We start from the raw sequence: 144,179 nt of genomic DNA on the forward strand, positions 1-144,179 counted from the left end.
TCAAGTCGGTGATGCCATCCAGCCATCTCATTCTCTGTCGTCCCTTTCTCCTCCTGCCCCCAATCCCTTCCAGACTCTTTTCCAGTGAGTCAACTCTTCACATGAGGTGGCGAAAGTACTGGAGCTTCAGCTTTAGCATCAGTCCTTCCAATGAACACACAGGATTGATCTCCTTCAGAATGGACTGGTTGGATCTCCTTGCAGTCCAAGGGACTCTTAAGAGTCTTCTCCAACACCACAGTTGAAAAGCATCAATTCTTCGGTGATCAGCTTTCTTCACAGTTCAACTCTCACATCCATACATGACCACGGGAAAATCCATAGCCTTGACTAGACGGACCTTGGTTGGCAAAGTAATGTCTCTGCTTTTTAAAATGCTATCTAGGTTGGTCATAACTTTCCTTCCAAGGAGTAAGTGTCTTTTAATTTCATGGCTGCAATCAGCATCTGCAGTGATTTTAGAACCCCAAAAAATAAAGTCTGACACTGTTTCCACTGTTTCCCCATCTATTTCCCATGAAGTGATGGGACCAGATGCCATGATCTTCGTTTTCTGAATCTTGAGCTTCAAGCCAACTTTTTCACTCTCCTCTTTCACTTTCATCAAGAGGCTTTTTAGTTCTTCTTCACTTTCTGTCATAAGGGTGGTGTTATCTGCATATCTGAGGTTATTGATATTTCTCCCAGCAATCTTGATTCCAGCTTGTGCTTCTTCCAGCCCAGCATTCCTCATGATGTACTCTGCATATAAGTTAAATAAGCAGGGTGACAATATACAACCTTGACGTACTCCTTTTCCTATCTGGAACCAGTCTGTTGTTCCATGTCCAGTTCTAACTGTTGCTTCCTGATCTGCATACAGGTTTCTCAAGAGGCAGGTCAGGTGGTCTGGGATTCCCATCTCTTTCAGAATTTTCCACGGTTTATTGTGATCCACACAGTCAAAGGCTTTGGCATAGTCAATGAAGCAGAAATAGATGTTTTTCTGGAACTCTCTTGCTTTCTCCATGATCCAGTGGATGTTGGCAATTTGATCTCTGGTTCCTCTGCCTTTTCTAAAACCTGCTTGAACATCTGGAATTTCACAGTTCATGTATTGCTGAAGCCTGGCTTGGAGAATTTTGAGCATGACTTTACTAGCGTGTGAGATGAGTGCAATTGTGTGGCAGTTTGAGCATTCTTTGGCATTGCCTTTCTTTGGGATTGGAATGAAGACTGACCTTTTCCAGTCCTGTGGCCACTGCTGAGTTTTCCAAATTTGCTGGCATATTGAGTGCAGCACTTTCACAGCATCATCTTTCAGGATTTGAAATAGCTCAACTGGAATTCCATCACCTCCACTAGCTTTGTTCATAGTGATGCTCTCTAAGACCCACTTGACTTCACATTTCAGGATGTCTGGCTCTAGGTGAGTGATCACACCATCGTGATTATCTTGGTTGTGAAGATCTTTTTGTACAGTTCTTCTGTGTATTCTTGCCACCTCTTCTTAATATCTTCTGCTTCTGTTAGGTCCATACCATTTCTGTCCTTTATCGAGCCCATCTTTGCATGAAATGTTCCCTTGGTATCTCTATTTTTCTTGAAGAGATCTCTAGTCTTTCCTATTCTTTTGTTTTCCTCTATTTCTTTGCATTGATTGCTGAGGAAGGCATTCTTATCTCTCCTTGCTATTCTTTGGAACTCTGCATTCAGATGCTCATATCTTTCCTTTTCTCATTTGCTTTTCGCTTCTCTTCTTTTCACAGCTATTTGTAAGGCCTCCTCAGACAGCCATTTTGCTTTTTTGCATTTATTTTCCATGAGGATGGTCTTGATCCCTGTCTCCTGTACAATGTCACGAACCTCCATCCATAGTTCATCAGGCACTCTTATCTATTAGATCTAGTCCCTTAAATCTATTTCTCACTTCCACTGTATAATCATAAGGGATTTGATTTAGATCATATCTGAATGGTCTAGTGGTTTTCCCTACTTTCTTCAATTTAAGTCTGAATTTGGCACAAAGGAGTTCATGATCTGAGCCACAGTCGGCTCCTGGTCTTGTTTTTGCTGATTGTATAGAGCTTCTCCATCTTTGGCTGCAAAGAATATAATCAATCTGATTTCAGTGTTGACCATCTGGTGATGTCCATGTGTAGAGTCTTAGAATAAAACAAATCTTACAACCTGAATATTCAAATATTTCCACTACAAAAGTCACAACCAGACTTCCCTGGTGGTCCAGTGGTTAAAAATCTGACTGCCATTGCAAGAAACATGGGTTTGATCCCTGGTCCAGGAAGATCCCAGATGTCACAGGGCAACTAAGCCTGTGTACCACAACTCCTGAAGCCCGAGCCCTCTAGAGCCCTCAGGCCACAATGGGAGAAGCCACCACAATGAGAAGCCTGTGCGCTGCAACTAGAGTCGCCCTGCTCGCTACGACTAGAGAAAGCCCACACTCAGCAATGAAGACCCATCACAGCCCAAACAAAAAGCAATCTGTGCTGCAGTCCACCCGGAATCCAAAAGGAGAAAGAACACTTCACATCTGAGGAGTTTTCTGTGTCTCTACTTCTCCCCACCCTCCAGCACATGTATCCATTTCCCTTGAAAGAGTCATTCAAAGTTCGGGGGTGGGAAGGAGAATGTTCAAACCCTCAAGTGCCAGTCTGCACCCACTCCACCCCCCAACCCTACCCCACCCTGGTCCGTGGGAGTGAGATGTGAGACAGGCAACGCTTACTGTGGCTGACAGGGCCAGTCATACACGGCCTGGCCTTGGAAGGGAGTTATATCCTCAGAGCAGGGACAGAATTACTGGTTCCCGACCCCTCCACTGACTCAAGGGTCATCCAAAGAACTGAATTCCTGGGACGTCCTTCCATACCCTGGGACCTGAATCCAGATCCTGGGACAGGGACCCAGGGGGAGGTTGAGGTCTTGTGAAGACCCTGGGGTGTGGGCAGGACACTGCCCGGGGTGGAAGAGCCCTGAGAGCAACAAAAAGGAGGAAGAGAAGTTTTCCAGAAAATTTGTCCTGATTGGTTCCCACACAGCTGCTCTGTTCTCAAGATCTCATCCTCTGACACACATCTGACACACACACACACACACACACACACACACACACAGAGCAAGAATCTGGGCTATGGTCTCTTCCAGAGAAGCCACTTGCCTGAACTGGAGAAGCGAGCTGGTGTGAGGAGACCCCTTCGCCCACCGTCTGCTTCCTGAGGGGGAGAGGCTCTGGCCCAGGCCCCTAAAAAGCCAATGTGGGGTGCGGTGTGGGGCCAGCCCCCAGGGCACAGGCCTGGAGGGTCCCTCCAGCCTCTTACGGGGGGCCGGGCCTCTGGAGCAGAGCTGGTGTCTCGTGGCTGAGCAGGGTGGCCTCGGTGCCTCAGCGGTTGCAGAGAGAGGGCGAGGCATCATTCTCCGGGTGTGGTCCTGCTCTGTGCCTGCTGTCCCTGTGGGCTGCCAGAGAGGGTCCTGGATTGGGACCCCCACAGGAGCAGCTAAGACTCCGGAAACCCCCTCCCCTTGGTCACTCTCCACTTCTCTCCCAGGGCACTTCTCACCTCTTCTGCTGCGTCAGCTGCTGTATTTGGATGATTCTCACCCAGAAACTGAGTGATGTCTGTGCCTTGTGCCAAAGTCAGAGAAGCACTGCCCTGCAATTCAGAAACAGCCTTTCCAACACGCAACTTTTACAGGGGAAAGTACTAACTTTTATCTTCTTGCTGTGCTTCTCTAACCAGTACATTTCAGACCCGTTACCCTGGACTCTTCTTTCAGAGTATAATGCTATTTAAAGACAAGGGCTGGTGTGGTTACTTCTGTATTAAAATAGGCACACAGACATACAACGTGGATTAAGCTTGAGAATATGATGCAAAGTGCAATAAACCAGAAACAGAAAGATAAACATCGTGTGATTCCACTTTTATGAGTTACCTAGAGAAGGCAACTTCCCAGGTGGCGCTAGTGGTAAAGAAGCAGCCTGCCAACGCAGGAGACTTAAGAGACCCGGGTTCCATCCCTGGGTTGGGAAGATTTCCCTGGAGGAGGGCATGATGACCCACTCCAGTATTCTTGCCTGGAGAATCCAATGGACAGAGGAGCTTGGCGGGCTACAGTCCATGGGGGTTGCAGAGAGTCAGACACAACTGAGCACGCACACAGAGAAGGCGACTCATGGAGACAGGAAGTGGAACCGTGGTCCAGAGGCTGGGGGCAGGAGACGGGCAGGAATGGGCAGTTAGTGTTCAACGGATACAGTTCCAGTTTAGCAAGATGAAGAGTCCTGGAGATGGAGGGCGGTGACGGTTGCACAACATTTTGAATATAAATACCACTGAACTATACATTAATAAATGACGAAGGGACTTGCAGGGGGCTTGGGTTCAACTCCTGGGCAGAGAACTAGATCCCACATACTGCAACGGAGAGTTTGACTGCTGCAACTAACACCCAGCACAGCCAGCCCAACAAATATTTTTTTTAAGAAAAGATGAAAGGAGTTCCCTGGTGGCCTAGTGGTTAGAATCTGGGCTTTCATTGCTGTGGGCCAGATTCAATCTCTGGTTAGGGAACTGAGACCCTATAAGCCGTGCAGCTCAGCCTCCCCACCAGAAAAAATTAAGATGGTAAATTTTATGTCACGGGTGTTTTACCAGAGTATAACAACAACAAAATGCGCTGTGAAATAAAACTAAAACTTTGATTTTCTTAAAACTCTGGAGACATTGCTGCCTGCGGCTGCCACTCTGGACTGTGCCCTCGACCTGCAGGGCCTCTCACGATCCTCTGTTGCTTGAGCAACTTTAACTAGAAAATTTGAGAAAACTTGCCTGCATGTTACAGGAGAGAAACCAGAGGCGCAGAGCGGTGCTCCAATTCACAGTGCCCTTGTCCTGGAGGTAAGAGCACAGGCCTTGGCGCCAGACCTGCCAGGGCGGGGGCAGCCTTTCCCACTTTCTGGCCGTGTGTGTCTGTGACCGTTCCATTCTCTCCCCTGTGAAATGAGGATAACCCTACTCACCAGTGAGAGGAGGAGGCCCGAGACGATGCTTGTGATGGGCCCTGCGGAGGGTCTGGGCATGTCAATAGTAAATGCTCCATGGACATTGGTTTTATGGGGCAAGTACGTTTCTCTGGGGCTTTTTTTGTGTGTTAAATGAGGGGTAAGAAGTATCAAGAACCATGCTGTCCTTTATTCCTCCTGCATTCAATGTGGTGACACTGACCGAGGACAAACCCATACGTTTCTCAAGATGTCACAAATGTGCCCTGGGGGAGGAATCCCGTTTGGATTCAACCCCGACCACCTATTTATAAATACTGGGTCTTTTAAGCGGATAAGGCCAGCTGACCTCAGGCTTCAGAATCTCCAGCACAGCCTTATAAACAAGGGCAAAAGTGGTTCATGTTTGTTCTTACTTAAAACACATTCCCACACATGCGCCTTGTTTATGTATCATCCTGCATGGAAATCCCCTCCTGTGGACCCCTAATCCACCCATTACTTCACTTATTCAGCAAACATTTATTGAGTCATTTCTAGGAGCCCCAGATGGGTGGGTGAATGCACGCACTCAGCTCCCTCTTACCAAGTCAGCCAGCTCATCCCCTTACCTGGGGAGTGGGAGGGTTTGAGCAGCTGGAAGGCACACCTCTGTGATCCAAGTGAAGGTGCCCACATTGGTTTGCTCAGAGGCATCAGGGTGCATGAGACAGTTTCCTCTGCTGGCTTCCCTGTCCAGAGAGCCAGTCTGCAGACAAAGGCTGCCTGCTCTGAGAATAACAAAGGAGGGTGTTGGGGAGACTGGGGCGGGCCACAGGAACGTCAGCCCTCAGGGAGATGGAAGGAAGAAGCAGGTCCTGGCCCCCCACCAGCCAGAGACAGAATCCTGGAGCAACACAGTCTGGGAGCAAGGGGCTTGTCTTGTGAGAAACTGGCTGGGCAGAGGCGCAGGGAGGGGCTGCGGGAAACAGCTGGGTTGGCTGAGCTCCCAGTGGGGAGACGAGGCCAGACTTGTCTCCAGTCCCGGGGGGCAGGGGCTGGGGCCCTCTGAGGGGGCGGCCAGGCCTCTCCTGCCAGAAGGCTGGAGAGCAGCCAGGAAGATAGGCATTGCCTTCCAAGTACCCAGGGGCTGATGCGGAGGGGGTCCAGATGGCCGCTGGCCACTCCACTCGGCCGCCAGCTTGGCAGAGCCAGCTCCTATGCCTGGTCCCTGGTAAGCTCCAACTGCAACAGGGCCACTCTGGGCCAGATCACCTGCCTTCCTTCACGTAAACGTTCGCCAGTGCATTTGACTTGAAAACAAAAATCCATTTATGCAGCAATTAACAAATGCTTGGTTTGCTTTGGTGAATCATTTCTTTTAAAGACAAAAGTTGCATAATCACTTGTAACAAGTCTATGACTTTATTATTTACTGGTTTAAGTCATTTCTCTATTGCGCAAGCAAGGAAAGGGAGAATTCTCATCCTTGTTGGTTAGAAAGAATTCTCCAAACAACGACGGGACAGTGAGAGGAACCGGGTCCCTGTCGCTCCTGAGGATGGGCCACTCTGGGCTCACTGCCATGTATCCATCAGACACCAACGGGTGTTCTGGCTTAGAGGGCAGGATCCTACATCACCAGAGTCAAAGGGGTGAGGTCACTGATAGCACATTAACCCCCAGGACAGCTGGCTGCACCGTGAAAATGAAAAGTGAAAATGTTAGTCACTCAGTCGTGTCCAACTCTTTGTGATCGCATGGACTGTAGCCCCTCAGGCTCTTCTGTCCATGGAATTTTCCAAGGCAAGAATACTAGAGTGGGTAGCCAGTCCCTTCTCCAAGGGGATCTTCCCAATCCAGGGATCGAACCCGGGTCTCTTGCATTGTGGGCAGATTCTTTACTTTCTGAGCCACCAGAGGTTCCCACCAAGGCTGAAGGCCCTAATAAAAAGCCATGGAACCCAGCTCCAAACGCCAGGAAAGTAACCCAAGAAGGCAGAGTAGCCACATTAACAAAAGTGAAGCCTAGCCCAGCTCTCCCAGTCTTGCCTTAGAGAGAGCATAGACATGGAGGAAATCAGTGTGAAAGCAGACACCCTCCTGGAGTCTTCAGACCTTGCCCTCAGACCCTGTGCAGGTTACCCAGGATAAAAATGCCCTTTCTCTCCCTCTGGAATGTTACTCAAGCCTGATGACCTTTTCAAACTGGATGACCTTCTTGCTGGACTATTCCAGAGAGGACCCCTGAACTGGGAGGGAAAGGGGCAGGGAGGCTGGGTTAGGGGGTCTCAGAAACAAGACTTTCCAAGGATATATCACGATGACAGAAGGTGGCATGGAGGTCATTTTCAACATCTCAGAAAATCTGAAGGAATCACACATTCACATCTATCTGTTTCAAGCAAGTTAAAACTCGATCATCTCATTAAATATTTATGGTATCTTATGGAAGAAGAACTAAAAAGCCTCTTGATGAAAGTGAAAGAGGAGAGTGAAAAAGTTGGCTTAAAGCTCAACATTCAGAAAACTAAGATCATGGCATCTGGTCCCATCACTTCATGGGAAATAGATGGGGAAACAGTGGAAACAGTGTCAGACTTTATTTTTGGGGGCTCCAAAATCACTGCAGATGGTGATTGCAGCCATGAAATTAAAATTACTCCTTGGAAGGAAAGCTATGACCAACCTAGATAGCATTTTAAAAAGCAGAGACATTACTTTGCCAACCAAGGTCGGTCTAGTCAAGGCTATGGTTTTTCCAGTGGTCGTGTATGGATGTGAGAGTTGGACTGTGAAGAAAGCTGATCACCGAAGAATTAATGCTTTTGAACTGTGGTGTTGAAGATTCTTGAGAGTCCCTTGGACTGCAAGGAGATCCAACCAGTCCATTCTAAAGGAGATCAGTCCTGGGTGTTTATTGGAAGGACTGATGCTAAAGCTGAAGCTCCAATACTTTGGCCACCTCATGCGAAGAGTTGACTCACTGGAAAAGACTCTGATGCTGGGAGGGATTGGGGGCAGGAAAAGAAGTGGACGACCGAGAATGAGATGGCTGGATGGCATCACCGACTCGATGGAGGTTGAGTTTGAGTGAACTCCGGGAGTTGGTGATGGACAGTGAGGCCTGGCGTGCTGTGATTCATGGGGTCGCAAAGAGTCAGACACGACTGAGCGACTGAACTGATGGCAGATCTACGTAGATTCAGTGAGTAGACAGAAAAACAAATTATTTCCTAATGAGTTATTCAGTTCTTGGTGGACAAAATGTGTGAAAATCTAAGCAAAAGACAAAAGTTCAAAAAAAAAATCTCTCTTCAGTTTCCTTGACAGACATGTGATAACCACATTGGGAGAGGATGTACCAACCCTTAAAACACTCACTTAAATTCATGTATTTAGGTATAGTATAAATACATTTATCTAGCTGCTAATGTTGTTTCCACTTTTAAATCATCCCTGTATGTATATCTTGGAATTTAGTGGTTCTTGACTAGCTCTGCTACACAAGAAAACAAATGTAATCAGAATTTTACCCTCAGTTCACCTTGTGGTGTTCTATGGTAAAAGGGTAACAAAATCCTTTCCTTTTGCAAAACGAATTGACCTTGGGTTACTACAGAATGAAAACAGTTTTAGAAGGAAATTAAAAAAAAAAAGACAAACTGAGGCAGCAAGAGTGCTTCACCTTCTCGCCTCAGAATTGAAGCCTCCGACAAAGTACTGGAGTTTCAGCTTTAGCATCAGTCCTTCCAGAGAACACACAGGACTGGTTTCGGAAGCTCTTCTGTCTCCCGCCTTTAGAGGGCGTAGCATAGCAAGCAAGGAAGGGCCTGCCCACGTAAGAGAATCAACTTCTGTCAAGAACAAAGAACAAGAGGCTCTGTTGTTGAAAGGTCCCTGTGGTAGGTCAGTCATCCTCCTCCACAGTTTCTACAAGTCATTTAATGAAGGAGGTATAGTTTAAGTAAATACGGAAACAGATTTAGTTAGCAAATTAGGTTTCCCTCTGGGAAACCAACACCTGAATTCAAAATCCAATTATCCTCAGGTATCTCCCATGTTCTTCCTGATTTTGTTTTTCGTGTATGCTCTTTGTCTTCTTGCCAGTTCAGTTTCTTCCCAAACTCGGTTCAAATGTTATGTTGCTAGAGAAAACTCTGCCCTTAACCCCTGTCTTTCGTGGATCCTTCCTTGACCGTGCATTCCCATTCGGACCACGTAGTAAATATTGTGCTTGCTTGTACTCAAGCATGCTACCATTTCACTTTTAACCAGATCCTAAGTACTTGTGGGCAGGGTCTCCCCCGACTTTGGCACACAGAATTCCCAGGGAGAGGGGTTAGGCCACAAAAAGCTGTGGTACTTACCTAGTGATGCAGGAAATCCAGCCTCATTACTCCTGCTTCTTAATCTGCTGGGGTCATTCTTCCTTTTCAGCAAGAGCACCATTGTCAGGGGCCCTAAGAATCAGATACCTCTCAGCTGATGAGGACAAATCATGATGCTTCTCTGGCAGGCTCTAGTTTCTCTAGTTTCTAGAGAAACCCAAATAAGACGGTAGGTATTGGGAGGGGGCATTAGAGGGCAGACACACTGAAATCATAATCACAGAAAACTAGTTGATCTGATCACATGGACCACAGCCCTGTCTAACTCAATGAAACTAAGCCATGCTGGGTGGGGCCACCCAAGATGGACGGGTCATGGTGGAGAGGTCTGACAGAATGTGGTCCACTGGAGAAGGGAATGGCAGACCACTTCAGTATACTTGCCTTGAGAACCCCATGAACAGGATCAAAAGGCAAAATGATAGGATACTGAATGAGGAATTCCCCAGGTCGGTAGGTGCCCAGTATGCTACTGGAGATCAGTGGAGAAATAACTCCAGAAAGAATGAAGGGATGGAGCCAAAGCAAAACCAATACCCAGCTGTGGATGTGACCAGTGATAGAAGCAAGGTCCGATGCTGTAAAGAGCAATATTGCATAGGAACCTGGAATGTTAGGTCCATGAATCAAGGCAAATTGGAAGTGGTCAAACAGGAGATGGCAAGAGTGAACATCGACATTCTAGGAATCAGTGAACTACAATGGACTGGAATGGGTGAATTTAACTCAGATGACCATTATATCTACTACTGTGGGCAGGAATCCCTTAGAAGAAATGGAGTAGCCATCATGGTCAACAAAAGAGTCCGAAATGCAGTACTTGGATGCAGTCTTAAAAACGACAGAATGATTTCTGTTCATTTCCAAGGCAAACCATTCAATATTACAGTAATCCAAGTCTATGCCCAACAAGTAATGCTGAAGAAGCCGAAGTTGAACAGTTCTATGAAGACCTACAAGACCTTTTAGAACTAACACCCAAAAAAGATGTCCTTTTCATTATAGGGGACTGGAATGCAAAAGTAGGAAGTCAAGAAACACCTGGATTAACAGGCAAATTTGGCCTTGGAGCATGAAATGAAGCAGGGCAAAGGCTAATAGAGTTTTGTCAAGAGAACGCACTGGTCATGGCAAACACCCTCTTCCAACAACACAAGAGAAGACTCTACACATGGACATCACCAGATGGTCAACACCGAAATCAGATTGATTATATTCTTTGCAGCCAAAGATGGAGAAGCTGTATACAGTTAGCAAAAACAAGACCAGGAGCTGACTGTGGCTCAGATCATGAACTCCTTTGTGCCAAACTCAGACTTAAATTGAAGAAAGTAGGGAAAACCACTAGACCATTCAGATATGACCTAAATCAAATCCCTTGTGATTATACAGTGGAAGTAAGAAATAGATTTAAGGGACTAGATCTGATAGATAAGAGTGCCTAATGAACTCTGGATGGAGGTTCGTGACACTGTATAGGAGACAGGGACCAAGACCATCCCCATGGAAAAGAAATGCAAAAAAGCAAAATGGCTGTCTGGGGAGGCCTTACAAATAGCTGTGAAAAGAAGAGAAGCGAAAAGCAAAGGAGAAAAGGAAAGATATAAGCATCTGAATGCAGAGTTCCAAAGAATAGCAAGGAGAGATAAGAAAGCCTTCCTCAGTGATCAATGCAAAGAAATAGAGGAAAACAACAGAATAGGAAAAACAAGAGACCTCTTCAAGAAAATTAGAGATATCAAGGGAACATTTCATGCAAAGATGGGCTCGATAAAAGACAGAAATGTATGGACCTAACAGAAGCAGAAGATATTAAGAAGAGGTGGCAAGAATACACAGAAGAACTGTACAAAAAAGATCTCCACGATGAAGATAATCACGATGGTGTGATCACTCACCTGGAACCAGACATCTTGGATGTGAAGTCAAGTGGGCCTTAGAGAGCATCACTACGAACAAAGCTAGTGGAGGTGATGGAATTCCAATTGAGCTGTTTCAAATCCTGAAAGATGATGCTGTGAAAGTGCTGCACTCAATATGCCAGCAAATTTGGAAAACTCAGCAGTGGCCACAGGACTGGAAAAGGTCAGTCTTCGTTCCAACCCCAAAGAAAGGGAATGCCAAAGAATGCTCAAACTACCACACAATTGCACTCATCTCACACGCTAGTAAAGTCATGCTCAAAATTCTCCAAGTCAGGCTTCAGCAATATGTGAACTGTGAACTCCCTGATGTTCAAGCTGGTTTTAGAAAAGCCAGAGGAACCAGAGAGCAAATTGCCAACATCCGCTGGATCATGGAGAAAGCAAGAGAGTTCCAGAAAAACATCTATTTCTGCTTCATTGACTATGCCAAAGCCTTTGACTGTGTGGATCACAATAAACTGGAACATTCTGAAAGAGATGGGAATACCAGACCACCTGACCTGCCTCTTGAGAAACCTGTATGCAGGTCAGGAAGCAACAGTTAGAACTGGACATGGAACAACAGACTGGTTCCAAATAGGAAAAGGAGTACGTCAAGGTTGTATATTGTCACCTTGCTTATTTAACTTATATGCAGAGTACATCATGAGGAACGCTGGGCTGGAAGAAGCACAAGCTGGAATCAAGATCGCTGGGAGAAATATCAATAACCTCAGATATGCAGATGACACCACCCTTATGGCAGAAAGTGAAGAGGAACTCAAAGGACTCTTGATGAAGGTGAAAGAGGAGAGTGAAAAATTTGACTTGAAGCTCAAGATTCAGAAAACGAAGATCATGGCATCTGGTCCCATCACTTCATGGGAAATAGATGGGGAAACAGTGGAAACAGTGTCAGACTTTATTTTTTTCGGCTCCAAAATCACCGCGGATGCTGATTGCAGCCAGGAAATTAAAAGACGCTTACTCCTTGGAAGGAAAGTTATGACCAACCTAGATAGCATATTAAAAAGCAGAGACATTTCTTTGCCAACCAAGGTCCATCTAGTCAAGGGTATGGTTTTACCAGTGGTCATGTATGGATGTGAGAGTTGGACTGTGAAGAAAGCTGATCACCGAAGAATTGATGCTTTTGAACTGTGGTGCTGGAGAAGACTCTTGAGAGTTCCTTGGACTGCAAGGAGATCCAACCAGTCCATTCTAAAGGAGATCAACCCTGGGTGTTCATTGGAAGGACTGATGCTAAAGCTGAAACTCCAATACTTTGGCCACCTCATGCAATGAGTTGACTCAGTGGAAAAGTCTGATGCTGGGAGGGATTGGGGGTGGGAGGAGACGGGGATGACAGAGAATGAGATGGCTGGATGGCATCACCGACTCGATGGACATGAGTTTGAGTGAACTCCGGGAGTTGGTGATGGACAGGGAGGCCTGGCGTGCTGTGATTCATGACATCGCAGAGTCGGCTACGACTGAGCGACTGAACTGAACTGAAGTGACACTGCCTGCAAGATTCAGAAAACCAAGTGATGCTTGATTCCCATAGGAGGGTAAGAACACCTTCTTTGCTCTTTGTTGCCCTTGGCCAGTGTACCCAGGAACTCATCCACCCGTTCTCTGCCTCTTCTGAAGACAATAGGCTCTTTTTTTTTCTGCCACAGACTTATTTTTGACCAGTAATTCCCAACATTCTGTAAGGAATTCTCTGTGTAGAAACAAAAGGCTTTGTAGAGTGATTGAACAACATATGCTATACCAGGTCAATAAAAGTAATGTTGCTTTTTTCCATCATGTGACCTAGGTAATAATTTTAAAAAGATAATCCTCTGGCTTATAAAATCTCTGCACTGTACAACATACATTCTATAAGTTATCTTGACAGTCTTTACATTGAGTTAGATGTTTTCTAGAAAAAATATTTTTCAGAAACATATTAAAATAATTAAGACATCTCATTAATAGATTTAATATAGTACCCTTCCGAGGTGTGACCTGCTATAGTCTGTATGACTTAATTTATGAGTGAAGGATGGAAACAATGCATGTGAGCTTGTTTCCTGATAATGGCTGAAAAGTTCTCAGAGTTACACGTGATAATACTTTCGTGTAAGGAGACGAGCACACCTGGAGTCATGCAGTCTTTATTAATTTGATAAATAACAGGAAAATCTGCAATCATCTATCAAAGTTATATCTTACCAAGAATTTGAAAGGTATTTTAAAAAGATGTATTCGCAGTCCGTCTGAATTGTGTACAAAGCAGTGTCTGGAGAAGCAGAAGCCAGGCAATGAACACGTGAGGGTCAGTGATCCCACAGAAACTCACATCCGGCACCTCAACTGCATGAACACGACAGTCCTGTTCGCACTGCTCTACACAGTTGACTAGGAAGCTGTCTTGTTGCAATGCTTACTGGTTTTTAAAGGAAAACTGCCTCCTGTGAAGTCTTTCCTGCTACACAGGCCAGGCTGAAGTGCTAACACCAGATTCCAGGGTCCATGGTGGACCCAACTACTTCCCCGGGGAGATGCTGAAGCTGTCAGAGGTCCCAGGAAACGGCTTTGACATTCAAGAGGGGAGTTCACTTCCACACCAGGCTGATGACCTTCAATGCACAGATCTGACATGTTCTGTGCAGAGAGGGTGGTTCTGACAATGCCATCCACACGATCTGGAATGTGAGTGCTACAGTGGTCTTGTTGGGACACCTTGCTCTGCAACTTCAACGAGGGTTGTGAAGAGCTGAAACCACTGTTTTTAAGTCTCCTGTGATTGGGGACTTTTAAAATCAAGTCTCTTCCCAAACTCCTACATTCAGGACACCCTTGGTGTTGAAAATGACAGATCAGATGGTTTTTTGTACTATCCAAAAGCAAATTTAGAGAAAAAGGAATACTTTAAAGGACTGGTTTCTGGAAGAATCAGGTCATCTCTGTAACATACATTTTTAAGCCCTCAATAACATGAAAAAGGGTTTTGACAAGTAGACAGTGTTTTAGAGAAGCTAAAATGGTGTTCACCAGAAAACAAGAGACTGCAGCTACCCTGAGGATACATTTGAGTCATTTTTGCTTCCTTAGACTCCAGTGCCAACAGCGCCACGCCAGGAACAGGGAAGACACTGAACAAAACCCTTCTGAGTGGTTTCTGAGCTCATTTTCTTTAGGGCTAGATCATAAACAGGCAAATACGAAAGGTCAGGCCCTGGGGGTCAGGGTCAGAGGCTTCCTTGAGATGTCTGACCCTGTGAGATCTTACATGGTGGTTTAATTCTATCTTACCTTCTACAAATTATGATTAAAACTAATATATAAAGTCTGCTGAGGCCAAGTAAAAGCCAAGGACTAAACACGTTATCTGTTTGTAACATAAGGAAGGCTTTTAAAACCAAGGAACACTTGAAAAAATGGAGATTCGGGAATTTAAAAGTAAAAACACTACGTCAGTTGTTGCTTCTGTAGTGCAATCAATAAATTGTTCACTTGTGATTTTCTTCCACATTGCTTGGAAAGATTCTTTTTCTGATCAAAGTTTAGTCATTTATAATGAGTGTTGTGATCCACGACTGCACGCTCACCTGGTGAGAATCAGAAACAGAGAAGCGAGCACTTCGTCTTTGAAAAAAAGCTCTACAAATCCTCCAAATATGGTTGGAATTTCCACAGGCTGGCTTATGGCAACATTCTGTACGTAAACAATCTGTGTAGGCCAGTCAGACGCAGACATCAGTGGACGCCATTCTTCCTACTCCCCTCCCCCTCTCATAAAGCAGGTCAGCTGGGCTGGTCATGCTTTGTCAATGGTTCTGGCTCCATAGCCACCCCTCGCCCCTGTATGAGGGCACATCCTCAGTGAATTCCTGTTTTCTCTGGTGACAATCTATTTTTCATGGTGGAAGACTAGCATTTTGATATTGCAGAAACAACTGACTTGAAGAAGAAGGTTCAAAGGAAAAGTTCCGCATCTAAGACTGGCAATTACAAGAAATAAGATGGTCTCTCTATGCTGAGATGTGGCTCGGTCTTGCAGAAAGTGACAGGTCCACTGCAATCTTTCTACACAGGCCAGTAACACACAGGACAGATCTGAACACAATCACACACACCACATATCCTCTTCAAAGGTAAACCCTTCATGAAAAGCACAGCACATTTGGGAGCCTCACACAAATAAACTACTCAGGGCTCCCTTTCAGTATGTGACTGCTTCAAGTCACATACTGGAGTTCAGGTGGCTTTGCTGTAGCTTGTTGAATCGTGTCTTCCTAGAAGAGAATATCCATGTTGCCACATATCTGAGGAGAAAAATGGCATCGGGGGAAAGGAAGCTAAAGGAAAAAAAGAGATGACAAAACCCACTCTCAAGCACCAACTTTCTTGGCAGAACTGTAATTTTCCCTGCAGTTCTCTCAACCCAGGAGCCAGTTTTTACACACAGGGTAGTACTGGCACATTATTCCTAATTTCTTAGAAGAAATCTTCCATGCTAGAAAACAAGTCCTCTAAACTCCAGAGAACCCAAACATCAAATGAGATCTGGAGAGAAAGCAGCAGGAAGCTGAGGGAGAGTTGGCCTCTCTTCAGCCTCAGGGGGAAACCACATTTCACACAAATGCTGTGTGGCCACCATGGTTGAGGGCTGGCTGTGGTAAGAGGAGGGGTGTGGTCACCGCGGCTGAGGGCTGGCTGTGGTAAGAGAAGGGGTGTGCCTGGCAAAGCTCCATCCAGAGGTGCCATGTGCCCACAGCCAGTGACTCTATTACTGCTCAGGGGCTGAACTCGGCAGCCCAGCTCTCACAGAGGTACACTGAGACGAAAGGTAAGGCAGAAGGTGAAATACAGAACACCCGTTGTGAGTTTGCTGAGGAACTGCTCGGATCGTCTCCTTCACAGGGCGTGGCCCCATCTTGCCCCACCGGCTGCCGGGGCCTCTCCTCTCTTCTCTTGGCAGCTGGCTTTCCTCCAGACTCTCTGGTCTCCCTCAGCTCACCAAGTGAAATAACGGTGTTCGCCAAGCTTCCTACAGATACAACCGAGTCGTAAACTTTATAAACCACTGGCTTTTGGCTACTGGCTCAAACTCCGACCTACTACTGTCAAGAGACAATGGGTTGTAGTTTTTAAAAAAATGAAAGGAAGGAAAAATCAGGACAGAAAAGTGCTTCACGAGCAATTTTACTCTTCTTTAATTCTACTGTCTTTGGGCACACACTGTATTTTGCTATTGAAATTATGACAGCACGGCTGAGAGCACTGATTCATGACACATTCTTTGCACCACACAAAGAGCAAAATCCTATAACTGGACCGTCTGCTACCACAACAGGGCTGTCTTATTCGCCGTACAGGAGAAGTGCTTGTGAGGGGAGTAAAGGGAGGGAGGGAAGGAGGGAGGCACCTGGGGGCAAGTGAACCTCCCAATATGCCTACAAATGAGGAATCTGGTGGAGAATCCAGAATTTACCTAAGGGGGATAGGGAATCGTTGAGTTATAGTCCCATTATTTCCAGAAATTACTGAATTTGAATCTGAGGTTAAGACTTTTAAGATAAAGCAACCTCAAATAAGTTCAGACTGGCCTTGGGAAGAAATGGCAGCCACAGATAGTAATGAGCTTCAGTGCTTGAGAAGAAGTGTCAAAATCAACCTATACCTCTTGACTCAGGTAAAAAAAAAAGTCTTATTTAAAAATGGTAAGTCTGCAGCAAAAAGTCTGAAAGTTTGAGTCCCTTCCCATCTTTCCATTTTGCTGCTGGTGCCTGCTCTCCTTATGGTATCTCCCAAAAAGGTTCAGAATTCAATACAAATGTATTAGGTTGATTTTCAATATGTAGCTTAAGATGGAGTCCTGTTTGGTTTAAACCATTTCATTTAACCTCCTGGTAATGGTAGTCCTGAGAGTCTGCAGCGTTGGTAAAGTCCACCTGTGACCACAGGTCAACCTGCTGGTGGGAGCACAGCAACTTTTTGGCCCATGGCTTTGCCTTGTCCTTGTCCCTCAAATCTGGTAGTTTCTGCATTGAGGGACTTAGTTCAGCACAATGACGTGTTCAAAACCGTTTTCTGTAGAAACCTCCTTCCAACGCCCAATAGTGCAGGTGGTCAGGAAGACTTCGAAGGAAGCTGCAAAAAGTCCAGCTGGGAATCTTGACTTTGTTAGATGTGGACACCAGAAAATCACCTTTGTCCTCCCCAGATTTTATTATAGTCAAAGGAGAAAAATCCATGAGATTCTAACTGTAAATATGCTAGATATAAAACTGATGGAATGCTAACTGGTCCATAAAGGGCTGAACAAGATAATCTGTGGCAAAGTAGAAAATAAGCCCAAAGGTGATAGAGACTGGAAGAGCTGGTAATGCTTTCTTGAAAATGGCGAGGAGCAATAACGTAAGGCACAAACCCTGTGGAGAAGGGGGTAAAAAACACAAATGCAGACATAATTATGCAAGTATTCCGTGCAAATCAACTCAATCACAAATCTTGGTCTTAATTAACTGAATATACAATCCTTTGAGGTTAAATTTTAGAACAAAAGTTTTTTCACTGAATCTGGAAACATTTATTTTTCTTCACAATAGAGATTATTATCCATATATTACTGATATTTCATCCCCTAATTCTAGATAGGGAATAGAATCTGAAAATAAGCAAAATGATTTTTTAAACAAATTAACAATACTGAAATTTCTATATAAAATATTGACTTGGCTACTGTAGGTTTAGTTTGGCTAGCTAAAAACCCCAGAGGTGAAGAACATTCTTTATGCTGTCTGGGGGCAAAGAGGTGCTCATGGAATAAACCAACAAACGTTTGTTTATAAAGTGTATAATGTTTTCCTGTAAACACAGAACAGCTATATAATACAGCCCATTTTTTACCCTAGTTAACTGAGACACTAAAACACATCCAGGAAACTAATTTCAAAAGAGAAATAAATGAAAATTCTAACCGGTCATATGACCGAGATAAATCACAAATATAATCACAAAATAAATACATAAGTAAAGGCTCTCATTTACCCTCCCATCCAACTTCACTCATATATATATATATATATATACATACACACATGAGACATCACACCTCCAGCAAAAACAACAGTAAAAAATATCTTATGAGTTACTTAAAATCACAGTTCTGAAAACTTCAGGCTCACACTGTGACTCTATGAGCAAAATCTATGTGTGATCAGGCACTATGTTAGCTTTTCTTGCCTTATACTGCCTGCCCAAAGGACACTGTATGCTGCAGGTTGTGGTGTTAAATGCAAAACTGCCACATTAAGTGAAGAACTGCTCACCCCTTTAAGACTGATCTAATTCTCTACGTAATTATTTATGCTGCCAGGCTTGAAGCAGTGGTTCCTAGTCAGAGGTGCTTACTAGAATTAACTGGGGGAACTTAAAAAAAATACACAATTAAAACAAGTTAAATAATATCTAAGGGTAGAGAAGCACTGTTTTAAAAGCTCCCAGGTGATTTCAATGTGTGGCCACGTGGAGAAACTATTCAGGTGAGGTCCAATGTTTTTTATTTATCTATTTTGGGATAAACAGTCTTTGTTTCACCAGCAAATAAATTCAGGTCATCTTAGGTTTGGTAACCAATGGATCACAAGAAAACATGTTTGCCCTCAGATTTAAATTGTAAAATTAAAAAAAAAAAGGATTGTGGATATATATATATATATATACACACATAGGCCTAAAAATTTATATAAGTATAAATGTATAAATAGATATCTTTGTTGTTGTTTAGTCACTAAGTTGTGTCTAACTGTTTGCGACCCCATGGACTATAGCCTGCTAGACTCCTCTGTCCATGGGATTTCCCAGGCAAGAATACTGGAGTGGGTTGCCATTTCCTTCTCCATATTTGTGTTTTTTAAAAGCTCCCCAGGTGACTGGAACACTCAGCCAAGTTGGGGTTAAAAGAACTGCCTTTTAATCAGAGTTTTGAGATAAGGAGTTCTAACAGGTTTTAATCAATGTATACTTACAATTAATATGGCTACAAAACAGGCTATGGTTGTGTTCCAGTCTCCACTGGCTGTTGCAGAAGCTTTACCAACCAGAACACTGTAGAAAATGAAATCTCCTAATCCAAGTTTTACTCCCCCTAAAATGGAAAGATGATGAATATAAAAGTTTGTCACTCTGCTATGACTTCACAATTTAAAAATGTGCCCCCTCCCCATCCCACACCGAATGAGAAGTCAGTAAATGATATTATACAAAGGTAGGCTTTAATTAGGTTTTCCCTTTTTTTTTTTTGGTTTTCTGTAACAGGAGGTGCAGATGCTATAGGGCTGACTCTGGGGTCTTAACAGTAGATGCTGTTGTTATATATAAAAAATGATGACAGTAAATAATAATTGTTATCTATTATTGCCTAGTTTGTACCTGGCACTCGGTCTAATAAATCCTCACAAGAAGCCCTATGAGACAGGTATAATCTCCTTTTATTTGAAAAAGTTTCACTGAGGTATAATTTATTTCATAAAATGCACCAATTCAGTGACTGTAAAAAACTTGGGAGTTGTGCAACCATCACCATAATCTACCACATTTCCATCACCCCACTTAGATATTTGTGTTTCAAGACTTAAGCAACTGATCTGCTTTCTAACTCTATAAATCTGACTTTTCTAGACACACAGAAATGGACTCATAATATGAAGTTTTTTTTGTGACTGGCTTCTTTCATTTAATATAATTAAAAAAATTAAAGTATAGTGACATTCAAAAAACCAAGATCATGGCATCCAGTACTACCACTTCATAGCAAATAGATGGGGAAACAATGGAAACAGTGACAGACTTTATTCTCTTGGGCTTCAAAATCACTACAGATGGTGAATGTAGCTGTGAAATTTAAAAATGCCTGCTCCTTGGAAGAAAAGCTATGACCAACCTAGACAGCATATTAAAAAGCAGAGACATTACTTTGCTGACAAAGGTCTGTCTAGTCAAACTATGGTTTTTCCAGTAGTTATGTATGGAAATGGATGTGAGAGTTGACCATAAAGAAAGCTGAGCACTGAAGAACTGATGCTTTTAAACTGTGGTGTTAGAGAAGACTCTTGAGAGTTCCTTGGAATGCAAGGCGATCCAACCAATCAATCCTAAGGAAATCAACCCTGAATATTCATTGGAAGGACTGATGCTGAAAATGAAGCTCCAATATTTTGGCTACCTAATGCGAAGAACTGACTCACTGGAAAAGACCCTGATGCTGGGAAAGACTGAAGGCAGGAGGAGAAGGGGGTGACAGAGGGTGAGACGGTTGGATGGCATCACCAACTCAATGGACACAAGTTTGAGCAATCTCCGGGAGTTGGTGAAGGACAGAGAAGCCTGGCATGCTGCAGTCCATGGGGTCACAAAGAGTCGGATACGACTGAGCAACTGGACTGAACTGATGTACAATGTTGTGTTAGTTTCAGGTGTGGAAGGTGGTGCTGTCTTTTTGATTAAAGCCATTCTGAATCATGATGTTGAGTATCTTTTCATGTGTTTCAGTTCAGTTCAGTTGCTCAGTCGTGTCCGACTCTCCGCGACCCCATGAATCACAGTACGCCAGGCCTCCCTGTCCATCACCAACTCCCGGAGTTCACTCAAACTCATGTCCACAGAGTCGGTGATGCCATCCAGCCATCTCATTCTCGGTCGTCCCCTTCTCCTCCCGCCCCCAACCTTTCCCAGCATCAGAGTCTTTTCCAGTGAGTCAACTCGTCGCATGAGGTGGCCAAAGTATTGCAGTTTCAGCTTTAGCATCAGTCCTTCCAATGAACACCCAGGATCGATCTCCCTTAGAATGGACTGGTTGGATCTCCTTGCGGTACAAGGGACTCTCAAGAGTCTTCTCCAACACCACAGTTCAAAAGCATCAATTCTTCGGCGATCAGCTTTCTTCACAGTCCAACTCTCACATCCACACATGACCACGGGAAAAACCATAGCCTTGACTAGACGGACCTTTGTTGGCAAAGTAATGTCTCTGCTTTTTAATATATTATCAAGGTTGGTCATAACTTTCCTTCCAAGGAGTAAGCGTCTTTTAATTTCATGGCTGCAATCAGCATCTGCAGTGATTTTGGAGCCCAAAAAAATAAAATCTGACACTGTTTCCACTGTTTTTCCATCTATTTCCCATGAAGTGATGGGACCAGATGCCATGATCTTTGTTTTCTGAATGTTGAGCTTCAAGCCAACCTTTTCACTCTCCTCTTTCACTTTCATCAAGAGGCTTTTGAGCTCCTCTTCACTTTCTGCCATAAGGGTAGTGTCATCTGCATATCTGAGGTTATTGATATTTCTCCCAGCAATCTTGATTCCAGCTTGTGCTTCTTCCAGCCCAGCGTTCCTCATGATGTACTCTGCATATAAGTTAAATAAGCAAGGTGACAATATACAGCCTTGATGCACTCCTTTTCCTATTTGGAACCAGTCTGTTGTTCCATGTACAGTTCTGACTGTTGCTTCCTGACCTGCATACAGGTTTCTCAAGAGGCAGGTCAGGTGGTCTGAGATTCCCATCTCTTTCAGAATTTTCCACAGTTTATTGTGATCCACACAGTTCATGTGTTTATTAGCCATTATATTTCTCCTTTGAGGAAATGTTTATTAAAAGTATTACCCTATTTTTAAAATATCTTCCTCTTATTGAGTTGTAAGAATTCTCTTTATATCCTAACTACAAATTCTTTAACAGGATTTGCAAATATTTTCTCTCAGTTTATGGCTCTTTTTCCTTTTTGAAAAAATTTTAATTAAAAAAAAAAAACAACTTACTTATTTTTATTTGGCTTTGCTGGGTCTTAGTTGGAGCACGTGGGATCTAGTTCCCCGGCCAGGGATCAAACCCATCTCCCCTGCACTGGGAGCATGGGGTCTTGGCCACTGGACCACCAGGGAAGTCCCCCAAATTTTTAATTTTTAAAAAATTTATTTTTGGCTGTGCTGGGTTTTCGCTGCTGCACACAGGCTTTCTCTAGTGCGGAAAGGCAGGGCTACTCTTCGCTGTGGTGCTTGGGCTTCTCATTGTGGTGGCTTCTCTTGTTGCAGAGCACAGGTTCTAGGAGTGAAGGCTTCAGTAGCTGCAGCATTCAGCACGTGGGATCTTTCTGGACCAGGGATCGAACCTGTGTCCTAGGATGCTTAACCACTAGGGAAGTCCCCCTTTGCTTTTGTTAACACTATCTTTTTTTTTTTAATGTTGTTAAATACACAGCTCAGTGGCATTAAGTACGTTCACACTGTTGTGCTACCATCACCACCATCCACCCAGAGAACTCTTCATTTTGCAGAAGTGAAACTCCATACCCATTAAGTAACTCCTCCTTCCTCTCTCCTTCCAGACCCTGGAAACCACCATTCCACTCTCCATCTCTGAGTCTGACTACTAGAGATACTTCATTTAAGTGGAATCATACAGTATTCATCTTACTGTGACTGGTTTATTTCACTGAGCATAATGCCTTGGATCATCCACACTGCAGAATATGTTAGATTTTCCTTTCTTTTTGAAGTTGAATAACAACTCATTGTATGTACAGACCACATTTTGCTTGCCCATCCATCTGTCAGTGGACACTTAGGTTGCTTCCATCTCACGGTCACTGTGAACAGTGCTATGAACATGAGGATATAGATACCTCTTCTCTCTCTCCTTTTCAGCTGTGCCATGTGGTTTGTGGGATTGCAGTTCCCCAACCAGGTATTGAACCCTCATCCTCAGCAGTGAAAGCACAGAGCTCTAACCACTGCCAGGGAATTCCCTAAACATCTCTTCTCTAAATGGTATCGTTTGAAGTTTTAAACTTTGACAAGGTTCAACCTATCAATTTTTTTTCTTCTACGTATCAGTTCAGTTCAGTATAGTTCAGTTACTCAGTCATGTCCGACTCTTTGCGACCCCATGAACCGCAGCACGCCAGGCCTCCCTGTCCGTCACCAACTCCCGGAGTTCACTCAAACTCACCTCCATCAAGTCGGTGATGCCATCCAGCCATCTCATCCTCTGTCATCCTTCTCCTCCTGCCCCTAATCCCTCCCAGCATCAGAGTCTTTTCCAATGAGTCAACTCGTCGCATGAGGTGGCCAAAGTATTGGAGTTGCAGCTTCAGCATCACTCCTTCCAATGAACACCCAGGACTGATCTCCTTTAGCATGGACTGGTTGGATCTCCTTGCAGTCCAAGGGACTCTCAAGAGTCTTCTCCAACTCCACAGTTCAAAAGCATCAATTCTTCGGCGCTCAGCTTTCTTCACAGTCCAACTCTCACATCCATACATGACCATGGGAAAAACCATAGCCTTGACTAGACGGACCTTGGTTGGCAAAGTAATATCTCTGCTTTTTAATATGCTATCTAGGTTGGTCATAACTTTCCTTCCAAGGAGTAAGCCTCTTTTAATTTCATGGCTGCAATCAGCATCCGCAGTGATTTTGGAGCCCATAAAAATAAAGTCTGACTGTTTCCACTGTTTCCCCATCTATTTCCCATGAAGTGATGGGACCAGATGCCATGATCTTAGTTTTCTGAATGTTGAGCTTTAAGCTAACTTTTTCACTCTCCTTTCACTGTCATCAAGAGGCTCTTTAGTTCCTCTTCACTTTCTGCCATGAGGGTGGTGTCATCTGCATATCTGAGGTTATTGAGATTTCTATGTATCACTGTTGTATTAATGAACTCTTTGCCCAACCCCAAATCGTGAAGTTTTTCTTTGTTTTCTTCTAGAAGTTTTATAGTTTTGCTATTTACATTTCAGCTTATGACACATTTTGGGTTAACTTTTGATTGTGTTGAAAAGATTCTATCCCTTTGCCACTGAATTATTTTAGCACCTTTGTAAAAAAAAGTCATTGACCATAAATATAAAGGTTTACTTCTGGACTTTCAGTTTTGTTTCATTGATTTATATGCCTGTCCTTGTGCCTGTCTTCATTACTGTGGTTTTAGAGTAAGCTTTCATTGAAATCAGATTGCTTAAGTCCACCACCTTTTTTCTTCTCTTTAAAAATTGTTTTGGATATTCTAAGTTCTTTACGTTTCCAAATAAATTTTAGAATCAGTTTATAGAAATTAACAAGCTGATTCCTAAAACTCACACAGAAATGCAGAGGTCCTAGATTTTCTGTTGTCAAATATTATTTTTAACTTTTCAAGTTCTTTTCAAAACTATGGATTCAAAAATACTCTTTGACTTGAGGCTCAACAGTAACCCATTAAGCTTTACAACTTGCTTTTACCTTTCTGGTTGTTAAGTAACTATTGCCAACTGAAGTTTGATCCTGGTCTTAAAGCTTTGTTGCCTGAGTTACTTCTGGAAGACAGGTGTTGAGAGCCCTGAGAAGCAGGATCTGCTCCAGATGTGTGTGAGAAAGGAGCAGGGTGCTGGTTAATAAGATCTTCCTGAGTAGCCAGTGTTTCTTTTTAAGTTGTGGAAGCCAGAGTGAAATCTTCCTTAGTGCAAAAAATAAACCATATGACCCATGAAATTCAATGCTCTGAATTAGAGTCAGTTATCCTTTAACTTGCTAACCTTCCCAGAATGATGAATACTTCTACCAGTTTCAAGTGTGCAAAAGAGCCCAACTCATTCTTTAACCCTCAAATTCTTCAGCCATAAGATGGGGATTACAGAGCTATTTCACAAGGTTGGTATCAGAGTTAAAAATAATACAGAAAAGTTCTTGGCACACACAGTGGCTAAACAAATGATAGCCTTAAAAAGACTTGATTCCAAACAGTGCTGCTGCTGCTGCTGCTAAGTCACTTCAGTCGTGTCCAACTCTGTGTGACCCCATAGACAGAAGCCCACCAGGCTCCCTCCGTCCCTGGGATTCTCCAGGCAAGAACACTGGAGTGGGCTGCCATTTCCCTCTCCAATGTGTGGAAGTGAAGTCGCTCAGTCGTGTCCAATCCTCAGCGACCCCATGGACTGCAGCCCACCAGGCTCCTCCATCCATGGGATTCTCCAGGCAATAATACTGGAGTGGCTTGCCATTGCCTTCTCTGCCAAACAGTGCTATAAGAAACTAATTTAAAGAAACTAAGTTCTTCAGGGAAGGAAAAAAAAAAAGCCATAGAAATAAATTTTTAAAAATAATGCAGATGATGGACTTCCCTGGTGTATAAGAATATGCCTGCAAACACAAAGGACATGGGTTCGATCCATGTCCTGCTCTGGCAGGATTCCACATGCCATAGAGCAACTGGGCCCATGCTCTGCAACAAGAGTAGCCATTGCAATAAGAAGCCTGTGCACTGCACAGTAGTACTGTGCAGTACTGCTCACTGCAACTAGAGAAAGCCCAAGGGCAGCAACACAGACTCAGCACAGCCAAAAATAAATAAAAATTTTAGCATACAAAAAGATACTCAACATTATTAGTCATCAGAAAAATGCAAATAAAAACCCTGATACCACTTTACATTCACTAGAATGATTATCATCAAAAGACAGATAATAAAAAGTGTCAGTGAAGATGTGTAAGAACTGGAACATATAAACAGTGCTAGTGGGAATGCAAAATGGTGCAGACACATTGGAAAACCATCTGGTAGTTCCTCAAAAGGTTAAATATAGAGTCATCATATGACCCAGCATTCTATTTGTAGATATAAACCTAAGAGAAACAAAAACATATGTCCACACAGACAGGTACATGAACATTCACAGCAACAATATGCCTAATAGCTCGAAATGGAAAAAATCTAGATGTCCATTAACTGATGAATGGATGATGTGACATATCCTTACAATGGAATATTATTTGGCTACAAAAAGAAATGAGGGGGTTTCCCTGGTGGCTGAGGGGTGAGGAATCCACCAACCAATGCAGGAGACACGGGTTTGATCCCTGATTTGGGAAGATCCCACATGTTGTGGAGCAACTAAACCCATGTGCAACAACCACTGAGCCTGTGCTCTAGAGCGCGGGAGCCGCAACCACTGAGCCTGTGTGCTACAGCCTGTGCTCCACAACAAGAGAAGCCACTGAAATGAGCAGCCCTTGCACCACAGCTAGAGAAAAGCTCAAGCAGCAACAAAGACCCAGCACAGTCAAAAGTGAATTAAAAAAAAAAGAAACCAAGTACTAGCACATGCTATAACATAAACCTTGAAAATATTATGCTAAATTAAAGAAATCAGTACAAAGAACCATATACTGGATGATTCCATTTAGCTGAAATGTCTGGAAAAGGCAAATCTATTATGATGGTACATTAGTTGGGTTTTTGGGGGGACAGGAGTAATGAGTACAGGGTTTCTTTCTGAGGTGATGAACGTTTTCCAACATTAGCTTGTGGTAATGGCTATACAACTATAATAAAAACCACTGCATTGCACACTTTTAAAGGGGAAGGCAGGATGAGAGGGATTGATGAGGTAGCAGTAAAGAGTGCAAGGTTTCTTTATGGGATATTGACAATGTTCTAAAGTCAACTGTGGTGATGGCTGAATAATTCTGTGAATATACTAAGGCCATCACTTTAAATGTAGGGCTTCCCCTGTGGCTCAGTTGGTAAAGAATCTGCCTGCAGTGCGGGAAACCTGGGTTTGATTCCTGGGTTGGAAAGATCCCCTGGAGAAGGGAAAGATTACCCACTCCAGTATTCTGGCCAGGAGAATTCCATGAACTGTATAGTCCATGGGGTCATAAAGAGTTGGACATGGCTGAGTAACTTTCATCACTTGTTTCATCACGTGTTTTATATTTCTAATTAAAAACTCTCAGTGTTCAGTTTTCTGATTAAATTTTGATTTTGATAAGGCTGTTTTGGAAGACACACATGTCTTTACATACATATCAAATTCTATTGCAAACTGAGACTTTTCTGTAAGTAACCACAAGTCTGGTTTACTTGTGCAGAGTAAACCACTAATGAAGACTTGGTTATGTGTGTGCTGGATGCTTAGAAGAGAAAAGAATGTCAATTATTAGTTTCTATTGGTCCCAGATAAACGAAACATGAATCTGAAGTAGGAAGGGACAATTTCTGGGTTTTCCTTTAAAAAGAAAAAGTTACTGATGAAGGATGCAGATGATCAAGAGAGAAACTCTAAGTAGGAAAAGCAGTCACGAGAGAATCCCACTGCTGTCATGCTCAACGGCTATATTGCTGACTTCTTTTGTTTCTACGCATCATTGAGAAAAGAAGAGAGCAGAAGAGGTAACCCAATTACAATGGTAACTCTGCAGGCAGAGACAATACCAGCAAAGGTAAGTTCAAGCCTTGCTAAAAGAGGTGATTGTGTCTGGTTTCCCAGGAGTGTGAAAGGTGCAGGCTGCAGCTGACTCTAACATCTGGAAAACTTACCCAGCACCACAGTAATGGATCTGCCCAGGTTCTAACCCAGGTAAAAGACTAAGAGTGAACTGTAAGAACTGTTCTGCTCAAACTAAAGGATAATATCAAGGTCAAAATTAATAGTGACTATTACTTTACCAACCAAGGTCCGTCTAGTCAAGGCTACGGTTTTTCCAGTGGTCATGTATGGATGTGAGAGTTGGACTGTGAAGAAAGCTGATCGCCAAAGAATTGATGCTTTTGAACTGTGGTGTTGGAGAAGACTCTTGAGAGTCCATTGGACTGCAAGGAGATCCAACCAGTCCATGCTAAAGGAGATCAGTCCTGGGTGTTCACTGGAAGGACTGATGCTAAAGCTGAAACTCCAATACTTTGGCCACTTCATGCGACGAGTTGACTCACTGGAAAAGACTCTGATGCTAGGAGGGATTGGGGGTGGGAGGAGACGGGGACGACAGAGAATGAGATGGCTGGATGGCATCATCAACTCGATGGACATGAGTTTGAGTGAACTCCAGGAGTTGGTGATGGACAGGGAGGCCTGGCGAGCTGTGATTCATGGGGTTGCAAAGAGTCAGACACGACTAAGTGACTGAACTGAACTGAGAGAAGGAATCTAGGTGTTTGTTTCTTTCAAACTACTTAATACTTGGATTGGGGGTGGGAGGAGACGGGGACGACAGAGAATGAGATGGCTGGATGGCATCACCGACTCTGTGGACATGAGTTTGAGTGAGCTCCGGGAGTTGGTGATGGACAGGGAGGCCTGGCGTGCTGTGATTCATGGGGTCGCGGAGAGTCGGACACGACTGAGCGACTGATCTGATCTGATCTGATCTGATGTTTTAATCAAGAGTTTCACTTCTCTGGAAACAAAAACACTGAGGTAACTTGGTTGGGAAATGTGTTAATCCCTTCTTATCAGTAAATCACCTCTCTAAGACCAAGTGAGGAGGTGACTGAGCCCTAACTAGTGGGCTCTATTGGCTAATATCCTAAGAAGCCCCGAGTACTGACCTGAATCGGAGCAATTATACACCGCAGACACCGAACAAACTTTTACATTACTGCACAGAACCTAAATCCCTTTGATTTTCTTCAAAATTAATAAAATGCAGTGCTTGCCAACAAAGGGTAGGAACAATATAAAAGGGCAAAACATTTAAATTCATAGATCTCTGTGCAGCAAAGAACAAAATATGTTAATGAATTTTTGTACACCTTAAGTTTTATTGGAATAATATTTAAAAAAGATTTTTCACCTTACAAAAATCAATGCCAAAGGTCAAGGATATTATCAAATTATTAAGGGATAATTTTAAAAAACCTGAGGGGTAGAATTTGGTCCATTAATAAATTTAACTATGAGAAAAGCAGCAACTATTGTTACTTCTCAGTAAAAACTGCACCGCTGTTTAGAATTAGACTGGAACACTCTGACTCATGTTATTTTGGGAAGAGTATGGTACTGCAGCACCTTAAAAACCCAGGACTCTTATGACCTTCCAGTGTAGAGAAAGGCACATACTTTCCTCTGGGTCCTCACTGGCCAGGATGCTGCTGGAAAGGTCCTGCACGGCAGATCGCGACTCAGCAGTAGAGTGATGAGGCCCCAGGCGACTGTCCCTCTGCGCTTCCCACTCTTCGCTGAAGCCACCATCATCACTCTCTGTCACTGGGTCTTGTGACTCACTTTCTGTGCCTTCAAGAAAAAGCGCATATCGCAGCTGTAATACTTAGAAAATTCTCTTTATACCTTTAAGAAAATTACATGGGGACAGTCATTTACCTGTTGTTGTAACTAGGTGAGTTGGCTGGCCCTTAAACAACAAATCAAGGGTTATTTCAGTGCCTGCTGGCTGCTCCCACAACAGCCATTTCTCCCATTTCCTGAGGGCAGAGTCATGATTTATTTGGGTTTCCACCTCTCACCCATGACTCTGGTGGTAAATTCAGTCCGAGCTAAGCGTGGTCACCCCACCCTTCCTCTTCCCAATGAACGCTCTAAGGCTGTGGGGCTGGTACCAGCCAGTGTGTGGTAAGACAAAATCTGCTGCAAAGTGGGGGACACTTGTTCCCTCTTCATGAGGCTCAAGGAAGACACAAGCAGCCCCTCTTTCCCCTGGATGTTGTCTTATCTGGATATGATGCCTGGCATGGCAGCTGTCATCCTGTGACCATGAGGAGCAGTGTGCTGAGGACCAAGCCCACATTTAAGGACAGCAGAGCAGGAAGGTGGGAAAGAACTTGGATCCCTGGTAATTATAGTCATAAAATGAGCCAAGACTTCTTGTCACGTGAGAGAACATTTCCTCTGATCTTTGCAGCTGATGGCACATGCTAACTGATGGCACCCACCACTGGCTTCAGTGACTAAGTTATAAAAGCAGACCACGACTAGAGGGTGGAGGATGGGAAGGAGCAAGGGAATCTTTTTATGGGCTAGTCATTTTCTTATCATGACTAGGTCTGACTGAAAACGGTGAGTATAACATGATTGTCTCCAGAACCTTCCATACGTCAAAAATAATTAAAATACATAAGTGAAGTTGATAATATTTTTTCTCACTGATTTTATTTTTTATACAAGTAATGGATGTTCAAATTTATTCACCTAATGAAGCTTGTACACTTCTTACTTTTTTTGGAGAGAGGTTCTAGCAATTTTGTATTTTTAATTTGTATTTTTTCCTTAACCAGGACTCCATAAAACCTGAATCTTCTCTGAGCTTGTTTATAAAATCATAAAAGTATAAGATTTAGAAATAAAAACAGCAGTCCCTGCCCTATCCTTCCTCACTCCTGATCCCCATCCTACTTCCAACCTCTTTGGCTGTTTATTTTGGCCTTTACCTCCATAATTAATTATAAACAGCAAGCTCATAGTGCTGGACCTTGATTTTTTTTTTCAAGGTACAGGCAACCCGAGGTTCTATTATTTTTTCCTCTTACAGTCCTATACCCCTTTGTTCCAATCTAACTTCTAGTTCCTGTAACATACTCGTTTTCAACTGGGGGTAGCGCCTCCCTTACATGGGGTGGTTGGAAATAACTAGGATGGGGGAGTTTTGGGTTACTGTGACCTCCAAGCCACTCTTGGCACTTAGTGGGTAAGTGAGGGGCCAGGCATGTTAAACATGCTGCATGGTGTGCAGAGAGGAGCCCACACAAGGAAGAGCGTCCAACCAAAACACCAAGTGCACTCTCACTGAGCGAGTTCGTCCAGCTCCTCCTCCTTTCAAGGTCCCTGCCCACGGTGCTTCCCCTTCTGGAAAGCTCTTCCACTCTTCAGCTGGCCATCTCCTATTATCACTCCCTCAGGGAAGCCTTCCTGACTTTCTAGAATAAATGAAAGTCCTCCACTATAGACTTTCATAGCAACTTACACTTCTCCTTTGTAGAGCTTATCACAAACTGAATGAACTGTCTGTTGAACATATGTGTCTCCCCAAATAGGCTACAAGCTCCACAGGAACAGGACCTCTGATTCAGTGCCCTATCCCCAGTGCCGAAAAATACCAGGCACATGGTCAGGTACTCAATCTACATTTGTCAAGAGAATAAAATCTTGATGTACAAAAACACACTCAAACTCATATACTTATATACTCACAGGTAACTAATCTTTCCACTGTCTTTAGCTTTACAAGGTCAACACAATAACCAGATCTGGAGCAACTGTTTCCTCCATTCCCCACTTCTCCACGAGGTCTACAGCTGGTCTAATCCCTGATTTACTACCTCAGTCACTGCAGAACGGGCCACATATCTTTGGGTCCCAAATACTAATTCCCAGTTGAAAGTGTTGTCTTCCCAGTTACTCAAATGCTAAATCGGCAGTTTTCTTGTCTCTATAAAATCTGAATTCTTCCTTTCCTGAAGAACAGCATCTCAATTAAAGCCCTTTCTCTAGCTTTTATTTTGCCTTTGTTTGCTTCCACATAAGGTTAGTCCTGTTTTTCTTAAAAAAAAAAAAAGTTTCCTTCCTTTTTGACTATTGATATCAGGCTGTTATTCCTCAACTCTTTCTAACTACAACTCCTCCTAACCTGTGTTTGCCTTAATATCTTATGTAGTGTCCACAAGTGGGGCTTTCAATCTCCTATCCTAGGTCATTATTCTTATCCTCCTCCAGAAAGTTATGTCTATCTGGATATTTTATCTTCTTAGCATTAACATCACATCTCAACTCAAATTATATTTAAGTTACCCTGAAAATGTCAGACAAGGAGCTCTCATTTTTACATGTTTGAAGATAGAGCTTATTGGACCTTTCTAAAATCATAGCCTCAACTTGAACATTTTCATACTGGTATTAATGGTAGAAATTCTTAACCTAGGCCGATTGTCAGGTTTGGAGCGTGTGAATTCAAGTATTTATCTGTGTTTGCTGGGTGTTACTACAGTTTCCAGGAGATTCTCAAAACAGTTCATGACCAGTGAAAGTAAAATCATCACTTCATAACTCAAGATGACAATGATCCCCCAAATCAGGAAATAATAAAATAAAAGCCACCTACTTTGTGCATTGTAATTGGAGTTTTTGGATACCTTCCTTTGGGCTTCTGGGTCTCCTTCTGCCATATTCACCAACCATACCATTGTTGCTGTTGAGAAAGACAAAAGTCCAAGTAAACCCTGGGAACACAGAAGGAAGGCTCACGAACAGAAAGCAGGCTGTTATATCTCCACACAAATCAGAGAAACAACCACAAGTAAATTCATATTAAAAATCACAAAAGGTTCTCTTTGATTTTAGTAGATCAGAGAAAAAATTCTGAAACTGGATGTTTACTGTGGCTTTCAAACTGTAGCTGCTATAATAAAAGTTTTCATTATCACTTTCCCTGAAAAGTAACCAGAAGGAAAATTATTTTTGACTATTGATATCAGGCTATTATTCCTCAGCTCTTTCTAACTACAACTCCTCCTAACCTGTGTTTGCCTTAATATCTTCTGTAGTGTCCACAGTGCGGCTTTCAATCTCCCAGCCTAGGTCATTATTCTTATTCTCCTCCAGAAAGTCATGTCTATCTGGAATATTTTATCTTCTTAGCATAAACATCACATCTCAAATCAAATTATATTTACGTTACTCTGATCTTGTCACACAAGGAGCTCTCATTTTTACATGTTTGAAGATAGAGCTTTTTGGACCTTTCTAAAATCACAGCCTCAACCTGAACATTTTCCACTGCAATAATTGGACTAGTTAAATATCCTAAAATAGTGTGAATTCACAGAGGAAAATTACTTATTGGAACTAAATTAGGGGACAAACAGAGGCTCACAAAGCATCAAATGAATTATTATAATTCAAAAGATGCAAGTAAGTTCCCTTCATATTCTGTCTCACTTCGGGGATTTTCAATAATGCTAAACTGTGTTATACACAGGGAATAAGGAAAAAAGGTTAAAAGCAATAAACATAAAGAGATAGTCAATTGCCTTCTATTCTCTATGTCCCTTCCACAAAATCACATATGTATTAATATATCTATATATAGATATACACACACACCCCCTCATCACACTTTAATTAACAGGCAATGTGAATACTCTAAAATGGTGTTTCTCTTACATACTGCAGGTACAATGAAACATGGAGGGGAATTTGGTAACCACGAACATTTAATGCAAAGATGGGCTCGATAAAGGACAGAAATGGTATGGACCTAACAGAAGCAGAAGATATTAAGAAGAGGTGGCAAGAATACACAGAAGAACTGTACAAAAAAGATCTTCACAACCAAGATAGTCACGATAACGTGATCACTGACCTAGAGCCAGACATCTTGGAATGTGAAGTCAAGTGGGCCTTAGAAAGCATCACTACCAACAAAGCTAGTGGAGGTGATGGAATTCCAATTGAGCTAGTTCAAATCTTGAAAGATGATGCTGTGAAAATGCTGCACTCAATATGCCAGCAAATTTGGAAAACTCAGCAGTGGCCACAGGACTGGAAAAGGTCAGTCTTCATTCCAATCCCAAAGAAAGGCAATGCCAAAGAATGCTCAAACTACCGGACAATTGCACTCATCTCACACGCTAGTAAAGTCATGCTCAAAATTCTCCAAGCCAGGCTTCAGCAATATGTGAACCATGAACTCTCAGACGTTCAAGCAGGTTTTAGAAAAGGCAGAGGCACCAGAGATCAAATTGCCAACATCCGCTGGATCATGGAGAAAGCCAGAGAGTTCCAGAAAAACATCTATTTCTGCTTCATTGACTATGCCAAAGCCTTTTACTGTGTGGATCACAATAAACTGCGGAAAATTCTGAAAGAGATGGGAATCCCAGCCCACCTGACCTGCCTCTTGAGAAACCTGTATGCAGGTCAGGAAGCAACAGTCAGAACTGGACATGGAACAACAGACTGGTTCCAAACAGGAAAAGAAGTACGTCAAGGCTGTATATTGTCACCTTGCTTATTTAACTTATATGCAGAGTACATCATGAGGAACGCTGGGCTGGAAGAAGCACAAGCTGGAATCAAGATTGCTGGGAGAAATATCAATAACCTCAGATATGCAGATGACACTACCCTTATGGCAGAAAGTGAAGAGGAACTCAAAAGCCTCTTGATGAAAGTGAAAGAGGAGAGTGAAAAGGTTGGCTTGAAGCTCAACATTCAGAAAACAAAGATCATGGCATCTGGTCCCATCACTTCATGGGAAACAGACGGAAAAACAGTGGAAACAGTGTCAGACTTTATTTTTTTGGGCTCCAAAATCACTGCAGATGCTGATTGCAGCCAGGAAATTAAAAGACGCTTACTCCTTGGAAGGAAAGTTATGACCAACCTTGATAATATATTAAAAAGCAGACATTACTTTGCCAACAAAGGTCCGTCTAGTCAAGGCTATGGTTTTTCCTGTGGTCATGCATGGATGTGAGAGTTGGACTGTGAAGAAAGCTGAGCGCCGAAGAATTGATGCTTTTGAACTGTGGTGTTGGAGAAACTCTTGAGAGTCCCTTGTACCGCAAGGAGATCCAACCAGTCCATTCTAAAGGAGATCAATCCTGGGTGTTCATTGGAAGGACTGATGCTAAAGCTGAAACTGCAATACTTTGGCCACCTCATGCAACGAGTTGACTCACTGGAAAAGACTCTGATGCTGGGAAAGGTTGGGGGAAGGAGGAGAAGGGGACCTCGGAGAATGAGATGGCTGGATGGCATCACCGACTCTGTGGACATGAGTTTGAGTGAACTCCGGGAGTTGGTGATGGACAGGGAGGCCTGGCGTGCTGTGATTCATGGGGTCGCGGAGAGTCGGACACAACTGAGCGACTGAACTGAACTGAACAAAACTACATGTACACTGACCCTCTGATCTAGCAATAATACTTCTGGGAATTTATCCTGAAGATACAGCAACAGTAATACAAAAATACATATAGACATGTGCCACTCTGGCTGACAGCAGAAACCAAAACCGTGCAGCAAACTCAGTTCAGTCCATCCACCTGGCATCCATGTTTCTCTGGCATTTTGTCACTGATTCTATAATTCTATCTGCCTAATACTCTAAGGTTTCTTGAATAACTTATGAAAGAAATACATAACCAAAGAGGAGGAAAATCCTGTAATAGCTGCACTTACTTATTCACCATAGCTTTGTAATTCTGAGGTCAGACAAGTTTCATTATAGCATAACTTGATCCGTCAATATCAGCTAGGCAGGCAATTCACTGTAACTAAACCCAAACCCAATGAAGAGGAAATATGGTGAACACCAGGGTTTACAAATATCAGTAGCCTTCTTGGCAGCAAAGGCAAAAAGTATTTATTTGATTTTCTTTCTTTATACAAGTATAGAAAGATAAAGCTGCAAATTCTTTCAATACTCAATATAACTACAGAAATCAGGGGTCAGCAACCTTTTTCTGGAAAGGGCCAGATGCTAAACATTTTGTGATTGTGAGTCACATCTGGCCTCTGTCACATATTCTTCTCTCTTCTTTTCTTTTTCATTAACTCTTTAAAGATGTAAAAACCATTCTTAGCTTACAGGGCTGTACAAAAACAGGCCACAGGCCAGATTGGTATGGGCAGTCGTTTGTTAACCCCTGGTGTAAATTAACATGAGCAGAATATATACTTGTTGAATGAATTAATATTACTAAATTAATACCTTAAAAACCTACTTTCCAATTTTTTTTGCTTAACACCAAACATCTTAGATCAACTGAAATATAAGCAAAGTAAAATTCAATATAATATAAAAACTTCCCAAAGTGATATGAAAACAGAAAAATTTTACATAATGGTCAACCTCAAGGAACTGTTACCTTTGTATTTTGAAAAGCTACCAAAGAGGTGTGCCTCTTTTCCTGTCCAAATGAGGGACACAGAAAAAAAAATGCTCAGGTTTCCTGAGGGTAAGATCCTTTAGTACACTGAATACCCTTAACTGGGAAAGAGTTTACAAATGCATCAAAGGATTGTATTTTTTTAAAAAACAAATAACTGGGAGAACCAACTTAAAACTTTTTATATTCATGTATATATCCATTTCAGGAGGAAAGGACTGATTAATACTGCTGTTTTTGTATATTCTACTTCAAAAAAACATCTCTCAAGATCAATGATTTATGAAATGCTCACTAAAGATTCAGTATTTCATGAGAACACTTTCTTAAACCTATTTAATTTACACAGGAGTTAAAGGTTTATACTTATGCTTTCCCATATATGTGGAATTACTGCAAAAATATTTCAGCATCAATTGTTATACAGATTTTAAAATATTATATATGAATGATTTCTTAAAAAAGAGAGTAAATCCTTTTTCCGAGTAGACAATTAACATAAAAGCTTAATGTCATGGCTAACTGAACAACCTCTTCACCCCTCTTGCACCCCTCTTGCACAGCCTCACTGAGACTGGAATGCAGTTTTCTTCCTCCTGACCAGGGGCTCAGCTATGTGACTTGCTTCAACCGATGGTACATGGGCAGAGGAGACAGTGTGCTAATATCGACCTAGGTCTTAACAGGCCTGCTGCCCTCCTGTTCCTCCAAACACAAGAACATCACCTTCAGCTAAACTGCTGGTCCAAGGAGGAATGGGGAATACGTGGAGCAGAGCTACCACGGACAAGTCAGATCAGCCGAGCCAACTGATCTGCAGGTGATGGTGGTGAATGAGTATTATTTGTAAGGCACTAACTTTTAATCTGCAGGTGATGGTGAGTGAGCATTATCTGTGAGGGACTAAATTTTGAGGTGGTTTGTTACACAGCATTATTGCGGTAGTAACAGTAGAAACAACAGCAGAACAACGCAAATTTCTAAAACTAAGAAAACATTTATTTATTTATTTATTTTAATTTTTTTAATTTATTTTATTGGAGGCAAATTACCTTACATTAATATATTGGTTGGTTTTGCCATACATTGACATGAATCCGCCCCAGGTATACATGTATTCCCTTTCTTGAACCCCCCTCCCTAAAACTAAGAAAACATTTAAAACTCATAATCCCTTCACTTTCACATTCACAATTAACTTTTTAAAAAATAATGGGTATCGCATTAAGACTCTACAAGAAGTGAAAGATATAAGGAAGAAAAGTAAAAGCTGTCTCAATCTCTAAATCCCACTTTCCAGAGGTAAACACTAGTATCATCAGTTCTGAAATGTATCGTTGGGATTTTACACACACACATCCATACATATTTGGTCCTTTCCCCCACTCCTTCCATAGGACATTGCATACAGTGTTTTAAATCTTGCTTTTGGTATATGTGAATATATAATTTTTGACATTAAAAAAAATCAGAAATACATAGGGTTATTTCTTTCTTTCGGAGTACAAATGGCTGCACAACTATCCATTTAGGAATGGACCATAATTATTTCAAAGTGTTCCCTTTTGACAGACACAAGTTATTTCCATTTATCTCTTAATAGAAGCATTGCTTCAGTGAACATACTTCTATACTTTTACAAGTATATCCTTAGTCTGAATTCCTAGCATTCACTATTAACGTTTGGTGTGACATTCTACATGCACGAATATCAAATATATATATAGTAGATTTTAATTTCCAGGAATAACACAGAAGAAGCTTACACCCAACTGCTCATTAAGAGGAAAATGTTGATGCTCAAAGCCTCGTCTGTTCTTTTTGGCTGAAAAACACAGTAAGAATGTGGTAATACATTTATACTGGAAAAAAGGTAAGAGAAAGAGCCTTGCATTTCAGACACTAGGTGTTCTAAAACTTTACCAGACTTCTACTACAAGCACAATTCCCACCTTCTCCACGTCCCACAAATGACCTAACATCAAGGTCACAAGAATGATTTGAGGTCAACTAACATGTGTTTCCAACTTGATCTCTATTTCACTATCTTCTGCTTTTCTATCTTCCTTTTCCTTCCTCTGGGTTTCCCTTGGTGGTCCAGTGGTTAAGAACCCACCTTCCAATGCAGGAGACACAGGTTTGTCCCTGGTTCAAGAAGATTCCACATGCCATGGGGCAACTAAACCCATGTGCCACAACTACTAAGCCTACGCTCTACAGCCTGTGTGCTGCAACTGCTGAAGCCTAGAGCCCGTGCTCCGCGACAAGAGAAGCCACAACTGGAGAGTGAGCCCTCCCTCGCCACAACTACAGACAGCCCACGCAAAGCAACAAAGACCTAGTGCAGCTGAAAACAGTGTAACGGCATGCATCCCTTCACCTAGCAATTCCACTTCTACAGGTGTATGTGTATGACAGTGTTCACAAACTCTAAGTGTTCTCTGCAAGGACTGTTTGCGATGGGAATGATCTAAATGCCCATCAATAAAAATACCCCTTACTGTATATAAGGGAAAACTATGCAGACATTTCATGTATGCGTGATAAATCACTTCAGTCGTGTCCTACTCTTTGCGCTCCCATGGACTGTAGCCCACCAGGCTCCTCTGTCCATGGGATTCTCCAAGGCAAGAATACTGGAATGGGTTGCCATGCCCTCCACCAGGGGATCTTCTCAACCCAAGGAAGAAACCCACGTCTCTTAACATCTCTTGCATTGGCAGGCGGGTTCTTTACAGCTAGTACCACCTGGGAAGCCTGAAAAATGCTGATTTTCCCAATTTTCTGATATTTTCTTCTTTCCTTTACTATTCTCTCTTCATTTCTCACTCTCTAAACAGAGCAGTTGAGAAAGATCTATTTCTGGTGTCCTTTGCTCTTTTCCTTTTATTTGAATCACTCATCTAATCCCATAGCTACAACTGCTGCTGCTGCTGCTAAGTCACTTCAGTCGTGTCCGACTCTGTGTGACCCCATAGACGGAAGCCCACCAGGCTCCCCTGTCTCTGGGATTCTCCAGGCAAGAACACTGGAGTGGGTTGCCATTTCCTTCTCCAATGTGTGAAAGTGAAAAGTGAAAGTGAGGTCAGTCAGTCGCGTCTGACCCTTAGCGACCCCACAGACTGCAGCCTACCAGGTTCCTCCATCCATGGGATTTTCTAGGCAAGAGTACTGGAGTGGCTTGCCATTGCCTTCTCCGATAGCTACAACTACTACCTCTATATTGTTGTTCTTCAATTCTGCATCTCTATTACCAATCTTTTACTCTACACTGGTACTTCATTTATAAACTCAAGATGGAAATTTCTCCCCGGATGGCTCACAGATCCTGCCAAGAAAATTAGATATGGGCCACAGGCAAGACTATACAGATTTCTCAAATAAGAAAAACTTCTCTTCTTCATCATCCTTCTTTTAGGCTTTAAACTTCTCTCACTCGTCACTAAGAACAACTGAAACGACCCCCAAAAGCTCTCATTGAGGCCTTTCCCTTGACTGCATCATCATTCCATAATTCAGACTTTCATCATTTTTGACCTAGATCATGGCAATATTCACTTAGTTATGCTTCCCAGTATCTCAGTTCTCACTCCCTCCCATTCATCTTGCCCAAAGCTGCAAGCTTACAAAGGCACAGCTCCGATCACATTTTTCTTCAAGAATCTTCTGTGATTTTCAAGCTATCATGAAGAGGATACAAAGATCTAAACCAGTCACTCAAAGCTATCCTGGATCTTGCCCGAAGTGCCTTTCCAAACTCATCTCCAACTACTCTCCCATTTTGTACTCCATGTTTTAGTCAACTTGAACACTTGAAACTCGAAAAAGATGCCCCACATTTACACTTCCAATGTGTGGGGCTTCCCTCATAGCTCAGTTGGTAAAGAATCCGCCTGCAATGCAGAAGACCCTGGTTTGATTCCTGGGTTGGGAAGATCTGCTAGAGAAGGGATAGGCTACCCACTCCAGTATTCTTGGGCTTCCCTTGTGGCTCAGCTGGTAAAGACTGCCTGCAATGCAGGAAACCTGGGTTCGATCCCTGGGTTCAAGTCATTCTTTGCAACAAGCCCACTTCTGAAATTGACTCTTCCATCTGTGCTTGCCAAAATCCAACCCACTCTTAAAAGGGTCAATCTAAATGCTATCTCTTCAATAAAGCCTTCCATGATTCTCCATTCAGATTTTCCCTGTTTTGAGCTCTTTCTGCACTTCCTATTCCTTCTGAATCTGATAACAGTCTGCCCTGAATGTTTTTTTATCTATTTGTCTTATCTCACTTCTAAATTGTAAGCAAGGGAATACCCTGGCAATCCAGTGGTTAGGAATCCACTCTTTCACTGCCAAGGATGTGGGTTCAATCCCCAGTCAGGGAACTAAGATCCTACAAATCACATGACACAGTCCAAAAAAAAGAAAAAAAGTAAGCAAATGCACTCTGAGGGAAAGCAAAGCATCTTAACCATCTTTATATCCTCCACAGTGCTCTGGGGGAGCAGATCAGGTCAATGACCAATAAATACATACTGAATGATTTGGAAGATTATGACTCTACAACAAACCAAAAACAAAGGCCAACACATACTGAAGGAACAGTATAATTCTTTCAACATACTAGTGTGAGAGCCGCCTACAATATATGTATATGACAAATATCCAATACTTGTTAACTAATAAGATTTTAAATAAGAATACTGGCTCCCCAATCTCGAAATATTTCTTCTATCTCCACACACACTGAAAACTCTCTTTAATCATGTCAGATAGAAGATAATAATTTGCAAGGAAACAGAGATCTGCAGGACTCCCACCAATGCTATGCATTTAAGGTAAGAAAATACCATGATAATGAGGATAATTACATGCATTTGAATCTTTATAAATTCTAAGCTGTTTACTAATTTAACATCATTCTGAAATACTTACAAGAGTAAATAAGAGCTGGGAAGAGAGTTTCATTTCTCTCCTGAGCTGTTTCAACCAGCATACGAAGCGGGCCTTTTGGACACAAAACAGCCACTAAATCTAGAAAAAGAAAAATAGAAATGACATCTGAAAAATGTATTTGCTAAACTTGTAAATGAGTGTGTTAGGGAAGAATTAACCAATTGAAAAGGTTTATTTTTTTTTCTACAAGAAAGATATTGAATGACTATTAAATGAGCAGCAGGTAAGCCGAGAGGGGAGGGAGACGGAGACGATCTACACTAAACATGCACCGCCACACAGAGGCCTCTGCTGCTGGTCTGTGCACCATGTGCTTAGTTTACAGTGTATTTTGGGTTCGAGAAGTAAGTCTGCCCAGTGTGAAACACAGGCAGAAATAATCACAAGACAGAATCATTCTAGAGCAGTTGTCAATTTCCAATAAGCAGAAACAAGGACAAGCCATTTCCAAACTAAACACAACTATGAACCACAAACTGAAGTTTTACACCTTAGGAGAGATTTAATAGAGAGGATATGACTGAACTTTTTCAAAATACGAAGAACAGTGTAGAAAAGATGCATCTCCTCTTTTTTTTTTTGGTATCAGGAGTGGGATCCTCTCTTTTTTTGAAAATAGTAAATGTACTACTTAGGAATACTTGAAATAAGAGGGCAGTAAATTTAAACAAAATAACTAATAAACCTCTGTGTGAGAATGTTTAGCATTTCCTCAGTTCTCCTGTCAAAAGCACTTCACAAGTATTTAGGTCTCAGAACACATGTGGTGCTAAAAAGTGTCTTGCAAAAACTGCAACTCAAAACGAGGAAGCAATAATGCATAAATTATTCTTGATGATACCACCTTCTCTTCTTCAACAACTGCAATTTTTTCTTACATTTACTGTGTCGTGAAAATCCAGAATATAGAAAATACAGAAAATAACTTCAAGCATTTAAAATGTAAAACAGATATAGGTAAATTTTTAAAGGAAGATTTGATCACTTGCACTGACATCACTATCATTCAGATGCATTTATCATTCAGATAAATCTCACACTTTCAAGTGGTCATATCTTCGTGTACACTACTACCATCACTGCCATAATAAAACACACAAATGCACAGAAATCTCTAGTCTCACTGCTTCTACTTTGATTTGTTGGGATGAGGAAAGGGGAATTTGCCATGCTCTGAAATAATTAGATTTTCAACCTGTTTCAACCTTTAGTGTTCTTTAACTATCTTGGTTTCTCAACATACTTCTTCATATAGAAATGCTAAATGGTAAACCCTTATTTTTAGAGCAATTAAACTAATTTTGTTTTGAAAGCTTTAGAACAACCTTTTTGACAAACTGAGACATCTTGAGATCTTACGAAAATGGAATTATGAATCATTACTCTAAATATTAGACACAAAAGTCTCTTATTTCAGAGGAACTCAAAGGTCTGTAGAGATAATTTGTATATGTATATAAGAAACAGAGGGTTGATGGGGAGAAACAGTGTATTGTATTAGAAAGAATATGGGACTTAGGACTCAGATTCTAGATCAAATGATGTAAGCTTTGGTAAATACCTCTACAAACTTCAGGCCTTTAGCAGTGAAACAAGTACAACAACCTTGCTTACTTCATAAGATTATATATTTCTGAGGAACGGCTAAACTGGTAGATACTGTATACATTTACTGTATGCACTGTTCAATTTAATCTTCATAATAACTAAGACTCCACTGTTAAGTGTGGTGTGTCTGTAGTAACATACCCAATAAATTACAGGAGTAAAAGAGTTTGGATTTGAATCCAGACAGTCTGTCTCCAGAAATTGCTTTCTTTCTTTTTAAATATCAAAAACAGAATCAGATTCTTTATTATGTTTCACCCCTGATGTTTCATTTATTAAGTTTTAACTTGCTCTAGTATGTCGTAATGGTGCCCTGTGAGGCCTACATCATAAGACTGTAAGGAAGGTGAAAGTTACACTGCACACCTTGTTCAAGAGCTCAGCATTGTATATTTAGAAGTGAAACAGTCAAGAAACAATGTCTGAAACGCCAAATTGAGGTCTTCCTTGTGGATTTAATATGTACAGAGACATGTATAACTTTGATTTCTATTTTTGGTATCTGTGAAGCAAGAGATTGTCTCAATCTGCTTAAAGAGGGAAACCTTGGATAAGTAACTGCTGTTGTTACCACTGGCAGAACCAGGTGGCTAGACTACTGGCAAAATCTCAAGGGTCTGTAAAAACACACAAATAGGCCAAAATTTGGATCCCATTCTTTGATCAAGGATGCCTGGATTAAGACATGAAAAGCACAGCTCTCCAGTGAGCTCCATCACAAGCAGCTCCGCTGCTGTCCATAACGGGTACAAACTCCCACTGCTGTTTGTTCACTCATTTGATCCCAAAGGGCTCCTGAGGTCATTTATGTCAGTGGTAGCAATGGGATTTGAATCTAAGTCTTACAACCAGAAGTTTATAGATCCTTCCGTTAACTCATCACTGAGTTAAACTGGAGGCAATAATAAAACATTTTTAAAGGACTCAACTTCAAAAGATTAGAAATCTTCATATGAAGAAGATATTATAGCTGATTATTTACTGAAAAGTTATGGGATATTACTATTATTTCCCCTAAGTCAAGATAACTAGAAGAGGAAGGAAAACACACCAGGAGGTATTTCTGTGATGAACAAAATGTCAGTCTCGGGTTTTACCATATACTGAAATCACAGCCAAGATGAGCCAGGCGGTCCATTCTGGGAGGTACTTGATAAATACCAGGGCCATGAGGGCACTGATCATAATGAGATATGCCTGCTGGAGCCTCAGTGGACCTTTCCAATGAATGGCGATCATTCCCACCACACCAAAATTCCAGATCAGGAGGGCAACCGAAATGTAATCCATGGCAACATTATAGGTTTTAAACACTTCCCTGAAAAAAATTAAACAGATACTTGTATCAGTCACAGAAATGGGAAACAAGTATCACAGCCACAGCTGTAAAAATAAGTATAAAAACTAAAAAGAAAAAAAAAAAAAGGCCATATAACACCTAAAATGCTATTCGGTACTTCAGGAAATCCTTACAGTATCTGAAATTGGAAAAAAAAATGAAACATGCAAAATAAAGTTTAGAGCTTAGGACGTATGACATTATTTTCATAAAATTAAATTTAGTGCATCCATTTAAATATATGCATTTTAAATATTTATACACAAAACATGGAATATAGGCATGACATATTGCTGCCTAAAAAAAAAAAAACCGTGATCTCATTTATGTGAAATAGTATATGAGAAGAAAGAGCAAGAGATCAATATAGTAATTCCTGAAAAGATGCAGGACATAGCTTTAGATGATGGGAGTTTGAAAATTTTTAACTTTTCTTCTTTTCTTTTTTTCACAATGAATGTTTAGCATTTTTATCATGAAGAAAATACGATTTTAATTTGGGTGGGAGGAAACTCCATTTTAAAGTAAAGAGATACAAATATAGAAGACAGGTAATTGAGGAGAAAGAAGGTAGTCATTTAAGTGCAAACTTTAGATTCTGGAGACTATGCAGAAAGATGATATTTCCATTTAGAAATTTCAAAGCAAATGTTGAAATAGCTAGACAATGCAGCTATTCATAGTATTTTAGATATCCAAGCACTTGAAACAAAAACCAAAAAATTCCAAACTATCATTAACTGTGGAAAATTCTTCAAGAGATGGGAATACCAGACCAGTTGACCTGCCTCCTGAGAAGTCTGTACACAGGTGAAGAAGTAACAGTTAGAACTGAACATGGAACAACAGACTGGTTCCAAATTGCGAAAGGAGTATGTCGAGGCTATATATTGTCACGCTGCTTTTTAACTTATATGCAGAGTACATCATGAGAAACGCTGGGCTGGATGAAGCACAAGCTAGAATCAAGATTGCCAGGAGAAATATCAATAACCTCAGATATGCAGATGACACCACCTTTATGGAAGAAAGTGAAGAAGAACTAAAGAGCTTCTTGATGAAAGTGAAAGAGGAGAGTGAAAAGGTTGGCTTGAAGCTCAACGTTCAGAAAACTAAGATCAAGGCATCTGGTCCCATCACTTCATGGAAAATAGATGGGGAAGCAATGGAAACAGTGACAGACTTTATTTTTTTGGGCTCCAAAATCACTGCAGATGGTGAATACTGCCATGAAATTAAAAGACACTTGCTCCTTGGAAGAAAAGTTATGACCAACCTAGACAGCTTATTAAAAAGCAGAGACATTATTTTTCCAACAAAGGTCTGTCTAGTCAAAGCCATGGTTTTTCCAGTAGTCATGTATGGATATGAGCTGGACCATAAAGAAAGCTGAGCACCGAAGATTTGATGCTTTTGAACTGTGATATCGGAGAAGACTCTTGAGAGTCCCTTGGACTGCAACAAGATCCAACCAGTCCATCCTAAAGGAAATCAGTCCTGAGTGTTCATTGGAATGACTGACGCTGAAGCTGAAACTCCAATACTTTAGCCACCTGATGCAAAGAGCTGACTCATTTGAAAAGACTCTGATGCTGAGAAACATTGAGGGCAGGAGGAGAAGGGGACAACAGAGGATGAGATGGTTGGATGGCATCACCAACTCAATGGACATGAGTTTGAGTGAACTCTGGGAGTTGGTGATGGACAGGGAGGCCTGGCGTGCTGCAGTCCATGGGGTCTCAAAAAGTCGGATATGACTGAGCAACTGAAGTGAACTGAGTTATTCTTTGCCATCAATAAACAGGAGTCGTCTACGGTTTCCTTTTCCTTGATTATTTATGGGGTTTTGGTATAAATATTACTCTGGCTTCTTAAAAAGAATCTGGAAGCGTTTCTGCTTTCTCTATGTCCTGGAACAGTTAAAATAGTATTAGAATTATCCATTCCTTAAAGGTTAAATAGAATTTTCCTATGAAATTATTTGAGCCTGGTATTATTGTTACTGGTGGAGGTGGATAAGAACCTCTTCAACAACTTTCTGTATTTTTTTCTTTGCTCTACTTAGATTTTCTATCACTTCAGTGGTCAGTATTGGCAATTAGCTTTTTCCAAGAAAATCATCTATTTCATAGAGATTCTTACATTTATTTCTTTGGTCTATGGTCATTCTCCCTGCCTCTAACAAAGAATTAACCCTTCAGTTTATTTTTTATTTTTAATGTTTCTGTTCCTAATTTAAAAGCTAGTGCAATGATTTGCATTCTGCTACTGGGGCTGAAAGACCAAGTGGGCAAATCTCTGAGCCTCATCTATTCTCTTCAACAGAGCAGTTCCACTTTTTTCTATGTTGTATGTGCAGTTCTCATGTAAGATTTCAGTTGAAAGAAAAAAAGACTGATAAAAAAAATGAAAGTTTGAAAATCAATTAATTCATGTTTATACATGTTTGAAATGCAATATTACGATTTATAAATTATACTAAAGAATACAATAAATTTACTTTACTAAAAAGACAGACAGAATTAATTGCAGTGTTGAGTTCTTTAAGTTCTTATTATAAATAAGGATCAACAAAAGCATATTCCTATGGTGACTGCAGCCATGAAAGTAAAAGATGCTTACTCCTTGGAAGGAAAGTAATGACCAACCTAGACAGCATATTAAAAAGCAGAGACATTACTTTGCCAACAAAGGTCCATCTAGTCAAAGCTATGGTTTATCCAGTGGTCATGTATCGATGTGAGAATTGGACTATAAAGAAAGCTGAGCGCAGAAGAATTGATGCTTTTGAACTGTGGTGTTGGAGAAGACTCTTGAGAGTCCCTTGGACTGCAAGGAGATCCAACCAGTCCATCTTAAAGGAGCTCACTCCTGGGTGTTCATTGGAAGGACTGATGCTAAAGCTGAAACTCCAATACTTTAGCCACCTGATGCAAAGAGCTGACTCGTTTGAAAAGACCCTGATGCTGGGAAAGATGGAAGGCAGGAGAAGGGACGACAGAGGATGAGATGGGTGGATGGCATCACCGACACAATGGACATGAGTTTGAGTAAACTCCGGGAGTTGGTGATGGACAGGGAGGTCTGGCGTGCTGTGATTCATGGGGTCGCAGAGAGTCGGACATGAATGAGCGACTGAACTGAACTGATTGATAATATTAACACGTTGTATACAGATCAAGATGATCTATAAATGGAAACAATAAATTAAGAATAACTCATCAACAAAGAACATTTCTTTAAGTGACAGTTATAGAGCCCAAACAGTTAATTTCTGAAAAACAGACCAAATATTTCACCACTTACCCCAAGTAAATGAATGAGAAAAAGAACAGCAACAACAGGGATGAAACAATCAGCCAGGCATGGATGACCTAGAAAAGAATTTCAATATAATTAACACATCCCGCAACCTAAAAAAAAAAAAATCCAAATTTCTTACTTCAAAAATAGTACGTTATTTCTGTATATGTTATGATTTTCAAACACCAAAACACAAGCGGCTTTAGGAACAGTAAAAACCTATAACAGCTGGTGCTGAACTAGTCATAAAATAGACATTTCATACAGAGAGACCTTCATTCCTTTAGAAATAGGTAAAATTTTTAAAAGAAAAGATACATTCAAAATAAATTATCAAAGACAACCTACAGAATGGGGAAAGATATTTGCAAACGATATGACTGACAAGGGGTTAATATCCAAAATATATGAACAAATCATAGAACTCAATACCAAAAAAAGAAAAAACAGTCCAATCAAAAAAATGGGAGAACACGTTTTCTCAACAAATACATTCAAATGGCCAACAGGCACATGAAAAGATACTCAGTACCGCTAATTATTAGAGAAATGCAAATCAAAACAACAATGAGGTATCACCTCATACTTGTCAGAATGGCTATCATCAAAATGACCATAAATAACAAATGTTGGGGAGGATGAAGAAAAAAGGCAACTTTTATACACAGTTGCTGCTGCTGCTAAGTCACTTCAGTCATGTCCGACTCTGTGTGACCCCACAGATGGAAGCCCACCAGGCTCCCCTGTCCCTGGGATTCTCCAGGCAAGAACACTGGAGTGGGTTGCCATTTCCTGCTCTAATGCATGAAAGTGAAAAGTCAAAGGGAAGTCGTTCAGTCGTGTCCGACTCTTAGTGACCCCATGGACTGCAGCCTACCAGGCTCCTCCATCCATGGGATTTTCCAGGCAAGAGTACTGGAGTGGATGGCAATGAAAATTGGTGCAACCACTGTGAAAAACAAAATGAAGGTTCCTCAAAAAACTAAAATTACCATATGATCCAGCAGTTCCACTCGTAGATATATATCCAGAAAAAAAATCACTAATTTGAAAAGACACATGAACCCCTATGTTCATAGCAGCACTATTTACAACAGGCAACATATGCAAGCAAGCCAATTGCTCATCAGCAGATAAATGGATAAAGAAGATGCAGTACACGTAAACACACACACACACACAGAAGAATACTACTCAGCCTTAAAAAGCAATGAAATTCTGCCACTTACAGCAACACGGATGGACCTAGAGAATATTAGGCTTAATGAAAGAAGTCAGAGAAAGAAAAATACTGTATGATACCATTTATAAGTGGAATCTAAAAAAAATACAAATGAATGTACATGCAAAACACAAACAGATACACAGATATAGAAAAACAAAAGAGTGATTACCAAAGGTGAATGAGAAGTTAGGGGTACAAATTAGGAGTATGCCAATGTTTAGTGAAGGACTACCTACAATAGGTAAGACACAGAAGCATCCTAAATGTCCATCCACAGAAGAATGGATAAAGAAGACGTGGTACATATATACACTGGAATTCTACTCAGCCATAAAAGAACCAAACAATGTCACTGTAGCAACACGAATGGACTAGAGGTTGTTATACTGAGTGAAGTCAGTCAGACACAGAAAGACAAATATCATGATATTATTGCTTATATGTGGAATCTAAAACAAGGGGGGCTACAAATGAACTTATTTACAAAACAGAAATAAGGTCACAGATGTAGAAAACAAATTTATCATTACCAGAGGATAAAGGGAGGGTGGGATAAATTGTGAGACTGGGATTGACACACACACACTACTATACATAAAACAGACAACTAATAAGAACCTGCTGTATAGCATAGGGAACTCTACTCAATACTCTGAAATGGCCTATATGGGAAAAGAATTCTAAAAAAAGCAAGTGGACATATACATACATACATACATAGATATATACACACACACGTGATTCATCTTCCTGTACACCTGAAACTAACACAACATTGTAAATCAACTATAATCTAATAAAAATTTTAAAAAATAAATTAGGGGTATATATGATTAAGAGATACAAACCACTATGTGTAAAATAGATAAGCAATAAGAATGTATTTTATAAATTAACTAGACTTCAATTAGAAAAGGTATCAATAGAGTCAACAGTTAACATTTATACTTTAAAGGAGCAATATTTTCAATAGAGGAATTCTGATGTATTCCTACAATAAAAAATTAATAGATAAATAAAATAAAATGATAATAAATTGATAAAACAAAATAACTGATAAAGTCACAAAACTGAAAATCAGAAAATCAGTTAAGTCACCAGTGTACACATACATTAACTGTACAGAGAAAATGGGCCTTCTAAATTATATAACCATTTGAAGAAAAAATATTCAGTATCTGAGATTTCAGTATTAGTACGCTATGTTTATTTTACTTGGTTCATTAATAATGCTTATATGTCAGTCCAACATTATAATGCAGAATTCATACAGCACTATATAAATATTAGTCCCTATAACTCAGGTAAAGCATATTAAAATGAGAGATAGAATCAGAACTTGATTTTGGGGCCTAGCCATATAGCATACTTTGGCCACCTGATGCGAAGAGCTGACTCACTGGAAAAGACCCTGATGCTGGCAAAGACTGAAGGCAGGAGGGGAAGGGGATGACAGAAGATGAGATGGTTGGATGGCATCACTGACTCAACGGACATGAGTTTGAGTAAACTCCGGGAGTTGGTGATGGACAGGGAGGTCTGGCGTGCTGCAGTCAATGGGGTCGCAAAGAGTCAGACACAATTGAGTGACTGAGCTGAACATATAGCATGCAGGATCTTAGTTCCCCAACCAGGGATAGGAACCATGCCCCCTGCAGTGGAAGCACGAAGTCTTAACCACTGGACCACCAGGAAAAGTCCCTGCTGCTGCTGCTGCTAAGCCACTTCAGTCGTGTCCGACTCTGTGTGACCCCATAGACGGAAGCCCACCAGGCTCCCCCGTCTCTGGGATTCTCCAGGCAAGAACACTGGAGTGGGTTGCCATTTCCTTCTCCAATGTGTGAAAGTGAAGTCGCTCAGTCGTGTCTGACCCCCAGCGACCCCACGGACTGCAGCCTACCAGGTTTCTTCGTCCATGGGATTTTCTAGGCAATAGTACTGGAGTGGCTTGCCATTGCCTTCTCTGGGAAAAGTCCCTAGAGCTTGATTAATCTGTTATACAAGATTAAAAAAATTTATTATAATTTTATGTGATGAGTATATTTGGGAAAATACTATACAATCAAAGGAGTCTGAAGTTTTAAAAAATAGAATGGAGAAATATGATAAACTGTCAAGTAATTCTTAACCAAAAGAAAAATTATTTTAAGGTAGATACACCTATAATGAGCTTTGTTCTTTCAGTGAATTTTACTGTTATGACAGAAGAAGCTACTTAACCACCAACTTGTCCAAACATATCTCTTAACCAGAAGGATCAAATTAAACCTTAAAGAAGTAAAAAGGAAAGCTCCAGGGCTTCCCTGGCGGCTTGGTGGTAAAGAATCTGCCTGTCAATGCAACAGACACAGGTTTGATCCCTGGTCCGGGAAGATCCTACATGCCTTGGAACAACTAAGGTCCTGCGACACAACTAACGAGACTGCTCTGGAGCCTGGGAGCTGCGATTGCTGAGCCCTCGTGCCACAATTCCTGAAGCCTGGGCTTGTGCTTCAAGACAGGAGAAGCCACCAAATGAGAAGCCTGAGCACAGTTAAGTGAGTAACCTGTGCACTGCAATTAAAGAATAGATTCTGCTCTCCATAACTAGAAAAAAGTCTACACAGCAATGAAGACCCGGCACAGCCATAAATAAATAAATAAAATAAAATTATAAAAAGAAAAAGAAAAGCTTCAAAGCTTCAAATCAAGAATATTATTTTGTCTCCATTTTGTCTTCCACCCCCACCTTCCAGATCCAGTTGTTCCAATTATACAGCTCCAAGTTATCAAACTCCAGGAGTTGGTGATGGACAGGGAGGCCTGGCGTGCTGTGATTCCTGGGGTCACAAAGAGTCGGACACAACGGAGTGACTGAACTGAACTGAGCTGAATACAAGAGTTTACATTCTGTATTTTAAAACTTTATTTTTATTACAGACAAATTCTCATTCCATCAAATTTTTGAAAATATAGATTTTAAATGCCTCAATAATAGTTTACTTATATGCATGAGCTCACAATTTTTGCCTTATGCATGGAAAGGGGTTTTCTGTAGGGTTTTCCTTCTTTTTCCAATTACATTTTATGCTAGGATTAATATCTAGTATGCAAATATTTTTCAGCATTTTTAATTCTCTACGATAAATCATGAAAGCAAAATTACAGAATCAAAGTGTATAGACATTTTCTAATTACTGACTACTGATATATACTGGCTTAGTGACTCTGCAAATTAAGTCCTGACTAATTTTTACCAAGTCAATAAGCTAAATACGTTAATTTGCTATTTTAATATATATTTTTTTTGCTAGTGAGGAAATATATGTACACCCCTCTCTCCTCTTTTCCTCTCCTGGCCATCTAGATTTCCTTCATAATTTCTCTTCTTGGGTTTTTAAAATATCTTATTAGGATAGTCATAATTTTCTTAATTATTTGTAAGTGCTCTTCATACTGCAAAAATATTAGCCCTCTGCCTGTAATAATGATTTTAATGGTTTTCTTACTAGGTTAATCACAGATGTTATGATTTTCTGAATTATTACCTGAATTCAAAGCCTCTTTGGATGACTAAGTAACACCTCCCTTTTCCTAGAACATCAGGTGGTAAAACGGGCCTTTCTCATCTTGCAAAAATCCCTAGTTCAGCTTTCCTGTTTCAGAGCTACAGGCTCTGAAATAAATGAGCCCTGATTCAGTACAGCAAGGCAAAGATCTCCTCTAAACACTGAACTATCTAGGCCAGAAATCATGTGACTTAAGTAAGTATATGGTTTCATCTTTATCAAACAATAATTAAACTGCCTTTTCCAGTTCTTCCTTTTTAAGGTTTGTTTGGTCTTTTAGCTTCCTGTGCTTCTCAAAGACACTGCACAACCAACTCCTGACATAACAAATCCTCAGGGCTTATTTCTAAACAGGTGCTGGCAAGTTTCTGAATTTCTGACTCAAAAGCCCCTTTTATTTTTACACTAAGAGTCAAAGTAAACAACTTGTTGCTATAGAATTGGTTGGGCTGGCCAAGACATAAGCATTTTAAAAAGCAAAGCAAAACAACATCAGTAAATGGGTGAACATGGAAATCCAGCTAAGTATAAACGTTTAGACTGTCTAACATGAAGCACTAACTAAAAGAGGCACAAAACCACCAAAAATACCTTGAGATAGGTTCTAGTTCAGTTCAGTTCAGTTGCTCAGTCGTGTCCGACTCTCCGCGACCCCATGAATCACAGCACGCCAGGCCTCCCTGTCCATCACCAATAAGGAGTAAAAAAGCCCATTCCATCCTGTCTCTCCTACCAAATACACCTATAAAATCTGGACTGAATAAATGCAGCTGCCAGTACATAGGCTGGGGAATCAGAAGTACCAGGAAGCCAGGGCTAAGTTTACCACCTTTTCCCTCCAGTACTACCCTCCTCCACCTGAACTCAACACAACCTTAGTGGGCTTTAGCAAGATGAGAAGCCCTCTAAGTTCCTGCTGAAGAAGCAGAAAGAGGGGTCCAACCACCAAAAAAGAATGCAAATCCCTAGGGGACTCCCACCAACATGTGAATAACAAAAGTAGCACACAATCCAGATACAAGTCACAAACAGAGTCCAATAAAGCAGAGAAATGGAACTGGCAGGCAGACACTTCTTTGTACACAAAACTGTATACAGTGAAAAAAAAAAGTTAAAAGTAACTGAGACATAGCAGGTTTAAGCAGTGGGAGGGGAACGGTTTTACATCATTTGCTCTTTGGGTGCCTGAGTGTAGATGACTGCCTGTCACATCACATCTTTTGTCTTCAATCTCCAGATTCTGATGTCAGACTGTGAACGGTCATCACTTAGGTTAATGCTTTCACCCACTCAACAAACAAGGTTAAACTCTGCATAATTTTAGAAGTCTGTGAACAGTGAAAAGGTGAATAGTGAAAGGATATTCAATCTCACTAATAACCAATCAATTCAGCAAATTAGGACATTTTTGGTTTGCCTATTAGGGTTAGAACAGATTATATATATATATAAATAAGTAAATATATATATGTATTTTTAACCACATTGTACAGCATGTGAGATTTTAGTTCCCTGACCAGGGATCAAACCCATGCCCCCTGCAGTGGAAGTGTAGAGTCCTAACCATTGGACTGCCAGGGAATTCCCTGCACAGGTATTTTTAAAAATTCAATGCTGGTGAAAGTACAGTAAGACAGCCTCACTCACCACTAGTGTTAAGTACAAATTGATACTATCAATTTGAAAACAAAACTCTGCATACCAAGACAGCCAAAAATATGTAGACAATTTGTTCCAGAAATTCTGTGCCTGGGCTTATACCCTAAGGAAGTAATTTGAAAAACTGAAAAGCTCTATGCATAAAGACATTCACTGTTTTTTAGGACAGTGAACATCTGGAAAGAACTCAAATGTCCAAATTAGGGGAAGTAAATGACAATACACTCATTGAGTCAAATATTATGTAGTCATTACACATATTTTCTAAGAATTTATAATATGGGAAAATGCTTATGCCAAGTAATAGTTTTAAAAAAGGACACATACTGATTATACATTTGATTTTAGCCATGTTAAAGAATATATTGAAGCAGAGAAAATACAGAAGTAAAAAGTGTAGAATTCAATATTTGAAAAGTTAATATTTATTTCTTTCATTTGAGAATGACCCTAAAGGTTCATGAACTGTAATAATTTGTCATTTTTCTGAGGCATGACTCTGAAACATGTGCCAGACAGCTGAAATTCACAGGCAAGTTACTTAGGTAGCGTGAGGTAGGGAGCAGAGGCTGGGAGGTCTGGGTCTGTCTCTTCCCTGCATAACTGCCCCTGCCTTTATTTCCCAAGCAAAAAATTCCTGTTCCTGCAGGAGAGAAGGTGAGAGAATGGACAGGAATTCAGCCAGTCACCAATGAGTTCAACATCGGCATCTAAAGGTGGCTTCACTGTTTTGTACTCAAGTTGAAGGGGCTTCCTCGGTGGCTCAGTGGTAAACAACCTGCCTGCCAATGGAGGAGCCTCAGGAGGCTTAGATTCCACCCGAGTGGGGAAGATCCCCTGGAGAAGGAAATGGCAGTGTACTCCAGTATTCTTGCTGGGATAATCTCATGGACAGAGAAGCCTGGTGGGCCACATTCCATGGGTCACAAAGAGTCAGACACGACTGAGCAACTGAGCATGCACCCATTCAAGCTGAAAATCTGATTTTCTATGGTTATACATTATTTTATGGAGACAATTGTATCATCTAGTGCTATTTGTCAATGAGGGAATTCACAAAGGTCTTAGGATATATTCTTCTGGAAGGTCCTAAGTATACTGCAAATCAAAATGTTAAAACCATTTAGACTGATATTTTATGAAAACATTTGTTTTTCATTTTTGCCTTTTGTTCCACAAATGGAGGGGAGACTAAAAATTAACTTAGTTTTAGAATATAAGACCTTTTTCTTTATCAGACTGAGTAAGGTGACAGAATAATCCAACCATAAAACAAAGAAGATGGTGGAGCGCTTCCCTGGTGACGCAGTGGTAGAATTCACCTACCAATGCAGGAGACATGGGTTTGATCCCTGATCTGGGAAAAGCCTACAGGTTGTGAAGCAATCAAGCCCATGGGCCACAACTATTGGAGCCTGTGCTCCAGAGCCTGGGAGCTGCAACTACTGAGCCCGTGCGGCACAACTACTGAAGCCTGCAAGCCCTAGAGCCCACGCTCCCCAACCAGAGAAGCCGCCGCGATGAGAAGCCCGAGCACTGCAGCTAGAGTAGCTCCCGCCCGCCTCAACTTGAGAAAAGCCCGTGCAACAACAAAGACCCAGCACAGCCGAAAATGAAATTATTAGGAAAAAAGAAAGAAAAGGTGGTGGAAGCAGAGCTCTGTGTCTCACGCTCACCTTGTAGCACCTGTATTTATACAGGACCACCAGGAGAATCGTCATGATGACAATGACGCTGATCATGATCACCGCATTCAGAATGGAGTGCAGGGCCCTCTGCCCCACAGTCTCCGTGTCTTCTGTAAACGGAGTATAGATTCTGTAAGAAAACAAAAGCCCCACGGGTTAATGGAGATTCTAAACTACATGCCCTCCAAAACCAGTTTTGTTTCCCAGATTGAACTGATACCTTACAAGTCACTTTTTTTTTCAGCTCATCAATCTAACCAAGAATTTTTAACCTTAGAAAAGCAGCTTTATGCTAAAATAAGCTCTTCAAAATAAAAGGAGATGGTCAAAATAGAGGTGGACCTACATGCGCCAGACACTGGCTCCATCTAGTGGATGCTTTACACTGAAATAATTACCTCATCAAATGTTTTCTCCACAGCTTACCAGTGATTTGTTCAAGTACTACCAGATTCTGCCATAAACTACCTAGGCTACAAATGGTTCTAAGAGGAAGGTAAAATGGTGGATAATTATCTTGTATCTGTAAGGTGACTACAACTAAAGTTGTCTTGAGATAATGTCACATATCCATCTACCCTTGTTTCACATGAAAACACTTTTTCCAGGTACCAATGTTTTCAACAGAAGACTTTATTTCTGCCTCCCCTGGAGTTATGTACAGCCACGAGAATAAGTAATGACCACTGAGTTATAAGCAGATGTGGTCTGTGGAACTTCTAAGGGAGGAGTGAGTTCTGCTGAGAGGTATGTTCTTATGTCCTTTTCTCCTCCATTCCTTCCTGCTGCCTGAATGAAGGCTGGGGCTCCAGCACCAATACTGGACCCTGAAATAACCTAGACAACAGAAGTCAAAAAGAGAAGGAATGAAGAAGTCTGAATCCTTGGTGAAAAGAAAACACTGTACAATCTGAACTACTACCTCTTCACTATTCTGTAGGAGACAAGAAAATATATATATCACTCAAACCAGTTTTTTAATTTTTTTTCTTTTTTTTTGGCTGTGCCGCCGTTGGGCTTGCAGGATCTTAGTTCCCTGACCAGGGATTGAACCTGGGCCTCAGCAGTGAAAGCGTCGAGACTTAATCACTGGATCAGCAGGGAATTCCATTTTGATTTTCTATAATGGGCTCCGGAAACTTTCTGTAAAGGACTACAGAGTAAATATTTTAAGCTTTGTGAGTCACATGGTCTCTGCTGCAACCATTCGACTCTGCCCTTGTAGTATGAAAGCAGCCGAAGACAATACATAAATGAATGGACACGGCCATGTTCCAATAAAACTTAATTTATCAAGGGAGGTGGCAGGCGGATCTGGCCTGTGGGGCATAGCAAGCTAACCTGGTTCTATAACATGCAGCCAAACTTAACTTAAACTTACAGACACAATATTCCCCGACTTCTTTTGGTTACTGTCTCTAACCCCTGCTCTTCACTCATTGTCTTAGCCTTTCTCTCAAAAGGTTAAAACTTGGCTTTCAGAACCCCACAGAGTTTTCCAGACACTTGCCAATTTCTGAATTCACTTAAAACATCTTGAGCCCAAGAAGGGTCCCAGAGACAGAACTAGGTGACATCTGGATTAAAGCATTTTTCTTGGAGACAAAGGGCAGACACCAGCAACACCAGAGAATCTACATGACAGTTTGGCAAACACTTTAGTGCCAATCTGCATTCCTTCTTCATCCTTTCACTGAACTATTTTTTTTTGCTGAACATTTATTACATTCCTCACCCTGGAAACAAAAGTGCTCTCATGGTCCTCGTGGTATAGAAGGAAACCAGGCATTAAAAAAGGAAAGTAAATATACACTTTCATATTGTGACAAGTTAAAAAGAACAGGTTGCGAAAGAATACCGCGAAGGGCCTCATTCTTTTAGGAGGATCACGGAAGTTATTTTTCAGCCAAAATGAGAAGGATGATAGGAATTAATCTACCAAAGTTAGAAAAGGAAAAAAACATTCCAGGGAGAAGAACAATGGGCCCAATGGCCCTGAGGTGCTAAAATCACTACTCAATTCTTTACTTGTTCAATTCCAAATAAATTGAGCCCAATCTAGGGATGCTACATAAAAAATATAACTCTGCAGCTTTATTTTCTCTACGTAAAGCACCATCTGCTTCCAGTCATCAGAGAGGATGGACTCTCTAGCCTTCACGGCCCTTCAGTGCAGAGGTCAGAGGTCTTCAAGGTGATGATGACACGCTACGCAGGACAGCTGGAATGGCCCTGAGAATAACAACCCACAATACTCATACGTACAGCTGCCCATCCTTCCGGGTATAAAAGCTGACTGATTTGATGGTGGCCACAACCACCACCATACAGAGAGTCACAGGGACAAACAGCATGATCACATGTTTGGCGCCGTATTTCAACGTCAGCTCCTCGTCTTCCTCTTCCTCTTGCTCCACCACCTGCTGTGAGCTGCTGGGGGCTCGGCCATTGGATACCGACTCAGTGTTGCCCCGCCTCCGCCTCTCGTTGCCGTGCTCATGCCGCTCTCTACTGCCATTCTAAAAGCACAGGAAGAGATTTTTCAGTAAGTCAGACTCCCAGGAGAATCAAAGTGTTCTATATCTAAAACAGAAAATGCAATGATTAGATCCCTGGGGAACAACAGGCCCATTATTACGCGAATTTCCAAAACCTTAAAGCAAGAGAGAATCAATTTACAAGAAGTACACAGTCTAAAAGTCGAGATTATTTACCACTGTCCACTGGAGGAACCCAGGTCCCCTCTCTCACCCAGCTCTTTCTAAATCTAAAACAACTGTACTCATTCTTTGGAATTTTTGACTTAAAAAATGACATCTGCATGAAGCCTTCTTTATTTGCTGCAGCTCCAAGCAGAGTATTCTCACCTTTTTTAAAATCATGAAACGCTTCTTTACCTGTAGTTTCCTATCATTTATACAATGAACTACCTCACCTTCGTTATTAATAAGACTTAGAAATCTTTGTAGTGACATACAGGAGATCCCTCAGTATTATTTCTTACCATCTACAGTTATCTCAAAACAGTATTCAATAAAAAAAAACACAAAACATTTTCAGACAGAAACTAGGCCTTAATTCTGATTCTTTCCAAACCCATTCCCACCTATATAGAGGAAGGGGACAATAAATACAAGAAGGAAGGAATGAAAGTAGATTCCATTTTTCTCTAGTTCTAAACATCACTTTTTTACTGTTATCCTTATCCTGGGTCTATCCTTGCCTATTCAATTTCCTTTTTGATATTATTATGTCTAAAATTCAGTTTTTGTAAAGGGTAGAATGAATCTCAAGAAAATTAACAACAACAAAATAAAAATAATAGAAAATAGAAAAATAACAGAGAAGTAAATAAAACAGGATATTAAAGTAGACTGATAGTAACTGATAGTAACTGTTGCTGACAAGAGGTAATCAGCTTGGTTAAGACAGGAGGCTCATAGGAAGACACACTTTTTATCTTGTATCTCATTTTTGACTATAGAGTTTAACTAAGTACATTACATGCTTGATAATAGCAGTACTAGGGATTGTAATATGTGTCTTTTTTTTGGCTCCACGTCAAGGCTTGTGTGATCTTAGTTCCCCAACCAGGGATTGAACCTGTGCCCTAAACAGTGAAAGCCCTGCATCCTAACCACTAGACCACCAGGGAATTCCTGATGTGTACTTTGACTTTTAACTCTCACAACCACCTTACCATCACCACTTTCCAGGCAAGGAAACAGTCACAGCTTGTGGTAAAGAGGGTTTGAACCCAGGTGTCCCTGACTGCAGAAATCAAGCTCTTAACCTCCTCTCAATCTGTCATTCACAAGACAACATGACTGCTCTGCAGACTTACTATAGGCTTTCTCTTTTACTTGACTTTCAATTTATTCATTCCATAAGTAATTATAAGAATTCTATATTTCAGTTACTCTGCTGTAACACTGCAGCAGAAATTAAAAAGAAATTTAAAAGATCTATATGCTGTCCTTAGAAGCTCATAAGATAGTTTTAATATTAGAGAAATACTAGAGATGTGAACAAAGTTCTACAGAACTAATTTTTTGTGATCGAGAAAGGCAACATATGGTGGGAATGTAAACTGATGCAACCACTATGGAAAACTATATGGAGGTTCCTTGAAAAACTAAAAATAGAGTTGCCAAATGATCCAGCAATTGCACTCTTGGGCATAAAACTCTAATTCAAAAAGATACATGCACCCTAATGTTCACAACAGCACTATTTACAATAACCAGGACAAGGATGCAACCTAAATGTCTATCAACAAATGAATGGATGAAGAAGATGTGGCATACACACACACACACACACACACACACACACACACAGAAATATTACTCGGCCATAAAAAAAGAATGAAATAACGCCATTTGCAGCTACATGGACCTAGAGATGATCACACTAAGTGAAGTAAATTAGAGAAAGACAAATATATGATATCACTTATATTTGGAATCTAAAATGATAACAAATGAACTTATTTATAAAATGGAAACAGACTCACAGACATAGAAAACAAAATTATGCTTACCAAAGGGGAAAGAGGGTAGAGAAGGGATAAATTAGGAGTTTGGGATTAGCAAATAACAGACTACTACATATAAAATAGAATAAAATAAAAGGTCCTACTGTATAGGACAGGGAACCATATTCAATATCAAGTAATTAACCACAAGGGCAATAATATGAAAAATAAAAAATACATACATGTATATATGTGTAACTCAATCACTATGTATATATGAATAACTGAATCACTTTGCTATACACTTGAAACACAACACTGTAAATCAACTATATGTCAATAAAAATTTAAAGCCAAAAAGACAGACAAAATCAAAGATACAATTCTTGAATAGAACCTTCAAGAATGGAAGGTGAATGGGCTCCAGGCAGAGACAATGTCAACTGTGCCACAGGCCTATGCAGAAAACCTGTGAGTACTCCTGAGGTGGCTGAGAACAGGGTGGTCAAGGTTGGTGGCAGGAAAAGGAAGGTTAGGAACAGGTTGTAAAGTACCTTGTTTGCCATGCCAGGGACTTCAGACTTTGTCCTGTAGGCAACAAAAAAGTCATAAAAATTGCTAAGGTTGAGGAAGTGACAGATCAGATTATGTTTCGTTTTAAACGAACTTGATGAAGTGGTGATAGAAAATAGGAGAGGTGTGAGAAAAATACTTCAGAAGCGAATGACAGAGCTTTGTGGCAAATTACATGTGAATGGGCAGGAAGGAGTCAACAAGGACTCTGGAGGTTTCGGCTTAAGGGACTAGGAAGGTGGTGACAGCACTGATGGACACAGGGAGCACAAGAAGATAAGCAGGCTAGAGGAGCAGAGAGAGATTTTAGTCGGGTGAAGAGAGAGAATTTAGACAATGCATTTCAAGCTCAGAACAGAGTTGAAGGAAGCCATTAGTTTCTATAGCTATGAAAGTGGATGAAACCTCAGGGAGAAACTATAGATTGATGTGTTGGTCATTAATCTATCACAACAGCTGTGGAAGGAAAAATACAAAGTGAGATGACCACCAAGGAGAGAAGTGTGAATAACTTCTAAGCTTAAGCAGCAGGTTATCCATAAATCATAATGGACTGGGGAATGAATGGAAACTGAGAAATTCAAGGCAATTATTCCTGGAAGCCAAAAAAGATAAAAAATGGACAAAAGAGGAGATTCAAATTTTAAAAAGTTATTTTACGGATGTTAGAGACTTGAGCGTACTTGTCAGGTCAAAGAATAGAGTTAGGATTAGAGGAAAATGTTGACGATACAAAACACAGAGATGATAACTAATGAAGCAGGTAGGGGATAAATGATGGGGAATGGAAGGAGAGAGAAGAGCTGGCCTCACAAAGGCACTGGTGCACTCCGCCTCAGTTTGACCTCATGGAGGAGACACTTATGAAGACTCCAGGCGTATGAGAGTGGAAAGGAAACAACTGCAAAGCACAAAAGACAGAAAAATATACACCACTTACCAAGAAAGATAATTCTGGCTGAACACGAGTCACTGAAGTTCAGTAGGAGGGAAAGGGTTATGAGGAAGGTGGGCTCTGGACAACAGGGGCATAGTGGGGCAGACAGCTGAGAAGCAGAGGGAATTCACACCTCAACTCTCTTAGAAGGAGGGGACTGTGCCATATGCTAAGAACGTCGCAGTTGTGGCTAATATTCAGCAATACAATTATGGCCATCTTGGGCAGATTAATGTTTAGTGTAAACTAAACGCAAGTAATAACAGCTCTCTTAATATAGTATTTACAAAGCATTTATGTAATTTAGTATTATATGATTTATATAAAGTACTTATATAATTTAAAAGCACTCTCACTTCATTGTTTATCTTTATATGTTGGGAGGTTTTGGTAGATGAACAGTAAAACAACTGATCCAAAATTTCATAGTCAGAAAACAGCAGAGGTAGGAAAATCAAATTCAAATCTCTCACTTCAAAACTGGTCTTTCTATGGCACCACAGCTCTCCTATAAGGCTAGCATGAAAGAGGCAATCATAATATGCTTGTTAAGGGTACTCGACTGGATATTCTGGTTTATAGTGAACGTTAGTGACCCCACCCTGCCCCGCCCTCAGAGCCAATACAGGATACTAGAGCACTGTTTCACATAATACTGTGGATACTACTTTAAAAGTTAACTATATAATTTATGTCTTTTTAAAAAACAATTTATTTACTTAAAGAGGCAAAATACACATTGGATTCTAAATTCAAAAAGTACAAAAAAGTCGCGGGGGGGGGAGGAGGAGGAGGAGGAGGAGGGACTGAGCGGCGGCGGCCCCCGCGTCCCGGTGCCTCTATGGGGAAAGCAGACAATGGATTATGATTTCAAGGCGAAGCTGGCGGCGGAGCGGGAGCGGGTGGAGGATTTGTTTGAGTACGAAGGGTGCAAAGTGGGACGCGGCACCTACGGGCACGTCTACAAGGCGAGGCGGAAAGATGGGTAGATTCTTGACCACCGAACCACCAGGGAAACCCTGTTTTTAATTTTTTGAGAAACCTTCATACCGAAATTGTTAGGTAGGTATCTCTTTGGACCTGGCGGTGCCATGAACAAATTACTAAGATACCTAGAGCACTATGAATGAGGTTGGGATCCTCTGCCTTAAGAAGGTATACACAGGATGCTGTGACGGTGACCAGGAAAGACACTGAATTGACCTAGGAGTGTGCAGGTGACTTGGAAAGCTTTCAAGAACAAGGAAAGACTATGCTGGCTGAGTTTTGAAGGATGAATAGTGAGCCAGAAAAGTGATTTTTAGTAGAACGAGTGGTAAATACATAGTGTAGAGGTGAAAGGAATAATAAACTCAGAGATATAGAAATTTGGGGCAAGATAAATTCTAATTGTGTATTAAAAAAATTTTTTTTAATACCTGGGGAAGAACTAGGAAGATTTAGGGTCTGAAAAGAGAAGTCTGTAGAAATGGGCGTAGTGATGATTCCTTATGAGTTGTGAGAAATATAGGAGATAATGCTTTTGTCCTGTAAATAATATATATGTTAATCCTATTACCATTAATTTTCTAGCATGAGTTTTTGATGATTGTTGGCTGTTTAGTATCTTTATTTCTAGGATGTTATGAAGTCCTTAACAAGTTGTTCTGAACTCCTTAATTAAATACATAGTTCATGTTAAAAAAAAAAAACAAAAAGTACAAAAAAGCATACAATAAAAAACCTCCCACTTAACTCTCAGTTTCCTAACCCTCCAGGTTACCATTGGTCACTGTTCTCAGCAAATCCTTTCAAAGTTTCCTTATTCATACACGAGTAAATACAAATACATATTCTCATTCCCCTTGTCCACAGAAACGGTAGCACAAGAAATGCACTGTCCTATACTACGTTTTCTTTTTTAAACTGTATCTTAGAAAGTTTTCTGTATGTCAGTAAAGAATATCCTTATTCTCTTAAAAAATTGCTTTTAACCAGCTGCACAGCCAGTGTATGAAGATATCATAATTTATTAGGCCAATCCCCTAATGATGGACACCGAACTTGCTTCCAACGTTTTGCCATTTCAAACATCATGGCAGTGAAGTTATTTCACACATGAAGGGGCATATTTATAGGATAACTTCACTGAAGTACAAGGTCAAAGTATATATTCACTTCAAATTCTGATTTATACAGCCAAATAGCGCACTCAGCAATGCAGGAGAGTGCCTATTTCAACAAGCCCTTGTCTACACAGTAAGTTTGCGATGCCTGAATTTTTACCAGAACTGATAGGTATTAAAATATAGGATCTCAGTTTAATTTTAACTTCTATGTCTTTTATCATTAGAAAAAAATGATCATTTTTTAAAATGAACTAAGTATTCATATCTCCCAGCAATCTTGATTGCTGGGAGAAATATCAATAACCTCAGATATGCAGATGACACCACCCTTATGGCAGAAAGTGAAGAGGAACTCAAAAGCCTCTTGATGAAAGTGAAAGAGGAGAGTGAAAAGGTTGGCTTGAAGCTCAACATTCAGAAAACAAAGATCACGGCATCTGGTCCCATCACTTCATGGGAAATAGATGGAAAAACAGTGGAAACAGTGTCAGACTTTATTTTTGGGGGCTCTAAAATCACTGCGGATACTGATTGCAGCCATGAAATTAAAAGACGCTTACTCCTTGGAAGGAAAGTTATGACCAACCTAGATAGCATATTAAAAAGCAGAGACATTACTGTGCCAACCAAGGTCCGTCTAGTCAAGGCTATGGTTTTTCCAGTGGTCAGGTATGGATGTGAGAGTTGGACTGTGAAGAAAGCTGATCTCCGAAGAATTGATGCTTTTGAATTGTGGTGCTGGAGAAGACTCTTGAGAGTCCCTTGGACTGCAAGGAGATCCAACCAGTTCATTCTAAAGGAGATCAATCCTGGGTGTTCACTGGAAGGACTGATGCTAAAGCTGAAACTCCAATACTTTGGCCACCTCATGCGACGAGTTGACTCACTGGAAAAAGACTCTGATGCTGGGAAGGATTGGGGGCGGGAGGAGAAGGGGACGACAGAGAATGAGATGGCTGGATGGCATCACCGACTCTATGGACATGAGTTTGAGTAAACTCCGGGAGTTGGTGATGGACACGGAGGCCTGGCATGCTGTGATTCATGGGGTCGCAGAGTCGGACACGACTGAGTGACTGAACTGAAGTATTCATATTCTTTGTCATTTTTTCTATTTGGCTTATGGTACTTTGTTTTAGTTAAAACTTTTTAATTTAAAAAACAGTGAATGCCAGTTATGCACAAGGACGTACCAGTCAACAAGACTGCCCTCATGAACTGATTTCAAGCAGGGGAAGACAGCTAATAAACAAGATAATTACAGATTAGGATAGTACTATAATAGGGTGATGTGATAAATACATAGAATGGGACTTTCAAGTAATGTGACCACAGAATATCTGAGGAGATGACATTTGAGCTGAGACCTGAAGGATGAAAAGATGTGAAAGAGCTTTTGTACTATAAAAGGATTAACTCAGCAGGTCAGGGGTGTCCAAAACCTGCATACACCATAGAAAGATTTGGCGTGGCTCCTAGGAGATAACCTTTAAGTCCTTGGAACAGCCTGCCTACTAAGACTGCTTCTGTTTACATGAGGCCTTGGGTCCCATTAACAATCTGATCCACGGTGGGAGTCTTGAGCCACATGGTATCTGCTTGACCTTAGGAGGGGTTAGAGAACTATGTCCAGCCATGTTTACATGACCAACCCTGAATAAAACTCTGGGACACTCAGGCTCAAGTATGTCTTCCTGGTGAGTAGTACTCTCTGCATGTTGTCTCACACTGCTCCTGGGAGAATTAAGCATTTGTGTGCGTGACTCCACTGCAACAACAATTGGAAGCTTGGGCCTGGTGTCTCCTGGATCCTTGCCCTTGTGCCATTTTCTGCTGCTAACTTTAATCTGTGTCTTTTCACTGCAGTAAACTGTAACATTGAGTATAAGAGCTTTTCTGAGATCTGTGGGTCCTTCTACTAGCTTATCACTGAACCTGAGCATGGTCTTGGGGAACCCTGATTATATGTGTACACTGAAAAATCATAAAATATTGCTAAAAGAAATTAAAGATCAAAAGCAAAAATGGACAAATGGGACTACATCAAACTTTAAAACTTCTGTGCATTAAAGAAACAGAGTAAAAAGGCAACCAGAGAATGGAAGAAAATATGTGCAAATTATATATTTGATAATGGATTAATATCCAGAATATATAAAAGACTCCTATAACAACTCCTTAACAACAAAGAAACAACAAATAATTTGATTTTAAAATGGTAAAAGACTTGAACAGACATTTCGATAGACATTTCTAAGAAGAATATATACAAATGGCCAACAAGCACAAAAAAGATACTCAATGTTACTAATCAGAGAAATTCAAATCAAAACTAAAATAAGATCTCTTAAGAAAGCTGATCGCCGAAGAATTGATGCTTTTGAACTGTGGTGCTGGAGAAGACTCTTGAGAGTCCCTTGGACTGCAAGGAGATCCAACCAGTCCATTCTAAAAGAGATCAATCCTGGGTGTTCATTGGAAGGACTTATGCTAAAGCTGAAACTCCAATACTTTGGCCACCTCATGCGACGAGTTGACTCACTGGAAAAGAGTCTGATGCTAGGAGGGATTGGGGGTAGGAGGAAACGAGGACGGCAGAGAATGAGATGGCTGGATGGCATCACCGACTCGATGGACATGAGTCTGAGTGAACTCCGGGAGTTGGTGATGGACAGGGAGGCCTGGCGTGCTGTGGTTCATGGGGTCGCAAAGAGTCGGACACGACTGAGCGACTGAACTAACTAACTAACTAACACCCATTAGGATGGCTACTATCAAAAAACTCCCCAGAAAATAACAAGTATTAGCAAGGGGGCAGAGATGTTGAATCCCTTGTGCCCTGTGTATGGGCACATAAAAGGGTACAGCTGCAATAGGAAACGATGCAGGTTCCTCAAAAAATTAAAAACATATGGTCATATGTCATATGGTCCAGCAACTGTCATATGGTCCAGCAACTCTACTTCCAGGTACAGATCCAAAAGAATTGAAAGCAATATCTCAAAGAGATATTGTATTTCACACCCATGATCACTGCAGTACTATTTTCAAGAGCCAGGAGACAGAAGAAACTCAAATGTCTAACAATAGATAGATAAAGGAAATGTGATACATATGTACAACGGAGTACTATTCAGCCTTAAAAGAGAAGGAAATCTTGTCACTTGCTAAAACAGGAATGAATCCTGAGGACGTTATACTGTGAAATGCATAAGCAAGTTACAAAAAGACAAATACTGCATGATTCCACTTATATAAAGTATCTAAATTAGTCTAACTTGGAAAAAAAAAGTATAACTGTGTTTGCTATGGGCTCTGGGGACAGGGAAATGGGGCTATGCTGTTCAACAGATGCAGAGTATTAGTTTTGCAAGTAGAAAATGTTTTAGAAATCTATTGCACCATAATGTGAATATAGTTAACACTACTGAGTTGCACATTTAAAAATGGTTAAGATGGGAACTTCCCTGGTGGTCCAGTGGTTAGGACTCCACCTGCCAATGCAGGGGACACGGGTTCGATCCTTGATCCAGGAAGATCCCATGAGTTGCAAAGCAACTAAGCCCATGCGCCACAACTACTGAGTCAGTGCCCTAGAGTCTGCACTCTGTAACAAAAGAAGACACTGCCAGGAGAAAACCACACACTGCAAATAAGAGAGTAGCACCCACTGCTCACCAAAACTAGAAAATTCCCCCGGCAGCAACAAAGACCGAGCACAGCCAAAAATTTTAAAAATACATAAAATTTTAAAAATGGTATCTCATGTCCTTAATCACAATTAAAAAAAATTTAAGACCTAAATAAATGTAAAGCTATACTGGGTGTTCATGGATTAAAAGGCTCAATACTGCTAAGGTGTCAATTCTACCAACGTTCTCCCTCCCCATCCCCTAATCCCCCCATCCCCCACCAACTGATCTGTAAATTCAATCCAATCTCAATCAGCTTTTCTACAGTAATGTTTATTAAGTTAATATAGGAAATAGGGGCTTCCCTGGTGGGTCAATGGTAAAGAATCTGTCTGCTGATGAAGGAGACATGAGTTCCATCCATGATTCAGGAAGATTCCACATGCTGCGGAGCAACTAAGCCTCTGAGCCACAACTACTGAGCCTGTGCTCTAGAGCCACGGAGCCGAAACTACTGAACCCACCCACGTCCCACAGCTACTGAAGCCCGTGCTCCACAACGAGAGAAGCCGCTGCAGTGAGAAGCCTGTGCACAATGGGAGAGTGGCTCCCACTGGCCGCAACTGGAAAAGAGCCTGCGCAACAACAAAGGCCCCGCACAGCCAAAATTAAACAGACAAAACTTATGTTTAAAAAAGGGAAATACAGAGGATGTCCAAAACAACTTTGAAAGCTGGAGAACTAATGCACATCTGATACAGTTATAGTTCTCAAAAAAATGTTGCACTGGCACAAATAGACTGAGCAGAGTCCAGAAACAGCCTGATATATACGCACAACTGATTTTTGCCAAAGGATAGTCTGTTTCAACAAACGATGCTGAAACAACTGGATATCCAACTGGAAAAAAATGAACTTTGATCCATATCTCATACCATATACAAAAAATTATACTCACAATACAGACCTAAATGCAAAAACTGAAACTATAGTTTGAAGAAGAAGGTAATATAAGAAAAAACTTTTGAGAACTTGAGTGAAACAAAGATTTAAAAAGAAAGAGAGAGACCCACAAAAGGAAAAAATAGATAAAAGATATTTCATCAATATTTATACTGATCTATTTCTGCCCTTTAAAATACACTGCTAAGAAAATAAAAAGACAAGCCACAGACTGGAAGAAAATGTTTGCAAATCACATGTATCATAGAGGACCTGTACCTGGAATATATTAAACTCAGTAAGAAAACAAACAACCCCAAACCTCCTAGAAAAAGAAAGAAAGAGAAAAGAAACAACCCAATTTAAAAACCAAGCAAGGGATCTGAACAGATACTTCACCAAAGCTATTATATTAGGAAGACAAGCAGATGAAGAGACACTTCACATCATTATTCAGAGAAATGTAAATTAAAATCACAATGATATTAGTACCCATTTACTAGAACGGCTAAAAAACTGACAAGACTGTACTAAGCGTTGACGAGGATGTGGAGGAACTGGAACCCTTGTACTGGTGCAAAGTTACTGCACCAGCGCAGTGCAAAGTTACGCAATTTGGAAAACTGTTTGATAGTATCTTAAAAAGTTAAATATACTTTCTATACTGGATCACATTCTACTCTTAGGCATTTACTCAAAATAAGTGAAAGCAATATGTCCAATCAAAGATTTGTAGATAAATGTCCATAACAGCTTTATTTGTAATAACCCAAAACCAGAAATGATGCAAACATCCATAAACAAGTGAATGGATAAAACAAACCTGTGGTATATCCATACAATGGAAGGCAACACAGCAATAAAAAGGAACTCCTGCCACATGCTATACCACTGATGAATCTTGAAATAATTATGCTGAATGAAAGAAGCCTTACAAAAGTTATGCACAGTATGATTTCATTTATGTAAAATTCTAGAAAATGAAAACCAGAATACAGTGACAAAAATTAGTAAGTGGTTGCCTGACAGAGAGCAGTTGGGGAGGGACAGGAGGGAGGGATCACAAGGGAGAGGAAACTTACAGGTGATGGTTATATTCATTATCTTGACTGCAGTGGTGGTTTCCATGGTATACATGTATGTCAAAACTAATCAAATTGTATACTTACTTTAAATATGTGCAGTTAACTGTGTGATGATTATTCTTCAATAAAGCTGTTTTTTTAAAGTGTTTTTCATAAAGAGGTGTGTAGGTTCTTTGAAAACAGTCATATTAGAAAGTGACAGAAGTACTAAGAGATTTCCAAAATGCAAAATCTTGGCTAAATATAAGAATGGCGACTTAGCGTTATTTTTAAGGCTAATTAAAAACAATTTTTTTAATTATGGAAAAATTTAAAGTAAATATGTCAAAAGTGTAAAATAAAGCCCCATGTGGAAAAATTTAAAATAAATACTGTCAAAAGTGTATAATAAAGCCCCATGTGAACTTTGCACGTGTGCTCAGTCCCTCAGCTGTGTCCAACTCTCTGTGGCCTCCTGGACTGAAGCCCACCAGGCTCCTTTGTCCATGGGACCTTCCAAGCAAGAATACTGGAGTGGATTGCCACTTCCTCCTCCAGGGGATCTTCCCAATTCATCCTCCCGATGTGTCTCCTTCATCTCCTGCATTGGCAGGCAGATTCTTTACCACTGAGTCACCTGGGAAGCACACGTGCACCTGACCTTCATTATGTCATCTCAAGGTTAAATCTTATTCCATTTGTATTCCCACCCACTTTGCCCCTAATTTTGAGGCAAACTCAGACCTACAATTCCTTTATAAATATTTTAGTGTTAATATATATTTCTAAAGATAAGAACATAAAGGCCTCTTTGTATATGTGGCTTGGTAACTCATTTCTTTCTTTTTTAAAAAAAAAAACAAAATCTTTATTGGTTTCTTTGGCTGCACCAGGTCTGACTTGCAGTATATGGGATCTAGCTCCCCAACCAGGAATTGAACCCAGGCCTCCCTGCATTGGGAATTTGGAGTCTTAGCCATTGGACCAATGAGGGAAAGTCCTCATTTCTTTATTAATTAAAAAAGAAAACAAAAAACTTTAGTTTTTAGAGCAGTTTTAGGTTCAGAACAAAACTGAGCAGAGAGTACCGAGAGCTCCCATAATACCCCTTGCCCTCGCAACCTTTCCCACCAACATCCTATACCGAAGTGGTACATTTTCACAATCAACCAATCTTCATTGGCACATTATCACCTAAAATCCATAGTTCACTTTAGGGTTCACTCCGGGTACTGTATTGGAGAAGGAAGTGGCAACCCACTCCAGTGTTCTTGCCTGGAGAATCCCAGGGACGGGGGAGCCTGGTGGGCTTCCGTCTATGGGGTCGCACAGAGTCGGACACGACTGAAGTGACTTAGCAGCCGGGTACTGTATAGTCTCTGGGTTAGTCTCTGGGTTTTGAAAAATGTGCAATACACCCATCTACTATAATACCATACGGAAGAGTTTCACTGTCCCAAAAACCCTCTGTTTTCTGCCTATTTATACTTCCCTTCCCACTATGCTCTGGCAACCAAGGATCATTTTACTGCCTTCAGTTTTGCCCTTAGAGACTATTTTTAAGGTTCAGAAAAACCAGTGTTGTAGCCATTATAAATGGTTTCATTTCAGTGGCAAAAGCAGGATTACTCACTACACAAATGTTGTAAGTTTCAGAGAGGGTGTGGTCCTATGGGAAGAGGTCAGTATGTGGGAAGTGAGTTCCTATGAAGCCACATTCCCCAGAGCTCCTACACTGTGAAGTCAGAGGCTTCATTTTAATTCTTTCTCCCTTCTCTCACTTCAGAACATGTACAAGTCCAACCACTGAACACATGTGGACCCTCAGGCAGGGGGAGTAGTTCTCGGACAGCAAAGATTGTGGAGGTATTTTTGAGTGTGTTGGGGGAGGGGAGGTATTTTTTAATAGAGCGTGCTTGCCCATTTGGGTTTTTTTTTTTTAAAACCTTGTTTTCTGCCTGCCTGTCCTTGGCTTTTAGTTTTATCTCTGTAGTTAAAAGAAATACTATAAACAAAAGTTTATAAACATTTTTAGAAGTTTTAAAAAATGTTATCAACTTGTGTTTATAAACAGAAACTCAGGATCCTCCCGAATCTCTGCTCCACAGCATGAACATGGTGAGCAATCAGACCTACTTTCAGATACTTTTATAGTCATGTTCTGCAATCTGCTTTGCCAATACACCTCAACTTACAAATTATAGTAGCAAAAAGAAATAATTTTAAAAAAGCATTACAGTAGCAGCACAGTAATAGCTACGATAATAACTGCTAAGATTTATTGACTATGTATGCATGAGACACTCTGCTAAGCAGCTCAGGTGAGTCATTTATTTAATCCTTATAAAACTGAGTTAATATTCTAAACTTCATTTAACTGATAAAGAAAATGACGCTTAGACAGATCAGATAGTTTGCCAAAGATCCCACAGCTAAGAGGTTCCAGAGCTGAGATTCTACTTCAGACAGTCTAGTCAAAAGATCCTGCTGCTGCTGCTGCTAAGTCACTTCAGTCGTGTCCGACTCTGTGTGACCCCACTGACAGCAGCCAACCAGGCTCCGCCGTCCCTGGGATTCTCCAGGCAAGAACACTGGAGTGGGTTGCCATTTCCTTCTCCAATGTGTGAAAGTGAAAAGTCAAAGTGAAGTCGTTCAGTCGTGTCCGACTAGTAGCGACCCCATGGACTGCAGCCCACCAGGCTCCTCTGTCCATGAGATTTTCTAGGCAAGAGTACTGGAGTGGCTTGCCATTGCCTTCTCCCAAAAGATCCTACTAGTCTCCATTACCTTATAATATTGACTGGGTAAACCATAAGACAGATTATCTCAAAATTCTCAGTTATAAATAATATTTCAAAGAATATTATTGTCTATATTCCCTGGTACTTTTATGGAAATGTTTTTATAGGATAGGTTTCTAGAAGTGGTCAAAAGATACATGTATTTATTTATTTGGCTGTACCTTGAGACATATGGAATTTCCCCTACCCAGGATCAAATCCATGTCCCTGCAGTGGAAGCTCGGAGTCTTAACCACTGGAGGGCCAGGGAAGTCTAGTGTATGCATTTTTAGATTTAACTGCCAGATAATCTCCAAAAGGCATGTGTATGTAGCAGACTCTCTGACAGCCTGCTTCTAAATAAAGGCAAACTTTTATCTCCTATGAACATCAAATGAAGAGTGCCTATTTCCCCATATCTTCAGTAGCAATAAGAATCGAGCCTTGCTCACTGAAAGGCGAAAGACAAAGATTTTCATTTCGATGTCTCTGATTACTAGTAAGGTTGATCAACTAGTCTTTTCATATATTTATTACCATTTATATTTCTTTTTCTCCCTTCATATATATATACTGTTCATCAGTTTAGTTCAGTCACTCAGTAGTGTCCAACTCTTTGCGACTCCATGGACTGCAGCACACCAGGCTTCCCTGTTCTTCACCAACTCCTGAAACCTACTCAAACTCACGTGCATTGCATCGGTGATGCCATCCAACCATCTCACCCTCTATCATCCCCTTCTCCTCGTGTCTTCAATCTTTCCCAGCATCAGGGTCTTTTCCAATGAGTTGGTTCTTCGCATCAGGTGGTCAAAGTATTAGAGCTTCAGTGTCAGCATCAGTCCTTCCAATGAATATTCAGGACTGATTTCCTTTAGGATTGACTGGTTTGATCTTGAGGGACTCTCGAGAGTCTTCTCCAGCACCACAGTTCAAAAGCATCAATACTTCAGTGCTCAGCTTTCTTTATGGTCCAACTCTCACATCCATACATGACTACTGGAAAAACCATAGTTTTGACTAGACAGACCTTTGCTGGCAAAGTAATGTCTTTGCTTTTTAATACGCTGTCCAGGTTGGTCATATCTTTTCTTCCAAGGAGCAAGCATCTTTTAATTTCATGGCTGTAATCACCATCTGCAGTGATTTTGGAGCCCAAAAAAATAAAGTCTCTCACTGTTTCCTCATCTGTTTTCCATGAAGTGATGGGACCGGATGCCATGATCTTAGTTTTCTGAATGTTGAGCTCTAAGCCAACTTTTTCACTCTCTTCTTTCACTTTCATCAAGTCTCTTTAGTTCTTCTTCGCTTTCTGCCATAAAGATGGTGTCATCTGCCTATCTGAGGTTATTGGTATTACTCCCAGGAATCTTGATTCCAGCTTGTGATTCATCCAGTCCAGCTTTTCTCATGATGTACTCTGCATATAAATTAAATATGCAGGGTGACAATATACAGCCTTGACGTACTCCTTTCCTGATTTGGAACCAGTCTATTATTCCATGTCCAGTTCTAAGTGTTGCTTCTGATCTGCATACAGATCTCTCAGGAAGCAGATCAGGTGGTCTGGTATTCCCATCTCTTTAAGAATTTCCACAGTTTGTTGTGATCCACACATTAAAGGCTTTGGTGTAGTCAATAAAGCAAAAGTAGATGTTTTTCTGCTCAAACCTTTTAGTAATTTGTTTCTGAGTTATGTCCCTTTTAAATTCATAAGGATTCTTTATATATTAAGATATATCTGTCACTAGGTATATAAGCCTTTGCCCAGTTTGTTTTTTGACTTTGTTCATGGCAGTTTTTGCCACACTGAAGTTTATTATTCTGTACTGAAGAATGTGAACTTAGATTATTTAATAAGGAAAACAATTTTACTTTTTTATCAAATATTATTTCATGTATACATTCCCATGTACCAAGTCAAAGGCGTAAAAATGAACACTGTATTCCATTACATTGATATATTTATAATCTTCACATTATTTATTTAACATACATATTTCTTATAAGAAAAAGTATCGTGGGAGGGAGGTTCAAGAGGGAGGGGATGTACATACACTTATGGCTGATTTATGTTGTTGTATGGCAGAAACCAATACAACATTGTAAAGCAATTATCCTCCAATTAAATTAAAGGGCTTCCCTGGTAGTGCAGTGGATAAGAATTCACTCGTCAGTGCATGAGACGGGTTCAATCCCCAATCTGGGAAGATCCCATATGGACGCAGAGCAACTAAGCCCATGAACCAGAACCACTGAAGCCTGCATGCCGCAGGGCTGCACACCACAATTACTGAGTCCACATGCTGCAACTACTGAAGTCCATGCACCGAGAGCCTGTGTTCTGCAACGAGAGAGGCCACTACAGTGAGAAATCCGAGCACAGCAACTAGAGTAGCCCCTACTCGCCACAGCTAAAGAAAAAGCCTGCACAGCAACAAAGGCCCAGCACAGCCAAAAATAAATAAATAAATAAAATATTTAAAAATAAATTAAAAAAAAAAGTACCAATAAGACTTTCTAGATATTGTTTGAAAGTTGTCTGTTGAAAGTGAAAGTCACTCAGTCATGTCTGGCTCTTTGCGACCCCATGGGTTATACGGTCCATGGAATTCTCCAGGCCAGAATACTGGAGTGCATAGCCTTTCCCTTCTCCAGGGGATCTTCCCAACCCAGGGATCAAACCCAGGTCTCCTGCATTGCAGGCGGATTCTTTACCAGCTGAGCCACCAGGGAAGCCGAAGAACACTGGAGTGGGTGGCCTATCCCTTCTCCAGCAGATCTTCCCAACCCAGGAATCAAACCAGGGTCTCCTGCATTACAGGCAGATTCTTTACCAGCTGAGCTGTCAGGGAAGCCCTAGATGTTGTTTGGACTTTCACAATTAGAAATGTGAGGCTCCTAAGCCTGTACTGCAGAAAAAATGAGAAGAGTAGCTGAACTGAAGAACTGGCAAGTGAAGTGGAAAACTTGAAAATATTTATTAATCATACGCAATGTTTCCAACAGCATGCAAAATTCTATCCAGCACCTGCCCAAGCTTTGAGATTGCCCAGAGTTAAAGCTTTAACCAGTACTCCATCATCAAGGAAAGTTGTCATTTCCCTGAACAGTTTACATAACTGGTGAGAGATAATATTACACATTTATAGTGCTGTTGTGTGTAGTTTGAACCCAGAGCTTTGTAAAAAAAAAAAACACACACACACAACAAACAAACTACTAAGATCTGTGCCAAAGATCTCTGACTTTACTATCAAGCAAAGACAAGCATGTTTCTCTGGAGGTCACCCACCCCAAGATTTTAAGTTCTTTCTTCTCTTTACTTCATTTTGATATGAATGGGAGGGAAAATAAATTCATTACCATAAACAGTACAATAACATCATCATCCAAAGGCTGACTGATTAAGCTTGTGAACCTGATTTAGCTTAAATTTAGATCACTTTCACTTATTTTTTTCTCAAGGTCCCAAGTACTTAATCACCTTTAAACATCTATATCTGCATTGTTTAATTTCATAAGATTTCTCACACTTTAAAAAAGTGACCCACCATCATCTAGAAAATGAGAGGGTTAGTTCTACCAGCTTATGATTTGCTAATAACTTAATAAAGTTCTCTGCATTTAGTCTTTTGAATTCAGAAAAGATACTGCAAATGACCTTGTTTATAAAGACCAGACACATTTTAATGTTGTAAATTTAGCAGAGCTGAAGGTAACAATCTGCATGTATTCCTCGGCAATTGCTTTACACAGAAATTATTATTGACCCTTTAATGAATTTCTACTTTAAGGCTTCTTTTTTAGTTGGCAAATAACTGATTTTTTTTCTTTCTATTCTAAATCAAAAAGGCTGTTGACAATTAATTGCTTTAAGGACTAGAAAATTTGGGTCAGAATAAACTAATGAGAATTAAAATACTGAATATTCAATTTATAAATCTAACTGTTTTTCTCTAAGGTCACTTTCCCTTTAAATCGTTATTCAAATACAGTGGCTCTCAAATTATGGTCCCTGGACCAGAAGCATTGGCAGAATCTGGGAAGTAGTCAGAAATGCAAATTATCTGGCCCTATACCAGACCTACAAAATCAGGAATTCTGGGTTTCAGGCCAGAGAATTTGTTTTAACAATTCTTCCAGGGGACTCCAATTTGAAAATCACTGCTGTAATATATTTTAAAAGACTTAATTAACAATATAAATGCATTTTAGACTTACTTTAAAAAAAATCACTTCTTTGTATCTCAGAAAAGCAAAAAGGCCTCAGCTAATCCATGATAAGGGATGTTAAGTCTACATCAAATCAAAACATGAACTCTACCCATCAAAATTTTGCACCAGAAAATAAAACTTTACAAATTAACAGGCAGTTCAATGGTTAAGAATCCACCTACCAACTTAGTCCAGGAAGATTCTACATGCCATGGGGCTGAGCCTGTGTGCCACAACTACTAAAACCCTCGCGCCTAGCTCTAAAACAAAAGAAGCCACTGCAATGAGAAGCCTGTACATCACAACTAGAGAGTAGCCCCGTGCTCAACACAACTAGAGAAGTGCTCAGCAAATGAAGACCCACTGCAGCCAAAATTAAACAGAAAACAAAGAACTTCAGTTATTTAACAGCTTATAAGCTATGCCCTTTGTCAAAAACACTTGAGTTATTTAGTCAGTCTACCTTCCAGTCTCCAGTCCCTCTAGATATGGCCAACAACATGAGGTCCACTCTACCTTCTAGTAGAGGTGGTGGGTAAACTAACGGAAAGCAGTTAACATTTTTGGTTGAAGCAAGACACGCATTCGCATTCTGGAGAGAGAAATAAAATGGATTCTCCACTTGGTTCTCATGACATGCCAAACTATCATTTGACAGCTCTTCTACATAAAAACTGGAGCCCTGCCCCACATGGTGACAGCAGTATAGATAATGACATGGTGTCAAGAGCAGTGATGTGACAGCCAAGGAGTGGGTCCAGAGAACAGGGCACCCTCTCACACAAAAGATGAAGTCCTTATGCAACTGAGATTCATTTAGGATTTTAATTTGCAGAAACAAAATTTAAAATTTTCTCTTGCTAATGTGAGAAAAAAAACAAAAACCTTTTTGTTCTTTGGCAGGGAGATTTGTACTAAACTGGTTTAGAGACACTTGGTGATTAAATTCTAAAGTCAGCTCAGAAACATGAATAAGGTTCTGCCTTTAGAGATTTTATAACCTAGTAGAGTTAACAAGCATAAAAAAGTAAAGCAGTCTAAAAACTGAAAAGGTGAAAACAATGTAACTCCTCTCATTTGTTACAAGCAGGAATTAAGATGTTTTATATGGGCTAGTTTTCTAGAAAATGAAAGCCTGCTTAAAGTTTAAGTCCAAAAAGTCAGTATTTTTATGAAACCTTTTTATAAAGCATGGTAAACATTTCAGTTTTTTAAATGGAAACTGACAAACACAACTGAAGCTTTTATCAGTGGCAAGGACAGAATATAAATTCCAATTACCAAGACCTCAGGCTATCATGCTTTTCTGGTTTCTTTGACATCAGTTGCTCTAATTTCCCCACTACTGTTCATTAAGTCAGTCATCATGAGCACCTTGAAGGCTTCTGCTCCTTTCCACAGATATTCCCCACCTAGCATATTCTCCTCTTGCGACCTTCCTTCACATACCAAAATTTTCCTCTTTAAAAATACATTTCTTTTTAAATTATGACATTACTGTATTATTGAACATGTGGAAAAAACAAAGGGGAAAATCACTGAAGTCACCCATCTTTTCCTTGTTGGGCTTTTATGGTATGGACATTAAAACAATGAATGGAAAAAAAAATAAAACAATAAATGAAACAGCTGAACATTAGCTGGACTACACAGAAATTTCTAATATAGTTTACTTCAGTCTGTCTTTATAAGATACAGAAAAGTTTATTTTCATATTCGGGCCTACTGAATATTTCTTTTAAACGTTTTTTTTTTTTTTTGCCCATGCCATGTAGCACACGGATCCCAGTTCTCCAACCATGGATCAAACCCACACCCATTGAATTGGAAGTGCCTAGTCTTAATCAGTGAACTACCAGGGAAGTCCCTTTAAGACTATTTTTAATTGGAAAACACACAATGATTTTCATTTTTAAAAGGAAAGGATAATTCACCTATTCACCTAGTCTGTAAGGAAGTTATTCACTCTCTTTTCAGCTTCAAAAATATTTGTAAATGAATTTTCTTTTCTTTCTCTAATATCTAGTGTAAAACTGCATGCTTGTGTACTCCAGAGTTGTATAGATAAGTACTTTAATAGAGCAGCTATTCAAAGGAGGGGAAGAGAGAAGGAAAACTTGCTCATTTATGATAAATGTCCCTGAAATGCCAGGCCCTAAAGCTGCATGTTTGTGAGAGCACCGAGTATGAGTCCAGCTGAAGATATTCAGTACGCTGGTTTCGTCTCCTGAGGGCAGACGAGTGACCTTTAACTGGTTAGTTGTGGAATCTTTTGTTCAAAGGGACCCATGGAAGATCGGTATGTGAAACAGATAAAACAGGAGCAGCTATGGCTAAGGAAGGAGACCCAAGTCTGTGATTCCCACTTTTCTTCTCTCTTCTCTGAAATAAGTTTGAAAATGAGTACAAAGTCTGCAGCATCCAAACTTACACAGCCATAACCCAAGAACCTTCTAATCTAGCCCAGTCTAACTTTTTCAAAAGGCCATTCCTAGGGAACACCAAAAAGAAGAAAGTCAAGCTGCTGACACACAGCAGTGGAGCAAGTGTATTGTCAGAACACTCCTTATTAACCATCCACCCAGACACGAGGGGAAACAGCCCCTCTTTCGCCCCATCAACCCCTCAGGTGTTCTCTTTCAGGGCTTCCCTCTATATTCATTTTAAATTGATTTCACTTGTTTAAAATGCTCTAACAATACAGTGTGATCCGCTTCTGATATCCCCAGAGAGAGCCCCTCCATCGATTTATACCATAGGACAACTCTTCTTCCGCTAGTATTACTTCTTCCATCAGTCACGACTTCCCAGTTGGCTCTACTCGAATCTTAAGCATCCATGGAGTAAACTTTCCGAAGCCTTCCTCCCACATTTTGACCCTTAACTGAATTCTCAATCTCTGGCCACCCAGTGTTGTAGTTCACTGCTCAGTCCATGAACTAACCCTCTGCAGATCTGGCTGATAGTCCTCCAGCCTCTGTGGCTGCTTTTAGTGACATGCACACACTAGCCCATGAGACAGTCCATGCTCTTTCAGACATACAGTACTTGTGAGGAAGTTTCTCTTTCCTGATCCAGAACTTCTTTCCTTCTACCACTGGCTCTGTCCTCCGGTTCGCACAGAGGAAAGCTTGGCCCTGCTCCCCACCCCTTGCAGCCTGCACGACTTACATTGGGCCTTGTGTTTTTCCCCAATCTGGTTCCACCTCTAAAAATAATACCGCCACCCCAGCCGTCTCCTAGGCCATCTGTGGACTCTGTCTTCAACATGTAATGATTAGCTAGCAGAGGAACAGACAGCTCTGGTCTGTGTGTGGAGCCGCCGAGTTTCTGTGTTCCACGCACAGATTACATCCCTTTCTTTCTTCTCTCCTTTGACCTCTACCAGGACTGCTACACTCAGCCCTGCATTCATAATTCTGTCAAGGAGCACTTACTGAGAACCATCAAGAACCAGGCCGGCCAGGGCACTGAAAAACTAAAAGCAAATAAAATGTACTCAGCCCACAGAAGAGTAAGAGCAAGCTAGGTAAAGTAATAAACAGCTGGGGAAGTTGGAGAAGGCATCAGAAAGGGAGGTGATGTCTGAGCCAGGGAGGAACTGTATCAACAACCAAGACTCACGTAGCCTTGCGTCCCCTGCACCAAATGGGACGGTGCTTTCCCTTACTTAAAGTTCAGCAAATATATAAATTTGGTAAAGCTGACAAAGCCTCAGTCCTGTGCCTCTCCTGGAGGTGAGGGAGGGGGGTCAATGAATCCACAGTCTGAAAGGGTAATTGCAGAGGTTGACACTGTACCTGGCTACGTACAGTATTGCTCAGGTGGTTGTCCTCGGACATCTGTGCATTCTGGAAGTAGGACAAGGGTGCGGGTAACTCTGTCATTGGAGCAACTGTATAGATACACTTTTTCGCAGAAAACAGAGCCTCTTGGGATTCTGAAAAAGGGAAAAAGAAAACAATCTTTTGTGTATTACAATTATACTTTTATTCTGAAACACTTTCACAAATGATTTTCAGCAAAAACAAACCTTTTTTTCATGTGTTCTCCTCCAGGCCACTCTTTCTAAGGACCTCACAGGCTGCTGTCACTTGCTGACTCCTGGATTAGGTCTGGAACAGATTTTACTGGGTTACCCAGAGTTGGTTAAGTTCTAGTAAATCCATTCACACTAATTAAACACTTACAAGACTAATTTGTAAACCAGAAATGCATTACTATGCCAAGGCCTTCAGTTGACAAACTTCTGTCAGCTCAAGTTACTTCTTGGTAATGAGTAGATCTACTTGAGAAACCAAATATTTTTAATCACTATCGTATCTAATGATTTCAGATCTAGAGCAAAGGGTGCCAAATGATCCTAAAGAATGTTCTTGTCAACATTCCTTTTCCGATCCACCTTAATTTATATCACCATAAAATTATGTTTTGTGCTTTTAATTTCTTTTGATCACCTCATTTTTTCCTTTACCACAATGCTCCAAGGCAGCAGAACTAGGTAACATATTTATTTTACAAAAGCAGAAGGGGATCCAAGTTCAGTGACTTGCTTAAAAGCATTCAGCTGGGCAGACCAAGATCAAAACCACAGACTCCTGACCCCCAGCCCCTCCTCTGCCTCCTCGCACAGCCTTGCTCACACACATTACTCCATCTCCCAGACCTCACCCTCCCATGTGCCTGTCGAGGTACCTGGATGTCCATCAGCCAATGCCTCAGGACTTCAACTTTGCTTTTCATTGAAAGTCTTCAGAAATACAGAGGAAAAAAAATGGTTTGCATACAGCAATACTCTAATTCATTTAAAGTGTCTAACTGGAAATAGAACTGCCATACGATCCAGCAATCGCACTCCTGGGCATACACACTGAGGAAACAAGAACTGAAAGAGACACGTGTACTCCAATGTTCATCGCAGCACTGTTTATAATAGCCAGGACATGGAGGCAACCTAGATGTCCATCTGCAGATGAATGGATAAGAAAGCTTTGGTACATATACACAATGGAGTATTACTCAGCCATTAAAAAGAATACATTTGAATCATTCTAATGAGGTGGATGAAACTGGAGCCTATTATACAGAGCGAAGTAAGCCAGAAAGAAAAACACCGATACAGTATACTAACACACATATATATGGAATTTAGAAAGATGTAATGATGACCGTATATTCAAGACAGCAGAAGAGACACAGATGTAAAGAACAGTCTTTTGGACTCTGTGGGAGAGGTGAGGGTGGGATGATTTGGGAGAATGGCATTGAAACATGTATATTATCATATGTGAAATGAATCGCCAGTCCAGGTTCGACGCATGATATAGGATGCTCGGGGCTGGTGCACGGGGATGACCCGGAGGGAGGATAAGGGGAGGAGGGACGTGGGAGAGGGGTTCAAGAAGGGGAACACAAGGCGGATTCATGTCAATGTATGGCAAAACCAATACAATATTGTAAAGTAACTAGCCTCCAATAAAAAAAATATATATATATTTAAAAAATAATAAAGTGTCTAAAACATTACCATGTACATACTTACATGAAAGCACGTTGTGAATGTCATTTCATTTCATGATCTTCTATCCTCTAAATATTATTCTGCTTTCTTATTCTAAAGATTTTTTTCATAAAAAGCCACATAAAACAACTTTTTCCTCCAGTAAAGGTATTGACTTCCAATTAACCCGTATCACCTATATTTGGATCATTTAAATCATGACAAATTCATAATCAAGGTATGCTTTCCTTTCTATCCCATGTATTTTGGGGGGGCCATGCCATGAGGCATTGGGGTTTTAATACTCCCACCAGGGATCAAAACCATGCCACCTGCAATGAAGGCACAACTACTTAACCATGGGACCACCGGGGAAGTCCCTATCCTACCTGCTTTTAAATACTGTGCCCACTTTTTGCCTCCCCTCCAACTTACTATGTGCCCACAGTAAGCTGGCATGAGATCAAAAGATTGTAAATTAATATTAACTAAAAAAGATGTAATTATGTAATGACACAAATCTGCTTAAAATATATAATATTAATTTGTTTTAAAAAGAAACTGAATAAATAAACTTATTTTAAAAATAAAATGAATTAACACTAACCGCAGGCTCCATGGCTACTTTCACGGGCACTGAGCACCAGGAGGGGCTGCACAGGAAGCCTCTGGGGTCACTGGTGATGCTCTGTCTCTTGATCTGGGTGCTAGTTACACAGCGGTGTCAATCTGAAAATTCTCTGCGCACTGTACCTATGATCTGTACACACTCCTATATACTTCCATTTAAAAAGTCAAATTGATGTTTGAAGGTGTAAACCTCTATTTAGGGTTTGAAAACATGTATGCTAGCTTACCCAAAAGGGAGGTGGATTCCAGCAGAACAGTTGTATTCTCAAAGTAATGAAAGCAAATGTTCTGACCTATGCTTCTAGATTTTTAAAAGTCGACTAATTGAGAAACGAAAGGCAAATGAGAAAAATATATACCCAACTGAATGCAGAGTTCCAGAGAATAGTAAGAAGAGATAAGAAGGCCTTCTTAAATGAACAAGACAGAGAAATAAGAGGAATAGAAATAGAGATATCAAAGGAACATTTCACGCAAAGATGGGCATGATAAAGCCCTAACAGAAGCAGAAAAGATTAAGAAGAGATGGCAATAATACACAGAGGCATTATACAAAAAAGGTCTTAATGATCCAGAAAACCACGATGATGTGGTCACTCACCAAAAGCCAGACATCCTGGAGTGTGAAGTCAAGTGGGCCGTAGGAAGCATTACTATGACCAAAGCTAGTGGAGGTGATGGAACTCCAGGTGAGCTATTTAAAATCCTAAAAGATGATGCTGTGAAAGTGCTGCACTCAATATGCCAGCAAATTTGGGAAACTCAGCAGTAGCCACAGGACTGGAAAAGGCGTTTTCATTCATATTAGGTATTATAAGTAATCTAGAGATAATTTAAAGTATACAGGAGAATGTGTATAGATTATATGCAAATATTATGCCATTTTATATAAAGGACTTCAGCATCCAAGGATTCTGTTAGTCATGGGGTGGGGCTTGGTGGGAGTTCTGAAAGCACTTATCCTCCATCCCCGCCCCCCACCAAAGCGACAACTGTATTTAAGACATATCTGTATTTACATGTAAAACACTAAAGCTAAGGAAAGGTGAAAGAATCTGCCAGTTTACAATTATAGGGCAAGTAACAGAAATTCCAGAAGCCAAATATTCTGACACCCACCCAGCCCAGGTCTTTTGCCAGTTCACCTGAAGAAAGCTCATGCCTCCATCGATGTATTGAAGATCACAGTGCTGCAGGGTAACCCTTCCTGGAAGAACTACCCGTTATATGGAGCTCAGTAGGAAGTGGAGGTAGGCAACAGGGCTAGCTAGGTCTCCAGTCAGGCCTGGAGAACAAACAAACATTGTTGGTACAAAGAAAGGGGCAGGCAAAGCTAGATCTGAGTCAGGGCCAGTAACAGCTGAAAACAATTGATGACTGCATGGAGAAGGCCAATGACCCACTGTCCCAGCAGCGTGGCAAAAAGACACGACTGGACCTTATAACATTACAAACAGTGCCCCGAGAACAAGAAAAGACAGTTGTTGGGAAGTAAGGATCTTTCACATGACCTGAATTGCAGAGGGAGTGGGAGTAGGGATGTAAGTAGATTTGGTGTTTTCTCTCTCTGGCCATCTGCTGAAGATTTTCTGAGGCTGATAAAGCACAACACTTGAATTCACTGCTATCCGTTTCCTTTTTCTCAAAACACTTGCTCAATCAGATAAAAGGAAAAAGAAATCCTTTTCTGATGGGCAGCTGTAATTTCTATTATACACAAAGACTAAAAGCCCCAGGAGAATACAAATAATCTCAAAGTTTAGATGTGCTGAACAGAAAAATCTATCTAACCAGAAAACCTTCTATCCATCAGCACTTTAAAAAGTATCACAGGACCAATGCTTGAAATCCCAAAAAGAAGCTTATTAAAAATTCATTTAGGGACATACCAACAGAAAAGTATGTTTCTGTCTCTCACTACCTCCCAAGGTAACAAACTAAAATTAATAATTTGAAATTAATCTAAAACGTCAGCAATACAGCCTAGAAAGACTCTCAATTTTAAGAGATTAGGGAGCAAACAATCTCCCCAGTCCCACAAGAGGCTTTGTGAAAGTGACAGGCCCTAAAAAGAGCAAGTATAGTGATACATCCAATTTGGTGATTTTTTCCCCCTGCTTCCTTCCTTCCCACTCTACTGTGAACCATCTGTGGTAGATTAGATTATTATTCAGCATATATTCACTCCCTCCCCCCAAATGCCCAAGAAAGGATGTTGAGCTTGGTTTTGTGAGTTGCTTTGGCCTCAAGGTGAGTGCAGTCTACTACCCACTCCATGCCTTTGGGCTCAACCTGACAACTTCCTTTGGTCATGGAATCTTGGCAGATGCAGCACAGTTAAAACTGTGCTTGTTCAGGGGGCCCTGCCTTCCTGTACTTCTGCTGTCCCCTCAAAAACTTATTTGGGTAGCCACTGCCCCTTCAGCCTGGGGCCCAGAACAAGAAGGGCAAAGCAGAACTGCCCTACCTGTCACCTTTAAGAAGAGTGAGAGCTAACGATCTAAGGCACTGAGTGGGGGAGGTCTACTATGTAGAGTTATCATGGTTGTCTTTAAATAATAATGGTTATGTGCGCTCAGAAGGTGCAATAAAAAATGAACGAAGACATAAACCTAAAATCCTTTATCTGAAACCCTTAGGACTAAACAGGTTTAGAACTTATATATTTTTTGGATTTTGTAAAGGTCAAAGGGAAAGTCGCTCAGTCGTGTCCGACTCTTTGCAACCGCATGGACTATACAGTACATGGAATTCTCCAGGACAGAATACTGGAGTGGGTAGCCTTTCCCTTCTCCAGGGGATCTTCCCAACCCAGAGATCGAACCCAAGTCTCCTGCACTGCAACATGAGGCAAATGCCATGTTTTATAATGCTCCCCCAGGGTATTAGATAGAGCCACAAAATCAAACACACTAATAAATATGTAGTGAAATATATACGAAGTCCTAAATTACATAAAGAGGTTCAAGTTAGAGTCTGCCGTCAAATGATTTAGGAGCTTTTGCATTTGAGAAGTGTGGATATGGGACCATGGTCCTGTATTATTACTTATATAGTTAAAGAGATTCTTTTCCTCTTAAATTTCATTTCAGTAACTCTACGTGGAAGATGTAATTACAATGAGACATTGTGGAAAATTTGTTGTGAAAATGGCAGAACACAACTAATCTTTAACAAAGAAAAGGACTATTCACAGTTAATTTGTAATTCATTGACTATTCTTAGCAACGCATTCTCTTGTTCGCTTTAGATCAACTTAAGGAACTGAAAAAGGGATGCTGCTGCTGCTAAGTCACTTCAGTCGTGTCCGACTCTGTGTGACCCCCTAGACGGAAGCCCACCAGGCTCCCCCGTCCCTGGGATTCTCCAGGCAAGAACACTGGAGTGGGTTGCCATTTCCTTCTCCAATGTGTGAAAGTGAAAAGTGAAAGTGAAGTCGCTCAGTCGTGTCCGACCCTTAGCGACCCCACCGACTGCAGCCTACCAGGCTCCTCCATCCATGGGATTTTCTAGGCAAGAGTACTGGAGTGGCTTGCCATTGCCTTCTCCGACAGTCAAACATTAATACACTTCAATCAACAAACACTTGTTGGGATTCTTCTACACAACCACACACTGGTAGGTACGGATGCTAGCGCACCCGATGATGCTTCTGGTTGCTTAAAGTGCTTACTATCTAGAGGGGAAGACAGACAAGACTGTTTTTACATTAATAACATGTTGAAATAAAATTATTTAGCTGTACTGAGTTATACAGAATACATTATTCAAATTAATTTCACTTATTTCTATCTTTAAAAAATTTGCTCATCAGAAAACTTAAAACTGACCTTTGTAGCTCTCACGTGATGTTTCTATTGGACATTGCTGCTCTAAAGCTTCAGTTCTTTCTCCGACAAACAGGCTTAATACTGAAAATCTCTGACAACCTTTTCCTTCCTGAAGCTTCCCTCCCTTCCTCAGTTTAGTGACACTGCATCGTGGAGGCTCTCATCCCACCACTCATTCCCCTCAGCTGGCTCCTTAGCCTCTTCCACCCTTCATTATCAGTGTTCCTAGGCTCTGCCTCAGAGAAGGCAATGGCAAGCCACTCCAGTATTCTTGCCTAGAAAATCACATGGATGGAGGAGCCTGGTGGGCTACGGTCCGTGGGGTCACTAAGGGTCAGACACGACTGAGCGACTTCGCTTTCAGTTTTCACTTTCACACATTGGAGAAGGAAATGGCAACCCACTCCAGTGTTCTTGCCTAGAGAATCCCATGGATGGGGGAGCCTGATGGGCTTCTGTCTATGGGGTCACACAGAGTTGGACACGACTGAAGTGACTTAGCAGCAGCAGCAGCAGGCTCTGCCTGGGCCTCCTTGTCCCCTCCTTTTCTTAGGCTTCTCCTCCACTGTTCCAAAATCAACTGGTCAGGCTATTTAAGGGACGCATGTTTACAGCTCCAGGCCTGTCCACGGGATATTTCAACTACTGGCACTTGAAAAGTGATACTTCCAAACCGATTTCTCCTCTTCCAGACTCTCTTTTGCTCCTAGCTTTCTTATTCCTATGATTGTGTCCCCCATTTTCCAAACAAAGCCTTCTAGTCAACTTCACATTTTACTCCTTGTTTCTCAATTGGCCGTCACATCCTCTTCATACTTTTCCTCCTTTCTAAGCCTCTGTTCACCACCAAAGGCCAAATTTTCATCATATCCCACCCGGATCATGCAAAAGCCACCTCAAATCTCTCTCATTCTAGACCTTACGTACCTAAGGCAAAGTTCTTGTCACAAAACTTATTAAGAGCAAAGCTCAAAACACCTTCCAAATCTGCCTGGCATTGATCACACAAAGGAGAGGCACTATTAATTTTTCAGAAAACATCCAAAAGAAACAAGTCTCTCCCTGAAATCTGAGGTAAAGCAGTGGGAGAGAAGAAGCAGAAGGAACCTGGATCCCTTTGTGAGGGAGGGGAAGGGGACCACAAAAGCCTTGCTGACAAACTTTCTCTTTCCTGCTGGAATGATTCTCAGAGACCAACTCCAATCCTCCAGTTCTCCCCAAATGGAAATTCACGCAGCAGTCTAGGATCAGAGGCAGCCACTAACTTAAAATTCAGCACCAGACCATATCCACTCAGAGGAAAGTATGCCCAGAGTTGTGATAACTATTTATCCAAGGAAGATGAGCCGAGGAATGTAAAAGCAGATGATAGATGCCGCTTCTATCATCTACTTTTCTCTGGACGGAGCAGGGAGGAAATCCATGCACTCAATAAATAAGCTTGTTTTTCATTGTTAAGGGCTTGTTACTAAATGGAGCTGGGAGGGGGTTTAAGTCGGCAGAACTCTGTAGATGAGTTAAAGGAGAATTGAAACTGGCTTTGGCAGGTGACTGAAATCAGCCAAATGCAATAGGCTCCCAATCTCGTTCCTGTTTTTATCCTCATTCGTAGGAGTGATTTAAAGTGCACACTGGGTCCCAGACGCTTCGGATCCAGAGAGCCGCTCTTCGTAGTACACCCTCTGAAATAATGCCCTCCTCAATTCAACTCCGAGGGTGGAAACCTTTCCATGGTGAAACATAACTCAAGTAACAAGTTGCCTTTAACCAGATGTAATCTCCACCTGCCTCAAACTTGTGAGAACACTTATGACTTTTACAACGTGCTCTGCCATATAGTGATTTGCCTGCCATTCTTATCTCCCATAGTAAACCTTGAACGCTTTATTCCTCTTGTCCAAAGCAGGCAAACAACGCTTGTAAAATCATTAAGTTGACTTTTCTACCAGAGAAGCAGATACTTATTTCAAAGGAACCTGCGGGATCAAAAAGTCAAGTATCTAAAATACAGGCAAAGCACTGGACATATAAGCCTCTCAACGGTCCTGAGTAAGGCAAAAGCATCAGATCCCGGTGTTTTCCGCCTCGAACCGAGACAGAAGGAAATCAGCCGAGTGACCCTCGCTTCCCCTGGACAAGGACACACTCGGGGGACGAAGCGTGGAGTTTCACCAGTTGCTCAACAAGAGCCAGCGCAAGGCGCTTCCTCTTTTCTCCCGCTCCAACTCCAGGCAAGACGGTCAATCCCCGCCCAAAGCACCTGCGCCCTGAGCTGTCTTCGAGAAACCTGCACTTCCGTACCAAGGCTGAGGAGGGGGACTCTCTCTTCAACTGGACTGCGCGCCGCGCCCGGCGCCCGAGAAACGGGCCGCCCCTCCTGATTCCCCACACGGGGTTCCTCGGTCCCCGCCCGACCGCGCCCCTCGCCTCATCCTCGAGGACACCGGCTCCGCGGCCCGGACGGCGACAAAGGGCCCGGCCCTGCCCGCAGCCGCCCGTACTGGCACCGGATGTGAGGCGCGTTCCTGTCATCCCAACTCCCCTTCGGGCACCTACCCTTTCCTCGCCGCCGCCACCGGCCTCTAGCAGCCGAGGCTCCTTCCCGAGCATCCGCTGTTTTGTTTCCGATGTGAAATCGCGGCCTTTGGAGCTGATGGCCCAGGCCCCACCCAAAAGGCTTCACCGCTGTCGTCACCTCCGGCCCGGGTGTCGTCGGTGACCCGCCCACCGAGGGGCGTGGCCTTGGAGGGACCCCAGAGGCGGAGGGGCGGGTCCCGGGGGAGGGGGTGGAGCTTCCGGTGGTGGCGATTGAGGCAGGGGACCTGGCGCTCCAGTCGGGCTTCTGACCCCGCCCCTGGCTCACCAACCCCCACCCCTGTGGGCGCCAGCGCAGGGAGGTTCTGAAATTAGAGGCTGCTCCTGAGCTGAGGATCTAGATGTCTACGTAAACTAGACCTACCGTGTGCTTCTCCCGGCCTACAAGTGATAGTACGTTAAACCTAACGTTTCTTTCATTTCTCTACAGGACCTATTTGTACAGCGTTTCTCAGTGCAAATCAGCGGCACCACAATCAAAAGGAAAAGCTAACTTAAATTGTAAATCCCTGTGCCCTCCACCCCCTCCCTAATGAATCAAGACTTTTGGTGGGTGAGAACCTTAGAAACTGCATTTTAAAAAACATCGTCTGGGATTCTTGGGTTCCAAGTTTAAGAACCTATCTTCCCAGATAGTAAGCTTTCAAAGCATGGCTGTCTTACTTTTGTAATATCCAAATGTTACAGAGTAACTGGTGCACGGTGATTGCCCTATGGTCCTTTTTTTTTGCCATCTGCCAACTTTCCATTCAGATGGCTGTAAAAACAGTACCAGTAACTAACTCCTTAAGTAGCAGACCACATACATACACTTACCTGAAAGCTTGTGTGTGTTAGTCGCTCAGTGGTGTCCTACTCTTTGAGACCCTATGGACTGTAGGCCTGAGACTCCTGTCCATAGGATTGTCCAGGCAAGAATACTGGAGTGGGTTGCCTGTGCCTTTCTCCAGGGAGTCTTCCCAACTGAGGGATGGAACCCTCATGTCCTACCTCTCCTGCACTAGCAAGTAGGTTCTTTACCACTGGGGACACCTGGGAAGCCCCTTAATGAATCAGTTCAGCTGCTCAGTCCTGTCCAACTCTTTGCGACCCCATGAACCGCAGCACGCCAGGCCTCCCTGTCCATCACCAACTCCCAAAGTTTACCCGAACTCATGTCCATTGAGTCGGTGATGCCATCCAACCATCTCATCCTCTGTCATCCCCTTCAGTTCAGTTCAGTCGCTCAGTCGTGTCCGACTCTGCGACCCCATGAATCACAGCACGCCAGGCCTCCCTGTCCATCACCAACTCCCGGAGTTCACTCAAACTCATGTCCATCCAGTCAGTGATGCCATCCAGCCATCTCATTCTCTGTCGTCCCCTTCTTCTCCCGCCCCCAATCCTTCCCAGCATCAGTCTTTTCCAGTGAGTCAACTCGTCGCATGAGGCGGACAAAGGATTGGAGTTTCAGCTTTAGCATCAGTCCTTCCAGTGAACACCCAGGATTGATCTCCTTTAGAATGGACTAGTTGGATCTCTTTGCAGTCCAAGGGACTCGCAAGAGTCTTCTCCAGCACCACAGTTCAAAAGTATCAATTCTTCGACGATCAGCTTTCTTCACAGTCCAACTCTCACATCCATACATGACCATTGGAAAAACCATAGCCTTGACTAGACGGACTTTGGTTGGCAAAGTAATGTCTCTGTTTTTAATATACTATCTAGGTTGGTCATAACTTTCCTTCCAAGGAGTAAGCGTCTTTTAATTTCATGGCTGCGATCAGCATCCGCAGTGATTTTGGAGCCCAAAAAAATAAAGTCTGACACTGTTTCCACTGTTTCCTCATCTATCTCCCATGAAGTGATGGGACCGGATGCCATGATCTTTGTTTTTTGAATGTTGAGCTTCAAGCTAAAAACCAAAGGTGAACAGTGGAGAAATGTTCAAATGCACAGGTAGTTAATCAGAAAACTGAAAATGAAATCAGTAACAGCACCTGGCCAAATGAGACTTTTTATTTCTCTTAAAATTTCCCAAGATAACCCTTCGGATTCCTAGAGCATCAATCCTCAACCCCTTTCTCCTCCCCGCCCCAATACATGAATGCATTTAAATAAGTTTTACACACAACTTTATATTTAAAAACAAAGTAGCATTTGTTTTTCCATTAACAGGAAATATTGGTGAAATAAAAAGCTTGACACCCCCCCAAGTAAAATTTTTTAAAGTTCTCATCTCCGACTTCCCTCCTCAAACTTCACAAGGGTAGGAATTTTTGCCTGTTTGTCCACATATATTGTAAGTGCTGAGAACAATGCCTAGCACATAAAACAGTTCTATACATTTGTTAAACAAGCATAGGCTAAAACCCATCCGTGAACTAGTTTAATCTCTTTGAATGCAACCTGGGATGTAAGTAGAAAGTCTTAAAATGCTGGCAAACTATCTTAGGAACAAAAACTTTGTGCAAAGATATTCATGGAGTATTATTAATAGCAAAAATTGGAATGTTAAATGTCTTACAATAAAGTATGGTTCACCCACCACAGAATGCGATTAAAATTGTTTATAAACATGATAAACATGTGTAACAAAAATTCTTATCCTGCTAAATTAATAAACATCTTTAATAGACATTTATGCATATGGCAAAACTCATTCCTGCAAAAAGGAAATAAAGGTGATTTAAAAAGCAACCACTGGCAGAATAACTGGACTGCAGATCAATTCTCCTCCAGTATTCTGTATTTTTTCACCTTTGAAGGTATACAGAAACCCAGGAAGCACTGACAAAAATCCAGTAGAAAGACACAGACCAGAGGAACAAGGCTAAAGTGACATCCCGGGGCAAGACTGAAGGCAAAAGTAGACGGTGGCAGAGGATGAGCAAGTTAGATAGCATCACTGACTCAATGGACATTAACCTGAGCAAACTCCGGGAGATAGTGAAGGGTAGTGAAGGAAATGGCAACCCACTCCAGTGTTCTTGCCTGGAGAATCCCAGGGATGGGGGAGCCTGGTGGGCTTCCGTCTATGGGGTCACACAGAGTCGGACACGACTGAAGTGACTTAGCAGCAGCAGCAGCAGCAGTGAAGCCTGGGGGGTCACAGAGTTGGACACGATTTAGAGACTGAGCAAGAGACCCAATAGAGAGCAAACGCCCAGAGTGCCAAGATGTAAACTATGTACACCATGCCTCTTACAAGGGCAGAGTCTCATTTGGGATTATCACCAGTCACTAGTAGATAAAAACAGAGTGAGAGGTAAGAAACATTGGGATTCCCTGGTGGCTCAGACAGTAAAGCGTCTGCCTGCAATGCTGGAGACCTGGGATCAACCCCTGGGTTGGGAAGATACCCTGGAGAAGGAAATGGCAACCCACTCCAGTACTCTTGCTTAGAAAATTCCATGGATGGAGGAACCTGGTAGGTTACAATCCATGGGGTCACAAAGAGTTGGACACGACTGAGCAACTTCACTTTTTCACTTTAAGAAATGTGAAGCGCACATAAAACTGTAAGCTAGTTTATGGAATCTCAAGTGTAGTGAAAAGGAAAAGGGAGGACCTAAGGTTAACTTCCTGTGTTTTTCAAAACTTATTCCAGACAGTAGGAAGAAAGAAGATAATGAAAATACCTGAGCAAGGCTCAAGAAATTGCAAACTGTAGTTAGAAACCAGAGACAAGTGGAGTGGGGGAGGTCTTCTGAATAGAAAGCAAAGGTTCAAGATGCGTATCATAAAATGGAGAGCTGGAATTGGAGACTATGCCTAAATGAAAGTTAAGATTTTGTTAATGTGAGATTATTGGCTAAGTAAGGGGGAAATCAAATAACTTTCACTCATTCATACCTACCAAGATAGCACTGGAAGTTTTTTGTTTGTTTTTTCCTGTGCCACACAACATATGGGATTTTAGTTCTACAACCAGGGACTGAACCTGTACTCCTTGCAGTGGAAGCAACAGTGTTAGCCACTAGACAGTCAGGGAAGTTCCAGCACTGGAAATTTAAGAACAATACAAACTGCAGTGCTTGTGGTTAAGAAGTGAAGTTGAGTAAAAGAATGAGAAAAAGAATAGAAGGTCCAGACTACCTGCAGTTGTGCTTTTATATTTTCCCCAGAAACGTCTGGAACTTGGGAGAATGCAGAAACAAATGACACACCAAAAAAAAAAAGAAAGCAAAAATGTGGCAAAAATCAGTAATAAGCTGTGAAAGACAAGGCAGATGGGAAATTCAGGATGCCAGACATGTTAGAACTACTTGGGTAGAGGGGCTGTTCAAAGCTAGAAAGGCTAGAGCAGTCACTCGTCCGTAAAGTCAGGACCAAGGCCACTTCTTTACACTCTCGATTCCAAGGCTAAGCAATCCAATTAACACTTCCCACATAAAGATAGTTTGTCTTTATTTATACATTACTGCCCTGTTTGCTATGGGAGTAAAGTAGGATCTGGCTCCTTAAATTGAAACAGCTCAAAACGAAGGGCTGGCTTTATCTTACTCATCTTGTAATATTTTAGTCTTAAATTCTGTATGTATGTCAATATTTTATTAAATCTAATTTCCTTCTTAACAAAAAACCTGGACCCCCCGCTTTATAAAGAAGACAACTTTGCCTCAAGAATATACTCAAAATGAAGCTTTCACATCTAGCTTTTCCACCCATGGTAACAATCAAACAGTTAATTGACAAGGAAAAAAACTGAACCTTCATGGTTTCTACATTCTAAATGAAGTGTTTACTTGTTTTTCCTTTTGTGACAAGAAAAAAACAGGAAAAATCGTTTAGAACTATTTTTAAATTCACAACACTTTTGTTTCAAAGATTTGCTAAAAATGCTTTCTGTAAGAGAACTCTTACTAACACACACTTTCCTCTGCCTTTAGGGGGCTATTAGCAAGACCATCCCAGGGATGGGGGAGCCTGGTGGGCTTCCGTCTATGGGGTCACACAGAGTCGGACACGACTGAAGTGACTTAGCAGCAGCAGCAGCAAGACCATACCTATCCAAAATAAATTTCTACAATCAGAATACTATTCTTTAATCTGCAATGTCCATTCAGTATCCGTAGCTATTAGCTAAATATGGCTTTAAATATGAATATTGCAAATAAAAAACTGGATTTTAAAATTCAATTTAGTCACACCTGACTTCTAAATACTTGAAATATGGCTAGTGTAATTGAAAACTATTTTAAATTTTATTTAATTTGAATGAATAAAACTCGACAGTGCAGACCTATACCATGAATTATATAACCCAATATCCAGGCCCTCTAGGTATCCAACATAAAGCACATCATGGCACTGTTGCAGTGGGTAGCTAAGACTGGAATCTAGGGAATTTCCTGACTGCCCAGTGGTTAGTATTCTATACTTTCACTGCTGAGGGTCCAGATTCAGTCCCTGGTCAGGAACCTAAAATCCCATGTGCCATGCAGCACAGCCAAAAAGACTCTAATTTGTAAGGTCTACATATTACCACCTCTGCTGAGAAACTTCCTCCTGTCCCTTGCCTCCCAACCTTGAAGTCAGAGCATCAAGTTTGACAGTTCATATAGTGTACATTGTATATCTATTAGTGATCTTCTCATTTTTTCCTCCACCACTAGACTGTCAGCTTAGAGGGATTTTGCCTTATTTATGTCTATCACTCCATCTAGCTTAAAACATGAATGGCACATATTAAGTGTGCTTCAATGGCAAATATGTCATACACAAAAAGACAAAAGGGTTACCTGACTTAATAATCAAGCTACTACTCTGTGCAAGAGAATCTAGGAGTCATTTATTCAACTAATACACGATATGGCAGAGTAGGTAGACTTGTGGAGTGTCATTTAAACAACATGGCTTGAAAAGAATTTTTATTCATTTTTATATACAGAAATTATTTTCTTCCTGGATATTTTAGATTGCCATTCCTAATTTAGTCTTCATGAGTCAAGTAATAAAAATGAAGGGCAAAGTTCCTTTAAAGATGAAAATTATGCAAATGCAAATAAATATTTCAATAATTTAATACAATCACAATTCAAAAAATCTACCAGTTTATCAAAATACTATATACCAAGTTCACCTTGGTTTCTAGTATGAATGTAATAGTTCCTGGGTTTAAAACTATGTGTGGAAAAAAAAAAACTGTATGTACATTTCCTAGTTTTCTTCCTGAAACTTAAGACTATTTCTTAGTCTGTTTGGAATGCCCTCTAATACCTTTTTATAGCTAGTGGCATTTACAAATCAATTTCACCATCTTTTTCTAAGCAAAAACAATTTCTCAATTTCATATTAATAGAAGGCTGAAATATGACTTGGAAAAATGTACAACCATTTTGACATAAAACCTTTCAGTAGTTTTTGGGTACAAAGTGGAAACATTCATAGAACTTATATGAAAGAGCTGGGTAAATAAGCTTCATATATACATTGTGTACCTTCTTGCATTTATCTAAATTTAAATGTTCTTCATCTTAGAGAAAAAAATGATAATAGTGTTCAGTCCAATTTGACTCTTGAGTTCATTGTTTTCTCAATTTATCCACCGTATCTACTATTCATGCCTGATTAGTACCTGAAACTGCACTCTCCACAAAATAATCATCAGCCTCTACTACCACAGATCAGTAAGTGCTCTGATAAGATTCAGAACAACATAATGTTCTCTAAGGAGATGTTCTGGGGCTGGCTGGGAATAAAGTCTAGAATATTGGAGCTATTCTTGGGCATCCTTTTGGAAGATTACTTTTTTGTTCTTAATATAAGTGATACCTATCATTTATCATTTGCCTCAAAAAATGTTTTTTATACTTAAAAACAAAAGAAAAAAAAAATTAAGCTGCATTTATGCAGTCTGTTAAAATACCAGTACTGACACTTTTAACTGCCAATCAAAGTAGTCCTTATATCACTTAGCACTGGCAACATGTGGGAGCTGGTCAGAAAGGCTAAGTCTCAGGGCCACCCTAGCCCCTACTAAGTCTGCATTTTAACAAGATCCCCCAGGTGATTCAGGTGCATGTTAAAGTTTGAGAAAAACCACTTTCTTCCCGTAGACAGATGTACACATTTAAAATTATTTTACTTACAAGGTCAAGTGAAGAAAAAGCGTATCTATTTCCTAGCTGCCACATCAGAATGGCTGTCAAGACTTTCATGTAATTTTATAACAACTTGAATGGGCAATATACGGATTAACTAAGGGTTCCAATTTGAAATTAATCTATGGACAAATGGTAAAGACAACTCAGAACGTTCAAGCGATTTAGTAAAATTTTCTTAAGTGTAATATTACTGACACTTGAATATGCCAGCTTATTCTTATGGTTATACATGTCTGATTCTTTACATACAAACCTGAAAAATTCTGAAGATCCTGAAGTTTAAGCTTGGTGGCAAAATCTGACTTGAACTGACATTAAACAATTAATGTAGCAGTCTTTAACTCAATGATCAGTCAGATCAGATCATTTGCTGCAGAAATGTTAATACATAAACCTGGGATCCTGACACCAATCTCACTGGAGGTATTATGCAGTATATGGTATGTGCCCCTAAGGGTTTCACATGAGGGCCCTCTTAAGGTAAATATGATTGAAAGAGCAGAAGAGACCAAAGCAAGGAAAATTAAATCTACCTGAATAAACTTCCATGCTAATGCTGGCTAAATAAAACCAACCTAATATGATGTCTCAGAAGCAATAATATGTAAGAGAAGATAGGCATAATAAACTGCTCGAGCAAGGAGTTACATTGGGGGATCAATCTGAGAAAAGACTGGCAAATTAATTTGTAAATGGCAAGATACATGTTTCTAAAACTTTCCCTTCAGAAACTACAAGTTAAAATATTGTAACACTGAAAGGGGATATATCTCCATAGATGTCTAAACTAATCCAAAATAAGGGAAATGGCCTCTTCTCACCTTCAGGTACTAACACTCAAAAATCCAGCCCATATTTTCAAGTTAAGTTTCTAGTATGCACCGCATAATTACAACATGATGCCATTTATTTAACAAGACTCTGAAAGAATGAGTCCCCAAGATCAAATATATACATTTTTAATATTTGATATATTTACATAATGGAACCATGCACATCATGGTTCAATGTTAAGAACAGTGTTTTCAAATGTCCTCTTAAGATGTAAAAAAAATTCTTGTAATTCAAGTTCAGTTATGCTTTTTATGGTTTAACACACCCCCTCAATCTTTTTTAAAAATAAATACTCAGACATGGGAATAGCTGCACCTAATTTCTGTTAAGAACTGTTTAAAACTTGGTACATTTTTGGGTAATTTTGCTCCCTGGTGAAGTCCTGATCTATAATAAAGAAAGCCTCATGTATATCTCTAAGAACACGATCAGTACAGTTTTGAACGTTGATGAGCAGAAGTAAACAAGGTGTGTGCCTGCATATACGCACACAAGATATAAACCCCTGACAAACACAAATGAGTGGTAACTGCTTTAAACGACTTACTTTATCCTCAGAAATTAGAAGTAAACTTTGTAAACTGCCATGCTACATTGCTACAGTATTTTGTCAAATGTTTTATAGCCTGTAAAATTGCCTAATTTTATCTTTTGATAATTTTTTAAAGATTTTTTTTTCATTTATGCTTTCTAAATGAAGCTTTCTTTTTTAAAACAAAGGGGTACATCAAAATTTAACTAAGGATCAATGAAGTGCAAAAAAAATGCATAAAATAAAGCTCTCCAGATTCTAAGGATCTGCCTCATTTCTGACAATGAAATCAGGGGGGAAACCACTATGATTCACACTCCCTTAAGGAGAGGCTGACACAGCCAGCTATGAACAGAAAAACCCATTTCATTCAATAGACTGTTGCTTGCCACAAGAGAATACCATGCTCTGGGAGACTAATAACCTAATTATCCCAGACATCTGGATTGGCACAATACCACGTTTCTTTTACACCTCTATTCTTGAATTAGGAAATGTTTAAGGGAAATTTCCAAAGCAAAGGAAAAAGTAAGACTTTTATACATACACTCACACAAACACACTCATACAGAGATACAGTAGGAATGGATTGTCTGCTAATTTTCACACTCTAAATTTCATGCCATCATGAGGGCCTGCCATTTTTGATCAAGGAGGTAAGGGTAATAGGTATGACTGGTTATTTTTTCAATTTAAAATCATTCATGTTGGTGCCTGTACAGTACAGTTCAATATTAAGTGCAATTCTGCATAAGAATGGGGGAGTCATTTTAATATTTACAAGGAACAAATCAGCAGAACAAGATTATATCAGATAGGCTGTGTACAGTAGCTGCGGCTTATAAAACATACCAGTAATTTGTACCTGGTGAGTATAAAGAGAACCATGGTAGGATTCAGATGTCTTTACAACCAAGGGAATACACACGGCATCAACAAATTAGAGGACAAAAAAATTCACATTTTCTACATTAAAAAAAAAAATTACAGATCTCACAAATGTCTTTGAAGACAAAAAAAAAAAAAATTAAAGTCCTTTGAAGGATGGGAAAGAAGAAATCTGAAATGGAACTCTTAATGTAAAAGAGTTTTACTTCACAAGACCAATTTTCTTGGCTTCTGTTTCATATATCAATAATCTCCACATCTTGACTATAAAAACTTCTGCTTCTTCATCAAGTACCTAGAAAACGAAAAACAAAAAAGCCAGTTACACGTGTAAGAAAAGCAATCACCAGCATCTCCCAACAAGGCAAATGGAGTAAAAAAGGCTTTTCTCTACCAACAAGCATTTACTTTATACATGTCTTGAACAGCTATTTCCTAAGGAAACCACGTTTGTTATAAAGAATATATACTATATTCTTTATATAATATATAGTTATATAATCACCTAATACATAGTACAGAGTATCTCAGTTACCCTCTCCCCAAGAACCTCACAATCTTAACATTAACTGAGCCCTTATTACATGTGACACTGAAATATTAAATGAGAATACATGTATAGCATTTTAATGTAGTCATCTGAGATACAGTAAACAAAATGGACACAATCATTCCCAAGGGACACAAGACTACTGAATAAATAAAAGGTCCTTTCCCCTTGGCAAATCAAATGATCTTTTCTTTAAATCTGTGTCTCCTTTGCTGCCCTGCAGAGGGCTAGGGTGGGGAGGGAGGTGCAGTTGGGGGGTTCAGGATGGCAGGGACACATGCGTACCTGGGGTCGATGTTAATGTATGGCAAAAACCATCACGATACTGTAAAGTAGTTAACCTCCAATTAAATAAATTAAAAATTACTTGGATTCAAATCCCACTTCACCCTCCTACCAGTTACATGCTCTTGGTTGGGATACTTAATTACAGTGAGCCTCAGTTCTCTTATCTGTAAAACGGAGGATACAGTAGCTATGTCATACTGGTTGTACTACCGGAATTAAGAGACAGTATGTACAAAGTGCTTTGAAGAGAGCTTAGTACAGTAAGTACCTAACACAAACCAGAAATTTGATTTTTCTGAAAAATTTCCGTGCATTTCTCAGTGATGACAAAAAAAGAACTTAAATAAGATGTCCACGAGCTAGACTAAACCTATAATTTAAAAATACCATGCTGCAGGAATTCCCTTGAGGTCCAGAGGTTAGAGGACTCCTTGTTCCCCTGCCAAGGGTGTGGGTTCAAACCCTGGGGTCTCGCAGCCAAAAAAAAAAAAAAAAAATTTTGCTGCAATACTAACATGGAATTGTACCCTGGACATAATACAGTTATAGGCACAAAAATGCAGCCAAAGTTCATTAGCTTACATAAAATGAGTGAAGGTAGTCTGAGAAAGTCAGAATGCTAATAAGAACAAGATATTATTTGAGCTGAATATTCAATCTCATTTATTCAAGAAATATTTAGAGGGTCCATGAGCTATCACCAGAACAAGCTGACAACACTAGCCCAATTGGTTTCCTCCCACCGTGATCAACACTGAAATAGAAAATAATCAAGTGATTAAATGGTAGTTTAATTATACCCCAAAAATCAAACTATTTCAACAGATCAAAATAGTGATATATGTCATCTTCACCAACAGTAATTATATCCCTGCCAAGGCAAATCAGAACACTGATTTTTTTTTTTGGCTGCACATCTTGTGGCATCCTATTTCCCCAACCAGAGACTGAACCTGGGCTCTTGAGAGTGAAACTGTGCAGTCCTAACTATTAGATTGCCAGGGAATTCCCTGATTTTTTTATTCCTTAACTCAGGAGTAACTACAAAGCCCTCTCTTTACCTGACGGATAACTATAAAGAAAGGCTGGAAGGTCAAGGACATTCTATCCCTAAGGATCTATTCACATTTCTCCTTTCATCTGAGGCTCAGCATTACAAAACCAAAAGCTTTTCACAATTTTCCCCCCAGGAATTTTAAATAGATACATTAGGCTAGCAAGGAAACAGAAAATTAATGTTATCCGGCTTTAGACATCATGAAGTGCTTGAATACATAATATCTTGACTTTAGAGCTCCTTTTGGTTAGGCAACCCTCTCTGCTACTCCCTGACAACTTTAATTGCAGCTCAACATAAAAGTTTCCCTGATCACCTATCATCTCATATCACGCTTGACATTTCTTCCTCTCTGGCTCTTCTTCCATTGCTACCGTCCCACTCAGCCCTTTAGACTATTTCACTTTATGCTAACCATCTTCAACTGAAAATCTGATGTGACCCCTGATGACTCTGAGGAAGTTCCTCACTTTCAAAGCTTTAAGTCTCCACAACAGAGGGAAAGTTGCTGGATCTTCACTGGTTCTCTCCTCGTAAACAGTATCTCCACTGAGGTTCACAAGACCTCACGACACCACCTTCACTCCAACAGCAGCTATCTAGGAAATATCTGGTCTTTCATCCACATTAAATGAGCGCTATGACAGCTGGTTCTTGCATTTCTCTTTAATCCCAGTCCCAACATGCAGCAATTTCAATTTCGAAGTGTTATAACCCAGCTTAACATTTGTTGATACTCTAAACAATGACATCCGTTCTGCCCCAGAAACTCCCATGGCCATACTCTGCACCTTGCCATTATCTGGACCGATTCACCACTTGTATTCTTTAAACTACTACCAACCCAACAGACACCGGGTTCAGGTAACAAAAGAGTTACACAATCTTCAAGCCTCAGTTTAGATGGTAATTTCTGTGATGATTTCTCTAACACCTAACTGCTCTATCTCCTCTGCCTCCATTATTTTTTTATATACACCCCTTATATTAAAAATGCTGTAGTATCAATATTGGTATACGTTTCCCTGCTAGTTCTTAAGGGGAGGTATTCCATCTTGTTGTGCTTTTAAGCACATTGCTCTACCTAGTTAACACTTAATAAATGTTCTCTAAATGTATGAATAGATTCAGAATTTATATTTACACACAGACACTAAAGACAGGTGAAGGAAGAGACTGATAAAGAAAACTTTAATTCTGCTGATGTCTAATGATATCTTACTGTGAATACCTTTAACTCTGAATGCATATTCAAATTTTAATTCAGTCTTATAAAGAGTTTAGAACCAACAGAGGCAGAAATTCAATCAAATTCAGAGGAGCAAGTTTGATTATACTGATCTTAAAATATAAATAACAGTAAATTTTCTCTTACCATGGCAACATCATCTAAAATGCTCTGAGGTGAACTATGAGCCATAACCTAATAAGAGAAAAAATTAATGTCAATTTGAAAATAAAACATTAACAATACAGTAAAAATATTTTTTAATGTATCCTTAAACTAGTATGAAAATTTCTTGTGACTGAAGAATTTTTCTATAAATTTCTCAACTCTCAGAATCTCCCTCTTTTCAATGAAAGTTTGACACCAAAACCTAAGATCTTAATCACTATATATGTCTTCTAATTCAATAATTATAAGTGGAAAAGATAATTTGCTATTCCTGACATTAAAGGAGCAATAATGAGAGAAAAACATTTCCTTAAAATGCAATTAGCTATTCCTTTGTAGAACTACAGTGCTTCTACTGCAACTATCTTATTAAAGATAAGACAAGGCATTCTCGGGGTAAGGAGAGAGCAAAATTGGTAGTAGCCAGCAATTCTGTCTCCTCTGACCCTCTGAAATGAAAGCACTCAGTATGGGGTCTCAAATTGTATAGAAGGGTACACTTAAGTAGTCATGAATCTTGTAATTAAAACTAAATTATCAATGACTTGGCCCAACAAAAAATTCAATTTAGAAAGCCTCTAACATTTTAAAATATATAACAAATATTGGAGGTGGAAAGAGTAAAAGACTAACCTTAGAACAAACAAAATCAACTAACGTAGCTTCTTCTTCACCTATGTATTCTATGATTTTTTTATTAATCCATGGTCTAATTCGTCGTTCCATCAATATCTGTAAAATAAAGCATGGACGTTAAGTTGAAGAGCTTTTTATTACACTTACTTAAAAAGCCTATATAATCTCTTAATTTTTCTTAAAGCTAAAATATAGATCATTCACAAGTTGAAGTAAAACAACTATGTATCAGGATACAATTATTTGCTTCTAATTTATGAAGACTTCAAGTACCACTAAGACTTTTCACGATAATGTGTCTCAAGACTCTGAGCTTCCCTGGTGGCTCAGATGGTAAAGAATCCGCCTGCAATGCAGGAGACCTGGGTTCATTCCCTGGGTTGGGAAGATCCCCTGGAGGAGGGCACAGCAAAACACTCCAGTACTCTTGCCTGGACAATTCCCATGGACAGAAGAGCCTGGCGGGCTACAGTCCGTAGGGTCACAAAGGGTCGACCATGACGGAGTGACTAAGCACAGCACATGTCAAGCCTTTAGCCACATTATCACCCTACTTAGACTGAGTTTCTGTGCTACATTCAGAACCAAAAACTTGCAAGAAAATGATGAAATACAATTTGCTACTCACAGAATCCACAATGGACCAATCCAGGGGATAAGCAAACAGTTCAGGTTTGGCTGTAGGGATTTTTTCAATGAGACTTTTAATATGTTTGCGCTTTTCTTCAGTGTTTACAGTGCCTTTGGCAGCATTCTTATCATCTTCACCATAATCCAAGGGAACCAGTTTCCTTTTCCGGGGTACATCATCACTGTCTTCATCCTCAAATTTGTTAAAGACACTATCTACCGGGAGCTTCTTTCTTTTCACAGAATTAGGTTGACCAGGACTATTGGAAGCACCTACAGTAAAAACACTGTATTAGCATGGCTAGAACTTAATCTTCAAATGTTACATTATACAACCCACCATCCCGCAAATGCAGTGTAAATGTACTTCCACAAATCTCAAAGAAAGATCCCAACTGTAAAAAATAACTCACTACTCACAAGTGCTAGAAAATTTAACTTTTCACTTCTTCTCAGAATTTGAGGCAGCTGCAGATATAGGAGCACTAGTAGAACTATGAAAACAATTGTGAGCTAGAAAGGCATTTTTAAATAATCTTTTTCTGTCTACCTACCAAGCAGCACATATTTATTTTTTCCTTAAGGCAAAATTGAGGGAGTTGTAAGGGGGCGGGGAAATGGAGGAAAAAAGGAAGGAAAAAAATGCTAACATACCCAGTTTAAGACTTAGTCCTATTTTTGGCCTATGCTCTTCAGGTTGTTGTTGATCTGGTGAATTTTCGTGAGGAATAATAATACCACAGGGAGACTCATCCCCAGGAGTGTTGGGAGTTGCATTGCCACTGGCAGAGGAGACAGATGGGGCAGAACTGATGGGCCTCAGAGTTGGTTTGAGACAAGGTTTTTGCTCTGGCTCCTCTTCCTCTTCCATGGGTTCCTCACGTTTTTCTTCTTTTTCTTGCTTTTCTTCTTCCTCTTCCTCGGATTCTGGTTCCTGCTTTATCTGTGGTTGTCTGCGCCTCTCAGCTTCTTGTTCCATCTAAAAACCCAGAAAATAACCTGGTTAACTGAAACAAACCCAACTATCTTCAATTCAACCAGCTCTATGTTTTATTTACATTTCACAAAACCTCTATTTTTCTTTTTCACTAGAAATAAAACACTGCCTCCTTCTATAATCAGAATCTGTAAATCCACAGCATATATTAGGTACTCTGAAAAATTATTTTTTTTTAGTATTTCACATATATTAGCATTCTTCAGTGGCTTATATCCACTTTTCAGAGAAAACAGAGGTTAACTGCTAATAGCTAATTCAAAGTGAAAAATCTTTTTATATTTTTATTAAAGAAATTATAATCACAAATTTTAGACTAGTACAGACAATACGTAAGAGGCAACTCAAATCCTCAGCCTGGTCATATGTAATGCCTGAAGGTACAGTCACAAATAGGAAAAGGAAGAAGTGGCACAGAGGGAGAATTCTGAAGTCAAAGTCCTACACCAAAATGAACACTCCCCCTGAAGCTACAAAATATAATAAAATATAACCATCATAAGAGTATTATAAAAACATGGATGAATAGACTAGCAAGTTTTCTGAGCATGAAAACAAACAAAAACAGAAAAAACAACAGTAAAAATATGTATCATGAACTACAGAAAAATTTAAAGTCTGTGCGTATCACCATCTATCGACTCACAAAGGAAGTACAGTGACCACTAAACAATCTGCATGGCATTCAAACCCACTGGTACTCAGAGAATTAAAACATAGTTAACATTCCTCAACCTAAATGTTACAATGGTAAGGATTTAAATTACTAAAAATACTGTCATGATGATGAAGGTACGGGAAAAAAAGACGCCTGGGCAGGGCTTCCCTGATGGTCCAGAGGTTAAGAATCTGCCTGCTAATGCAGGAGACATGAATTCAATACCGGGTTCAGGAACAAAGAACCCACATGCCAAGGGGTAACTAAGCCCATGTGACCTAGAGCCCACGAGCCATAATGACAAGTCACCAAAACGAGAAACCTGCACAACCCAACTGAAGAGTAGCCCCCACTCACCACAACTACAGAAAGCCTAGCATATCCGTAAATAGATAAAAGAAACATGGGCTAAAACTGGAGAAAGTCTGTGTAAAAGATTACACCTGATGCAAAAGCACATTAGAAAACAAAACAGACTCACAGATATAGACAACAAGCTGGTGGCTGCCAGGGGGATCAGGGCAAAACAGGTAAAGGGGATTAAGAGGTGCAAACTTTTAGTTATTAAAAAACCTTACAGGGAATATAACATACACCATAAGGCATATAGTCAATACTGTTATAATAACAATACTGGTTTGGTGACAGACAGTTACTTGGTTTCTAGACGCATCAAATCATAATGTATAACAAACGTCAAATCGCCAAACACCTGAAACTAATATAATACTGTGTATGAACCATAAAATTTAAAAAGAAAAAAAAAAGTACATTAGAAAACACCACGTAATTAGAAAACAGCTTTATATTCCCGTTTACAAAGCTTGTGTGTGTGTGCGTGTGGGGGGGTATGTGTATGTATACATGTGTGAAAACATTTTAAAAATAACCAGACACTTAAAATGATTATAACCGGCTGATAAGAAATAAGTTTTTCATTACTGGGTTCTATGTTGTCTAAAGTTTCTATTTACTCATATAAGTACTTAACTAACAGAAAAAATACTGTTTTGTTGTGAAAAATAAAAGGGACATGTAAGAAGACAAGGTTTCTGTTAATAGCATATAACAGATTTTTTTTAAGTTGACATGAAGAATTTATAGTATTAGATTCATGATACACTAAGAGTAAAAACTTTTCTAATATGACACACTATTCTTAAAAGAATTGGTATGCCACGTGGTATGACAGAGTTTTCCTTTTTCCCTTTTAAATGACAAGCTGTTCACGAAAACATCTTTATTTTAGAATCAAAGTATTTAAGGTGGCAACAAGAGAACTACAAAAGTTTTGTAGGTTTGTAAATAAAGTTATATTAAAAGACATTCACTTAACAGGTAATACTTCACAGAAATAAAGGAGTAAGACATATGGAAGATGTTGAAAATAATGCTGTAAATCAATTAATACTGATGACTTGCATAATAAACAAAAAGTACTAATTATCTTCCCCCAAAATAGCAAGATGCATGGAAAATAAACATTTCCCTTATAAAGTAAACTCCATCATAGCTGGCTGGCTTAAAATGATGTGACAGTCTTAAAAGAACACTGTTTTGGATGTTAACAGTATCTTACCCGCTGGAGCTCCGCATCTGGATCTGGGTGCCCTTCTGCCAGAAGGCGCTGCCTGATTTCCTCCAGCTCTTCCTTCTCTCTCTTCCTATCCCGTTCATCTGCTTCCATTTCCTTTTCCCTATCACGCAATCTTTTCTGAAGAGCACTTCCTCTGCAAAAGCATATCACAACAGGCCTTACTTAATACTCAAGGTCAGCAACTACTACACACAGTATCTCCAAAAGCAATTTCTTTCCATACTAAAAGCTGCATTCTAAGAGACTGGAGACTCTTAATGTTCTCTATCTGTAAAACAGCATGCTCTCTACAGGTTAACGCTTAACAAGTAAGCACCGTCCTATCACATCTTGTCACATCATGGTGATGCCTCAGGATGAAGTCATTCTAAATGAGTATCTAAAACAGGTTTTTTAAAAAAAGTAGCTTTCTGAGGGAAGAATGCACTCATTTTATACCTATTCCACAGGGAAACTAACACGTAATTTGTTTTCTTGGATGACAAATTGTGAAGCATTAATACAAGGAGTAGTAATATCCCTAATAATAGTTTTGTGTGTTCAATTTATACTTAATCTTAGCCAAAAGGCCGAGAAGTGATGCATGTTCAATTTAAATCAGTTCCTCTCCTCGTGGAGGGAAAAAAAAAAATCACAGAAGGAAGCAGGGCATAATTGAGAGAAAGCAGAGGTTCTATCTAGCACTTTATTACATCTCAGAAATAATGTACTGCTATTCAGTAATTTTATTCTGCATTTTCTACAGTCAAACCCTTGGCATTCTTTCAATATAAGGTGTTACTCCAATGTTTTGATTATTTTGGCTACAGTGTATCAAGTTATACATATTAAATGCATTCACTACATGCCTAGATTCTTTCAGGAAAGTGAGAAGAAAAAAAATCAAAACAATGCCCATAACCTTAGGGAAATGGTACTTTGGAGTGGAGGGAACAGAACGAAGCAAACAATTTCACCACAGTGCCTTAAGTGTTAGAAGAATGAGAGAAGTCGAGAAAAGCCATGGGAACAGAGACAAGACAGGCTTCACAAATTTCACATCATAATAGTAAAGTAACTGGGTGGGGGAGGGGGACTTACTATGTAGCACTCTAGAAATCCTTGAAGACAAAAATTTCTAGACTACCTTAGATAATCATGAAGGCATGTTAAAATTTGCTATAAAAACTGAAGTTCTTTAAAATGCATGAAGAAAAGTTTATCTGTTATAATACTATTATGAACTTCCTTCCAAAGAAGAGTCATAGACATGTCAATTCTTTTCCAACATGCTCCAACCCCTGGAAAATAGCATTATTGACTACAGGGCACAAGACGAATTCAAAGATTTTTTCTTTCTCACTCCACTGAGTGAACCTGCACTCTCTGGTGCAAAAAAATATAGCTAATAATAAACTGATAGTGTGAATTCAAAAAGCAAGGCTTCTTCACCTGTAATATTTGGGATCATCTCTATCATCATCATAGTCTTCTAAGAATTCTTTTAGTCGTTTAGCTTCTTTTGCCTTTGAAGAAATGAAGGACAAAGTGTGGAAAATTAATATAAAAGTAGTTTAAATTACATTTCCCCCTTTCTTGGGAACAAATTTTTCTTATCCATACCACTTGAACTTTTTTTAATTCTCATAAACTTCATATATTAAATGCAAATAACATTAGATTTTTAAAATCTTTTATTCTTGAAAACAAATCAGGGCTTCCCTCATGGTCCAGTGATTAAGAACCTGCCTTGCAACACATGGGACACAGGTTTGACTCCTGGTCCAGGAAGATCCCACATACCATGGAGCAACAAAGACTCAGCACAGCCAAAAATAATTAAAAATAAGTAAAATTTTTTTAAAAAAGCAAATCAGATTTAGAACGTATCTACGAAATGGAAACCAGAGAATGCTACAATAAATTTTCTCAATATATTATAATCTTCATAGTAATTTTTTTCTAATGAAACCTAAGCACACCAAGAAACAAAACTAAAAGTTATCTTATTGAATCTGTTAACTGAACAAAAATATTTTACATTTTCATTTACAGGCAGATGATGGTACAAGTAGGAGTTTTTATTAAATGAAGGATTAAAATTTTAAATCATGTTTATATTTCAATTTAAAGGTAATGCCAGACTGAATACACAAAACATGAAAGTACAGAAATTCCTTGCTCTTATTTTTGGAATTTTAAATACAACTACTATTATATTTCCCAGAAATATTAATCATTATATATAGATATAAAATATTTTAAAATTAGTATTTATAATCTACATCTCTACTACATTAACAACTTTTATGTGTGTGTGCTAAGTCGCTTCAGTCATATCTGACTCTCTGCGACCCTATGGACTGTAGCCTGCCAACTCCTCTGTCTATGGGAATTCTCCAGGAAAGTGGGTTGCCAAGCCTTCCTCCAGGGAACCTTCCCCACCCAGGATGGAACCATCGTCTCTTACATCTCCTTCATTGGCAGGTGGGTTCTTTACCACTAGCGCCACCTGGGAAGCCCAACATCTATTATATCTATATAAAAAGCAGACGGAGAGTCCTGTTTCATCCAGTTCAAATGTTATTGATACATAGCTATAAAGACTACCCCCCCAACACACACACACACACAAAACTTCCCCAATCTAACCATCTATTCGTGACCAACTCCTTCTCACAGACAAAATTAATCACTTTCTCTGTACTCCACTCCCAAATATTGTGAACACACTTTTATCATACCTCAAAACAGTCACGCACACAGTACAGTAACTACTTCATCTCTCTGACAATACTATCCAATTGTCTAAAGAGTACAAAGTATTAGTTATTCCTATACACCCAGGACCTAACACAAAATCTGCCAAATGAATACAAGTAGATTGCCAGGTAGTGATGACCATATTTACAAATATCTAAATAAAACACAAGAAGATCTATAAGGTAGGCACTAAAATATTAACTTAAGTCACCTCTCATGAGAAATACAAACTCTCACTTTTTATACTATATACTTCTGTTCCTTGAACATTTTTCAATCAACAAGTAACTATTTTCTAACTGGAGTGTTTTTTTTTTTTTAAGCTTCCCAACAAAAAATTACTAATAGGTTGAAACCTTTCTCTACAAAGACAGTTTTCAGATTTGCTTATAGGAAATGGAATCACTTCTTAAAGTAATTTTGTCTTTTACTATATTATTCTCTATTTTTAACCTAAGGGTTAAGAATAAATTATAGAATGGGAGCAACAATCCAAGGAAATAAAAATTACTTTAAATAACTTAGGACTTTAAAAGATCTGCCATCCAGAAAACCCAAACTATCTAATTGCTGTATGCACCCTTTTGGTTACTTACAAAAATTCCATCTATGTCTCATGTTCAAAAGCTATTTGAAGAAGGTTCCTAACTTTAATGATGTTTTTGGGAGAATAGACTCCAAACTGGAGATAAAGAAACTTTCATCAATCTCTGGCAAAGACAGAACATATGGAACATACTATAGAAGCAAATACTATGATAAAATATATTATCTTTTCGTCATTTTACTTCATTAACCTATGCCAATTGCTTCACTATTAGTTTATCAAATAGTGTAAATGCAAAAAATAAGATTATTATGATAATGTAGTTAAAAGGAAGGATAATATAGTAACATAAGGAAAAACAATAACTCATAAGTGCTATATACTGAAGTCAGTAATTTTGATTTCTAAAAACACATCTTCTCATAAGACTGTTTCTTTCACCCAGATATACTACACCAATACAGTGTATCAAAGCCTCTAAAATACTCTTCAAATTAAAAAATGCTGCAGATTCTTAATCAAAGCAAGTTCTATAAATCCTCATTTATACATTATTCTATAACAGGTTTACTTTGACAATATGCCAAATGATAGTTTATAGGAAGCCAAAATATGAAAAATAGGAAGAAAGGGAGGCGAGAGGGAGACTCAAGCGGGGGGGAATATGTGTACACCAATGGTTAACTCATGCTCACGTATGACAGAAATCAAACCATTATAAAGCAATCAATCAGTTAAAACTAAATATTTTAAAAAAGAAAAATAGGAGGAAGAAACACTTTGGTGTACTGAAACTGTCTCAACTTCACTTGAAATACATAAAAATTATTTATGTTGGAGCTCAGGTTTTTTTTCAGATGATACTTTTAAATTATAAAGTCACTTCTACTTAAATGATTTGATCTGATTTTTATCTGAAAAGCCACTTATTTTTAACAGAGAAAATTACCATTTCTCTTCTTCTTTCTTCTTCTCTTTCAGCCTCTTTTTCGTACTCCCGGGTTTTCTTTCGTTCTCTGATTTCCCAATTCTTAAGGCGCTAAAATGAGAAATTGTCAAGTTTTAAAAATGTATACAGAAGGTTCTAAAAGTTTTGACTAACCTACTAAGTACCAGCTTTTATAAATAAAAGCGTTCCCTCAATTTACCTCCTGATAGGCAGCCTCTTTCTCTCGGAGCTTTCTTTCGAGTTTTCTTCGCTCATACGCATCTTCTTCATCTTCTTCTCGATCTCGCTTCTTGTCTTTCTCGCGCTCGCGCTCCCGCTCCCTTTCTCGCTCTCTCTCTCGTTCACGCTCCCGCTCTCGTTCCCGTTCTCGCTCTCTCTCTCTTTCCCTCTCCCGTTCCCTTTCACGATCTCTGCTCTTTTCTCTACATAAAAGATTGTAAAAATCTGTCAGTTTCCTCTGTGCTCTCCTTTAGAAACCAAGAGAAAGGAGGACAATATATAATATAAAATAACGGACAAACTCACAAGCCAGAATTTAGCATTTGGTTTCTGCAGAATTGTAAACTTCTCCATACAAGTCAGAAAGACACAGAATATAATCCCTAGCCCCAAATTCTGAACTGCATTCTAAACTCGATGTTAATGCTTATCAGCATCTCAGAAAACAAAAAAATCCTGAATAAAAAAATACTAAGGGCCAATGAACATGATACAAGATAGTCAACTTCAGTAGTGATCAAGCCAATATAGACAATGGCAAAGGTGTGAAGCAAAGAGCATTCCGGCATGCTGCATGCATAAACTAGAACTACAGCTGACTCATTCTTGAATAACACTGGATTGAATTGTACAGGTCCACTTATATATGAGGGCTTCCCAGGTGACTCAGTGTCTAAGAATCCACCTACCAACACCAGAGTCACAGAAGACTTGGGGTCTATCCTTGGGTCGGCAAGTATTTTTGCTGGGATAATCCCAAGGACAAAGGAGCCTGGTGGGCTACAGTCCATGGAGTCACAAAGAATCACAACTGAGCATGCACATGTTTATAAACAGTGTTTTCTCAGCCACAGGTACTACAGTACTACACAATCCGAGGTGGGTCAAATCCACGGACATAGAACCACAGACACAAAAACCATGTATACAGATAGCCATCTACAGTTATACACAGATTTCTGACTGCACAGAGTTGGCACTCCTAACCCCGCATTGTTCAACGGTTAACTGTACATCTTTCAGCAGTAAGAGGTTCTCAAGCATTTAATTCAGAGGGATAAAAACAACTGCAGATTTGTGATGCCATGGATTCTAATCAAATACAAGTACATGTATATATGAAACAATATACCTTAGTATAAAACCATGATTTTATACATGTCCAATCTTAACAGTGGTTATTCAAGAGAATGATGGTTTTTCCAGGGGAGGAAAGGTTGGGGGCAGGAGGAGAAGGGGACGACAGAGAATGAGATGGCTGGATGGCATCACCGACTCTATGGACATGAGTTTGGGTGAACTCCAGGAGTTGGTGATGGACAGGGAGGCCTGGCGTGCTGTGATTCATGGGGTCGCAGAGAGTCGGACACAACTGAGCGACTGAACTGAACTGAAGGAAGTTATGACCAACCTAGATAGCATATTAAAAAGCAGAGACATTACTTTGCCAACAAAGGTCTGTCTAGTCAAGGCTATGGTTTTTCCTGTGGTCATGTATGGATGTGAGAGTTGGACTGTGAAGAAAGCTGATCGCTGAAGAATTGATGCTTTTGAACTGTGGTGTTGGAGAAGACTCTTGAAAGAGTCTCTTGGACTGCAAGGAGATCCAACCAGTCCATTCTAAAAGAGATCAGTCCCAGGTGTTCATTGCAAGGACTGATGCTAAAGCTGAAAACTCCAATACTTTGGCTACCTCATGCGACGAGCTGACTCACTGGAAAAGACTCTGATGCTGGGAAGGATTGGGGGCAGGAGAAGGGGACGACAGAGAATGAGATGGCTGGATGGCATCACCGACTGGATGGACATGAGTTTGAGTAAATTCCGGGAGTTGGTGATGGACAGGGAGGCCTGGCGTGCTGCGATTCATGGGGTCACAAAGAGTCGGACACGACTGAGCAAGTGAACTGAACTGAACAGATTAAAAAGCGCTGAATTTCAGTAACTGCTGGACCTCGTTTCAGCTGCAATTAAGTGGAATATCTCAACATAGTAATGCATATATGAAAACTAGCTTGGGAAAAGAGTGAACTTTCCTCTCTTCCCTTTTTCTGTTTGCTTCCTTCTACTCACTCCCTTCTCTTTGTTCATTTTTGCTCTCCCTCATTCCTGAAGAACTGGAGATAATACCTCATACGAAGTCTATATAATGGTGAGAAAATTTGAAATAAAACAAAAGTGAAATCACTTAGAACCATCAAGAAAAAACTAACTTGTCTGGAAGTAAAGTGTGACCAAGCAGTGGTTTATGGGACCAAATAAACACCAGGAACTAAAAGCAGTGCAACTAGAGCTGATATTCCACACAGGAGACCTCAGTGACTAAACACAACGCACCCTGACCAAGGGAATCATGTCTATCCAAAACACTGGGAGAACAACTGGTGTATTCTAGATCTGAGTAAAAACTGGCTTCACACAGACACGAACCCAAAGTTGAAAACTGCTCGTTTAACCAATATTTCACATATGTGTGAGACAGCAGGCCAGGCATGCTCTGTGGCTCAGGAAATTCTCTCATCACATCAATGTAAATGGCCCCAGAGTACTAAGCTGTAATTCTATTAAAGCCACCAGGCACACAGTAACTTCATACCGCCTTACCGTGATCGACTCCGATCCTTATTCCGATCTGAGCTCCTTTCTCGATCGCGGTCCCGATCTCGCTCTCGATCCCGGTCTCGATCTCTCTCCTTCGTCCGGTCACGATCCCTATCCCGTTCTCGTTCCCGCTCCCGTTCCTTCTCCTTTTCTCGTTCACGTTCTCTTTCCCTTTCTCGTTCCCGTTCTCGCCTTTCTCGTTCCCTTTCACGCTCCCTCTCTCTTTCTCTCCGTTCTTTCTCAATTTCCTGTCTTTCTTTTTCCTTTTTGCCTTTCTCTTCTTCCAGTTTCTAGAAACCAATAAAAGTACTTTTAGAGTTAACTCTATAGCTCCAATATTCAGACTTTTCCCGGCGCAATGCCCAATACTGGGAACAACAACAACAAAACCAAACCACTGGTACTTCAACATTAAATACTAGAGGTTTTACTTGACAAATTAAACTGAAGCAATCACAAGCCTAGACAGATTTCGTGCAAAACCATTTACTCTACATAGACCAGGAATCTCCAATCTTGGATGCTGGGAGATTGTGTCAAGTGTGGCTGACCACTCAATGACTATGTAATAACTAAAATGACCATGAGGAATGTGATGGTTCACAATAATTTCTAGAAATACAATCACTTGGCTAACATGTAATTCTTCCCATTATGAATTTCTTTAAATCAGTGGGATAACTATTGCTAACTATAACCCCAGACTTCCAATTACCTAAGGATTATTAGTTGAGTGTTTCAAAGAGGAAGGTGGAGGAAGACAGTAAGGTCATTGGAATGCAACTAGTCTTCTGCCCTCTGATTTGCCCACCCTCCAAAAGACAAGGTGAATTCAGCCATTATCTGCCCTATCACGTATGGAAACATTTACTCCCACCATTACAAGATGGACAGCCCACCAAATACAAAAAGTTTGAAAATCACTCACTTCAAGCAGAAAGGTACATAATCATAGTATTTTTATTTAATAATATTAATTTCTGGCTTAATTTTAAAGCAATATATTTATACCCATTATGCCTGTAAGACAATGAAATATATCAACAGTGATAAATCCATCCTTGGAAGGAACGATTGCATATTAACTTACAGATGCTGTGCTAGGACATGGATCGCCAACACTGGATTAACCTTGCCTATAAGCTATGCTTCTGGGAGGAAGAGCAAGTACATGGTTCACAAATAAACCAAATAACAAAGTCAGACCAAGTTTGTACCCTGACAAGATTACCAGTGTACCACACAGTTTCTACACAAACTCAGGGAAAAAAAAAAAATACCCCAAACAGGGAAAACAAAACAAAAACAAAACACATTTTTCCTCTTTTCTCATGTTTAGTGTCATAGAAATGAAATTTAAATTACAACAATAAAATGTGCATTTTTTTCTTTTCTCAGTCACGTAAAGCATTTAAAACAACTTTAAAAAAGCAATCTTACCTGTTATACTCTTTTTCTCTCGCTCATGGATCAGAGAACTGACAGAGGATTATGAAAGAAAAGCTAATGCATGAGAAATCAATATATTCAGCTGTGGTGCCAGTCTATATCAAAACGGAATGGAGGCAAAGCCAATACTGAATACATTGAAGTTACAAAGAGAAGAGAAAAGAAATGGCAGAAAGAGGACAGAAATTGTAAGCTATTTAAATGGGCAAATTCTAATTTCTGAAACAGTCATCTGATGAAATTTTTAAAATGTATCATAAAATGAGGCTATACTATATGAAACTTACCTCAGTATCATACACTTAAAAGAAATTTGTTTATTTCTGAGATAATACTTACAGATTATTTTAGCTCTTCCAATAATATTATTTTGGTAGATTCCCTCAATTGTTCTACTTTTGCTTAATCACTATACCACTTATTTCTTAAATGTATAGTTCCATTTAATTAAATAATAATTTGTTTCAGAACTCATTTCAAAAGTTTTCTTCTAAGTAAATGAAAAAGTGAGTGAATCTGGTCCATACTAAACACAATTCTAAAAGATTATATAATATATATGCAGTAAGTAGATAACACATACACACATATATATATATATTTAACACAAAGACTGGAGAAAGAAAAAATGAAGTGAATCTAAAAAGATTTAAGAAAGTAGTGAAATAATGAAGAGGAAAGGACAGAAAAATAAAAACATAAATCTTACCTTATTCTCTCTTCAGACTCGTCCGTGCTGTAAATGGACGCCCCCTGCCACGCTGATACCCTGACAGTCTGTGGTTATTTAATAAACTCATACCAAAACATGCAAAGGTTCACTGAGCTCAATTTTTGTTACTGGAATTTCAAATATCCCTTTTAACCATACCACCCAATAAAAAGAACGACTTTTCTTTTTCACTCTGATTTTATTTTTAAAGCACATTTTGGAAATTCAAAACATTCTCTCCCCACAGTGACATACGTGTAAGGCAGTCAAAGGCCTGACAGCTTCTCAAACTCTGAAGCAAATATCTTTGCAATCGATTTTTTAAAACATTATTTCTTCATACTTTACCAGTGACATGACAGGATTTAACAAATAACAACAAAAGGAGGGCAAACCACACACACACACTGTATACCGCTTTCAAGCTTACGCAGACCGTGAATTTGAGTACTGAACCTAATACACCTCTAAAATGACTTCCCAAGGACTAACTTTTTAACTCTAAATTGGGAAATCTACATTTGTGCTTTTAGACATACTTAATTCCTGAAAAAGTCCTGTGTATGTGAGCTAAGGCTCAGCATCAGGATAATGTGTTCAGCAGTATTGATTCTATGACCTTAACTGTCAATAAGGGATTTTGAAAGCTATAAGAAAAAATAAGATTAAATAAAAAAATGAACACATCTCAGAGTTAAAGGTCACTCAATCTTAGGAGTAAGAACCAGTAACATCTTCTTATCTCCAGCATCAAAATACATTCATGCAGTGTTTGCATTTCACTGTCCGTAAGCACCACCTTCAATACCAGCGAACATTCACAGACGCACTGTCATTGAGAGAAGCTTTCAATAGGCAAAATTCGTGAGCGGGATTCACTAGGCATAAATGTCCATTTCCAAGCCAGTTACCCCTTTGCATATTTTTCTGAGGGGGCATCCATAAATATAATAAAAAACAGAAGCTCATACTTACATCCTATTCCTTGTTACTTTCCAAGCTGAGAGTTTCATCTTGCATTAGTCACCATATGATCTCTATCATAATGGTGGGGGTCAATGAATAGATTAGCTTTATGGGAATTTACAGTTCTTCCATGCATCTAAAATTTGGTAAGTCTGGTAACCACCGACCTACTTTTTAAAATCTCCCCCTCTCAACTTAAATCTATACAAATATAATCTTAAATTTTAATCTCAGCTCTAAAGAAAAGGTTTTCCTAAGATTAAGTTAAATAACTGCCCCCAGAAATACACTACAGTGTATGTTATTCTGCTGCCCCCTTGGTTTAAATCTGACCTTGATGTTTATGTTGAAATCTAAAAATAAAACTAAATTTTATTCATATTAAAGTGAGATGACTGCAGAGTAGTCAGTAACTGAGAAATCTACATACAATATGACAAGGACTACTCTAATATGGCACTGGTCTTCTGTTTCTTTGTTTCTATCTAAGTATAAATTAAACCTAGACAAAAAAGCATTTAAAATCATATTCTACTGTAAGGTTGATTTTTTTTCTTTGTTTGCTTTGGATTCTGTAAAAAGTCTAGATTGGTATCAAGTGAAAAAACAAGAATACTACCTTGTGTGTGTCTCTGAATTTGCTGATCTCTCGAGATATCAGGTCTCTCTTGTCTTCTTCCATTTCTATAGCATTTATATCCTCCTAAAAAACAGGGGGAACAGGTAGGAATGCATAAAGATCAATCTATATTGATACAAATAGAAATTAAAGGCTAGATATTCTGTATAGGCCTTACAAAACACAGGAGTAAATTAAAAAAAAACTTATATAGTAACAAATCTAAATAGTAAAGACAAGAATCACACATCTGGCAAGTAACAGTAAACATTTTTTTTTAATTTATTCATTTTAGTTGGAGGCTAATTACTTTACAGATGTAAACGAACCTTAGTGATGAGTGGATAAGGGATCAGTGGGGCCACAGGAAATCTGCGGAAGATCTGCGGAAAAATCCACAAAGATTAAAAACAGTTCATATGACTCTGAGAAACAATTTTCTATATGCTTATACTGTAAGCAACGTCAGATTTCTGTAACATTTTCTTGATTTTAAATTACCTGATAACAAAAAAGATTTCATTCCATCTATCACCTACCACTTCCACTCCTTCCAAAACCCTCAACCAGGGGAATAAGGAGGATCTCACACTAGCAATTTGAGACCTTACTCATCCTTTCCAAGAGAGAGGGAACAATCAAAACAACGAAGTTTACCCAATAATTCTTGCCACAGAGCAGAATTTTTGACTCTTCTCACCTCAAACCATTTCAAATGAAGGTGTCTAGGTATTTTCTCCTTTGCCATTAGAGCAAGAGGAAGAACAAACTCTACAGGTCTCTATTACCCTATATCTGATGGACTCTTACCAATTACCATTTTTAGTGATTGGCACTTCACTAGACAGCTTTATATGGCCACATAAGCAAGAAGGAGCCAAATAATAAAAATGCATCTGATGTATCAGAAAGAAAGCTGAAGATGACTTAATATGGCAATGAAATCCAGAACAGTATGAAATGTGAAAATGCCTTGATATTAATTCACAATGTTTACAGTACTACTTTCCCAGGGCATATACAATCCATTCATATAATATACCTCCAATATGTTTAAAGAACTCTTGCCATAATTTCTGTAAGTATATCCAAATGAAAGTAACTAAGAAAATCAAACATTTTCTTTCAACCTGCACTCCCCACTGTTCGATTAGCTTAGACTGACAAAAGTGGGTGATGACAAACTGGAGAGGGGTTTTCATCCTGTGTCGCTCTTTCATGACACTCCACCTATAAGGCCAACAGCATTACTGCTGATGGAGTGAAATGAAACATGGTTTATAAAGAAAAAGGGCTAAGAAATTTGAAATGGGTCAAAATCCTCAGTGAACAATATCTGGTATCCCACTTGGAGCAGAGAAAAATAATTAGGGAGTAAGGTAAAACAAGACCAGCTCTTCTATGGCAAAAGAGGGGAAAAAAACTTTACTCCTTAATTCCACCACTCAAGTTTGTCCTTTTCCCCCCTTAATGAATCCACAAATAAACACAAGCTTCCATGTCACTGCATTTCAAAAATGTAAAAACAGGAATGTTTTTGGTTTAAAAAAAAAAAGGAAGAAAAAACATGGTCAAATTAGCCTTGCTTGCTTGCTTGCTAAGTCACTTCAGTAATGTCCGACTCTGTATGACCCCATAGACGGCAGCCCACCAGGCTCCCCCGTCCATGGGATTTTCCACACAAGGGTACTGGAGTGGGGTGCCATTGCCTTCTCCGCAAATTAGCCTTAACAGTATATTGTTAAAAATGCCAGTCATTCTATTTTCCCCTCATAAGTTGGAATGTAATTGAAAGCACAAAATGTAAATCGTAGAAATGATTCTACTGGCATAAATCAGTAACACATACGTCCTCCTTCTTTTCCTTCTTCTTCTTCCTGGGGTGAGAGTCAGATTCTTGTGAGGGGGCATTGAGCTCACTGGAGTATTCCCGTATTAAAACTTCAATGGCCCCTTTGATCATCTGATCTCTTCTCTTTGTTTCTTCATCTAAGGCTTCTTCATCATCATTAGTGACAGTTTCTGGCCTGGCATTCTTAAAAAAAAAAAAAAAAGATTCAGGAGATGGGAAAGGGGGGGTAAAAAAATCAAACAAGAAAATCAATATCATTCAAAACAAGTTAGTACACAAAACAAACAAACATGTTTTCTCCAAAACATCTCTTTAGTCCTATTAAATGCAGACTTAGCTTTACTCCCAACTTCACAAAACTAAACTCTATTTGTTTTATGTTTTTTTCCTTAGATATACTGTACTCTATCATTTTCTTTTCTTTGGTCCCTTATCTAACATTCTGATCCCGAACTAGCAACAGAAAAGACTGAATCACAGGGTTAGCATACTACACATCTGAAAAGCTTTCACAATTTTTCAGATCCTCTAGCTCAATACTTGCACAAACTAATGATATTTACTGACTAACTCATTCTAGTGTTGAAAACTTAATTATGTTGAAAAAGCAAAATACAATTTTATGTACCTATGATAGCCACCGTTTTAAATAAAAAACAGGGACTTCCCTGGCAGTCCCATGGTTAAGACTGAATGCTCCCACTGCAGGGGATGCAGGTTCAATTCCTGGTCAGGGAACTAAGAACCCATATGCTGTGGGGTAGAGCCAAAACAAAAGTAAATATAATAATATATTTATAGTACACAATAAAATAAAATACATAATATATTTATAAAAAATATATAAATATAATAAAGTACAAAAATATATAAAATAACAACCAAAAACATATGTAGGTTAAACAAATAAAACTATATATAATAAAATATAAACATTAGGAAAACCAGGAGCTGAAATGATGGCTTCTCTTTCCCCCCTCTGCTTTCTGCAATTTGGGAATACCATTTAAAAAACTCACATAACTAAAAAGGAATCAACTCTCAACATGCGCATCTTTCTCCCCACAATGAAAAATAAAAACAAATTCATGTTGTACTACTTCTCACAAATAAGTAATAGACTATGGGGCTGGGGGGAAGAGGCTAGGTCACAAGACTTCTGGAAATCTTAGTTTCCTAAACTGGAGACTAAACCCGGGACCCCTCAGCAGTGAAAGGGCACTGTTTTAACCACTGGACCACAAGGGAATTCTTTCCCAAGACTTACTTTTTAAACCAAGTCTAAATTGTTACCTGTGTCCATGTGGGAAAAAAATGACTGGTTTCCAGTATCCTACTGTTCTTATTTCTGTTTTATTTTAAAGCTCCTAGTTAAATAATTAATCCAAGTTCAAATGACAAAATTTAGAGAATGACCTCAAACTCCAGACAAATTCATTACCCTCTTCTCTTCTTAAAACTTGTTAAGGAGGAAAAGTATGACAAAGAAGCAACAAAAAAGTATGACAAAGAAGATAAAGATTTATGTATACAAAAAACTTTTCTAACTTAAAACTACATACATACTTAGTAAACATATATTGTGCAAATTTTCAGATACAAACAAGAATTCTGCTTTTCTGGACAAATGCTGGCTCTTGGTCAAAATGCTCTAAACTGTCTTCAAGGTGAGTGTCATGCCTTGTGGCTCCATGTAACTGAGCCGTGATTTCATAACAACCAGCATTCTGAAAGCTATCCCAATGGATACTTCTTCAGCACACATTTATTTCTTAATTTGCTCAAATTCTTGAGTTTACTATATGCAAGATACTATGTTAGATGGTTAAAAATTCAAAATTAAAGAAAGAAATAACTTTCCCTTAAGTATTTAACAATACAGGAGAAGGAAGAAGGATAACAGACACAGACATAGGTTATGATACAGATAATGTTCATATAAGTCCTTAAATGTGGTAACTAACCACTCTGAGTTCCTTACTTTCTCAAACCTGCTCCTTCATGTAATTTTCTTATAGCCAACTTGGCATCTTGGATAAAGATACAATGCTTTAACCAAGGAGAGTAATTCAATTGTTTATATTATTTACCAATTTATTTTCATAATAAAGAAAATTATTAACTAAATTGTAAACTAAAATTTGGTGATGCAGTCCTTTCTTATTCTAAATCAATGATATATAATCAGGTCTTTATGCAGGTTTCATTAAAATCCCTTCAGCAATACTCTGCTTCTTCACAAGTTTTAAAATGAAAAGAATTAAACCACCAGTAACCTGTCACCGAACCCTCAGGTCCTGAAGACACATACAACTATTTTTATCAACCCTCAGCTGTTGAGATCTAAATTCTTCTTCATGAGAGAAAGTCCATTCTGTCTTCAGCATTTTACCTACATTCTCAATTTCTATCCATGAACCCTCTACATCTCCATGCTCTTTTAAACATAAGGATAGAGGTGAGTTACAAATCCAAAGCCTTATTCATCTAAAAATATTCATAGCCCCTAAATTCCCTACCACCTCTCATCCTAAGCTAAGACTTAAATATTAATATAGCTAAACGTAAGTAAAGCATTTGGAATGAACTAGTTCACCCTATATTACAAATGACTATCACCCCTTGATCTGTAGAAAAATGTACATTTTTTGGAAGGAAAGCTTATGAGCCCCATCTCTTAAGCAATTGTTAATTTAAGAAAAACAAAAATGACAATATATGTCTTGGGAGGAAAAGTTACTTTTAGTTTCAACTTAAATTCTACTTCTGGGTCCCGAACCACAGACAACTTCCTGACTTCATTTTTTCTTCCACTTCAGAAACAGAAAGCATACTGAGCAGCAAAAGTGAAGCATTCAGGAGTGCAGTACAGTACAAAAGGATCAAAGAAACAGACTGAATATCTGAGATGTTTACATGTCCCAACTATTTGGCTCTTTTCAGAGAAATTAAAAGCTTTTGGAGAGTTAGGTAAAAACTCCACTTGGCTCACTGGCACTGACCTCTAAACTCCAAAACACGAACTTTGGGAACTAAGCAAATGTAGAGCTCTTTCTTTTGAAAAAATGTAGATTCCACCACATTCACACTAATTTCCAGACAAAAATGTGAAGGTGTTCCTACCTGCAGTATCTGATCTGTCCTCAATTAAAAAACATAAGGTAGGCAGCTCTTTCCAAAGGTTATTTGTACTTTCAATACTTGGAAGCCAATCTTGAATGGGTGGTAAACAAGCACTATTTCTGACGATTAAGCAGATATCTCTAGTCCTAAACTGCTACTACTGAACAAGAGGTAAAACAACAGGACAAGGACTAAGATCAGTGTTGCTACCTCAAATGAAATACTTTTACCAGAGGTAAAAAAGTTCTTTCTACAGATTCTGCAAAATCTAAACAAAAGTTTTTAATAACGCTACTAATCAAGGCACATAATTCCTGTTAAAATTCTGGATCAGGAAAAACATCTTTCTAGACAAATTCGTGGTTCTTTTTGAATCAGAGAACTATACAACTAATCATGATCCTTCTTCTGCCTGGGAATCAGGAAAATGGATGAGGTACCACACACGTTTCTCAATGTCTCATTCTTGTATCATCTACTTCAAATCACTATTTTCTAAATTTCTCCAACAAACCAACAATAAAAGAACAAATACACTTTTTCACATTTACCCTGAAAAATCATGACATCCTAACCGTGCTCTCGTCTACCTTTCTGGCTTACTCCATCAATCCCCTTCCATGTGTCAGTCATATATTCCTACAAACTCCTCTGTGGTTTGATGTCCTTGTTGCCCATCCGAGCTCCCTGTTGAAATTCTATCCACATTTAGTTTAAATGTTGCTTGATTCATGTAACTATCATGAGTCCTACCCTTGCTTCCTCTCAGGCAGAATTAAATCCTTTCTTTTTATATAAAGCAGGATTTTACTGTTATGTAATTTTACTGTTACTTGTTTGAAAAAAATTTTTTATCTGATAGAATTATTCGTCTTCGTTTTACTAGTATTGCTGAGTAAAATCGACAACTCAGCAAAACTATGCCATGTTTGTCTTATGACTTCAATACCTCTGGAAACCATGCCAAATGCACCCAGAAGTCAGGTCTGTTAATTTTTTAAATTTCATTTTATCTGAAATAACTGCTCCATTTTTATTAGAGGTAGCTTCAACTCCATTCTTCAAGAAAAATATAAACAGATTTCAATTGTGATTCCTCTTACTGATTACAAAATGAAGTCACACAATTATACATTTCCTCATTTATATAAACACACAGTGAAGTGATTTACTTTATGATCGGAGCATACCATTTGCAAATGCCACAATTTAAACCACCTCACAAATGACCAACCAGAGTAAAACAATAAGTCCAGGGGAATTACATAAAAAACTTTGAAAACATTGTATCCGTGCTTTATTTTAAATATGAATTTGGTTAGCACAGGAAGGAACATCTAAGACCATTGGCTTTTTTAAGGTTTTAGCGGTAGAACAGACAATAGTGCTGATATGAAATAAAATACAATTTCTCTGGAGTGTAAATTGTATTAATTCCTTATACAGCTAGGTAAAGACAGTAAAGATCACTAGGTGAGCAACATAAATGCAACTGTTACAATAAATGTTCACCCCATTCTCACCATGGGCAAGACTCTGATCTAGGTTCTGTGGAGGTACAAGATGAAAAAATCGTCTGTGAACTTATTGCCCTACCCTATCTTATAAAAAGTGAATATAGGATATGAGAATGAAAACAGGGAATAAGAAGGTGTGACAGAGCGATACAAACAAAATACACTACAAAGCAGACTGACATAACAGTAAAATCCTGCTTTATATCAAAAGAAAGGATTTAATTCTGCCTGAGAGGACTCAAGGGTAGGACTCGTGATAGTTACGTGAATCAAGCAACATTTAAAATGTGGATAGAATTTCAATAAGGAGCTCGGATGGGCAACAAGGACATCAAACCACAAAGGAGTTTGTAGGAATATACGACTGACACATGGAAGGGGATTGATGGAGTAAGCCAGAAAGGTAGATGGGAGGACGGTTAGGATGCCATGATAAGAATATAGGCTTCATACTTTGAGAAATTCAGAACCATTAAGGATGTATGAGCAAAGGGTTGACATAATTACACTTAATGTCTTATACCTTAGAGAAAATTGCCTGAAAGAATATGCAACAAAAATGTCTACGGTGCTTACTAATGATGATAGAATTATGGGTTGTATTTAACATCTTCTTTAGAGGTTGTTCTGCTTTTATATACTTTTACAATGTTTTTGTAAAGGAGGGAGTGACGGAACTAAGAAAGCTACTTCTATTTTGAATAACAGTTAAAAGCCTCAACAGACCAAAAAGGCTGTTTTGTTTTTAGAGATAGAAAAGTAATAATGAATCTACTATGGATTCATTCAGCTTGATATGTCAAAAGAACTAGGAAGAGAAGACAAGGAAATAAACACTAAGGCTTTAGCTATTTTTTGCTTTGTTGAGAGGGAGTAGTAACGTATACATTACAACACAACATACACAAATTTCTTTTACATTAGCTTCACTTAATAACGTCACCACATGATACAATAAGACTTATTTTAATTCATTTTAGAACCTGTGTACTTCTAAAAGAGGGCAACTAATAAAAGTTTTGTAGGTTGAAATATATTTTGTACTTACTTACAAAGCTGCCTTAATGAATTAGCTCTGTTTGAAGGAATAGTCTGTACCAGTGTTTTCTCTGGCAAGTTAACCTTGTCCAGCCTCCCTTACTACCTTCATCCCAACCTGGAACAAGCAAACTAACAGTTGTCCACCCACTATGGGTAGATAAAAGACTTAAAATAACTATATATAAAACACACTCTTGATGATCTTGTGAAGCCCTGTACTAGATTCATTCATAATAAGAGGCATTTACACTGAAAAAGCACAGTTGGCCTAGAGAAGACCATGCTATAGAAAACATACCCCATTAGAAGCTTTCTTCTTTGCTTTCCATTCATCTAGCTGTGCCTTTGTCTTTGCGTCAACTTTAACAAGTAGCTTCTTCTCTCCAATCTGCAGGTCATGCAATAACCTGAGTGCACGGAGCGTAGATTCCGGTTCCTTATACTCACAGAATCCAAAGGCTAGCAAAGAATACAAAGAATTTAGTAAGCTATCAAAACAATTATGAAAGATGAAAAATACTTACAGAAAACTAAAATCATTAAGAGACCAAAGCATTATAACGCAAAGATTATTTCATCACTCCTTCTTTTCCTTCAATTACCTTTGACACAGATTTCTCTTTTAGCACTCTCAAACAACCAAAAGAAAAAAAGAGAAAACAAAAATGGGAAAGGAAGAAAAATTCTCATCAGGCAAAACACTGCTTATTAGAAATGCTGAAAAATACTCAGCAAAATAGCAAATTTCATGATTAATTCTTTTAATTGTTTCATGGATTCATTCCATCCTCAATTTCCTCACAGCTACAGAGAGGCAAGAAGGCTGCTTGAACCTAAATACAGCACTTACCAGTTCAGAGATGTTAAACTACAAAAGTACTGATCTTTTTCTATTTACTAGTCTAATTTTTCTGTCTCTGTTCATTTTAATAGCTAGTCTCATTATTTTCATGATTCTTAATAAAGATATTAAAACAAAATTAAATTTAAAAGAGTAAACATTGAAAATAAAATTAAACAAATGAATCCAAATATGTTTACACTTAGTGATACAACTACATGTTCAGTGATTTTAAAACATACATTTAAGTGGGATACATCCTAAAAGACAAAAAGACCTGTCAACAAGCATATTCTTGATGACAGTATTGGTGCTATTGGTCTGAAATTATTGTATGTGAAATGTGAGAGACAACAATAACAAAAAATAATTATTTAATAGTCTATCATCCCCAGTGTTGAAGTTCAGGATTCTGAGTGTGGAAGAAAAGAAACAGACATACAACAAAAAAGATTAGATAAAAATCTTTTAGGCTTGAATTTGAATTACTGTTCATTGGCAAAGTAAAGACCAAACAATGGTTACAGTGAGTGCACCAATTTCCAGATGGTCTTTTTGAAAACAATTTCCCACTAAAAAGAACCAGAGCTTCTTGAGAAATGGCTGATCCCAAGTCTTGGGCGGAAAAACTACTAGCTGAACTTTGAATATCTTATTCCCAGATAACAAGGAAGCTACCAAAGGCATTTAGGTTTGGGTCAAAAATCACTGAAGCTCCAATTTCCAGAGGCAACCTGAGACAACTTAAGCTTCACTAGGGATAATGACAATTAATCCATATTAAATATAATAACAACAAATTGAATATGCGTCAATCTAGAAGGTCAAATAGGTCTTTAAAAAGTCACTGCTAGAGGATGCAAAGAACATAAGATCATTCTTTAGAAAAATGAAGGAACCAAAGCATTTATCCCATTTTTCTTACAGAAATTGTATCTCTAAGTAGCCAAATAGTACATGGAAAAGGAAGTTTATCCTTATGGATATATTCTACTAACAAATGATGATTTGTTCTTCAATGAAGGAATAACAGAATTCTTCCAAACAGACTGATACATTTGGCAACCCCCCAGTGAATGAATCAACTAGTCACTGACAATAGCTACTATCATTAAAAAAAAAAAAATTATAACCGAATATGACTCCTAATGGAAGAAATTCCTAATTAGAATTCTTACATATAAAAAGCATCAACAAAAATAACACAAACTCAAATTTGATCAAATCTCAAGCTACAACTACCAAACAGTTTACATTATAATGCAGTGGACAGAGATTCAAGGCACATAATTCTACTGGAGCTGCAATCAGCAAATCCAAACTGAGAAAACACTGCTGGGCAAATGACCCAGTTTCTCCAACAAATCTCAAGGAAAGAAGAAAGACAGAAGAAAATAAAAATATTAAGAGTCTCAAAAATATGTCAACCAATCACAATGCAGGGATTTTACATGAATCCTGAGTCAAAAGGACTATTTAAGAAACTGACATTTGAGTCAGCTGGACATCTGATCATGAACTGGATACTGACTGAATGTTGGATATCTGAATACTGACAATAATTAGAAGAAATGTTTTTTTCCTTTGGTCTTATTATTGCATTTTAGGTATGCTTTTTAAAAAGAACTTATCTTAGGTGGGAGGGGGATTCAGGATGGGGAACACATGTATGGCAAAAACCACTACAATACTGTAATTAGCCGCCAATTAAAATAAATTAATTAATTTAAAAAACATCTTTTAGAGACATAAAAATATTTATAGACAAAATGATCTGGTGCTCAGAACTGTAGAAAAATAATATAAAAAGAAAATGGACAGGGTACAGGTTAAGCTCAAATGGCATGACTTCATAAATGCTAAACTGCTAGACCACAGGTACACAAGAGTTCACACTACTCTGCCAATTTTATATATGTATGAATTTTTCCATAATAATAGTGTTTAAAGAATGTATATCAAACAGGTGTTTCTGCCAACTAGTATGAAAAGAACAGTTTGCTTTAAAGACTAACAGGTCTTCTCATCATCTCTTCTACACTTCCTTCCTAAGTCCTAACTGCTTCATTTTTTTTTTAAATTGTTCCATCTTGATCATACACTCCTGCTCTGAAACAAAAAGAACTTTTTAAAGTAATAAGAAACCAGTTAGTCTAATTTTCCCCCCTATCTCCTGTTAGCCTTTTTCACTTTCTAATCTTACCTCTCAGCCAACATTTTCTCAATTGCCTTTAGTCCTTATTCCAATAGGAGTGAAGACAGAGTGCTAACAGAACTCCTCCATGGTTAATGACAATGAGAGCAAATGGAAACATAACTTATACTCACATATTATGATGATCTCAATAAATAAGGAAAAAATTACCTACCTTGAAGTTTTCCAGATGCACCTTGTACTCTCTTCCAGCTCAAAACTAAGCCACATTTCTTTAAAAGAAAACAAAAAAGATCCTTACCACTTAAAGTTATAATGCAAATAAGGACATAATTATATTCCTGCTTAAGAAAAAACAAAGCCAAAAAAATCCTTCTCAGCAACTAAATTTTTCAATTCCCACAAGCTTATTATATGAATAAAATACACAAGTCATTTTAAAGGAAAATATAAATTCTTACTGACTCTTATTTCCAGAAAACTATCTTTCAATAAATTAGACATTTTAGTTTTATTTATCTTACAAATAATGTAAATAAACCCAAAATGCCCAAATATTGTAACAGTTGCTGCTGCTAAGTCACTTCAGTCGTGTCCGACTCTGTGCGACCCCATACAACTATAATAAATTCAAGTAAATACTTTAAGTCCATAAAGACTGTTTTAAAACGCATGTATATATTATAAAGGATTTTTAAAGACATAGGGAAATGCTTGATATGGGATGCAAATATATCATGAGACATGAAATTGCAGATACACAGTAAGCTTTTTCTTTTTGGCCACACCCAAGGTGCATGGGCACTTCAGTTCCTCGACCAGGATCGAACCTGTATCCCCTGCATTGGAAACACGGGGTCTTAACCACTGGACCATTCAGTCTAAACCACTGAAGTCCCAACAGTAAGATTTTTAACTATGTAAAGAAAAAAATGTCCATAAAATGATCAGAAATACTCTAAAATGTTAATGGGGCAGGTTGTCTGAAGGTTGGGATATTTATTGCATTGTTTACTTACGAAGTTTATCTCTAATTATTAAAGAAAAATTAGAAGATTTAAAAAAAAGTTTTGTGGAAAGTAATAACTAAAGATTGTCTGTCAAAGCTGAGAAATGCATGGATTTTTCACATCTTCGTTCAGAGAAACTACTAAAATGATAGTCAAAGAATTGGGACTTCCCTGGTAGTCTAATCTAGAAGTTAAGACTTTTAAGTTTCCACTATAGGGGGTATGGGTTCAATCCCTGGTCAAGGAACTAAGTAAGATTCCACACGCCTCGTGGTACAACCAAAATACATATAAAAGACAAAATACCGTAAGGTCAAACATAGTGTGAGAGAAAAGCACCAGAATTCAACAAAATTTTGCAAAGACAAAAGGCAAATGGATGGATAATAGCTCATTCAGGAAAGCAAAGAAAGCTATGACTCCAAGTGTGTACAGAAGCAGATACTGATAAGAAAGAAACAATTAGGCTAACTGATTCTATCAATACAAAACCTAGTGGGTCCAGACCAGGGTCGAAAGGTACTGTGGAGATTGGGCTGAAGTGTTAAGCTGAATAAAAATAAGTTACAGGTTGTCAATACAAATATGAAATAATCAAAGTCTCAGAGGATTCAAGCAATTACCCTTTCCCCACCGCTAGAGAAGAAAGCCTGAACAGCAACAATCTGAAGAAAGTCAACAAATCAAGCTTGGGATGTGGAGCACTACATATGAAAATACAATTAAGATCGCAAGAGTAAGAAGGGAAGAAAGTAAAGGTATAAGAAATGCTTCAAGTCAATCCTGTACCTGCAGCCTCATTCAGGCAGTCAATCACCAGGTATAAAACTGGAAGTTTTCCAGAGAAACCAACCCACCTCAAAGAACACTCCACGGAATTTAAAACCTCTGGCTGCCAGTCAGACTACCCTACAGCGATGCCCAACATGTTACAAAGTTGGCTTAGGTACACAAATGTCTTTTAATCCCTAACTCTTAAATATGGACAACCAAAGCTCCTCAGACATCCAAGTAAAGTCTTAAAAGTAAAAAAGAGAAACAGGAGAGAGAAATTCAGGAATTCAAAGATACCTTAAAAAACTCTGCTGCACATATACATCAACAACAGTTTTAAAAAGGGATGTTTCAAATTACATCACATATATCCACACAAAAGCTTGTACAAGAATATTCACAGCATCATTCACAACAACCCAGTGGAAACAACTGGTTGTCCATCAACTGATAAACGGATATAACAAAATATAGCGTATCCATTAAATGGAGTATTCAGTTCAGTTCAGTTCAGTCGCTCAGTCGTGTCCGACTCTCCGCGACCCCATGAATCACAGCACGCCAGGCCTCCCTGTCCATCACCAACTCCCGGAGTACACTCAAACTCATGTCCACAGAGTCGGTGATGCCATCCAGCCATCTCATTCTCCGTCGTCCCCTTCTCCTCCCGCCCCCAACCTTTCCCAGCATCAGAGTCTTTTCCAGTGAGTCAACTCGTCTCATGAGGTGGCCAAAGTATTGGAGTTTCAGCTTTAGCATCAGTCCCTCCAATGAACATCCAGGATTGATCTCCTTTAGAATGGACTGGTTGGATCTCCTTGCAGTATAAGGGACTCTCAAGAGTCTTCTCCAACACCACAGTTCAAAAGCATCGATTCTTCGGCGATCAGCTTTCTTCACAGTCCAACTCTCACATCCATACATGACCACGGGAAAAACCATTGCCTTGACTAGACGGACCTTGGTCGGCAAAGTAATGTCTCTGCTTTTTAATATACTATCAAGGTTGGTCATAACTTTCCTTCCAAGGAGCAAGCGTCTTTTAATTTCATGGCTGCAATCAGCATCTGCAGTGAGTATTAGTTGGCCATAAAAATGGAACAAAGTTTCACTAATAAGCTACACTATAGGTGAATCTTAAAAACATCAGGCTAAGTGAAAGACGGGCTTCCCTGGTGGCTCAGAGGTTAATGCGTCTGCCTCCAATGCGGGAGACCTGGGTTCGATCCCTGGGTCGGGAAGATCCCCTGAAGAAGGAAATGGTAACCCACTCCAGTATTCTTGCCTGGAGAATCCCATGGATGGAGAAGCCTGGTAGGCTACAGTCCACGGGTCGCAAAGAGTCGGACACGACTGAGCGACTGAACGGAACAGAAGTGAAAGACAAAACGAAAAAGCCACATATTCTAAATTTCCATTTACATAAAATGCAGAGAACAAGCAAATCCACAGAGATAGGTTTAATAGTGGGTGCCAGATGCTGAAGGGAGGAGAAAATGGGAAGCAATGTTAATGGGTACAGTGTTTCTATATGGGGTGATGAAAATGCTCAGGAATTAAGACAGTGGTGATGTTTACAAAACTCTGAATATACTAAAAGCCACTGAACTGTGCATTATAAAAGGGTGAATTTTAAGGTGTGTGGATTATATCTCAATAAACATGTTTTTAAAAATGTCCTCCAAGGAGTTCCCTGGTGGGTCAGTGGTTAAGAATCTGCCTGTCAATGCGGGTGGACACAGGTTCAATCCCTAATAAGGGGAAGTAAGGTTCCACATGCTAAAAGGCAGCTAAGTCCACGCACCACAGTTGCTGAGCCTGCACTAGAGCCCGCAAATCGCAACTACTGATCCTGCGTGCCGACAGCCTGTGCTCCTCAACAGGAGAAACCACTGCAATGAGGAGCCCGCACACCACAGCGAAGAGCAGTTCCCTACTCGCCACAACTAGAGAAAGCCCACGCAAAACAATCAAGACTCAGTGCAGCCAAAAATAAATAAGTAATAATAAATTAAAAATACATCTGTAATAGAAATAAATAAAATGTCCTTCCAATGTTCTACCTTGGGGGAAAATTGGCATCATCTTTAAAAGTGAAGATAAGCATGCCCAATGACAGAAATTCCACTTCTAAGAGAATACATGACAGATTTTATTTCATGTTCACTTAATACATGTGCTGCCGAAGTGAGCACATATTACCAGTAATAACACAGCAAAACATAGTCTCAAAAAGTGAAAACGACCCATATGACCATCAGTAAAAAATTTGAGAATTTATAGCGTATCTCTATAATGCAATGGTATACAGCAGTGAAAAGTAAACAAACTAGAGCTACATGTATGCTGGGAGAAAAAAGCAAATTGTGGAGAAATACAGAATTTAAATTTCTAAATGATAAACTTTTATGAATATAAATATGTAATTAAAGTAAAAAATACGGTCAGGAATGATAAACACCCAGTTTAGGATAATGGATTCCCTCTGGTTATTACCTCTGTGGAAGACAGAAATGAGAATCAGGACCTTCATGTTTGTTTCTTTGAGATGAAAATCTAAAGCTAGTATCACAAAATACTAAGATCTGACAAAGCTGCTGCTGCTGCATCGCATCAGTCGTGTCCAACTCTGTGCGACCCCATAGATGGCAGCCCACCAGGCTCTGCCGTCCCTGGGATTCTCCAGGCAAGAACACTGGAGTGGGTTGCCATTTCCTTCTCCATGACAAAGCTAGGTTTTATGTTTATTTTCTAAATCCCTTTTTTTCTGAACACTTTTTAATGCAAAGACAACATGATTTATAAAACAGAAATGGCAATAATGTACATTACTTATAAAATGAAGAAGGAAAAAAATTTTAAATAACTTCTCTAAGACATAGTAGAGATTATAAAAGGATTGAGTATGGATACTGTTATTTTTCATTAAAAAAGTCAGTATTCTTTCACTTAAAATGTGCATGTAGCATCAGGATGAATTTTTAAGACTAAGACAAAAAAGAAAATCAATGACCAAGTCAAAAAAACTGACTATATATGCTCAGAATAAAAACTTCAAAGGGAGTCAATCAATCACCACTAGATATTAAAATCATTGTTTCAAAGGCTTCTAAAGAATATTACCCCAGAGGTTACTCATTAATGACAAAGGGAGAAAAGATACCCTAAAATGGAGAGATCAGACCACCTTAACCAAATAACTTAATGCCACCAAAAATGGAACCAAGAGACATGGTGTTTCTTGCTATGCTGCACCTGAGAACAGTCATCACACATGGCCCATTCTTATAAAAAATGCTTACTCTAAATTTAACTATGGGTAAACAATCAATTCACTTTCACTTTTCACTTTCCACTTTCACACATTGGAGAAGGAAATGGCAACCCACTCCAGTGTTCTTGCCTGGAGAATCCCAGGGACAGGGGAGCCTGGTGGGCTTCCGTCTATGGGGTCACACAGAGTCGGACACGACTGACGTGACTTAGCAGCAGCAGCAGCAGCAAACAATCAATTCAAATTGGGTGAGACATTCTGCAGAAGACCCAGACACTTCAAAACATCAATATCACAAAAGACAAAAACAAGTAAACGAAAAGAGGCAGGGAACTATTCTACAATAAAGAAGCTATCTAAAGAACTATGACAATTAAATGCTATGTTTATACAGCCCTGACTCGATTATAGACCAAAAACAAAAAACACCTAATATAGAAACTGTTAGTAAAATTAAATATTAGCTATATGTATTTTAATTAACAATACTGAATCAGCCTTAAATTTCCTAAGTGTGAAAAATGTAGGAGAGTATCTTGGTCATAGGAGATATAAGAAGTATTCAGAGATGAAATGTAATGCCACAACTTATTCCCCAAACTACTCAGAAAAAAACTGAGGGGTGTGTGTGTGGAGAGAGAGAAAACAAATGTGGCAAAATGTGTTGCAAAGGTGTTCACTATTTATTCAACTTTTCTGCAGAACTGAAACTTTTCAAAATATAAATAATTCAGTCTTCTCTGATTTTTCTTACATCTGAAATTAATAACAAAAAAAATTTTTAATGAAAAATAAAGTTTAACTTACAGCAAGGAGCTGTCTTATGAGCATGTCTGAGGCTTTCTCAGAAATGTTGCCAACAAAAACTGTAGTAGTTGGACCACAGTTTTCATCATTCTCTTTAGCCTTCAAGCCTGGATGATCCTTTCTTGCTCCCAAATGCTTTCCAACCATGGACACTGTGGGTACTAAGACCTAAAGTGAAGAAAGTCAATAAAATTTGAACTTGTAATTAAATTTGCTGTCATGCTTAATATAACATTAAGGTAAAACATTAATTTTAGCTTTTTTTTTTAGCCACACCAAACACCACGCGGGAACTTAGTTCCCACACCTGAATGGAACCCGTGCCCTCTGCAGTGGAAGCTCAGAGCCTTAACCACTGGACCACCAGGGAAGCCCCAAAACACCTATCTTAAAGTAGCAAACATAAAGGACAGGTTCTATATATTTAATATAAAGTTCTCAAAGCAAATTTTTCATTAATACAACTTATTCATGACAAGTAAAGTGTCACTATTAGATTTTGCTGTTGTTGTTTAGTTGCTAAGTTTATCCAACTCTTTTGCAACCCCAAGGACTGTAGCCCGCCAGGCTCCTCTGTCCATGGGATTTCCCAGCAATAATACTAGAGTGGGTTACCATTTCCTTCTCCAGATCTTCCTGGATCAGGGATCGAACCCACATCTCCTGCATTGGCAGGCGGATTCCTTACCACTGAGCCACCAGGGAAACGCACTATTGGATTACCTTTCTTTTAAACACAACTTGGAAGACCAAATAAAAAAACTTGGGATAGAAATTTTATGTTTAAGACATCAAAAATCATTTAAAATTTTCAAATATACCCAAACATTTCTTCACCTACTATATACTAGTATAAAAGGAAACTTCAATATCCCTGCTAATTTTCCTGCAGAATTTCAAATATTCCCATAGCACTCTCCCCACACTTTAGGTTTACCTTTTCTCAGTTACTTGTGTTTCTATCTTCTTTTTCCTTTCATAAAGTTCAACTTCCCAGAGGGAATAGTCTTACTCATCTTTATATTTGGAATTGAACCTAGTAAAACATATACAGTAGGTACTGATGTGGTGAACTGGGGGAGCTGCCTTTTCCTAGGCTGAAATGCAGGAGGATAACAGTACTTGTCATGTGGAGGTTTCCCAGAGCATGTCTTCCAATGAATGTCCAACGCAAGAAAAGCTGGACGGCTCCCTTGGTCCGCCTCACAGCAAGTTCGTATTTCATTACCCTTTAATATAAATAACACCTTCCTCCCTCTTCAAAATCCACAGGTTAAAAAAACAAAAATAGCTAAAAGTAATGAGACCTAATCTCCCTCACAGAAGAATTACAATTTAAACCCTATATTTTACTAATTAACTCAAAGAAAAATTCTGGTTAAACATTAAGAGGGTTATCATTTAATCACGTGTTACAGTATACTAGCATTCTTAACTAACATGCGGAGAGTGTACAGAAGCCTTTATGAATGTGGAGAATTAAAGTTCAAGACATAAGACTGAATAATTAAACTTCAGCAGAGAAAAAGTTTCAGTAAAACTTAAAAGTTTCATGGTATCATACTAGAGGACAGAGGAAAAAAATAGTTTTGAAGCAGCTAAAAATCAGGTATGTCAGAGCAAAGAGTAAAAATATATTCAACTTTCATTTCAAATTTTAAATTTCTTATAGATCATTTCTGCTTTTTTCTTTCTTTTAAGAAATCAGATATGTCAGATTACATCTCCTACTTTCAAGGAACAAGACACGAGGGAGTGATGGAAGAGTCAATGTCTAAATCTGAAGTAACAGTATATGAAGAGTCTAGAGAATAAGAGGAAAATCACAAAAACAAAATTATTTATTTAGGAAGAATTATTTTAGAAGCAACTGTACTTGAGAGAAAATAATATTATTTAAATTAGTATGATATATATGAATACTGTTTCTTCCTATTATTCTTTTAAACATTTAAAATAATTTATGAGTTTATCAAGTTGTTTAGATTCAATTAAAAGCAGTAATGCTTGTAACTCCTCCTTAAAAGTTATACTTACAGTTGGAGCAGGAGCCATAATGCTCATCGGTACAGGAATCATCGGGGTTCCTAAAAAAATGCAGAATAAGTCTTAAGAATGTAATTATATATACAAGAATATATTCTGTATCAAGTACATACCATAAAAATAAGTACCTTTGTAGTTCTTTTAAGGGGAAACATAAGACTAATAAAAAATGAGATATTAATGAGATATTTTTCAAAACCAAATGTAGTTTACAGATTGGTCTATCTAAATAAACTTAAAAACAAAAACACTCATAAAGCAAAAAGACTACCACAACCTGCTATTGCCTTAATGAGTACAAAATTCTGGACAGTCAGCAATTCATTTAGTATGTGTTGTTTTTTCTTTTATCAAAGAGGAATGTGTTTATTTCACTTAAATTCTTAAAAATATTTTTTTGCCAGTTGTCACAATGTCCTAATGTAAAAAAGTCTTTGAAAAGAAAAGCATGAAAAAACAGACCCAAAATGTTAAGATTTTATTTACAAAGCTTCTTTGTTGTACAGAAAGTAAAAATGCTGTTACAATCTTGGTGTAACTGGTAGCCACGGACAGTTGACTCACCAATCACAGCTATCCATGCTACAGCAAGTCTTACACAAAAACCTAACAACGCTTACCAATTTTGTTGGGGTGAAGTCCCCAAGCTCGGTGGTGGATTTCCAAGAGGGACTAAATGGAGGAAGGTGGAATGTCACAGGAACTATTCTTTGGCTCTCTGGGTAAGTGGGTGTCCTGGGGTTTGTATCACAGCTATTTTTTTTTTTTTTTTCTTAAAAAAACAAAACAAAAAAAACAGCTACCAAATCCCTGTCAGCAGTCCAACCAACACTGAACAGTTCTTTTTTTGCAGGTTATTGAGGTCTTATTAATCATCTTCTCCTTCATCATCTGTTTCTCTCTTCCTCTTTTCACCTTTCCCACTTTCTTCCTCTTCTTCATCCTCATCTTCATCAACTTATCCATCATGTCCAAATTCTTCTTCCTCCCCACTGACTTCATCTTCCTCCCGTTCTACATCTTCCTCTTCGTCACCATCCTCTTCATCATCAAATTCTTCTTCCTCACCATCTTCATCGTCCTCCTCATCCTCATCTTCTCCTTCTTCATCCACACCATCCACCTCGGCATCTGAACCTGGGGCTTCAGGATCCTCTGGGTCATAGCTATCCAGATAGGTCAGCTGGGGCAGGAACTTGAAGACACTCTCTCGGAAGTCATTCAGGTTAGTAACCTCACAGTTAAACAGATCCAGGCTCTTCAGACATTCCAACTTTCTCAAAGGTTCCAGGGTGCTGATATCTTTCAGTTTATTTCCACTTAAGTTTAGATGTGTAAGATTGGAAGTTTTGCTGCTAACATATCCAGACCTCCACAGATTCAGAGTCCAGAGTGCTAACCATTCATGATGGAACCTTCCACAGATTCTATTGTCACTGAGCTCAAGCTTTTTCAATTTAGGTAGTTTGGGAAGATTTGAAACTGAAATCAAGCCTATATTTATTAAACTGAGGAACTCTAAGTCACAAATTCAGCTGTTAAGCCCTCAATTTTCCCATTATTTGATTTGCAATTGTCCAGGACAAGTTCTCGAACAGCTGCCGGGGTCCGGTTCCTCAGCTCCAGGTGGATCCTCCTCTTCATGTCCATGTTTCTCTTTCTTCCCCGCTCTTCAAACTTAACTTTCCGCGGAGGGGGGAGAGGCGTCCCAGCCTGCGCAGCGAGGGCCGTCCGAAGGGGTCTGCTCGAGGCAGAGGCCGACGGCGCGGTCCTGGGTGGCGGGCGGCGGTGCGGGCAGGCGAGCGGAGCCCCCGAAGCCAGGTTACTTGGGGGAGCGGAGAGAAACCATGGAGGGAAAAGGGGGCTGGAGCGCAGCTCTGGTCTCACTTCCGCCGCCCCGCACTGCGCTTAAACTGGCGGCAACGCGGCGCGGGCGGCTGCTCGGCTCGACTCGGCCCCGCGCCAGTGTGTTTTAAAAATTAAAAGGAATTTAAAATTTCTTCTAGAAAACCAATACACTGGTAAGGAAACAAATGATTTTTCATCATCACCTTTCCTGATTCTGAACAAGTGATTAAGCTTTATTCTCAATGCCTTAAAATTTCTTCACAAACTGGAAGTAATCTAGTCTTCCCTGTAACTCTGTAACACAACGACTTTGTTAAAAGTATGTTACTAAGAAAGACTACCAGAAAATAGATATTATGAGACTAATAGAAAAAATAAAGAACCCCTCAAAAATTGATGCCCAAATTAAAGTCGCTCAGGACCCTATCCTTCTCAAGAAATTATTGTTTGATAACTATTCAGGTTTCTGTTAACATTTTCTTAATCCCTCTTTTCAGGACAAACTCCTTTATTACAGAGCAGTTAACTTACTGACTGCAATTCAGTAACTGTCACATGGAATAATACACTGATAGTACTCAAGCTCTCCCACTACGTCTCTGGCGGCAAGGGGGTAATACATATCCATGATTATCTAAAAGAACAACTTAAAACAGCCAGTTACAAGCATAAATGTCTTAAAAACTTTTACAAGTACAGCATTCTATTCCACGATGTATACGCATAAGTAGTTGTTTTTTTAAATTCCAGAAAAATTCCATATTTATCCTGTGGCTTTTCAGATCTACTCCAACACAGCTGTGTACTTGACCTAAGGGGAGGAGGCCCCCAAAGCTGAGCCTCTGTAATGTACATGTTATGAATTAACAACCCATCAAATTAGCCAACTACAAGGTACTTTTGATTCTGCAACAGTCAAGCTCTTTAGTAAACACTGTAATTTCAAACAGATAATCCAATGGTTAAAGCCAGGTCACTGATACAAAGCTTTCCTAAAAAAGAAATACTTCTAGTTGGTTTACAAGATCATTTGTTGATTTCAGCCTGAATTAGATGCCTGAATTACATGGATTCTATGTTAAATGAAAATACTTCCCAACATGCAAAGTAAGGAGAACTCTTAGATACGATCTTTCATAAGGGAAACTGAATCTGTACAAAATGCTTTCAAATCCCATTAAAAAAAAAAAATCTGAACTACCACTCATAAACCAGAGGACAAGTTTAAGTCAAGCAATGCTAATTATAAATCTCAAGATAACAGTTCTCAAATGTGGGTTCTCTTAACTGTGCTTAAATGGATACTTAGGAATCACCTGTGAACCTGTTAAAAAGACATTTCTGGGCCCTAATTTCTAAGGATTTGATTCAGTAGGTTAGGGCTGGACTTAAAAAAACTTTTTTACTTTATAAAACAGTGAACAGAGGAAGCTTTTAGAATCGAACTTTGGAAACCTCTCCAAGCTATAATCAAATATATATATATACACATACATAAAAGTTAAGGCAGAATAGTATATATACGACGTTACTATATTATCTGTGTTAAAGGAATTACACAAAAACAAATGGAATAGAAAAATATATACTTAGAGTGGCTTGTAATATGCACCAAAAAATATCTGGAAGGATAAGGAAGAAACTAATAACCCTGTTTTGTTTTCGCCTTTCAGTAAGGGGATAGTAATACATTATACAGGAAGGTGAGAAAAGTTTTTCACTGTATACCTTTTTGATTGGTATAAATGTATTACCTATTATTTAAATAAAGATTTTTAATTTCCCAGATGAGTTCGATACTCAGCCAGAAATGAAAACTCCCAGCATAGGAAAATGAGACACCGCATTTCTAGAACGCTAACAGGCAGCATTTCTACCAATACTCACACACATATTTTCTAAAGATAATATTGCAATGACGTAAGGACACATTAAAAAAAACACCATCATTGGTGGGAATGTAAACTGGTGCAGCCCTATGGAAAATAGTAAGTTGTTGCGGTGTAGTTGCTAAGTTGTGTCCAACTCTTTGTGACTCCATGCACTGTAGTCCACCAGGTTCCTCTATCCATGGGATTTCCCAGGCAAGAATACTGGAATGGGTTGCTATTTCCTTCTCCAGGGGATCTTCCCGACCCAGGGATCAAACCCAGGTCTACTGTACTGCAAGCAGACTCCTGCCTTGCAGGCAGGATCTTTACTGACTGAGTCACCAGGGAAGCCCCGGAAAACAGTACGGAGGTTCCTAAAAAACTAAAAGTAGAGCTACCATATGATCCTACAATCCCACGTCTGAAAGCAACCTAAATGTCCATCGACAGATGAATGAATAAAGATGTGGTATATACTGATGTTTACAATGGAATATTGCTGCTGCTGCTGCTGCTGCATCACTTCAGTCGTGTCCGACTCTGTGTGACCCCATAGACAGAAGCCCACCAGGGTCCCCCGTCCCTGGGATTCTCCAGGCAAGAACACTGGAGTATTACCTAGCCATAAAAAGAATGAAATAATGCCATTTGCAGCAACATAGATGGACCCAGAGATTATCATATTAAGTGAAGTAAATCAGAGAAAGACAAACATCAAGTGATACCACTTGCATGTGGAATCTAAAAAAATGATACGAATGAACTTATTTACCAAACAGACTCACACAGAAAATAAACTTATGGTTACCAAAAGGGTAAGCAGGGAGGAATAAATTAAGTTTGAGATCAGCAAATATAAAGTACTATATATAAAACAGATAAACAACAAGGATTTACTACTGTATAGCACAGGAAAGTATATTCAGTATCTTAAGTGTAATGAAAAAGAATCTTAAAAAATCTATGTGTGTGTATATATATAAAAAACTGAAACACACACACACACAAAAATCCAAGAAACTGAATCACTTTCCTGTGTATCAGAAACTAACACAACACTGTCATCAACTACAAAAGCAACAGTACCCACAAACCTACCTGGAGGCACGGGTGGTGGAAAGCCAGGGAACTGTGGGGGTGGGATCCCTGGTGGGAGTGCCGGGATTCCCATCGGAGGGCGATTCAAATGAGGGGGAAAAGACATTCTTACTGCAGCGGTCTAAAGAAAGAAATCATGGCAAATCACGTTATTTGAAAAATTTACAATTTGATATGCCTGGTTTCTTGGCCTTCATTTTTAGAGTATCTGCAAAATTCTGAAGTTTCTTACCCAAAGGAGTTGGCAAAGACCCTCTTTTCTCTGTCTGTCCATTGAGAATTTTTTAAACTTAGATCTTTTCTAAAATAAGTTCCCAAAATGTACACGATCTAAGTTCAGGATAGACTCCTACAATCATATGGGAATACATATAAAGGAAGAAAAAAATTTTGAGGTTCAGTTAATATCCAAAAATTAAGTACCAAACATCAATGAATCTTTTTAAACCAAACTCAGAATTCAGGAAAATATCTAACAGTTTTTAAATGTTCTGAAGCATTCATTTTTTTATGCATACCGAAAACTAAATTACCAAAGTCACATAGCATTTGTTGATTCAGTGTTGGCCAGTTCTTGAAGGACAAATCAATGTCTCAGTGACATCCTACAAACCTGGAGAGATAGTGGGGAACCTCTAGGTATCAGGTCCCATTGTAATCATTCACATATAAAGAAAATATCCAATTTATGACAATGGAAAAAAAGTGTTAATTTTTCTTAAACTTTAAAGCAAACCTCTTAACCATTCCTGAATGATATTCAATGAATGGATGAAATTCAAGAATCAGATGCTGGTATTTGATTTTTAAAAATACAAGAACACATTGAACTGTTTCATTTCATTTATGACACTATTATCACTTAAAAGAAACTTTTGTTTTTTCCCTAATGAATGGAAATACTTAAGACTTTCCCTATCCTCAAATTTTATATTGTCAATATTTTTGTCAACGTACTCAAGTATCCAAAACTACTTGGAAAAGTTTAGAAAAATGATAGAATGTCCTAGTAAGATTCCATGCACCAAAATAAGTGGATTGATCTGATGTTAATGATGCAGCTAAAAGTAGCAACTTGATTAATAGATTTTCTGTTGTATCCTTGGAAAAACTCCCCTACCTATACTCTATAACAAGGAATCCAGAGTTGTCTAAAGCTTTTAAAAAATGTTTTGCTCTACTATTTTCTTTTCTGGATTTTATATATTGTTTTACTCATCCTTCAGAAGAGAGAGGATAAAATGTTCATGTCTTCCACTTCCTTGCCCCTAATCCCAAGTTTGGTATAAATCGCTGTATTCTTCTAAAATACCTTTCTCTACACAAACTAATATATAATCATTTATGTTTTTGTTCAAGCAATATTATCATAGTATATTGTTATGTACATTTCTCCCTCATTATTAACATCTCTTCATGTCATAAACTTCTACTCCATTCTTTATAATACAGTAAACTATTACTATATAGATGGTTATCTCCGTATTTTACCTCTTACAAATAACATTAAATGTTCTTGGACATAATGGACATATAACTCTAAGCACCTATGCCAAGTAATTCTATAATACAGGTCAGTACTATTATATATCTACACTTTACCCCCAAATCCTCCTCCAAACCTACCGTGCAAATTAATATTCCCACCAAGAGTATCTAGGTATGCCCCTTCCTTATATGCTCACCATCATTCCAATCTGATAGGTAAAAAAAACCTCTCGTTTCTACTTGAATTTCCCTAATCATTAAGGAGATTGAGTATCTTTTTACTCCGTTATCAGACATTTCTTTAAAAAAAAAAAGAAGTCTTTTTCCACTTCAGCCTCATAGCTATTCTTCCTCAGAGTGTTTTCCCTTAAGAAGTTAGGATATTGAAATATTCTATAAAATCTAAACTTCTATTTCAAAAACACAGCACACTTAAAATATTCAGAAAGCTTTACAGGTAAAATAAATACCTAGAATAATGCCATATACCAACAAGTAAGCTATTGGAAATGCCTTAAAATAGTAAATATGAATGCAACTAATTTAAGACTGCAAATGTGTTGAATCTTTAAATGATTTTTAAAAATACTTTTTTGCCCAAAACAAAAACAAATATTCTATATGGAAGGGGACAGGTGTGTGTATCCTTTTAAAACACCAAGGGCTACTGTCCTACTTACAGAAGCTCTTTTATTATCATTATAATACTCTATCTCAGCACTTTCTTAGAAGAACAGTTGGTATTAATACCTGTTGAATAAATAATCAATGAATCAATCAGTAAACAAGTAAACTCTAAGAAACTCTTTAAATAAATTTATTAAGTTACCATGTGTGGGTACAATCTGAGCAGTGACAAGCACCAAGTCTCACAATGGTTACAAAGATTGAACCATGAATTCATCTTTAGAATCACTTTCCCCCAAGTATTAAATGCAAGTAATACTTAAAAAAAAAAAAAAAACTCTCTATGTTGGTGTTTATTTTTTCAGTTTTCAAATGTCTTTTCATTGTTAAGAATTAACCAGATTATGTTTTAGTTTATGCAATATACCCTTTTCATTCACTCCGATTTTTCTACAGAATATTTCCCTTTTATTTAGAACTGTTTAAAACTTGCTTATTCACAGGTTGAACTTCAAAGATGAAGGCAATCTTAATAAGATAATGGCCCCTCCTACGGAAATTCAAAAAAAACAAATATTTCTGGTGATCTCTGATAATTATTAATGTTCACTTTAAACATCCTAAAAGGAGAGTATCACCCACATATTTCAACATAAAATTTGGTATGTTTTGATGTATGTGAAATGACTGAGAATAAACTTTTAGAATAAGCGAAGTTTATCATTTTTACCTGGAGTTGATAAACTGTAACACTCTTACAATACATTATAAAGATATTCACAGTTGGTATGTACTTGTTGAATGAAATAGGGAAGAGAGCTAAGGAATGCTTTATTTTAAACAAGGTGGTCAGGCCCAAGCAGGCAACATTTAAAAAGACTTGCACGAGAATGAGGCAGGAAGCCCCATATTGGGGGCAATAGCCTTTCAAAGGAAACTGCAAACACAAAGAACCTGAGGTGTGTGTGCATGGGGAATAAGAAGGCCAACAGCTGAAGCTCAGTACTGGCGCAAACTGGAGATGGGAAGGGGGTTCAAAGGACGTAATGCTTTGTAAACCGCTGTAAAAATACTGGGTTTTACTCCGAAAGGGGTTTGACTTGACTTGTATTTTAACAGTGTCACTGGCCCCGATGTTAAGACTGGAAGAGAACAAGAGTAGAAAAGTAAGAGACTACTGCAATAACCCAGACAAGAGGTGGCGGAAGTGAAGTGGGGGCAAGTTACTGGTTTCCAGATACACTCTGAATGCAGTCAATTGCCGAGGGATTGTGTGTGGGGTTTAACAGAGATGAGGAGTTTATTTTATCAGCATTGAAATGACTTCAATTATTTAAAGAATACTTTAAAGCATTTATTGAAAAGTAGTGCTTCACTTTTGGAAGGTTCAAAACATTTTTATCCACCAAGGATGAAGTTTTATGGCCCAAAATAACAAAAACAAGCACCTATGTTGGAAGTGTTTCCTATCTCTATTGTGGCAGTGGTCAGACAGGTTTATGTATTCATCGAAATTGACTGAAATTAAAATGGATGCATTTTAATGTATGTAAATTTTATCTCAATAAATTCGGTCTTCCCCCAAAACAAAATAAACTTCTAAAGAAGCTTTATCTATGCATTCTGCTTTTCTTTTTCACCTTTAAAAAACCTCTTCTGCACTCTTAAGAATACCATTACTGCTTATATGCATTCATCCATCACAGATTTATCCTGACAGAAACAAAGTATTTCACCTGGGATATAGACTTACAGGCTAACCTCATCAGGACAAATTTCCAAAATGGTAAGAAGCAAATAAAGCAAACACTCATATACAACTTATTCATTTATTCCATAAAACATCTAGCTTCAATTATGTGCCAGATTCTTTTCTAACATTATTTTTATTAGTTCTGAAAGAGAAAATTTTAAGTTATGTGTAGTTATACAACCAATCCAGTGGCTCAACATTAAATATAAATGATTATTAGTGTAGCATGCACTGTTTCCTGCTGTTCTTATAGCCTGCAAGGTACAATGGACTGACTTAACTGTCCCAGCCTAAGCAATGCAAGCCTAACTCAACAGAGATTAGTGGTAGTCTAGAGCTATGGTGGGAGTAGCAAGTGACTTGTAAACAAAAAAGAGAGAGCCTTTGGGATAATGGTTGCACATCTCTGCACATATATTAAAAATCACTGAATCGTACATTACAATGAGTGTGTTTTGTAAGTCAATTATACCTTAATACGCTTTTAAAAAAAAATTTATCAATACCAACTCCGGACTCCTTCAGGCAAAATCAAATTAAGACCTGTAGACTACATTATATC

General features: G+C 39.4%; 2 protein-coding genes and 1 pseudogene across 4 annotated transcripts in view; all 3 read right to left on the minus strand.

The window, feature by feature from the left end:
- Positions 1–13,425: 13,425 nt before the first annotated feature.
- On the minus strand, positions 13,426–88,638 carry PSEN1 (presenilin 1). Of its 3 annotated transcripts, none has more exons than XM_055435564.2 (12): positions 88,499–88,638; positions 80,016–80,097; positions 79,795–79,922; positions 57,517–57,770; positions 55,240–55,381; positions 47,135–47,202; positions 43,587–43,807; positions 40,861–40,959; positions 32,145–32,231; positions 29,153–29,326; positions 19,304–19,422; positions 13,426–17,704 (listed from the first exon to the last, which is right to left on the minus strand). In XM_055435564.2, the coding sequence occupies exons 3-12, from the start codon at positions 79,867–79,869 to the stop codon at positions 17,549–17,551; spliced, it is 1,395 nt and encodes a 464-aa protein (XP_055291539.1). In that variant the 5' UTR covers positions 79,870–79,922; positions 80,016–80,097; positions 88,499–88,638; the 3' UTR covers positions 13,426–17,548. The 3 variants fall into 3 exon arrangements, with proteins under 3 accessions (XP_055291539.1, XP_055291537.1, XP_055291538.1); XM_055435562.2 differs by having other exon boundaries at positions 79,783–79,922; XM_055435563.2 differs by lacking the exon at positions 88,499–88,638 and adding an exon at positions 88,244–88,420 and having other exon boundaries at positions 79,783–79,922.
- A 6,338-nt stretch (positions 88,639–94,976) lies between these two features.
- RBM25 (RNA binding motif protein 25) overlaps positions 94,977–144,179 on the minus strand; it is a 51,604-nt gene continuing 2,401 nt past the window's right edge. The window contains exons 2-19 of the mRNA XM_055435536.2: positions 139,750–139,870; positions 134,924–134,973; positions 132,887–133,054; positions 127,236–127,293; positions 124,324–124,484; positions 118,342–118,527; positions 116,822–116,875; positions 116,493–116,576; positions 112,750–113,036; positions 110,126–110,348; positions 109,927–110,016; positions 107,120–107,193; positions 105,671–105,821; positions 103,091–103,415; positions 102,435–102,709; positions 101,804–101,902; positions 101,150–101,197; positions 94,977–98,174 (exon numbers count right to left, since the gene is read on the minus strand). Of these exons, the coding sequence (XP_055291511.1) occupies positions 98,082–98,174; positions 101,150–101,197; positions 101,804–101,902; positions 102,435–102,709; positions 103,091–103,415; positions 105,671–105,821; positions 107,120–107,193; positions 109,927–110,016; positions 110,126–110,348; positions 112,750–113,036; positions 116,493–116,576; positions 116,822–116,875; positions 118,342–118,527; positions 124,324–124,484; positions 127,236–127,293; positions 132,887–133,054; positions 134,924–134,973; positions 139,750–139,855 (2,532 nt within the window). The 5' untranslated portion in view covers positions 139,856–139,870 and the 3' untranslated portion in view covers positions 94,977–98,081. The remainder of the gene's footprint in view (positions 98,175–101,149; positions 101,198–101,803; positions 101,903–102,434; positions 102,710–103,090; positions 103,416–105,670; positions 105,822–107,119; positions 107,194–109,926; positions 110,017–110,125; positions 110,349–112,749; positions 113,037–116,492; positions 116,577–116,821; positions 116,876–118,341; positions 118,528–124,323; positions 124,485–127,235; positions 127,294–132,886; positions 133,055–134,923; positions 134,974–139,749; positions 139,871–144,179) is intronic.
- Positions 134,981–139,709, minus strand: LOC129562446 (acidic leucine-rich nuclear phosphoprotein 32 family member D-like; annotated as a pseudogene).

Source organism: Moschus berezovskii, chromosome 9 (genome assembly GCF_049115385.1).
Source record: "Moschus berezovskii isolate FMDL1 chromosome 9, NW_MosBer_1.0, whole genome shotgun sequence".
NCBI lineage: Eukaryota > Metazoa > Chordata > Mammalia > Artiodactyla > Moschidae > Moschus > Moschus berezovskii.

Bases quoted from the DNA above. Each gene is read 5' to 3' on its own strand.
- PSEN1 (XM_055435562.2), bottom strand. From the start codon at position 79,869: ATGACAGAGTTACCCGCACCCTTGTCCTACTTCCAGAATGCACAGATG. The intron at 29,327-32,144 runs GTAGGTGGCTTT...TTTTTCTTGAAG, and splicing joins CTCCAATTACAATGCACAAA to GCACAGAAAGTGAGTCACAA. The intron at 19,423-29,152 runs GTATGTGCCTTT...TTTCCATTTTAG, and splicing joins CAGTGAGGACCCAGAGGAAA to GGGGAGTAAAACTTGGATTA.